At 43.4% G+C, this 130,000-nt stretch overlaps 7 protein-coding genes and 1 long non-coding RNA gene across 20 annotated transcripts in view; 3 read left to right on the forward strand and 5 right to left on the reverse strand.

Annotated features, from left to right (window-relative positions):
* Nucleotides 1-4,438: 4,438 nt before the first annotated feature.
* Nucleotides 4,439-15,548, forward strand: LOC118231156 (aminoacyl tRNA synthase complex-interacting multifunctional protein 1-like). Of its 2 annotated transcripts, none has more exons than XM_035424708.1 (7): nt 4,439-4,538; nt 7,099-7,226; nt 7,673-7,786; nt 9,485-9,640; nt 12,166-12,374; nt 14,814-14,976; nt 15,280-15,548. In XM_035424708.1, the coding sequence occupies exons 1-7, from the start codon at nt 4,462-4,464 to the stop codon at nt 15,444-15,446; spliced, it is 1,014 nt and encodes a 337-aa protein (XP_035280599.1). In that variant the 5' UTR covers nt 4,439-4,461; the 3' UTR covers nt 15,447-15,548. The 2 variants fall into 2 exon arrangements, with proteins under 2 accessions (XP_035280599.1, XP_035280598.1); XM_035424707.1 differs by having other exon boundaries at nt 4,440-4,538; nt 14,808-14,976.
* Nucleotides 14,128-15,328, reverse strand: LOC118231157. Its single transcript, XR_004766014.1, has 2 exons — nt 15,241-15,328; nt 14,128-15,003 (listed from the first exon to the last, which is right to left on the reverse strand). It is a non-coding gene; the product is annotated as an uncharacterized LOC118231157 (long non-coding RNA).
* Nucleotides 15,549-17,338: 1,790 nt separating the features above from the next.
* LOC118231158 (GTPase IMAP family member GIMD1-like) lies at nt 17,339-27,586 on the reverse strand. Of its 4 annotated transcripts, none has more exons than XM_035424711.1 (3): nt 27,461-27,586; nt 19,903-20,309; nt 17,339-17,656 (listed from the first exon to the last, which is right to left on the reverse strand). In XM_035424711.1, the coding sequence occupies exons 2-3, from the start codon at nt 20,290-20,292 to the stop codon at nt 17,396-17,398; spliced, it is 651 nt and encodes a 216-aa protein (XP_035280602.1). In that variant the 5' UTR covers nt 20,293-20,309; nt 27,461-27,586; the 3' UTR covers nt 17,339-17,395. The 4 variants fall into 4 exon arrangements, with proteins under 4 accessions (XP_035280602.1, XP_035280600.1, XP_035280603.1 ...); XM_035424709.1 differs by having other exon boundaries at nt 19,903-20,312; XM_035424712.1 differs by having other exon boundaries at nt 19,903-20,312; nt 27,505-27,573.
* Nucleotides 27,587-48,194: 20,608 nt separating this feature from the next.
* LOC118231891 (dickkopf-related protein 2-like) lies at nt 48,195-85,485 on the reverse strand. 3 transcript variants are annotated; one of them, XM_035426240.1, is made up of 6 exons: nt 85,422-85,485; nt 76,660-76,877; nt 62,320-62,469; nt 52,168-52,318; nt 50,665-50,799; nt 48,443-48,709 (listed from the first exon to the last, which is right to left on the reverse strand). In XM_035426240.1, exons 3-6 carry the CDS (start codon nt 62,365-62,367, stop codon nt 48,459-48,461), a joined length of 585 nt encoding a protein of 194 aa, XP_035282131.1. In that variant the 5' UTR covers nt 62,368-62,469; nt 76,660-76,877; nt 85,422-85,485; the 3' UTR covers nt 48,443-48,458. The 3 variants fall into 3 exon arrangements, with proteins under 3 accessions (XP_035282129.1, XP_035282131.1, XP_035282130.1); XM_035426239.1 differs by lacking the exon at nt 85,422-85,485 and adding an exon at nt 83,104-83,165; XM_035426238.1 differs by lacking the exons at nt 62,320-62,469; nt 76,660-76,877; nt 85,422-85,485 and adding exons at nt 48,195-48,236; nt 57,221-57,763 and having other exon boundaries at nt 48,465-48,709.
* On the forward strand, nt 83,118-90,120 carry LOC118231890 (phosphatidylcholine:ceramide cholinephosphotransferase 2-like). 2 transcript variants are annotated; one of them, XM_035426236.1, is made up of 6 exons: nt 83,118-83,330; nt 85,772-86,328; nt 87,306-87,423; nt 87,774-87,927; nt 88,297-88,463; nt 88,662-90,120. In XM_035426236.1, the coding sequence occupies exons 2-6, from the start codon at nt 85,811-85,813 to the stop codon at nt 88,845-88,847; spliced, it is 1,143 nt and encodes a 380-aa protein (XP_035282127.1). In that variant the 5' UTR covers nt 83,118-83,330; nt 85,772-85,810; the 3' UTR covers nt 88,848-90,120. The 2 variants fall into 2 exon arrangements, with proteins under 2 accessions (XP_035282127.1, XP_035282128.1); XM_035426237.1 differs by lacking the exon at nt 83,118-83,330 and adding an exon at nt 85,549-85,627.
* Nucleotides 90,121-91,599: 1,479 nt separating this feature from the next.
* On the forward strand, nt 91,600-95,013 carry LOC118231889 (cytochrome P450 2U1-like). Of its 2 annotated transcripts, none has more exons than XM_035426233.1 (5): nt 91,600-92,259; nt 92,795-93,439; nt 93,692-93,853; nt 94,114-94,296; nt 94,467-95,013. In XM_035426233.1, the coding sequence occupies exons 1-5, from the start codon at nt 91,809-91,811 to the stop codon at nt 94,658-94,660; spliced, it is 1,635 nt and encodes a 544-aa protein (XP_035282124.1). In that variant the 5' UTR covers nt 91,600-91,808; the 3' UTR covers nt 94,661-95,013. The 2 variants fall into 2 exon arrangements, with proteins under 2 accessions (XP_035282124.1, XP_035282125.1); XM_035426234.1 differs by having other exon boundaries at nt 94,114-94,281.
* Nucleotides 95,014-95,524: 511 nt separating this feature from the next.
* On the reverse strand, nt 95,525-102,567 carry LOC118232586. Its single transcript, XM_035427647.1, has 7 exons — nt 101,814-102,567; nt 101,219-101,302; nt 100,491-100,871; nt 98,636-99,055; nt 98,013-98,147; nt 97,022-97,459; nt 95,525-96,877 (listed from the first exon to the last, which is right to left on the reverse strand). Exons 1-7 carry the CDS (start codon nt 102,478-102,480, stop codon nt 96,309-96,311), a joined length of 2,694 nt encoding a protein of 897 aa, XP_035283538.1. The 5' UTR covers nt 102,481-102,567; the 3' UTR covers nt 95,525-96,308.
* A 2,228-nt stretch (nt 102,568-104,795) lies between these two features.
* Nucleotides 104,796-130,000, reverse strand: part of LOC118232500 (lymphoid enhancer-binding factor 1-like) — a 44,640-nt gene continuing 19,435 nt past the window's right edge. The window contains exons 4-12 of one of the 5 annotated variants that reach the window (XM_035427545.1): nt 123,694-123,826; nt 120,066-120,156; nt 119,549-119,632; nt 118,283-118,402; nt 117,250-117,412; nt 116,555-116,662; nt 114,643-114,682; nt 114,125-114,165; nt 104,796-105,399 (exon numbers count right to left, since the gene is read on the reverse strand). In XM_035427545.1, the coding sequence (XP_035283436.1) occupies nt 114,131-114,165; nt 114,643-114,682; nt 116,555-116,662; nt 117,250-117,412; nt 118,283-118,402; nt 119,549-119,632; nt 120,066-120,156; nt 123,694-123,826 (774 nt within the window). In that variant the 3' untranslated portion in view covers nt 104,796-105,399; nt 114,125-114,130. Of the gene's footprint in view, nt 105,400-114,124; nt 114,166-114,642; nt 114,692-116,554; nt 116,663-117,249; nt 117,413-118,282; nt 118,403-119,548; nt 119,633-120,065; nt 120,157-123,693; nt 123,827-130,000 lie in introns of all 5 variants that reach the window. The other 4 variants (XM_035427544.1, XM_035427543.1, XM_035427546.1 and 1 more) reach the window with 4 other exon arrangements.

Below are 130,000 nucleotides of genomic sequence, written 5' to 3' on the forward strand. Positions count from 1 at the left end.
ATGCTAACCTTCTTACAGGTATGTGCTTTCCTGATAGAACAGCAAGGTGCTACTAAAACAAATACCAAACAGCTAATTTTTCTTACAAAGTCACAGTAAGTGCTGCAAATGTTGAATTAGTAGGACATTATTATCATCAAATAACTGTACTGTTTACAAGATGAAAGTCTTCAAAAAGCCATTCTTTTCTTGGAGTTTTTTTGTAACAGGGCTGTGGACCGTGCACTCCCCCTAGTGGTGGACAGCCTGTCTCACATGTCCCTCTTCTTAATAGGAGATTAATGAGACCACAACAGGTTGTTCAAACATGGTCCAAGGGCCCAGTATGTATGCAATTTATTATCTCCTGACCTCATGATTGATGGAAACATGTTTAATTACATATCTGTTGTTTTAACTTTAAACTAATTACAACACAACGTCATTTTGCAGCACTATAGCTGCGTCTTTTGAACTCCACGTGCCCCAAAAATGGCTTCCAGCCAGAGATTCTGTATCCATGCCTACAGCTATTACAGACACAACATTGATTATTTAAGCTGGATGAAAAACGTGCACTGCACCAGGTGCAATGCAATGCAGCAGCCTATGTACAGTAGTAGGAGTGAAATAGGACCAAAATTCAGGTCAGACATTATAGGTACAGTAGATGGCAGCAATAGGCCAAAATACTGTTCAAAGGATCAAAATAAAACAGTTATTTGGGAAATTGTGTAGAAAACTGACATTCATTGAGTTTTTCATAGGCAGAATTATGGCTTCAACCTTGTTACCTTGACTCAAGAATTGTTAAAATGGTAATCAAGGCCAAGATAAAAGATTTCGTGCTAAAATTAACTTTAGTTAGCTAAATAAGCAAGCTAGCAAACACATTTATTATTGTAAAACAAAAAAGTCTGGAGCACACAGATGCAAAATGAGCCCTTCAATGGTGTAAAATAAAAGTGATGCACTTAGACGCTACTGTGTCTTCATCAGAGTCATGTAAATGAGACATAGTCATTTAGACGTTTATCATTGCCTTATGAGTGAAGGAATGAGTGTGTTATATAGAGACCATATGCCATACTGCCCCTCCACAGGGAGCATAAACAACAATCTAGACGTCTAGAGGGGTGGAAATCAGGTTGAGAGAAGTTTTGACATAAACGGACTAGGTTAACCCCAACATGGCTCAGGTCTTATCCAGGTACAGCCAGGATATGTTCTAGTCGGCTAGAAAGCTTTTCACTTTTCACCTGAAAGCCCAGATGGTGTTTCACTGACTTTTCACTGCAAATGTGTTCACTGGGTCATTATACCATGCAAAGTAAAGAGTAAATCAGAATTAGAGTAAATTTATATACAAGTTGTTTATTTTCATTTAAATGTGACTACCAAGAGTGAAAGCACAAGTACTGTGAACAAATGTATGAAAAGTATACTCAGTCCCAATCTATACCTTTCCACATGTCTGTTTTTATTTTTATTTTATTTTGAGAGTTTTACTTGTTCCCATACTCATGTTTCAAAAGCTATTTAACTTTAGAAAAGTGATACTATTTACAGAAACTGGTAATAAATCTTCCTTCCAGCAACTGGTATGAAGTTCTCCCCCATAAGTCCAAATGATGTCATCACAGCCGATATTCAATATTTATATTTCCAGGGTAATTTTTTTTTATGTTGGTGGGGTGGGGGGTGGGGGGGGGGGGGGGGGTGAGGCTGCATTAGGACATTACACAGCTGGTGTTGATGACTCATTCAGTCACTTCTGCTCACAAGCTGATTTAAACCTGTCTGCTCTTCTCATTCTTATGGCCTCTCGTCTGAGGTGCAAAGGAAGTGCGATTTCTTTCTTCTGCTGGATTCTGAAGCACAGGAAACACAACGTGCGCTGTCACTTCAAAAGACAGAGGGTGACTGTTTTTCTATTTTTGGGACCGGAGCACATATTTTTCCGGTGGTGTGAATTGTATTACTTTATTAGCCAGGCAAACAAATGCGAAACAATCTATATATAGCGGTTTTCTGGCAAACAGAAAAGCCATGCACATCTCCAAAGGCATGTAATTCATTAATTCATCCATTTATTCATTCATTCATTCAAATATTTTTGTGTTTCACTATAAACAAAAACTCACTTTACTTATAAAATGTTGGTGCTATTTTCTGACCAGTCCTTTCTATGTTATGTTATCCACCAGGAGAGACTACTGGGAAAAAGCTATCCAGTACAGTGCAGGTACTTACCATTACAGTACTGAGATAAACGTGAAGCAAAATACCTGGTAGTCATTACTGTATATCTGGCTTGCAGCGAACAAATTTATTATAGAAAGATAAGCAATCATGCGCAGATTGGCATCTACAGATTATAGTACAAGAAGCCACACAAAGACATGACAGCTTCCTTCTGGCTTCTGAAATTCTCATAAAATGTTCACATAATATACAGACACGTGTTCATTATGTTTATGTTATTTATATTAATTTATTTTTTCCCCCACCAGTGTCCTATGTACAGTTTATTGCACAGAATATGTTTATTTTCTGCTGGTTGCAGAGTACAGCTTAGCTGGCCACATCCATACGACTCAGTGTATAGTAAAGTGTGAACCTTGTGCTTTTAAATACACGTTACATTAGTTCATTATTTCACAAATGATGTATTGATTGAATTTTCTGTTACAGGACGATGTTCATATAAAGGGGTCTCAACGTACAAAGAAACTTAAACATTCCTTGTCATTCTAGTGCCATATAGGAGCTTAGTAGTATCCCACTCACACCTCCAAAAATAGAACCCTGCTGTCTCAGCTTGACTCCGACAGCTGCTAGAGTTCTCTCTTTCAGAAATACATGCTTCTTTCTTCCACTCCTCCTGCTCCTTCTCCTGCTTAACCTTCTTTGTCCGGTTTAAATTCCCCAAATATAAAAGCCCTCAAGCCCAAGTATTTCAAGGCCAAAGAAAGGCCCCAATCTGGGCTGGACAGGTTCTGTAGAAGACGCTACAAATGATGGATTTTTGCATGAAGCCACTTTGTCTGGATAAATACTGATGGGTTCGCTAACGCCAAAACCACAGAACTTGAAGAATTTCATGCATTGTTACTGGTTCCTATTATAATGTGTCCTTTTTGTTGTTATGAACTCTTTTTATTTGGATTAAAACTGAAGCTGTTATCACTGGCTATGTGGCATATTTTACAATGTAACCAAAGGCCACCCCACTATTATTGCGTCTCAGGATGTTAAACAGACCCAGAGTCCGGGTGGGGTTTTGCTGGAAACAGATATCAGCCCGAGGGGTTCCCAGGACTGTGTGCAACTCATCTCATATACAATGGAATGAAAGGTTACAATGGCATGACTCAATATTACAACAGATCGAATTGGTAAACTATAGGTAAAGTACTCGCCTGCTCATTTTAAGTGTCCTTGTCTGCAGAACTTGAGGCAGTAAATAGGAATGAGAACTTATGCATAATTATTATGACCACAAAGTGGAAACACAAAACATTTTCATGTTTCGGAAAACCAGACACAATGGATCAATTTATTAAAACTCCTCTGGGTGATTTTTTTCACCATTCTTTCATTTTTATCTTCTTTATTTGTTTCTGTATATTTTTTCTTGTCTTTTCTTCTTTTGTTTTGTAGCTTGTTGTGAGATATGGCAATTTTTTTCTTTCTTTGCACCATTGTCCTGCTCCCCCAGTGTGGGACAGATTGGATAATTTGACATTAGGAAAAGAAAAGCAGTTCTGTCATTTCCCTTCCTGTATCCATCTCACTTCAGGAGACGGGCATGACTGTTTACTTTATCCACAGAGGTCAGCTGCGGTTTCTGTGTCTATTGTTTTACAAATCTGTTGCATGCTTGGGTTGTATCGGAAAAGTTGTTTCTTGGATTGCTGTTGACTGGAGCTCAGCAGGAATACTTTTTAAAAGAGAATAGAAAAATTCATGAACCATTTGCACAGTGAATGTTGATATAATCACTGCAATATCCCCATTATGATTGTATACATGACAGAAAACTGAGACTACATGCTCAATAGGCCATGCCTTTTAAGGTTGCCAGTGGTTTAAGACAATATTAAACAGACATAGGGAATTATACCCATTTAAGGTAATAACTATTTTATTTCAGAAAGACTTATCAAACGTAAGAGATATTGGCGAAAAATATGATTCGCTCCACAGTGCAGACAGGGTTTGTGATGTGAGAAAATGTCTGACTTTGGGTTTCTGACTTCCGGTTCATTGGTGGACACAGGCCCTGGGAAGCAGCAAGTGGGGATGGAATGCAGGAAGTGGGGATGGAATTCAGGAAGTTGGGGATGGAGTGCAGGGAGTGGGGGTGGAATTCAGGAAGTTGGGGATGGAGTGTAGGTCCACGAGAGCACGTGTGCCACCAGGCTCAGGGTGCAGGAATTCCAGCAATGCGAGCGGAGCGAGTGGACAGCCAGCACGAGCATGGGACCAGCCTCAGTCTTCCCGCTGCCTTCCAGCCTGGTGGAGCTCCCTCGCCCAGCTTATACCTCCGCAGACAGGTGAGTTCCATACCTGCAGTCCTCTGCACCGCCAGCGACTGAGCAGGTCCTGCTGAATCTTCTCTCTCAAATCACAGATCAGCCGTTATCCTGTCAGGCTGAGGAACCCTACATTCAGTTCATGTTTATATCCTCCTACAGTAGGTTTACACCAAGGGTTTTGGATTTCCTGCTGCTTTTGCCAGTTGAATGTACATTACGAAGGTATTGGCTGTGTTTTTTGCTGTTGTTGTTGAGGCTTCTACGCCAGGCAGAAAGAGCTTTGGACATTTGAGAGTGGTGTATTTATAGTCTGTCACATGTTGCTGTTGATGAGGGGGGAGAGGGAGTTTTTTTGTGGCAGCTGCTATCTGTCTGTTGGACGCCATTCTCAATGGCCCTGTCTCTAACTTTAGCAGATAAACCAAAAGAGCAGAGCCTGTTTTTGAGCAGAACCAGAGCTAATTGCCGTTCCTGGTACATCCTGGTTAATGCTGTTTTCCTTTTTGTTGTGATATTTTATAGGGCTTCGGTGTGTTCCCTTAAGTGCGCCACAACAATAATCCATGAAACGATGACATTTACTTAGTTACTGGATCAGGGCTTAATGTCTGGGACACCACAGGTCATCCTCTTTGAAGGCCCAATGGCATGGATAACTCATTTTAGACAGTGCTTGATGGATTAGTGTTTCTACAACACTGAATGGCAACATATAGATTAGGCCAACCCTGATGGAAAAAAGGAATATACTAAAATATACTGTAAACATCTTACTTTTTTGAATTTAGATTTACTGATGCATATATTTCACCCTTGTGTAATATATTATAATATCAACACATAAATCAACACACTACCAAATTTCCAATTAAGCAGTCTATGCATGTGAATTAAGCCTTTGATTGACTTGTTGATGGAAAGACAAACTAACATATACAATCACATAGCCAGGGACTTTAGAAGAGTACATGTCATGGTCCACAGTGTGCCATGTAGCTGAAAATGGAAAATCCTATCTACGTATTGGTGCGATGCAGCGATACGCATCAGGTCTTTCTCACTAAAGGAGAAAGAGATGTTGAGCCGCGAGGCAGAGAGGGCCGCTGGCCTGCATCGCTCCTCAGGGAGCTAATAAAAGCGTGGCATTGTCTTGGCCGGGAGCGGGCTCTTAAGCTTTGGCTCATTCCTGCTTTGCCTGGGACCCAAGAGCCGATTTTATGCCGCGCATATATTTCACGGAATCATATCAAACGAACTCCTGTCAGACATTATTTTGACAGGAAGTCCCCTGTTGAGCCGCTGAACGCGCGGGTGTGATATTTACGGAGGAGCGGCGGCTGGTGTGGCGGGGATCCACAGGCAGACTCAGAGTGCGAGTTGCTGTTGGTGTGAACTGCAGGCCCATTCGTTTCTTCACCATTATGCAAAGGAGCACAAAACTCTTACGTGTGCGTACTTATTTTCAACCCACAAGCCTGATTAAATTGATTTGAGTTTGACTTTTTTTAAATAAAAAAAAAACAAAGTTTAAAGCCAAGATGCTTTGATCTAGAATATTATCAACTCCAGCTATTTTGATGTTTCCAGTGATCTCATCTGAGCCTTGTTTTCATGCAGTGCCAGTCATTGTTTTTCAGCACCACCCCATGCTAAATGTTAGTTGTTGTTTTTTTTTTCAAACTCCACCCAATAAAAAATAATTATTTTCTTCCTTTGTCAATAAAAATAAAAAAGCTCTTGCCAAGTTCAAAATGTCAACGTCAGACCTGAAAAAAACAATACGAGGATAAAAAGAAAAGAAAAAAAAAACTGTTTGAGGCCTGAATAGCACAAAATCAATGATGGGGGCAGCAGTGTATACACACACACACACTCTCTCACCCACACATACACACACTCACACACACACAGCTGCCTACATTGAGGTGCTGATGAAGTGAGTGATATTGATATGGGGCATGTCTTTGCAGTATTTCAGAAAAATACAGCATGTGGGAAAATGAAGAGTTTGAAGGCCAGAACAAATTCACAGTCAGCAAGAGGCCAAAGACAGCTGGCCACAGCTAAGCAGATCACTTGGAAAGCCAGCATGGACGTTTTTGTTTTTTAAAGATCCTGAAAGAGTTCGAATGAGATCTCGGTTCTTAAGTTCACAGCTACAAAATTAGAGCAGCTGATGAAAAAATTAATACTACTAATAATAATAATGTGCAGGGTTTTGTATTAGCCCAGAATTACCACACAATATTCAGCTAATTAACAAATGATGATCTTCAATCAACCTTGATATGTAGAACTAGGTGGCTAAAACAAAAACCTGCACCCACACCGGTTCCTTTTGGATGAGATCAGACACCGCTGTACTGAAATATTCATTGTAAAATGTGAAGAACAGGAAGTAGTTGTCTGAATGGGAGAAGATGCATTGTAATTGCAGCCCTTTTACAGGATATCCTGTACCTACATGAATTAGGGTTTTGGTGTTTTTGCGTAATATTTCAGTCAAACTTATTTACCTACTCTCTCTCTGTGTTTATGTGTGTGTGTGCATGCGCATGTATGTGTGTGTGTGTTTCAGGTTCCTGGCTCCCTCTATCATGTCAGGCCGCACTCCACCTCTGACTAAAATGGACCAAAAGACAGGCGAATCGGATCAGATAATGGAATACTTCAAACAGCAGGTGCAGCTGCTGAAAGAGAAAGCAAGTAAGACCATCCACTCAAATTCAACATCAGCATGTTTCCTAACAAGCTCTGGAGATACTAAGCCCATGTATCTGTTTATGAGAGTCAGGTAAACCGGTGAAGAGGCTTTACAACCATGGTCCTCAACCCTGATTCTGGAGAGCCACAAGAGCCTCCTGTTTTTGTTTTATTCTTAAAAATCAGCCACCATTTCAGACCCAAGAATCCAGATGTGTTGGGTTAATGGTGTATTCGACTGCTTGAGTTGATCGATTAAGTGCCAGATCGCAGCATAGAAACCAGATGGCTATACAACACTCCAGGAGCAGGGAGGAAGACCACAGCTTGAGCAAGATCACAGCAACACAGTTGTGTAGAGTGTAATTAAAGCATGGTGATGATTATAGCGATGCAGTCTTGTAGCGTGTAATTAAAGCGTGGTGATGATTAAAGTTTCTCACACAAAGTGCTACAGGCCTCAGTCCGAGAGGAGAAGAAACTGCTGGTGGAAAACGCCAAACTGAAAAAGGACATCGAGGATCTTAAAAAAGTACTGCAGGAGAAGCAAAAGAGGAGAACAGGTGATGTCACATCCTGGTCCACTCTCAGTGTCGGTCTGTTTGTTTAGTTTTACAGGAGTTTTACAGGAGGTGTCAGTGACTTCATGTGACTCATGTGCAGCATTGTGTATACTGAGGGAGGACGGCTCTGTCAATGCAAAATATGCAATAAATTATCACATTATCTAATCAAATATAATTTGGCTTCAATGTCATAACAAGCGCATAGGGTTGTTTACAATAATGTTGCTTGCAATACGTGAGATATTTTCACAATTTTCCCTGAGCAATTTTCAACACATTTTCTTGTACTCTGGTTGTTGAAACAATTATTTTCTGAAATGTAGGACACTCAGTAAAGGTGGTAATAACATTGGTAACTGGTTTACTTCTATGTTAATGGTTGTCATGTCTGCTCTAGTATACTGTATATATACAGTCAGCTATGATAATTACTTAATTAAACTAAATTATCAGTTTAAATTCAGTGGCCAGATAATGTATTTTTCTTTAAAAACACAAAAGCTGAGAATGTGAGAAACAGTAACAATCTCTTAGGAAGCCCGGACACACATTTAGATTTTACAGATTCTGGAATACTGTCTAAAACTGTATTTAATTCTTCAAGACTATTTCTGTTTTAAAAAACTCAGTTGTTAATTTGAGAGCAGTTAAATTGTTCGCTAGAGGTTGATAATTCAAACTAACCAATAAACGAAACTGCATGTGCTTCATTTTATTCATTTGGCATACTTAAACAGTGCAGCCACCACATAAATATATTTTATTTTTCATATTTCTTACTGTTTTGTTCAATCTAAACAGGACATTGTCAGAGGCTCCTAATATGTATTATTTATTTTTTATTTATTTATTTATTTATTTACAGTTTTAAGCATGCATGAATTAAATGTGATATCAGCTACACTGCTGTCACACTAAATCTGTGTTGTTTGCCTGGGAAATTGCCATATTCCTCAATACTGAAGTTTCAAATTGTGAGGTGGGTGAAAAGGGGAAAATAATTTTGTGGAAATCTTTCTTTGTTCGGTAAACTGTGAAATGTTTTGGGCTTTGAACTTGAGATAATTTTTTCCCTCCTGATATTCAGAAAGAAACAGCACCAAACAAAACAAAACAAAGGGGCTTTGTGCTTTGTTTTCACAGGAAATATTTAAATCAAATTTCCTCAGCTGTGGTTTTTATTTATTTATTTTTTTTTTACTGTGTGCAATGTACTGCACTTAAGGCTGTTTTGAAGTTGAAGGCTATATTTCGTCAATTTGTAGTTTTCTCAGATATGTCATTTTAACATCAAAGTATTCATATCATGAATGCATCCCACTGATTGGAACTGTGTTTCATATCTTGTGTGATCATGAACTTGAATAATGATTCTGAAACCCATAAAGTCTTCTTTTGAGAATGTTGGCTTGTAAGGTGACAATTCTGGAAAACACAACGCACTTTTGTGTGCGTGTGTGTGTGTGTGCGTGCGTGTGCGTGTTCTTATGAACCTATTTCCATTCCAGGGGCAATCAGTTCATGCCTGGGGCGTAAAAACAAAATATGTTTTTCCAGCTTTCCACGAATGTGTGTTTCCCACAGTCAATTTTCCTGCTACCTGTAAGTCCATTAAACTGTATTACTAAACCAAAGGAAATCACACTTTTACCATAACTGCTTGTCAAACCCCTGTCCTCTGTCTCACCTCTTCAGCACGACAAGCAACCCCTACCCAGAACACCCCCAAATCCACCGCTCCGGAGTGTGGTACCCCGACGGCCCAGGCTGGGCCCGCTAGCTCCACCCCCTCCGCCGTGGACAAGAACCCGCAGAAGAACGAGGGAAGACGGAGGAGAGCAGAAAGGAAGGGTAAATGTGGGCAAACTGTTCTAACAGTCAAAGAGTCCTGTACTTTTCACCCTTTGATTAGAACGTGTTTTCATTTGGAATTCTAGGTTAACGTTCTAGAACTCCATCGCTTTCGCCCGCCAGTAGTGACTGTTACATCATCAGCATTAGAATGTTCAGTTTTTAATGCCGATGTAACAATCACTACAGGCAGAGTATTCTAATCACATATTTGTGATCTCACTCCTCAAAGGGTTGGCGGGTAAAAAGGATCAGGCTAAGCATTCAGATGTTTCAAGTGTATTAGTCTTCATCAGTGAAATAACTCCAAAGCCAAATGAAAAAAATATTACCTCAGGTGTAGATGTTAATTCACAAAGAAAGGCTAATAGCCACATTTTCTCAGTGAAGCCATCCAGGTAAATCTAAAGGTTTGTGCCTGAAAACTCATGACAAACAGTCATTAGGTTGTTGGCCCATTTTCGTGTCCACTCCCAGGCCTTGTGAACGCCTCTCTTAATTCCTCCCATACAATTCTTCTTCCCCCTTGTGACTGGTATCTTTTTCTGAACATGCCAAAGGAATGACAGCCGCTCACCATGACCATGGCCACGCCCCTTAACCCTGATTGGCCCAATGAGGACCAAGGTCTTGAGGCACAAAGGATGTACAGTTGTGCTGACAAATCTTAGAGGGAACGCACTGTTGGCTGAGATATTTATCAAATCAATAGATTGACCAGCCACATCCACACCGGAATGCAAATGGCAACGTAGGGTGTCTACGTTGCCATTTGCATTCCGGTGTGGATGTGGCTGGTCAATCTATTGATTTGATACATTCTCAGTTTATTTCCAGGAGAGGGAATCAATGAGTTTCTTGCTTGTGGCAGCAAATCTGAAAGGAAAAGGCTTGAATTTAATCAAATTGCATTCTTTTTTAAGCCTACAGATTCAAAAGTTAACTATCTTTCCTCCTTTTAAATTGCATGCCAAGGTCTCTCATTTTGAGTCTCATATTCTAATATTGCATCACTGGAATTCTTTTGTGGGTGATACTGTAGAATGAGTCCCAAAAGCTTTTTTTTTTTTAGTTTTGCTTATATCAAATTTCATCACAACTTTCTGTTTTTAAAATTACTGCTTGACCAGAAATTTGATTTGATATGAATTCCATTCAATCGTGGTTTTTGCATTAGTGAAAAGTATTTTAAAATGACCTTCACACGAGAACATGAGACACCATCATTATTCCATCATTGACTGTCCATTTAAAAAAAAATTGGTTTCAGACCAAAGTTATTTCACTTACAATTTTCACTGCCATTTTTAATCTGATCTATGAACCTGAAATAACAATTAACGCACTGTATGGTTATCCAATGTTTTCCCATGAATGTGAAGCATTATTTAAAAAATGATTAACATTGATTATTGACCCAGATGATATGCTGTACTCTAAAATACACTTGTCATCTATCATATTTTAAAAAGAATTCACTGTACGTAATTAAAATAAAAACCTGCAGCTTTTTTGGACTATTATCATTGAAATCCGTTTTATGAAGATCTCATTTTAGGGGCAAGGGGGTTGTAGCTTATAATTCAGCCAGTTCATAAGCACAGATTTCTGATAACAGGCTCTGTTCTTCCACAGGAATAGGCTATTTATAATTTGTTTTCACAAAGCTGGTAGATCCTTTTTTGCTGTTTCCATACTGTACCCTAACCATATCGAAATATGCCACGCTCATCCATCGCTTGGCAAAGAGGGGGTTTCTCTCGCTTGGTTGCGTGACAGATGTTTCTACATGCTGGTGTACTCAAGTACACGCGTCGTACGGAAAATTTTCTGTCTCATGCTTCGAGAGATGGTTTACTCTAGTTATTGCTTTGGCAGATGCACTAAATCCAGTCTATTTATACTTTATGCTTCTATTTTCACATTATAAAATGAAATGTGGTCGTGCACGTGGCCATATATTGAAACAACATGGAGTTTTGCTCTAAACTACACATAGTAAAATATCAAGTGTTAATTCTACCCTTACATGGTGCATGTGAGCCCACTAGGGACTATATGTACACTGTAAGAGTTGAACATTTTACTGTGTAATCGTGAAATTACTCTAAAGGCAAATCCTCTGTGATGCATTGTGATCTAATGTCATCTCAGGTAAAGGTGGCCAAAAGCAGATATTAAATGCTGGCATCTCAATGGCTTCTGGGCATCAGTATACGTGCAAATATGTTCAGCTGAAATAAAAGAGGGTAATGCTGTAAGACAGATGCTGCTTAATGGTAGGCTGTTCTGAAGAGACCATATTAGCCAACCCCAGGGTGAAAACAAGGCGTGCTTGATTTCCAAGTTGAGGGCCTGGATTATCACTGCAATATCACTGAGCTGTTTTTTTTTGTGTGTGAAATGAGGGACCAAATGTTATCTTCTAAGAGTTGAAATAACACAGTTAAAACTTGAATTAACCCTGTTAAGAGTTGAAATAACACTGCTGGAGTTGACTGAACACTGGACGTTTCTCTGTGCAGGAGAGAGGAGGGAGAGGAGGCTGGACTCGGCGGCTCTAGACCAGGAGCCGAAGGTGGACGTGTCTCGGCTGGACCTCCGGGTGGGGCGGATCGTAACGGCCCAGAAGCACCCGGACGCCGACTCGCTGTTCGTGGAGGAGGTGGACGTGGGGGAGGCCGCGTACAGGACGGTGGTCAGCGGCCTTGTGAAGGACACCCCTCTGGAGCAGGTACTGTACCCCAAACGTGGGCACTGGACATGCCATACACGACTCAGAGAACATGGCCTAACATTTCACTTTGGGGAATTTCCACTCAGCCATGATGTGGGGTGGCAGTGCAGTATAATGGTTCAGGGGTTGGTCTTGAAAAAAAGGTTGCAGGTTAGATTCCCCAGTACTGCTGTTGTCCCTTGAGCAAGGCACTTAACCTGCATTACTTCAGTATGAATCCAGCTGTATAATTAGATGCAATGTAAATGTGTTGTGAAAAAAGTTGTGTAAGTCGCTGTGGATAAGAGCATCTGCTAAATGCCTGTAATTAAATGTAATATTACTGTTCATGGAATCTTTATTATTTTTTCCTCTTAGCATCATATTGGGTAACAGGCACTCCACTGCTTTCAGGCCTGTTACAAATGTTTTGGATATGAAAAACACATCAAGGGATTGTCAGTTGAATTAGAACCTAATGATTCAGATTGACTTCTTTTATCGTTGGCCAAAAGACCTTTCGACCGCAAGGTTTGACGCATTACATGGCTCCTCTTAGGAATGGTTTACGGCTTCATTTTCATTAGAAAACGGCCAAAAATCAGCCCTTTACTTAAAGTGGAAAAAATTAAATATTTAAATCAGATGTCCCTTTTTGTGTTTTATTTTGTTTTTGTTACATTATTCAGAGTAACTATGCCATCATGCCATGTTGGCAATAAACACAGCAAACAGGGCCAATGCTTGTCATTACCCCTTTGAAAAAGCAATTTTATGTCTATAACCATATATGTTAGGTTTTAAAATTTTGTCTCAGATTAAATCCCTGAAATCTAGAGTTACAGACATCAAACAGTAATCTAAAAACTAATAATATCATTATTTATTTAATGTGAATCATTTATTCTGAAGTTCCATTTGAAGAAATAAACAGCCAGATTGCATTCTAGGCTTTATTATTATTATTATTTATTATTATTATTATTATTATTATTATTATTATTATTATTATTATGTTGGACCGCAAAATCTAAGCATATATGAAGGGTAAATCAGGGGATTTGGGGCAGCTGAAAATCGCTGAGCTTATATTTTTGTTCTGCACCAGACCAAGTCTCTCAGGCTAAACATGGAGTATCACCCGTTATCACAACATGGATACTGCCAGCATCATGTGCTTCCCCAATTTATATATAACCTCATCCTGCGCCACCTGTTCATATGGATGGCAACAAGCAAGGCCTGAGAAATTAAGGAGGCTGACTAAGTCTAAAGCTGATGAGTTTGTTCATGTTTAGATTAAGCTTGGGTTGTCTTGTTGTGTTTTCAACGACCGGTTGAAAGTTAAATGTGTGTTTATAATAGTAAAATGTGTGATACATTTACAGTGTGGGAAACTTATAGTCAGCACAGCTGGGCGTTTAAGTGATGAAAACAAAATCACTCCTTGCCAAACTCCTCTGTGGGTTGATTGCAATACAAAGAAGGTTGGTTTTTTCTTTATTTCATTTTATCAGAGAAATAGATGCATATTTACGAAAGCTTGAAAAAATACAGGGTCCCTGCCATCGTGAGCACTGTTTGTGCCTGAAACGCCGTCGCTCCTTTGGGTCTGTAGATCTGATGCTCAGATGTTTTGGGCGTAAGGACCATTTGTGAGCGGTGAAGGAGTGCCTGTGTGATGCACATCCCAGAGAGTTCTTCTTGGCGTTAAATGTAATTGGGCCTCCACCAAACACGACTTCAGATGGAACACAACAAATCCTTTCAATTAAATCTCATTTGTTATTGCGGTTTTATTTCCACAAAAACACAAAGGGCGGGAATTCATCACCACACGTGCAATTAATTCCGTTCAGGAAGGGCAGAAATGTGTCTGCAGTCGGTTTCATCACCCTCTTCCTCTCAAGGAATATCCACTGTTATTGACCTGTCTTTGAAGCTCTGATTTCTAATTGCTTGACAGGATGCAGCAACAACATTTCAGCCATATGTCCAGAGCACTGAAAATGGCTGAAATTGGTCCATTGCATTAGATGGATGCAATGGACCAATGCAGATGCCCTTATCCAGAGTGACACAACATTTTACGCAGCACTTACATTGCATCCATTTACACAGCTGGATGTCTATTGAAGCAATGCCGGTTAAGTACCTTGCTTTAGGGTGCAATGACAGTGTCTTACCTGAGAATCGAACCTGTGACCTTTGGGACAACTCCTTACCCATTATTCTTCACTGTCGCCCATGCATCGTATGTATCATAATGTCTAGTTTAACTTGCATGTCCACAAAACACACAAGTTTGGGAAAAAAAAGTTTTTTAAAAAGCAACTGACAACTTCTACCTCTGGACTTTTTTGCACAAGAGGGGATCCCCTTAATGTACAATGTAAATAAAATAAATAAACGAGTAAAAATAAACAAGTGCATTTCCTCTTAATCGCAAAGCTGCAGAACCGGATGGTGGTGCTCCTGTGCAACCTGAGGCCCTCCAAGATGCGGGGGGTGCTGTCCCAGGCCATGGTGATGTGTGCCACGTCCCAGCAGAGGGTGGAGATCCTGGACCCCCCCAGCGGTGCTATGCCCGGTGACAGGGTCACTTTCCAGAGCTTCCCTGGTGGGTGGCGTACCAGCCATGGCTTCTCTGCAGTTTGGACCAAATGTTGTCTCTCAAGAGCAGAATTAAAACTGTCTGAGTTGAAGTAACACTGAACATTTTATAGGGTAATAACTGCCATCTATGGACCCGATGAGTTCACACAGTTTTGAGCTGTTCAAGAAAAAAGCCCCATAACCCTGGAATGTGAATGAGACCGTTAGCAATGTAGCATTTTCCTGTAGAGTGTTTCTGGTTAATGTAGTCTCTGCGGATTAAAGGTACCTGAGCTCTTTATTCATGGCTATTGTCCTTCTTTTACAGGAGAGCCGGACAAGGAGCTGAATCCCAAGCAGAGGGTGTGGGAGCGGGTGCAGGCGGACCTACGCACCGACGGAAAGTGCGTCGCCACCTACCAGGGGGCCGCGTTCGAAGTGCGGGGCAAAGGCCTCTGCAAGTCCCAGACCATGAGCCACTGCGGGATCAAGTAAAATCATCACAATCATCTGCGTTTAGCCTGGGCTACGTTTCCCAGAATCAGCATAAAATCATCACAATCATCTGCGTTCAGCCTGGACTACGTTTCCCAAAACCAACACGGCTCCAAGATCATCATAAGAGTTCTCATAAGACACATAACTCATATTTCAGCGGTTTCCAAAAACTAACCCTGCACTCAAAAAAATTGTCAAAACTGAAAGACCGCCAATACTGTAGTTCGAACCAACTGATGCCAATAAATATAAATGTTTTTTCCCCTTGATAGTGTTTAGGCGTTATTTCCATTTCTGTCACCTTTTACAGGGTTACATTTGATTGGTCCTTTATTTTAATAATACAATGTCATCATGTGGATGGATGTATTATAGCAGTTATAAAGATTTACGCCAGAAATCTTTCCATGTATTTGTTGCTCAAAATGATGGTCAAAATAAAATTACATTTTTAGCACTGTGCTTTCTTCACTCAGTTACACTGTGTTTGCTTGTCTTTAATAATGTTTTTTCTTTTTGCATTTTAGATGCACTGCTAGATGTATCTAGCTTGCCTTATACGCTTTATTGTTTGTCTCGTTGACATTTCAGAATCAATTTGTACACCTTTTCTTGCCTTGAGGTGAAGCAACCCTTCCCAAGATGCACTTAACAATGCATCATAAGAACATCATAAAAGCTGAGCATAAAACAGAGCTCTGCGCTGAAGAAAAAAAAAATGTTTCAGTGGATAAACAAAGATGAAAATTCCATATCCTGCTATAACCCTATTGACAATGACAGAATGCAATGAACCCTCAATAAAAGTTATGAACAGCTGTTATTTTAAAGTGAGTGACAAAGTTATTATTTTGACCTTTTTTTTACTCCATGGTACAGAACGTCTCTATCGAAACGGACCATATCAGAGCATCTGCTACTCTGATGTTTCATGCTGCGCTGTCCATGCTGGGTCCTTTGTCATTTGTTTGGCAAGCTTGCTTGTTTTGGGGAAGTTCATGTGGCTGTTCGCATTCTAATTTAACTGTGCAAATATGCAAAAAAAAAAACGAAAAAAAAAAAACTATAATCAACTCCTTCGTGTTTCCAGGAAAGTATTTTTCAATAAATGGGATTTTGACAAGGAATATAAATGACTTCTTCTTTCCAAAAAATGTCATCCCTCAGTAATCAGTAATTAATCATTAGTCTTATCATCTCATTGTCTTTGAATTTATTACACCCTTAAAGAGACCATCTTGAAGTACCGTTAATATAGTCACATGACCAGAGTGTAGACAGCTTTTGTCCCTTGATTTCCCGTCATTAATAATGAAGAATTTGAATTGTGCGCACTTTGACTTGCGATTAGGTCAATGAAGATGCTTGAGCACATGCTCTTAATTAAAGTTCAATGTGTCAATGTCGTCCAAACTGCTAGAACTTCAAAGTCGTTAATTTTTTTCTTCTAACCTTAATGTATACATTAACGTATAAATTTAAATTGTGCCCAACGTTGATGAATGTTTACTTATTGTTTTAATCATTTTAATATCTATAGTCTGGTGCACAGACATAATTTCATAACTGTTGCACAGATGCACAGAGTGTGTGCATTGCAGTAGGATCGTTCATATTGAAATGTTTTTGTTTTTTGTGACACATTGGCTAGAGCACATACTTTATCCTTATTATTTACATTATTTTCACTTTCACATTTCTATCAGGGACCTGTCAGTTGCATATTAATTGGTTACATACCAGTTGAGGACACTGGGAATCATTAGCAGATGGGGTAGATTTAACTGGAAATGCAGAATTGATTCTCTGCAGAAGGAACAATGTACAGAGCACATTAATCCCATCCCCAGCCCCAGCGCCCCCCCCCCCCCCCCACTCAACAGACCCAGCCTCCCCCCATACGAAGATACACTCCAGCGCTCCTATAACATACGCTCCAGTCCGACCTATCGAAGCTGAAGTGCTTGGTATTTGTTGTGCCGAGCAATTGCAAGCAGCTTGTCCAGCAGGGGGCGCCCCTCGGTCTGCAGCCAGGCTGCAGAGTTGTCCAGGAAGTGGTGCCTGTGTCCCAAAGACTCCAGCAGGGCCTGGAGGGCCTCTGGGGCCTGTTTGAGATACTCCTCCCCTCTCATCCCCGCCCGGTGCAAGCTGTCCGAATGGCTGAGTACGAGCAGGGTGTGGCTCCTCCAGGCTGGGCCCAGCAAGTCCTGTGCAGAGTGCGCACACACACACACACACACACACAAATGCACGCGCACACACACACACACACAAATGCACGCGCACACACACACGCACACAAATGCATGCGCACACACACACACACACAAATGCACGTGCACACACACACACACACACACACACAAATGCACGCACATATGCACGTGCACACATGCATGCCCACACGTGCACATGCACCCACCCGTAAACGCACACACAACACACACACACACACACAAATGCACACACACACACACACACACACAGACACACACACATTTTATAAATGGCCACTGACTCTGTAATACTCCGCTATATTAGACTGAAATAGCAGTGCATTATAACCATAAAACCATAAACATCGTCAATTTTGGACTTTCAGGGTCTTACATTTCAGTAGTCCTGCTGTCAGCCATAACCGAGGACCACAATCCAATTTTTAAACTGCTCTCGATTGAGCCGAGAAGCTCAAGATAATTGTGTTTGAAAGGGAGGCTACATAGTTTGTTCAAAGAAAGAAAACTTAAGGGAATTGCTACATGAAGGGGAACATCCTTCTGAGTCTTGGAACGAGGAGGCAAATCGCGGGTAACCTATATCTGTGTTAAATGTTTTGGACATAAAAAAAATCATAGAGCGAATGGATAAGAGACCAGCAACGAATCCCCATGAAACATCAGTCATGCCTTTCAGGTCCAATTCTGTTGAGCAATTATTTCTAAATATTAATTTCACACTGCCGAAATGTCCGTAATAACTATTCCATCTATGGTAGGCCTGAGCCAGACTACTCTGGCATTTCACTGAAAATGAGTTCCACATGGAGGAGGACACAGCATTCAGACATGTTGCTGCGTCCAAGATGCTGTTCAGTGGACTTCTAAATGCACGAGGTTTGATAGTTAAGAAACCTGAATCAAACTCACGTGTGCATACACACACACACACAAGCAAGCACACACACACACCTTTCCTGACATATCTAATAAAAGTAATATATTTTAGTCACATTTTAATTTGATAGATTGATAATTGGATGGCTAGTTGGCTTGGCTGCACACATGTTGCCTTCAGTGTTAAATTGTGCCTTAATGAACAGCAATGGATGTCTGCCTTAAAATGTTGTCTGTATTTCCTTTTTGTGTGCTGTGTCAGCACGCTGCTTATATAATAGCATCAGGTATTCAATAAGACAGAGCAGCATGGATATAACATTGATGCTTTTATAACCACGTTACCTTAGTATACCTTTCCGTTGGCAATATTAATATTAATACACCTGATCCCACATAAACAGCTGCAGTTAGCAAAGTTCTGAGATTCCCCCGTGATACTGCGATGGCAGCCATTTTATATTCAGCAGACAGATGTGTCCGTTTGAAGCCACTCCACGTATACAGCCCTGCGTGGATCTGTGGATCTGGCATGACTCTGACTTTCATATTTCTCCATATTGAAAACCCTTAAACCGATGTGACCTCAGTGCTGTTGACATCTGAGGCAACACGATTGATGGGTTTGTCACAGGTATCCCTCAAGGGGGGAAAAAAACATGGAAGATCACTTGTCTCCTAGCAAGATATTGATGGTCTTGTCTTTCAACAGGTACTGTATTACAGTTCAATCAAGGTAAATCTGCATACACTCACGAAATGCAGGTGTGCTTCCATTTCTTAGATTTTCCAGAAGTGTGATGGAATTTTTGCTATACCACATGGAAATAGTTTTTTTAAATGTTTTTTTTTTCAATTCAAGAGTGCAAAGTAAAAAATTCATTTTTCAATGTTTACGAGACCCACAAATGCAATGTCAGTGTGTTCTTTCACAACTTTTTCTTTCCTCTTTATGTTTATGAAACGCCAATATTTAAAAAAAAACTTTAAGTTCTTGATCAAATTGTCTTTTACAAAATTCTTTTTTCATTTTATTCTATTTTTGAATTCTGGATTAATGTTCAGATTAACAAAACCAATCAACCCTGTCCATAAATTCATGTAAAAGCAGCTTTTCTTACTGTGCCCAACAGGTTGTGGAACTGTATATTTAGGTACCTAATTTAATTTTGGATGTTTTGTAAGAAAGAAGTATAACACGTACTGTAAATGATCTCTCAACGACCCTGAACACGAGCACTGAACTCTCCTTGAAGTGTCTGACCGTTTTGGAGAAACAGAGTCCCGGGTCTGTTTCTGTTGGAGCATAAGCTGACTCGACTCGGAGAACGTCTCCTCACCTGGGCCAGCTGAACCAGCCGAGCGTCCTCCTCACCGAACGGAACGTCGGCCCTCCGGACCAGCGCCACGGCGTGCGGCCCCGGGTCCAGCGCGCGCTCCACGTTTCCCACAATCCTCTCCCTCGCCTGCTCCGAGCTCAGGCCGGGGCTGGGGTAGGCCGGGGTGTCCAGGACCCGGAGCTGCAGGGTGACCTCCGAACCCTGCCGCCGCAGGAACGCCGGGAACGCCCTGCGGCCGAGCCGGCATTCCCGGGTCACCGCGCCCGGACACAGCCGGCTCGGGAAGTCCACGCTTCCCAGGAGAGCGTTCCCCGTGGAACTTTTGCCGGACTGCGGCCCCCCCAGCAGCAGAACGTTGAGGCGCTGAACCTTCAGCTCATCCGGGTCCATCGCTGCTCCGGTATCTCCTGCTGTCAACGGTGAAGAAAGGAGCTTAGAGCCACCGGCAGGAGGGATATCGACCGATCAAGCGCATTCCCATTCCTGTTTACCCCTGCATAACAAGAATAGAGTACTCCTGATAGCTGTTACTGAAAGCCAAATTTGCTGAATGTCAAATTTGACTAATGACTCAATTTCCTGGCGAAAGCTGCATTTTTTCTGTTTTCTTTTATTATTACATCCAGGCGTAATGCCTAATCTCAACTCTTAGGCCTATGCTGTTGTAATATTCATTGTACATTTGATTAGGCAAAGACCAGAATGCACTCGGTCTGAAGTGTTTGCCATAAACAGAACAATTCATACAGGGCTACTCAGTCACTTAAGAGCTGCAAAGTGACCTCACTACCACAAACTGACTTTGAAATGAACTTAACCAGAGGCTCACTAGCCCTGGAAGAGTCCAAAGAACTACAGTATATTACATGCTATGTAACGTCTTATGAAGTGTATATAACACAGAAGCTTTAAAACATAAAAAGTAAAAACGTAAGTACATATAATAAAAAAGAAAATTCTTTTCAGGGCTTTTTTTTCCGCCATCGATAAATAAACCAAATCAGATTCCAGTGTTTTCTTTTAGCTACAGCCAGAAATGGTCGTATCTGTGAAGTTTGATGGAATCTGTATTATTTTAGCAGAAGGAGTCCTGGAACATAGTTTTCTCATTAAAGACCTTTGAAAAGTCTCCAGCACATTGTGCAACTACAGGTGTTTTGAAAGCGATCTCGAAAATCTCAAAGTCGGTCTCTCCGCACAATATCTGGCTGAACCCATGACACAGGAGAATGCAGCAGCATTAAAGAACACCATACACAGTGGCTTTGATCACCTTTTAACTCTATTACGAGCTAATTAGATTTTTGCTTGTAAATGTTGACCCTTCTTCACATTCAGGAATTCAACATAGTTTGTTTTGGAAATAATTCTGGTTATGACATACCGACATTCTGGTTTATTCTGAATAGCAGAGTAAAATGACTACAGTTTTATACTACTTTAGATGTCAGTTTTACACTATTTTAGACGTAATTTGAAGTTTTAAGCTCTGTTCTGCTTACCTTCTGTAGCAGTGGAAATTCACGAGTGAGTGAGTGAGTGAGTGAGTTCCTGTCTCGTGCATCCTATTGTAAAGTGCTTGTGTGCGTCTGCTCGCGATGGCTCCACATTGTTTGCACTGGTTACTGGTTAACTACGTCCCCCATTGGTTTATTATCGCCATTTCCCTCACTTACAGTACAGCCAGAGGTCTTATCAGCTCAGAACTGTAAAAAAGAGTTAAACAGCAACCATTTTACAACTTTATCAGGGTGCATGAATCATTGCTTTGTCGTTTGTGTGGGTGATTATTTATTACCTATATATATATATGACACCTTATGGATTCAGATTAAATATTTAGACTACAGGTCTACTACGGGTTGATACCAAGCAATATTAATAACCTGCCTATAACCTGTTTATATTTTTTTGATTAGTGTGGATAGTATTGATGTACTGTGGAAGCCACTGCAAAGTGTGCTTAAAGGTGAACGGTATCGTGGTGTCGGTGACCAGGAAGGGGCACCTGAAGCAGACCTTCCATGTCATAGATACTCTGCAGGCCGGAAGTGGATGCTGAACGAGGCCTCTAGGATCAAGCCTCAAAGAGAGACAAGACAGCCATAGCCAAGCATTAGACACGCTTGCAGGCAAAGCCAAGGACATGCTTTTCATTTGTGTACAGTTTTGGAAATATAAGACAGGAGAAGAAAGTAAAAAAATCTAAATAAATCGTTACAGGTTAAGATACCCTAGCTCTAATGCACGCAGTCCATTACATTATAGTTTTACAAAATGACATCAAAGCAAAAACATGGATGTATGAGCACGCACACCCGCACACCATATGTATACTGTGCATTATAGTTCTTTTTATACATTCAGGGAATAATAGTAGCACATTACAAGCATATGGTATCTCCAAAACATCTTACAAGGACATTTAAAGTGAAGGCTTATTGCGAGCCTGCTATGTTTACAACACTGTATAACTCATTATCTTCTGCTCCCTGCTCAAGGATAATACAAAACAATACTAATTTATAAACCATCACATTGTTCGGGGCCAGTTTGGGGCGATAAAGTAGGTTAGTGACTGGTTGGTTTAACAGTTGGGGCACTCAACATTTAACTGAAAGGGGGCGGGTTCGATTCGAGTTGGGGTGCAGCAGGAGTAAGCTTAAGCAGTGTACTGATGCTGGATGGCTTCAGTGCAATATCCAGATGTGTAAATGGATTGGATATTTTAAAAAAAAATGAAATATATGCTATTTTTCATCTGCTTTGAAAGCTGTGGTCATGTTTTTGTTAACATTTATCAGTGATTACATGTCTTTAAAATGGGACCGGCCTGTTTTGAGGAGACGCCTGCATCCAGGACCCAGGGCAGTGCTTGTTTACGGTTGTGCTTTATTGTGGAGCACATTACCATACAGCACAAGCAGCAGATGTGGGTGGATTAGAGGGCAGGGAGAAACAGGGCCAGCCGACTGATGCACTGTGGAACAGTGAATAAAGCTCTGATCACAAAAGCAGCCATGAGAGGAAGCTGAGTGGATGGGATGTTTGCCAGGAGCACATTAAAACACAGACAAACACAGCTGTAATGAAGAAACCTTATTTAACCAGAAACGTCATTACACATTACTATGCAAACAACCGAATCACAGCAGAACGGACTACCATCCCAGTGTAAGAAATATTATTTTTTACAGCAATTCAAGAACTTTAATGGTCAGCCATGTAGACACTGGGCAAAAATATATATAAGGAGATTGATATCTTGCAGTGGACTATATCCTGATCAAAAATAATTCCTTCAAAGGGCAGGGACTATCCTTCAGGTAAATAATATTTATGGCTCAATGGCTGAACATGCAAAAAATATATGTCCCTACTTTGTCCTTATTAAATAAGTGTCATTTTAAGAAGAAAAAATATTTTGAAAGCAAATCAAGGCTATAACATTTTGCAGGGGATATGTTATAGGATAACTCATCAGAGGTTTATTGTAAAGTGACAGACATAGCTACATTAGCACAGAAACGCCACACAGCCCCTCCCCACTCTCAACATTCCACAGGAAGTGGAAGCAGTGCAGCAGTGGAAGGCATCACCATGGTGACCACATGAGGGCAGAGCCTCACCAGTGTGAGAGAACACAAACAGACATAGCGCACACAATTCACTTCCTGTTTCAGAGAGAGCTTCCAGAGGTAAACACATTACAATTAATGGCAATTAGTTTTTATTTATTTGTTAGGCTTAGGCACTATTTACTATTTTTTTTATTATTACCTAATACAAGTAATCAAGGGGGAAATTCTACATTTTTGGTTAGGAGTCGCTAAACTAACTCACTGAAACAAGGCAGGAAAAGTTCATTGTCATCCATAAAATATATTTTATCTATGACTTAATGCAATGCTCCTTTTTGTTTTTGCATTTTCTTTTTGTATTTGTGTTTTGCACTTCGGGGCTGCACATTTTTGTTTTTGTATGTTGCATCTGCACCTCAGGACCACTCCTTTTTGTTTTCGTATGTTGCATCTGCACCTCAGGGCCGAAAGTTTTTGTTTTTGCGTTTTCTTTTTGTTTTTGTGTTTTGCACTTCAGAGCCCCCGTAATTTACACCTGATCAAGATCAAATCAAGGTGGTGAATAAGGATTCTTCATCGGCCAAATGTAAAAGAGCAGCAGAATTATAACTATTTCAGCTGACGTGCGCTGTTATCTGTGACTATATTTACAATATCAAAGCCTCAAATCCCTAATTGATCTCGCGAATACAGTCACAGCTGACAGGAGTTGTTGTTCTTTAGGCTACGTCACTATTTACAAAATACGAACCATGGCTTTGTGCACCCGGGTGCTTTAGTACAGTTCACACAACCGAGTTCGGCAGCACCGTCCAACCATCTGGAAGGAATACAGTGTCAGCTGTGTAGCTGGACTAGTGCTCTAAGGACTTTTAGTGAATTGAATGGAAGACAGTTAAAGATTAGCCTTGGTTATCAGCTGTTATAGACAGGGCTAGTTAAGTACAAGCTAAGTAAACACCAGCTCTGTTAACCTATGGAGTAATTATTTTTATGTGCATCAGACAACGCCAAGTGCTGTTATGTAATTTACCTTCCATTAGCCCTTTTGTTAGCTGTATATGACTTCATACAGTGTTTCACGGTCAAATATGACGTGAGAGTCTGATATAATTGTGTTATTACTAGTTGTGAAACTTTGTGAGCAGAACTATGGGGGATTGTGTCCTAGCAGGGAATTCCTGTTGACAAAGAGTGAAGTACTGTAAGGTAGCACTGCTGCACCCATTAAACAGAAGAAAGAGCGGGACCCCTCTTCCTACAGTATAAGACAGTAAGCACACTGATATGCACAGTAAAATGTCTAGTGTTCATTCAACCCTAACAGAGTACATTTGGTCCCACTCCAAAGATTTTCAAGATTTAAGTCAATTATGTTGCAAGTTATAATTCTGTATTCACATTAATGAAGAATAATATCCAACAATGTAGCGATATTGTAACAATTACCATATTATCGTAATGAAATGATTTATTTATCTATTTTCTTGTATGAAGCAGATGTAATGAAATACCTGGCATCAAATGCTTCACTGTTTTTCTAATCAGTTTCTTCCAAGGCTTGGTGTTTTATTTCAAGCATTACGCATATGACCCAGAGCCAACAGGCACATCTGATTCTTAACTGGAATAAATTAAGGGTTAGAATTAGGCAAACCATTTAAATGTTTGGAAATCAAAGCAGGAATTAGGATGTGGTCACGCTGGCTAATTAGCAAATCCCTTTGTTTCGTATAAGTCACGGGTAAAAGCATGAATAACACCCTCGCAACCATGTGCCAGAAGTGCACTGTTCATTCAAAATATCATCCTAATAGTTCTCTGAAACAATACCCTCCCCTCTTTCCCCTTATTAATGGTCAATGTGGATTACACACAGGTGGGAAATATACAACACTGTTACTAAGTGGCTACACACAGTTTGAATGTTTGTAATGACACCATAAGCACCACACGATACTTTCAGTGATAGTTCCTCGTACGCATTTGCATCTACTCTACAATCTGACCCATCAGCCATCTTTAAAGAAGCAGTTTTGAGTTAATCATGGGGGGGGGGGGGCTAGTGATGGAAAAACACATTTATATTAATTTTACTCGTCAAGAACAGCCTTATGGTTCATCAAATAACGGTCAACATCGTGAGCGAATGAGCTCGACTGAATTAACTAGCAGAAGATGCAGAGCACCCCGCAACGCTGCTTTGTAAAATGTCGGAGTAAATCAGACACTGTGTATGAAATACGCTTGGATTAGAAGCACACTGCTGTAGGCTCACATTAAATTTATTTCGTGTGGTTTTTTTTTTTTTTTTTTTGTCATAATCGAGGCCACTTGCGGTCCACGTCAACGTGTAATGCGGTTGTCCACAGGGGAGGACACACGTTTTCAAAATGTCCAGTTACAGTTCCCCAGCTGTTCACCAACTTCTCATCCTCTGAGTTCTCAGCAACCCAACTGACCTATATTTCCCTTATTTCTGACAACAAAAAAAGAAGTGGTGAACACATTTTGTCCGAAATGAAGCAATGCACAGTGTGACCCATTGTGTCTGCTCTGGAAGGAAGTGTAACGGGTCAAGCGAGAGTGCTGTGGCGTGAATTTCCAAACACCTCGGTGTTGAAAACTTGGGCAGTCACTTAAAACATGTTCTTTTGCCATTTTTGCAAGCAAGATGAGATAACTGTGTAGCCAGTGCAGAGGAAAACTCTCTTGCACAGCCAGTGTTATGATAATCCTGAATCTGGCAGGTGTCCCGCTTATCCGTGAGCTATTTGGTTATTATTTTTGATAATTTTGGCTATAACATGTGATCAGGAGAGGAAGCAGAACCACACTCATTCCAGCACTGTGAGCACTGCATATTTGATTCACCTGTAACAAAGGTGTTATGTCCCAAATCTGCCCACAACACAGTAACGAGCACAGAAAGGAACGTTGCTGCATAACACACAAGACGCAGGGTCCAAACACTACTGTCAAGCACAAAGGACCTTTTTAGGTGGCCTTAATTTGTCTCTCCACAGAATAGCAGAGTCAAAGACATTGTATTCCACCTGCTTGGGAAGTCCCAGGGGGAAAGACTGAGGTAATGGGCATAATTATTTCACAATAAGAACACCACTGTCCTATGTAGGCTATTATGGAATACATTTTATGATAAATTAATTACAGGTAAGTTAACTGGTCATGTGATCTGTTTGGGGTGGCTGAAGTCTAACCGCTTTCGGTGACTGCAGTGATGTCTCTGAGTTGCTTATCAGCGCGCTGTGTCTGGGGTTTTGGCAGCTTTTCCCCCGCTCTGATAATATCACGATCTTTGAGTGTAAAATGGCTGCGGATAGCGGGATTTTCATTTTGATTTCTGAATGCCTTGAATGCTGCCTCTTGAGATTAAGAAAGCTGAGCTCTTTATTTATTTTAGGAAAACACAACGTGTTTCCTTGAAATAAATCCTGGTAAATTTTATTTATTTATTTAACATCCACCATGATGTTGTATGATGCCTAAATGATAACCATTTGTGTATGTTTTCAGTATGATTGTTTTACTTTCTTTTTTACAAAAGAGTGCTTTTCTGCAAAAAATCTTTTTTGCTTTTTTTCAGGGCTGCCCTGATAAGATACAATAGCATTGTAGAATAACAGAACTGTCATGACAGATTAATTGGTACGAATTTCGAACAGCCTTGTCAGTAGGGCTGGGAATGTAATCTAATTAAATTCACCAGATGCATTCACCTCCACCTTGACAAGCTGTCACAGAGTCTCACCTTAACCGCTAATGTGAAATTAATTTCCCGATCTCAAGTTCCTCGTGTTTCCCATTTTCATTTTCAGTACCCACAGAAATCCTCCACGACAAGATGCTGCTCACATACTACTTCCACAGAAACTGGGCAGATTTTGCCCAAAGTAGGAGGATAGGTATTACACTTATAAGGTAAAAAGAGAATATTATAAACAAACATATCCTACCCGGTCAACCCAGACAATGGTATGGAACAAAATGATTTGCCCACCAGCAGTGTATCCCCGTGCTGTTCTGAAGAGGATTTGCTCGCCAGATCATCCAGCTGCAGTGTTCTTTGATCCTTGGCCTTCTAAACATTTTATAAAAGATCTTCACTTCTCCTTTATAAAGATCCTGTTTCTTTTTTACTGCAATACTAACTGTTTCAGCTGGAGGAAGTTTTTAATCGTTATTTAACCTGAAAGGTTCCTCTTCTTGTCAAATGTGTGGTTTTCCTGTAATTCAACATGTAACAGTAAGACTTTATCATTTCTCACGGGTGAACTTTATGCCTTAATCCTGTACTCAGATGGGTCCCACTCCCAGAGACGGTACCTCCACACTACAAAAAACAAAAGAAAGCAAAAAATTATTATTTTATGATTTTTTTCTTGCATCGGTCACAAAGTGTCATGACACCGATTTGTTTTTGTATAGCGAACCTATTTTGGTCCAGATCTGGCCCAGACCAGCAGACTGACAAAATTGTTTCTGATCAAATCCGACACAGAGGTGCAAGCCAGGTGAGGCTTCTATGTGGATGTGCTGGTCTGAAACATGATTGGCCGCTATGTGTGCAATGTAACTGATGCTGATGCTTGTAACTTCAATTTTGTGGTAACCTATCACAGTGACAACATGATCATATTAAAGCAAGTCATGAAAGGGTGAAGAGAACCACATACAAAAATATAGCACGCAGTGCGTGTGTGTGTGTGTGTGTGTGTGTGTGTGTGTGCCTGTTATTGTGTTCATGTGTGTGTACGTGTGTGCGTTTCTGTCACAAGGTCATCGCTGATGTCTTAAGCATGTGATGTGCCTTGGCTGTGTCGAATATATAAAAGGTGTATGGATGTCAGGAGGTTATGTCAGCGGTGCTGAGGTTAACGGGTTAGCGATGTTATTAGGCAAAGAGGCCCTGTCATCGTTAAACTAACGCAGGAGGAGCCTGGTCCACTGAGGAAGCCTCCCCCTTCCTGGGTCCTCTGTGTACACGCGGGTCACTGAAGCAACTAAAGGTCACCAGAAAAACAGTTTCTTCTCCTCGTGGCGAAACCGAAAACTTACGAGAAGTCCGTTTGCAAATGGGTTTACCCTTTTCCCATAACTCCACCCCCCCAACACACACACACACACACACACAAAGGCAGTTTTGGAGGGAAAATTCAGAATACCCACAGTGAGCTCTGATCAGCCAGGACTTGAAAGGACTGAGCCGCGTTATATAAACATACCTAAGGGTGCTGAGTTCAGAGTCTTTTTCACGTGTTGTTAACTTCATTATTACCAACCCTGGAAGCAAAAAAAAAAAAAAACATTTTCTTAATGTCCCCTTTTTATAGGCAGATTAAATCAAAACTTTGATGCACTCTCACTGCTGTCACAAACCCTGATTATTTCATTTGGCTCACAGCATTCATGGAAGATGGGCACATTTTCATTGAATTCCTACGCTAGCTAAGATGGAAGGATTTTCAAGTGGATTGACAAAAAAGTGTCATTTTGAAATATGCATCATTAAGTGTGTGGGGGGGGGGGGGGGGGGGTTTCATATACAAACATTCTACAATGACCGCGCAATCCCGTCGCTAAATTTGACAACTCACACAAATGAACGGATCACACGAGAACACTTCGCTAAACCGTTTCCCATCGTCAAACCTTCAACAGAATTCCTCTGAAGAGCCTCATTAAGCAGTCCCTCGGAGACGGTTAGATAAACAGGCTGATAAATTGAAAAGGTGTCACGTTGCAGTCGAGGAGAAAGAGAGAAAAAAAGAGGAGGAAGAAACCTTTTTCTTTTTTTTTTCTTCTTTTTTTTTTACAACCCAGGTTCGTTTCACAGACGAGCTCGCCCCGAAGATATGTCTTAAATAAACACAAAACAGCCCCGGCTAAGGCCTGGACACAAAGAGAAAAGAGACGCGATACCATAATTGCCGGCTGCGAGGGCCGTCCTCCTCCTCGCCCGCGCCCACAGGACCGCTGGCCGCGCTGCACATTCAGGCCCAGAAGCCGATAGCCACGGGAGAGCCGCCGTGAAAGGGAAACTCAACCGCAGCGGGAACAGCAGGGGTCAGAGGTTAATTTACCCCATTGTCCTCCAGAGAGACTGCGATGATCAAACCGTCACCATCTCACATGGGCTCTCCAATGGCGGGACAAATCACTGACAGGAGGAGGACACACTACGCTTCTGGATTTAGCATTTCGAGAAGGAAGACCTTGCTTTTAGTGATTTCTTTTAATATATGAGTTTGTTTATAGTTTTAAAGACTCGGTGCTGTCCTGCATGGGCTCTGCGAATATAAATTCAAAGCAAGATGCACCACAGTAATACAGACATGCTGCAATATTGCTCGGCAGTAAGGAGATGGGTGCCCCACACACTGATGTATATCCATGAATGTCATTCGCCTAAGATATGGTGCCCTATTTCCAGCAGCTTAAGCAATAATTTGAGGCACACTTCATCTCTCAAATCAAACAATCAAAGCTCATATCAACGGTCAGTGTCTCTGTGCTCACTATCTACCAGCCTGCCTGTCTGCCGTATGCACATAATCTTGTGTTTAAATGGAAATTGATGACCTTCTGTACATGACCTGCAGTTCTTTGCAGTGTAGCAGAACTTGTTGTAGGCTTTCCAATCCAACAAGCAGAAAACATTGCCATCCCTTCTTATAGGTCATTCGCCTGTGTCCACTGTAACCTGTCTGTTATTTAAATGTCATTCGATTTCCATGGAAATCTACAGTTGTGAAGCAGGAATATTTATATTGTAATATTGGGTTTTTTTAAGCATATCTTCTGAAATAGAGGGAAGTCCTACCATTCATTATTCATGACAGCCTGTTGCCCATTTTGATGGAAGGTGTCCTCTTACATGACAAGGAAAACATAATTCTATCCACAACAGAGCCCAAGCTGCTGACTTGGGTTCATCTCAATGAACAGATTGAGTTTTTTCTTGTTCTTTTTTTGGCTGTTGAGGTGATAATATGTTTGTTCTTCCCAGGTGAAGCACACTCAGGACCAGATCTACAAAAAGAGCAGTCGGAAAATTTTCAGCGCGACTGTATTGTACTATGATCAGTAAATCCAGGGATGTCATATTCGACAGCGTAGGGATATCTCACTGCTGAGCAGGAATGTGCACATGTAATGGATGTACAGTCCAGCAGGACCTCATACATAAATGTGCTTTTGGTTTGTGCGCATTCACAAATGCACAGGAACAAAAATGACACATACGCATCCCCAGAAGTCTGGATAATAGACAGAAGTTATGAGAAATTATTTTCCATTCATCCATCCATTATCTAACCCACTTATTCCTGGTCAGGGTTGAGTGTGTGTGTGTGTATGTGTGTGGGTGGGGGGTCAGGTTGCCAGGCACACACACCATCCACTCACACACTCATATGTATGCGCAATTTAGAGTCTCCAGTTAGCCTAACCTGCATGCCTTCGGGCTGTGGGAAGAAACCGGAGTACCCGGAGGAAGTCCACACAGGCACGGGGAGAAGAGGAAAACTCCACACAGGAAGGCTCCGGCTGGAATTCGAACCCAGGACCTTGCTGTGGGGCGACAGTGCTGCCCACTACACCACCACCCCCGAAACTGTACTCTCTGGACGGATTGTTAGCGGTAAATCCCTCTTTGTGCAGTGAGTTAGCATGCCTGCGCTCATTAGAATAGGCACTGCTTCCCAGCCCACTGGACTATGCAGATCACATGTTCCGAACAGAATGTGCCAATGTGGACAATAGTGAATACGATTCAGTACTGGGTTCTAATCTGACTGATAGTCAGCAATTGTGTTCACCAGGATTTTGCTCCCTGTGTTGTGGTTCGTGTTGTCCATGCTTAGATATCAGTAATGTACGGATTTCCTTTGAAAATAATAAGGGTAATACCTGTACAACGAGTACACCACCAAGATACACCGAAGCCAGTCCATTATATACATTTGGGCCTCAGGTTGACATCGCAACACAGCATCAGTGTATGGAAATGTGGAAGACATCCCAAAAAATAATGATACAGAAAGAAAAGAAACTGCAGACCTCGACTAAAAATTGATGAATTATATATAGAGATGTGTAGCATATGTATGTCTCCAAAGGGTAACTCAAAAAGATTTCATAATCTGGAAAAGCACAGTAGGTCTATATTTTTAACAGGAATAAAAGCCAAAAAATGGACATGAACCACTGGCTAGATGGAAACACAGATGGAATATCAGCACATCAATATGCTTAATCCTGACAGGAGCAAGCTGAGATCACAGAAATTCAAGTCAAGAAGAGATAAGAGTTATCTTTCTTCGCTGAAACACATCTGTATTTTGTCCAGAATGAATGTTGGGCACAGTGGGCTTCGGGACCATGATCTCCACGATGCTTCCTTACCATTACATGTCAAAGAGATCTTCAGAAGTTGATGTACTGCTTGTTAACAAATTTCAGGTCAAACAGAATCAAGCTATGCGCAACAGGGCATTCGTGGATGGGATTTTGTGGCAGTCGGTCCGGTGGAGAAGCGGATTTGTCCAGTGGAGAGAACACAACACGCACCTGGGTCGCGTTAGCTAAGCGGGATCCAGGTGCTTGTTTTTTGTTTGTTGGCCTACAGAAGACAAAGCGAAAGAAACCACTGCTGAAAAGTGGAAAAGCTGGTCAGCGGAAGCATTGGCCAGCTGAGACCAAAGCTGTCAGTGGGTTTTGCTTTCTTTGGTCTTTGTTTTTTCAGTCTGCTGTGTTAATTTATTGCTTTTGCCCAGAACCCATAAAGGTGTTCGGTTATTTGTTATCGTGTTGCTGTCTTTAACTCAGGGCTTCCTAAACCTATTCCTGAAGATCCAACCATCCTGTAGGTTTTCACTCCAACCGTAACAAGGCACATCTCATTTAACAGCTACAGATCTTGTTGAGCTGCTCATTAGTTGAATCAGGAGCACCAAAATAGGGTTGAAATGAAAACCTACATGATGGTAGATCTCCAGGAACGGGGTTGGGCAGCCCTGGTTTAACCTCTTCTTCCAGTGTACTATGGGACTTCAGTTTGCCAGTTAACTTAATTGTGAGGGAGTAGGGGTTTTGGGAGACCAACCGCAACTGAACAGGGGGTTCTTTAAGTTATTCACCAGAGGTAGAATAACCACAAAGTCTAAAGAGACAAGGACAGCGGAAAAATAATGGAAAGGAAAACAATACTCCTTAGGGAGAGTATCCCAAAGAAAAGCTCTACACAACCCACGTACTGGGTGTAAAAAAATAAAAAAAATAAAAAACCCCCAACTAAAGCTTAAGGAGTATGAACTCTGAAAATAACAAAACTGCCGAAGCAGAAAACGGGGCAACTCAAAGAAAACAGACCTCGAACCGAGGCTGAAAAGGTAACACCCTAAAGAAAGAATTCTGAGTTTAGATTGTGGCACTAACTTGTTGCCAACAACCTAATAAGCTAAAGACTGTTGTGCTAATTGTTTACCGTTTACCGTTTACCGTTTACCGTTTACCGTTTACCGTTTACCGTTTACCGTTTACCGTTTACCGTTTACCGTTTACCGTTTACCGTTTACCGTTTACCGTTTACCGTTTACCGTTTACCGTTTACCGTTTACCGTTTACCGTTTACCGTTTACCGTTTACCGTTTACCGTTTACCTCGCTTGACAGATTACCGGCTCTCGTGCAACATAAGTGACACTGAAGCAAAGCTTATCGGCTTGCTCGGGGTTTAAATAGAACGCCAACAGGTGCAAATTGTAAAAATAAATTTCCACGTGTATAATTCAATCAACTCAATGACCGTAATAACTGAAGAAAAGGCGCATAAAAAAACCAATGGCCGTAATAACTGAAGAAAAGGCGCAGAAGGAAAAGAAATGGTGGTATCAGCCAAAACCATGACAATAATAGAAGAAAATATATTTTCAGTTCATGCGATGCAGAGTATCTTGTTGATTGTCTGCTTGTGTCATTCTGAGAAATGCACTTTGGTTTTATAAATCTGTTTTAAATCAGACGGGAAATGTCTGTGTGCTGTTTTCATTATATTTATGTTACTGATGTTTTAAAATATATCATGTGAAAATGCAATGAAAGTGATACAAATGCATGTAAATTTTAGTATGCTTGTGGATCTATGAATCGCTTTTTTTACAACACAATGAAACTATAAGAGCCTATAGCCTATGTACTTTTCAATTACTCTGATACGTTTAAATGAGAGTGTCTGGGCTATCTAATGTCGATGATATCTGATCTGACTTCTGATTTAACAAGCAACATCAGCTGTATTTCATGTTATTTTAAACCCTTGATTTACATGATGGTTATGATAGTTTTCAGATCAGCTTTATACATGAAGGTACTGTATCATGAATAGGACAGGCAGCAAGTGAGTGAGGTGTAGCAAACCGAGTGCCCTAGTCTAGCTTCACAAGAAGAGGATATGAGGCCTGCAAAGTCCAGTCATGTTTCGTTTGGCTTTAAACGCAGTGTGACAGTGGATCAATTCCAATGGCCACTCTTCGCAGCGATGGAAGCTAATAGGCATGCTACACGAGCTTCCAGTCCATTGATGTACGGCTGTCTTTTAACAGACAGAGGAAGGATGTCTCCTGACTCAACGGCATCGCTGCTTTGTTGTTTGTGAAAAAAAACAAGGGGGTGAAAAGAGTAAAAAAAATGGCATTAGCCCGTCACCGGTAACAATGGCGTCTGCTCGCCGACTCAGAGATGATGTCGTATATCTAGGCTCCCACGCGTGGCCCTGTAAGGGGCGGGGCCTCCTCGCTGCCTCTCCACCGGGGCTGGATGAGCCTGGCGGTCGCCGGTTACACACAGCGGCCGGGCTAACAGCTTCATTTCCGCACGGCACGGCGGCCATTTCACACAGAATGAGGTTTCCGGGTCCCTCTGTCACCGCTGTCCTCGGCTGAGTTGCCTGCGTTGCCACAGGACAGGTGAAGACAGCACGGGATTGGCGGGGATCACCATTTTGTTGTAAATAAAATGGAAACTGAATGAGAAGCACATGGTATTTGGAAAGGGGGGGGGGTGGTGGTGGTGGGGGGGGGCTATTTATCTTTAAAATGGAACAGCAGAGGGTGGAATGAAGACTCTGGGAATTCAGGAGAACTCATCATATCAGTCAGACCTGCTGATATTTCCCTCATTATTTATGTTTTATGTTCAGACACAAAAAGTGAAAAACTCGTGACTGCGAGTCGACTCGACCTCTTTTGATGTGCGTGAAAACTCTCAGAACCGAGTCCATACAAGTGATTGTTAGCGCACACAGGTCACCTCAGTGCATATCGCAGCCAAGGCTGGAACTGCATGACTCCTAAGCTGAGTACGTGTTACAGTCATGCACTGATTGCTGCCAGAGACAGATTCGGCTTGTGGCAGAAAGCTATGTGAAGAGCGGATGGTGTGCCCTGGAATAGATGGTGGTGCACCATTATCCTTCGAGTCAACATTTCCACTAATATTAAAATCTAATTTTCATTACCACTAGATGATGATAATGTTAGTTTTTTCTCAATTGTTTGCTTACCAGATGCTATTATCAGCGACTTCCAGTGTTTATTTTTGAGTCCCGGAATATGGCTGAGTGTTTATTGCAGAAATTTCAGGGTAAATTCTTTGCTCAAATATACAACAGCGTCGCCCCATCTGGGAATTTAAAATTGCAACCTCCTGGCCATAATTCAAGTTCCCGAAAGAATGCCAAATCTTCACTGCCAGTTAAGTCAAACAAGCGGAACATTTTGCACGCCCTTCGCTAGGGTAAACCTAAATTAGTGCAGGTGCAAAAATAAATAAATTTATAAATAAATCCTCATTGGACTTTGTGCGCAATAATTGTGGTCCAAGGAGATTCCAGAGCAGTTTAGGAAAGTGGCTATATAAACATAGAGTCCGGAGAAATTACTTTTAAAAGACACGTCTAAGTCACTGGGTATCTCTTTGAGAATGGTCAAATCAGTTATTTGGATTCGAGCAAATGTACTGATTAGGAATTATTATTATTATGATTATTATTATTATTATTAGTATTATTATTATTATTAGTTTTAGTAGTAGTAGTAGTAGTAGTAGTAGTGGTGGTAGTATTAGAATTATTAGTATTTAAACCACACACGGCTCAACAATGGGTTGAATGACACTGAGGGGCTTAAATACACAGTGTACTGTTATAGTCACTGGAGTGGATGGAGCCTGAATTTGAGCACGGCAGTAGTTATGTCAGTCTTCCGGCAAGTGTTAATGGTGGGCGTTAGGTTAGTGTGAGAAAAGAGAGCCTGACCGCGGAGATAATGCCACATTGTTGCATTTTGTTCGGATTGACAAAGTTATCCCTTCACCACCCACAAACACTCAATGGTGCCTATCACATTAAACTGCCTGAGACGCGCTGACAAAGCTTCCCTTCAGGAAATGAGGAATGACATCGGATGGGAGAGGGCAGGTTCCGACGGCCGACCCTGGGGGGTGGGAGGGGTTCAGCGTCACCATTTTCTGCCGTTGAAAGGTGAACAAAAACCGGGGGGGATCATGTTTTCCCCCCGAGACTAACGGCGGGCTCTCCATCACGGACCGAAGAGCGCTCAGCGGCCCTTACCCGACTGAGGCCGTAGATGTGGGAGATAACGCAGGCTCGTTATCACGTTTGTCCGGACCTGAGTAAAATAAATGAACGTTTAATAGATATGTGTGGAGTATTTTACAGTGTTTAACACATAATGAAAAGATGTTTTAACCAAACAAACAGTGCAGGTGTTCTTGTAATGGTGGTAGTGAAGGGCTAATTATATCACAATTTGAATGCAATGTACAAACTCTTTTGTTTAGATCCAATAAATGAAAAACTTTGAAAGCTTGGAGGGCAACCTGGAGGGCTGCAGTGTCAGGAAGTTTTTGTTGTTTCCTTTCAATCAGCAGCTTGGAAACAAGGCATGCAGATCTATTCATAGATAACATATAATCAATTACTTACGCAAGGCTGCTCATAATGATAATGTAAGACAGGGTATAATGGGGAAAACCTGCGAAGCCAAGGTGTTTAAATTGTTCTTAAACAGAAAGAAGTTTTATTCACTTGTCCATTTTTTTGGAGTAGGCCATGATGTTCTTCTACATATTATGGTTTTTATCAGGGTTAACTCAATTTTTAAACTCAACCACATCAGTTTATTAAAGTCCAATTATATATACAAATAAAATTATATATATGAATTTCCGCATTTTGCATCCTTGTTGTGTTTTCAAATTGGAGGAAACCCGTCATTGCAATTGTGGAATGTGTTTAATAGAAAACACAGTTTTAGCTTCCCAGCATGCAAGTCAATTTCCTTTGCCCTGTGCTTGATATATATTATACATTTAACAGACATATGACTCAACAAAACAGTGGAAAAAATGAAAGAATATATAAGTAATATAAAAAATGAATGAGTATTTTATGGCAGTATGGCTGTTGAACCACATTAAAGTAAATATCAATCAGAATGACACACACAGGAGAGTGAAAACATGCTGTACTTTACCATTCTACAGTGTTCACACCTAGCCTTGAGGACTTGGTTTTTGCTGACATATGCGGGAACAGTTTTGGGACTCCAGACCTGAAGTGGAAAAAAAAAAAAAAAAAAAACACCGCAATTTTTACTCTCATTAACGAGCCAACATTACGGGCTTTGTTTCAACCAACAATATCCCTTTCTTCAGGCTCTGTTCAAAAAGAGTGAACTTGTGAACGCTATTATGAATGATTAATGTGACTGCAGTGAAAACCACTCTGTCATTATCAGGATGGCAACTGACATCAGTGGTAAATACAAACCACAGCTAACAACACTTGTGTTGTTATTTCCATTTTAAAACATTGTTATTCCTGGCTCTGCAACAAAGAACAAGATTCTTTTTATTTATTTTAATGTTTTGAATGGACATAAAACAATTTCATGCTGTTTTAATGTAGTTTGTTAGATTTTTTTTTCTTGTTCAGAATGAAAAATGAAGTCTAATTTGCAAAGACCTGTGTGATACTGCAAGAAGAACACAGGATTAGAGCCTTTCAAGGCAAATCATGCCAGTTCGCTCGAGAGGGACATTTGCAGGGCGAGACTCTTGTCTACAATCATAGAGTAGAATATTAAATGCACACCCGATACTGCGATGGCAAACCAAAGAGGAAAATGCATGGAAAATGACTGCATCGCAGCAAGAAAGGAAAGCTTCGCCCCCTCAAAGTGTGAGCCAGGGAGAGACCATAAATAAAGATAAAGATAAAATAACCATAACTTTGATTTGTTTGGTGAGCACTCTTATCTGGAACATCACACATAGCAGGACGTGTATACTGTGCCAGACGTCTTAAGATCTGTAGGAACAAAGTGTTTAAAATAAATAAATACATAAATAAATAAGCAAATATATAAATAAATAAATCGTAATGACCAAAAAGTCTACTATAATTCATTAACAGAAAATCAATTGCTCTTTAGAAACAGGTTATTCGTTTTGTCATCACAGTTCGAACAGTGTGAGCTTTCGTAACCTCAAAGAAAAGACAGCATCCAGTTTCTTCAAGACAGAGGCCTGGATCCAATCAGCATTCGCCTTGTTGTGTTAAACATGAACGCATGCACGGTTTGGCAAATTAATCTCGGAGACCGCTGAAATTGCCACACTGTTCTGACGATGACAATAAAAAAATAAAACGAATGCTTGCTATGAATGTTTGTGTAAAATTTAAGTTCAAATGTTGATTGAATGCAGGCCTGAGTCTCTCATTTCTGGGTGATATATATCACCAGAGGGAAAATTTTTTATCATTGTGGGTTTGGAAAATCTGATACAACGTGTAATCATCTGATTTACAGCCAATGCAACACAAATCTGAACCTCGATCCAAGTCAGGCCCTGGTTTTCCCCTCCCCCCCAGATAATTAACTGAACAATTAGTGCTACTGATTGACAAGACAGTATTCACACCTGACTCCCAGGTAAAGGGAGGGTTGGCAGTTCCTGGACCTTGAGGGCTGTGGTTTGTGTGACAGGGCCTTATGGTTTCAGTCCAATGAGACAGCATCCTTCACTTTACAGAGGTACGTTCAAACAAAGATAATTTTTGGAGTAACTGAGAACTTGTACAAATTTGTCTGCGCTTGTTTATCAGAAGGAATTTATTTCACTCTGTAGTGGAGACTTGGGCCAGCTTCCCGTGGGCTCTTTGTACCTTGCGGATGGCCTGCGTCGTAGCGAACTGCCTCTTTCTGTTTCCACCATTTCATCAGCAGCTCTCTTTCACTTTCCCCAGAAAGTTCAAAGCTGCGATTTACACGATTACGCTGCCCCACAAAGTATCTCACAGCCTTTCCTGCTCGTGCCGAAAGGTCAAAGGTGAAATTGCTTATAGGAGACGCTCACTTTGATACGTTCCGGCACATCCTTGTTTCCCATCAGAGAGGGGAAATGTCAAAGTGATAGCTGCTCAAGAGCAGGAGAGGGAAGCACTTTGTTGTAAACGTCTCTGTTGTCTGCTGATTAATGAGCTGCTGGGCTTAAAGCTGAGGCCCTCTCCTCCTATTGACACCCGGGGAACCGGAGAGCACAGTGGCCGTGGGTTTGATTCAAGGCTGTGAAAATGAAACGGAGTAGCCAAAAATTATTCAGCAGTTGCGAGTCCATTTTCTTGACGTTTCATAGCCCACTTCTGATGTACGGCACCAACATTCCACACGACTTGAATTGAATTTGCACATGTCCCCATTAGACATAAAATGAGCACCTGGTGCCAAAAATATCAAATGCCTGGGAGCCCTGTGTATGATGCAATAGGAGGTCTAGGTGGATGCAGCGAGCGCTGCAAATTAAAGTGACATCTTACCTCTGGCTGTGTACATGGCAAAAGACAGGAAACCCCATAGGGCAATATCTTAAAAAATGAAGTGTTCTTCCATGTAAAATGATGCAATAACAACATGGGGGGGGGGGGGGGGGGGGGGTGGTGGTGTAGGAATACCCGAGGGATGAACTTTCATTGAGTAGTGTGCATACTGCTGGACTACCCACACCCCCACTTGAGGGCCAAGTGCTTTGAGCTCCTGGATGTGTGGTTATTTCTGCATAGTGCTCAGTCTGTGCTGCTTAACTGATCTGAGGTCAGGTCAGGCATTTTAGGGCACTTTGAGCTCACTTAGCTATTTTCTTTTTTTTTCTAAATCCATTACTATGCAGCCAAAATAGTCCTCATATGATAATACATTGGGAGTTATTGTTACCCATAAAATGTGAGCAAATTGGTTTTTTTTTTGTTTGTTTTTTTTTTTTAAACCGCTTTGCAATATTTAGCAATTTGTTTAGGAATATTTGCTATGTGAAATTAAGAATTAATGAGACAGTTCAGCAGTTACTGATTTATCAAAAGCAACTAATGATGCCTTAGAAATACACATCTGGTATACAAACAGATATCAAGCAAATGAGTGTTTTTACAGAATTTTCATTTATCTGGGAAATGCAGGACATTTACACTGACTCGGGTATAGATGGGAATTTTCATTTGTTTAAAAATGTGCTTTGTCTTGGAAGTGTGGCATTTTTTCATGAATATTGAACATCTGGGAAACACATTGGAACACATGTTCAGTTTTGGAATTTCCCAGTCTGTTAAAGGGTTTTAATAATAGAGAAAAAGCAGAGGATTTACTGGCCTTTATGTGGGACACTGCAGCAGTTTTAAAAATCATTCCACAGCATGGAACGTGTGCAAGTCAAATATTCTCTTCAGGAAAGGGTGGCATGGGGATTGTCACTGTAACTGACATAATTAAGTGTGTTCTGTTGTACTTAATTATTGCACCTGAAGGGATTCCTAGGCCCATTCTTGACAAGTTGTCTAAAAGTCTAATAAACAATTTTAAGTGAGTATTGCATTTCATTAAATCTAATTCACTTTTTATGGCTTGGTGAGGTGGATGTACTGCAAAAATAATAGCGAAACTAATAGTTAGCTAGTAATAGTTAAAAGTATTCCCTCAGCATAAAATATGAAATTATACTGGCAATATTTTAGGGAACAATCACGGTCTGCTTCACAGGGCCCTTATTTGTTTGGGTGGTCACTTCTGGCCGCCCAAGTTGAGATGCAGGGTCCGTGGTATTTGTAATTAAATAAATTGAAAACAAATCACGTTTTCGCAAACATTTGCGGCTTGGTAGTACACTTACATCTGCTGAGTGAGTGTCTTCGTTTTGGAAAAACTGAATAACAAGTAAAGAAGTCCTATCAGGTCCTTTTTTATTTGGGTTAGTCTGAGGAGTAGCCACTTGTGTGGCCCTATCCGCGTTCAGAAGATTTCTGGTGAGCATTATTTCCTGTGTACTTTAAATGTGAAGTGAGAAGGGGTTTCACAGGGGAAAGAAGACAGAGCCTTTTGAAGAGATAATATGAAAGAGAACGATTTCACTTCTGAGAAATAAATGGTGCCGTATTAAGTTCATTTTAATTATCTATTTTTTTATGGACGTAAACACTCGTCAGAACTGAATCGCTTGGAATTTCGCTCGAATAATTTGTTTACGTCAATCTGTGAATCCTGCACATGTCGAGTGGCCCAATCACAAGTCAATTGACTGCGAGTGTTTGTGTATACTTTTCATCTTAACATTTGCGCCGTGAGAGCCCGTGTCTAGGGCGCGGCCTGTTCTCAATTTTGTACGTGATGCAAACAGAGTAGATCAATGGCCAGGAGTGAACATGCACAGATGTCGCGTTGGCCGATCCATCTGAAGCAATTCCCAGCATTTGCAGATCACACCCATTGTAATTTCTCTTTATCGTGTCTCAAAAATGTGCCTGCACTGGCTAGCAATCCATAAATTTGTACGGATGGATTGATGAATTGCTGTAACAGCGCAAAACGAAGGTAAGCGATTTGTAAAAACACTTCTCAGGCAGAATCTCTATCCACTGTCCATTAAACCAGCATGAGAATAACCGATTCATTTATTCAATTGTCTTTGTGACCGATTACTAACAGCAATAGCCAGTCACAGTATTTCCAGTATATTATGATCCTTGGTGAATTCACTTCTCGGAAATGAATGAATTTGTCGAGTCATCAACTCAAATATTATTTTTCAAATATCATGTTTGACTTTATGAATCCTGATACTCTGAGGATCAGGCAGCAACAAACACAACAAATCAGGCAATTGTATGCTTAAGCTGAGAAGCCTCAGTTCTCCACAGAACAGCAGTACCAAGATCAGAAACCCAGAGGGAGCGCTTGTGTCCTGGTGCTCCTTAACCATCCAAACGCACACGGACTCCTCCAAGCCTCTCAGGAGGGTCAGAAACATCTGTTCTGGAAACTTTGCGAAGCAGGGAGCAAACGTATCTAGCAGAACAGATGCCAACGGTCTCTACCTGGCTTCAAAGGTGTAGAGCTGTCCTCAAGCAACCTGGTCAACGTCTGACTAGCCAGAAGCTGAGGAGAGCTGGGTCGCCCCAGTCTTGGGGTCCCATATGTGGGAATTCATGTTTTGTTTCAAATCTCAGTTTTGTGTTGCTGCGCTTGATATACGAAAGTACCAAAGGTGGAAAGTCCAGGGGTCAGAAAGCTAAAGTCGAGCCACGTGTTTCTTACGCCCATGAACTCAGCCAGCTGATTTCAGCCAATAGTTCTGTGTCCTGGCTGAAGAATTGTGCTAATTAGCAAATCCAGGTGATTGTAACAAAACACTGAAGAGGACACACACACACATGCACGCAGGCACACATATACACATACACACGCATTGGTTGTTTTTTTGGGAGAAGGAATGGTTAAAATAAGTCAAGGAAACACGTCTCCATGCTTCCCTTTCAGTTTCATTGACTAGCATACAGGACCACAGCTGTGAGTGTATTCAGTAATAACAGGTCCCAGTTCAAAATGCCATGATTAGCGGTGACAAACCCCAAGCACAACAGCAGCAACTTCCTGGTACATATGAGCTCAAGATCACTGCAAGTGTTAAGTTTGAGTGAGACAGCAAGTCCAATCCTGTGACAAGAGTGAAACAACTTTGCCCATATTCCACGAGTTTATACAGGTTTTTTTTTAGATATAGTTCTGCAGTTTTGGATATGAAAAATGTTGTCTCTGGCCTGGAACCTGACTGGGTTATGAAGTCTGGCAGGTTTGTGACAGAAGAAAGCGCAGATGTTATAGAAATATGCCACGGCCATGGACTTTGCAACCCCCCTGTGAAGTCTCTGAATGTCATATCTGACAAGACCCAACACAGAACAGAGCTTTTCTCCAACTGTGAAATGAAATGGTTTTCCTTAACTGTCAAAACAACAGAAATAAGGAATTGAACCCCACTGGCATTAATGGGAATGGAGCAATGGGGATTATCATTTGTATTGTGCTGTTTTTTTAAGTCTTTACCATCAGCCAGATATGAAGTAATTTTTTCAGCATTATTGAGATTAATTTGAAAAGCAATTCATTCATTAATTCATTCGTTCATTCATTGAACAAAAAAAAAGAACTGGAAAAAGTGCATTACATATTGGGCCCCCTGCTTGGAGTATGCTGCAGAAGGACCTAAAACTAACTGATTTAATCCATTCAATGTTTTTCAATCTAAAATGAAAAACAAAATGGAGGCAGCTTACAAGGAGGGTGTAATTTTATTAATTAGCTTTTTACTGGCTAGCACATTGGACAACTTGTCTTTTTACATTGTATTTTTATTTTGAAACAAAGCAAAATCATTTGGGAACAAAATAAACATAAAAACAAGCCTATATCGCATAGTGGCAAAAGAGAATTTTAAGGAGGAGTCAAAGAGAAATGAGGGTTTGTTGATCTGTGGGGGGAAGTGTAGTCAAGGGCAATTAAGGGTTAGCGTGGGCTGACAGCACAGGCAGGTGTGCACACCATTACTGAATGATGAATATTAAAAAGCGCTTTTTGTAAAAATGAAATGTGGGATCCATATTACTTGCATCTGCTTCGCGTGTCATGAATACTCATCTAGGACGGAATGTTCCATTTGTCACCCTATGTAGGTTAAAGGCAGTGATGTCCACTCCGCTCAAACTTTTGATGTTGTGTCTTCAGTCAACAGGAAGGTTCATTTGTCGTATGTGCATTACATATATCAGCGTCCTGGGTCGTTTTAATCTTTGATTTTTCTTTTTCTACTTGTTCCTGGAAAATTCTGTAGCTTCAGGGAGAGACTTGACATGAGCTCGTTTAGATATGCCATGGCTGATCGGTGGAGTTGGGAAACGGAAATATTCTGTTTAGGTTGGTCTTTACCCCTCAAAGGCTTTCAAGGTAGGGAAGTGTTGGGGGGCCAGTGTTTACAAAGCATCACATGACCCACACAGAGTGAGAACAGCTGTCGCCAGGAAACCATACTTTTCCCGAATAAGGAAGGACAAAACTTCCCATTTGTCTGGTTGGTTTACTACAATGTGTCACACCAATATAAAAATTCCAAGTCAGTGTTCTAGAACTCCACTGCCAGTAGTGATTGTTACATCGGCATAAGAATGTTCAGTTAAGAACACTCCATTCACATATGTGTCCATCTTACACCTTAAAGGGTTAAATCAAATACTTTAATCTGTATTTGTGATTCTAACTCCCAGACATCTTGCATTTATTTTATTTCTGTATCGTATTATTGTTTCTGGTTTGAATGTTATGTGTCACAAAGAAAAGGAGTATCACCTCTGTTTTTTGTAAAAAGCAGCTTTTCTTTCTCTGGCATGGTCTTATTCCTCCAGAGGCCCTGCTCTGTTGAATCATTGCGATTTAATTCTACCACGGGGGTTGCATTTTAAAAAAGTAACTTTTTCCAAGTAGCTTTAAGCCAGTGTAATGTGATTTTAACTTTGCTTACAGTGTGCATGCTGACTTTTACTTTGATGAATTGGAAATAGAGACCAATGTCTGCTGTCACCTTACACAGGACACTGTATGAGCTAATGGGTGGCTTTCTGAATGACTTACATATGGTATATGAGACAGTAAACTGAGGAAAAAAGTTTTTAATTTTTTAAAATTAAATTTTAAATTTCTGGTTCATGGAAAAATCCCTGCTCAATTTAAATGTATTTTCCCCCTCAAAAATAATTTATTAACTGCAGAAGCATGGCATCAGAAAGAAAACATTTCTTTTGCAATTATAAATAATCAAGTGTTAAGCTGAGGTTTAAAAAGTGCTTTTGCCAGACAAGCAAAAATAAAGTAAATCCCAGAAATTAGAATAAAATGCTATGATTTGAAGTCCTAATTAATGGCATCACTTTATATGATGTAAAGTTCTGCACATTTCATTAAAGTTGATTTTTGTTTTACTATCATTTTTCCTTGCATTGTATTTTTACTGTAAATGAAAGTGATCAGTAAATGACACTGGGATTCAGGGATTATAAAGTGATCTGGACGTTATTTAACTGCGTCTGACTGGGCACAGTGCACCCTTCTGTAAGCTGATATCTGCCTGCCAGCTAAACATTGTAATTAATTGGCCACTTTGTGTCTCTCTGGTTCTTGAGTTCCTGGGTTGACATGCTTGCTTGGGAACACATTAGCAGAAAATGCACTGATCAGAACCACCCTTCGGGAAAGAAAGGGTAAGAGGACTACTCATTCTAGCAAAAGAAAGGGAACAAGCATTCCATGCTTGTGGGGGGGGGGGCGGGGACGAGGAGGCGGGGGGGGGGGGGGGGGGTGAAGCTTTTCGCTCAGCTCTCTCAGAAACATCCAAGCACCTGCCTTCGATTAGACAGGCTTGGTTTTCCACGCTTGCCCCGCGTTTCCTGACAGGAAAACATTTCATTGCCGAGCACATGGTAGAGAATAGGTGGAATCCGGCCGCAGGTCGGCTTTCTCTAGCCTGCTAACGGCCCCCCCCCCCCACCCCACCCCCCACCCCCCAAACCCCCCCGTCCATTATTTTAACCTGCGGAACTAACCCAGAGCAAATGGCGACAAGCAATAACCCAGCCTCACAAATAAGGCTGCTACCACCTCTCTCCTCTTTGTTCTTGTGATCTTGATTCTAATCCACGACTGCCCTGCCCTACCAGAGATGCGTCAGCAGCAGGTAACTGCAGACAAGCATTGCCGTCAGACACATCCACATCCATCTCTAACTGGCCCGTCCTGCTTCAAAACAGGAACTATGTCATATGTGAAAGACGGGGTAGATTTAAAAAACTGCAGTGAAAGTCAACCAATTCGACGTGTGTTACTATCTTGCACATATGAGATATTATCTTGTACGCAGAACTAATTATGTCATGAGTATGTGGTGTCATCTTTTGGCCAATGTTGACCACTATTTATTTATTTTTCACCTTGCCTTCCAGGGCTTCCATATATAGAAATATATATAAATAATTAAAGAAAATTTTGAAATACAAACAATTCTCGTTACGTTAAATATAAATTGTTTAATTTATTGATCATTGTAAATACACAACATCTCTCTGGAAGTTATAAATATAAACAGCTCTACAACATTGGCAACATCTGGATAGGCACCACTGCCAAAGTCCATATAAAGCACCAAGCAAGCATTTTGAAAGAATTTACATTATTATTATCTTAACAGGGACATAGGAATACAGCATGCCAATTTTCTCTGTCATATTTTCTATAGAGTCACAGATATCCTCCAAATTTTTTAATGCACAAAGGGTGGCTCCTAAAATGTTATGGTACTCATACAAAGGTAAGCAAAGGTAAGCAAAGGCATAGGTCAATATATTTTTATATTCACACAGATTGAAAAGGCAAAACCTCAAAAAGACGCAAAACCTTCCAACGCTTACTCCCAAAAGTAAGGTAAGTTTTACCTTAAATGTTCTATTTTACAATAATACAACTGAAGATTACTGTTTTGTTGCAATTTGAACACAGATTGTGTTGGATTAAAACACAATTTTAATCTCTGTTATTGTACATGAAGTGTTCCAGATTTTAAAAATGCCTTGGTATTCATAATTTTTATTTACAATATAAGAGTTCATTACCTCTGGCACTGGTGAAGTTGTGTGTCTGTCTGTCTGTCTCAGAATGTGACATTATATACATATTTATCTGAAACTGGGATAAATTATTAATTCATTAATTATTATTCATAATTCAAATTATTCATTACCAATAGGTGTTTAAGTACAGCTTTGAATTCCACCAGCAACTATTTTCCTACAGATTATCTTTTTGCTCATATGGATGTCATTCAAACTGTGCAACATGGTGGCAGTGTTCCTCAGCAACACTGTTCTTAACTGCAGAAAAAAAGGTCACCGAAATGGTGCCAACATCCATAATAATATATTGTTTTAAAAATAAAAATGTATATACAATTGGAAACAGACTCATTTTCACTATATTTTATGTCATTTCATTCTTATTTACCTGCATCAAAGAACCATATTATGTTTGGGTAAGGGCTCTCCCTGTTGCTTAAATCAATATGATTTGATACATATGACCTCTTTGGCAATATAAGGTTTAAAAGGGGCAATTCGTGAGATTTTTGACCCTTTTTAACATTTAAGGCATGGCATCATTATGATCTCACTTTTACTCTCATGTTTGACCAGCGACCAAACAAGGCAAATTGGGATTTTAGACAATTACCCCATGTATTCCCATTGGTTTTTTTTATATCACCACGCATACACTGACCTGTGGCCTAAATCAGAATCACGACATTTGTTGCAACATTGCTAGCTAAGATTCTGTATGTATGAAAGGAATCTATATTCAATGGTCAGAGGAAACGATGATTCACGCACACATTAGTCGTTCCAATGAAAACATATGAAAAATGACACTCACACACAGGGAACAGATACCTACTCCTGAAAGAAAATTCAACCGTTAGTCTCCAAAAAGCATGAAAATTCATCCTAATCAATGTCTTGCTACCCCTTGTTTCGGAGGTCTTCTCATGACGTGTCCTCGACCGAAGATGAAGGTTAACTATGAAAAGCGATTCTCACTGAGTGGTGCTTGCTGGTAAAAGCGAGTCTCACTGAGTGGTGCTTGCTGGTAAAAGCGATTCTCACTGAGTAGTGCTTGCTGGTAAAAGCGATTCTCACTGAGTGGTGCTTGCTGGTTGGAATAGACACAGATTTTTGCGCTCTGACCAGTCAGTTGTCGTCGTGAGACAGAGTCCGCTGGCTTCCGCTAGCGCGGCGCTAATGGAGTCAGTTCCTGTCCCTCACCCCCCCCCCCCTCATCATTGCGGCTTCACTGACTGAAGTTACGGGTGTCCGTCCGCACGGCAAGTGTTGTGGCGGGGTGTATGGGATGGGGGGGGGGGGGTGGGTGCACACGTGGCTCCGCCCCCCCTCACACCCTCTGGCACATGTGCAGTCTGGACTTGGTGGGTTAGGGTTAGGGTTGGGGCAGGGTGTTTGGGGGGGGGGGGGGGGGTGTGCATATGCGTGTGGCTCCGCCCCCTCACACCTGCTGGCACATGTGCAGTCGGGACTTGGTGGGTTAGGGTTAGGGTTGGGGTTGGGGCGGGGTGTATGGATGGGGGGGGGTGCGTATGCGTGTGGCTCCGCCCCCTCACACCTGCTGGCACATGTGCAGTCGGGACTTGGTGGGTTAGGGTTAGGGTTGGGGTTGGGGCGGGGTGTATGGATGGGGGGGGGGGTGCGTATGCGTGTGGCTCCGCCCCCTCACACCTGCTGGCACATGTGCAGTCGGGACTTGGTGGGTTAGGGTTAGGGTTGGGGTTGGGGTGGGGTGTATGTGGGAGGTGGGGGAGGGTGCGTATCAGTGTGGCTCCGCCCCCTCACACCCTCTGGCACATGTGCAGTCTGGACTTGGTGGGTTAGGGTTAGGGTTGGGGTTGGGGCAGGGTGTTTGGGGGGGGGGGGGGAATGTATGCGTGTGGCTCCGCCCCCTCACACCCGCTGGCACATGTGCAGTCTGGACTTGGTGGCGGCGGAGGCGTCCCTCCAGGCCTTGCAGGCCAGGCCCTTGGCGCAGTCGCAGCGCTGGAAGATCTCCAGGCCGTGCGAGCCCTTCCTGCGCTGCCGCGTGCACACCTCCCCCTGCCGCAGCACCGGCTTGCAGATCTTCGTCCAGAAGTGCCGGGCGCAGCAGTTTCCGTCCGCGCAGTCCGAGGACCGCAGGCAGGGGGCGCCCTCGTGACCTGTCCCGGGGAAAGGGAAGCTCCACCTCAGGCTCTGCGTTTAGGAGACACACCTGACTGTGTCTACGAGACACACCTAAACGCGTTTTAGAGACACACCTGACTGTGTTTATGAGAGACACCTAACTGCATTTAACGAGACACAGCTGACCATGTTTACGAGACGTACCTAACTGCGTTTAACAAGACGTACCACCTAACTGCTAATCATCACATTACTGAAGGAAAACGCCGCTTTTATTGTTTTTAATTTTATTTAATTTTATAAAGCCATGGGAAAAAAATTCAATCAGGCGCTTTTATTTAGTTTGTAATGGCCTTGACAGGAATGCCTTTACAAAATATGTTTAAAACAGCTGAATGCCAAATGTGCACTGATTATTATGTAAAAATACAAATAATGTTTTATGAAGCATGAAAATAAAATCAATATTTAAATTAAACATAGTGCTGTATACAATGTATACAGAGGAAATGGGTCTGTGTTCTTTCATCAAGCCTTCACAACCCGATACAATAAATACAATTAAACAGAACGCTTAGCAACTCATGTTTATGGAATGCATTACCAATAGTACAAAGAACAAAACCAGCAAGGAGGATGTACTCTGTGGAAATCCCTTCAAAATGAATTCAATTTACACGCTTTTGGTAAAAACCAAATTCCCTGGATCTTCTAGAGAACAGGATGCAATACCTACTAATGTCTATGTTTTTGAGTAAAGCCATTCGTCCTCAATTATTAAGTAATTAAATCTCATTTAAGTATAATTTGATACCCACAAAGGTTGGTACACGTTACTCTTTCAAAGTCATAATTAGTAAAGCAAATATTTATTATAGATGATAATCAGTCGTGCAGCTTTCCATGAAATTAAATGGCATTCCTGGTTCCTTTGCCAACGGCTTTCTCACACACGACTAGAGGCCCAGAATCCTTTGCAAATCCGGCACTTTCCGGCCCAGCTTGCTTAAATAAAGCTGAAATCAATAGTGTGCGATAAAGCATGGCATTATGGCTTTGCCTCTAGATGGGCTCTCTAAAATGATGAATGGTTTGCAGTTGTATATTTCCGGATATTGTTTGGCATGCAATATGAAAAGCTTGTACTGCTGGATTCAGTACTCGTCAGAATCTCAGTGCATTACTTTCACAACAAAACTGTTTAGACTGGGTTTGAAGGATTCATCTGTTTATTTTTTCTTTTGCGTGCAGTCTTTGTTTTACTGTGTGCGTAATGTAGTTTACATTTTGAAATATTAATGTATTGATATACGTTCAATGCTGTTGGGACTATTGTAACTTGTGTAACTAGCAAAAACACATGCCATGCACGTGCAGTTGAATTCACCAAATATTTGTGTGAAGAGTACAGTCTCTGTTCTTTATTCCATTCCTTACAACATACTCTGCTATCATTACCTTCACTATATTCATGCCAGATTTTAAGATGTATAAATACAAAGACATGCTAAATGTTTTTTTGACAGAACAAGCCTTATCACGTTTTGTAGTTGTCTTTTTATATTACAAGCTGTGTGCTGAGGGGTACTTTGCATAACCTTTTATACGGTTCCCAGAATAATGTGGTTAGTCTGCATCCAATGCTGTTATTCAGCTCGGATAATTATTTGAGTGGTTGCGGACGGGTGTCTGACTCACAACATGTGGCTTAACGAAAAGAATAACAGCAGTTACTGATTGACTGCTGGTCATGCGTGCAAGGGGTCACAGAAGACTTTTTGAACTACGGAACAAAAGCAGACCTGCACCAAAGACAACTTTCACTGATGTAAAACTCTTTTCAAATCCTAAAATTTGCAGTATAAAGAGACGTTATTTTTCCAATGTAGATTTCATTTGAAATGCAATGTGACAGAAAATTATGCAAATAGCTTTAGACAAGTCCTAACTAGTTCTCAATGCATTAAAGAAAAATGAATGTCTGGCAAACCTTTGGACAGAGGCAGCTTTGAATGTGCTTTTCCATTCTTTTTCCAGCCATTCCTCTTGACAGGCAGCTTGTTGTGCTCCTCTAAAGCTGGGATTTGGGGTGGCAGAACACTTTCTGAGATTGGAACACAGATATCTGAGTGAGAGAAAGAGAGAGCGAGAGAGAGAGAGATTCCTTTGTTATTACATTAAGAATAATTTGAGTTAAGAATATAAACGGCACTTGACACATTTTAGTTGAAGATGACATCGATTCCCATTCCAAAGATCCAAAGAACTGCAAGTTCTCAGATGAGAGATTAAACGCATGAAAGTATCGTTTTACTTTTGTTTTATTTCACCATCTGTAAACCAATGAAAAGGCCGCAGCAAGCGGTGAGCGTCCAAGCGCACTGAGGAGAGGACATCCTGGCGATAGATCTCATTTAGGTGGGAGACGTCAGCTTCTAGCACAGCTTCGGTGAGCTGGAATGTGATATCCCTGGGTATTATCAGACACTTAGCATAACGTCTCGAGGCAGGCGGAGAGACAGACAGTCTGGTGCGTGAGACGGAACAGCGGGGGCTTGGGTCCCCGTCCCGTGGATAAGCTGGGGCAAATCTGGGAACCCCCACCGGCGCGGGCAGCCGAATATATCAAAGCAGTCGAGAGGAACGGGTTTTGGTGATGGAGGGTGTGGGCCATTATAGTCATCAGGAAATGAAACTCCATGTCCAGCATGCCGTTATCAAAGATGAAGAAAAAATAACAAAGCCCATTTTGGGAAGAGCTATGGACTCCTGTCAGGTCTGCACAGAGGACCAAACATTACTTCATAGAAGGTTCACATAAATTGTATAAAGCTTAGATGGGGAAGGTATAGCGATGCCTTGACAGAACAATCAGTTCAATATGCTAATCTCCACACATAGTGAGCTCCATGATTCTTGGGAGAAAGGCATATTTTTTTCTTGATTTGGCTCTGTACTCCACATTTTTAGATTTGTTATCAAATATTTCACGTGTGATTAAATGCACATTCTCAGCTATTATTTAAGGGTATCTTTGGCTTCACCATGTAGAAATTACTTTATATACATAGCCCCCCATTTTTGGACACCATAATATTATATATATTTGAATATATGTAACATATAGACATATTAATGTTATGTAAATGAAAGTAGTCATGTTCAGTACTTCATGGCATATCCTTTGCATCCAATGACAAGATACCCTTAAATAATAGCTGAGAATGTGCACTTTAATCACATAATGATTAAATATTATTTATGATTATTAATATTTGATAACAAATTAAAAATTGTGGAGTACAGAGTTAAATCTGGAAAAAGAATATACCTTTGTCCCAGCAATTATGGAGCTCACCGTGTTGCACTTCGTAGTAATTTTCCAGACATACTGACTCACGAATAGGATGTCAATTTTCCACATTCTCTTAGGACTCCATAAGTCACTCATAAGTCACTCATAGCAAGGAGCCAGAAGCTCAGGTTGACGTACAGCTGCTGCAGCGGTTGCCGGGGCAACACATGCTGTCTCTATGGCAACGCCTCTTCCTCCTCCGGCAGTTGAGGCAGCGGGAGGGGCCATGGTGGGGGGCGTGGCAGTAGCTTCCCACGGTGCACTCCTTATCGGCGCTGCAGTGATACACCTACAGGGGGGGGGGGGGTGGGGGGGGGGGGGGAGAGAGATGGATCAGACAGACATTACAGCAACACCAAGACTGAAGGGCATCTAAACCAAGCCTGGTCCAATGAAATTACTGGGAAACCAGGTGTGGTCCAATTAAATGGCTGAGAAACCAGGTGTGGTCCAATGAAATGACTGGGCTGAGGGGCAAATAGTCCTCTATCGTATCCATAAAGCTACCCAATTAAGTGCTCCTCTTAATAATGCCCTTGACTTCATGCTAATATTTGATTTTCCAGGTATTCTACAGATGCCTTATTTTATAGACTCTTCGACTGAGCAACTCTATCCGTTTGGTTTGGATGTCTCAAAAGTGCCTCATAAGTTTGGGAAGATTTTGGACACTCTGCAATAAGGAATAAGGCTTAGAAGTAAGATATAACCAATGGCACTTCGACAAATAGTCCTTTTTATATAAAATATAATAAGGCAGATTTACTCTTTTCAAAATAAAACACCATAAATTAAAATGAAGTGCTGCAATAGATGTGAAATTCAGCCACTTCAGCAAAGATGGAGCCAGAAATGGGGATACTGTTTCACTGGAAAATAAGAAGACTGTTATACATCAGCGCCGGAAAAAAGCTGTCGCACTGCAATGATTATTCGGGCCTTAGGGACAGGGTGTTGTGCCTCTTACAATAAAACAAACAACTCACCAGCACTGCCTCAAACGGCATTCTTATTTTTAATTTAAATTGCAGTAGACAGTAGCCAGATTTATAAAGCAGTTTCTGCATTCCCTTGGAATGTATAGAATTTCAAAGAAGTGCTAGCATTCTTTTGGAACACTCCTGTAAAGGTATTTACCACAAAAGACGATGTTTGACAGCGGCGCCATTGCATTTCTTAACTGCAGATAAACCACTGCTCAGTGTCATATATGGCCAATCTCTAAATGGCTTTCTGTCCACACATCATCCTAACTGCCCAGTGAACCTCCGACAATGCACACAAAGCATTTAAAAATGGCAGTTCTTTGACTCACACACATCAAGGTGCACAGGTACAAGTAGAACAGAGTATTGGTGCCCAATACAAAAAGACATATTGTCATCAACTTTATCTCACCGACTATTGCGTCGTGTAAAGACCTACAGCAGCTAATCCTCGCAGTACTGGAGCATCTGGGCACAGGTCGATCAAAAAATATAAAATAAATACAAGCGTTGTTTTATTCAGTCAAAGGACTGGTGAGCTTTAATTCTGAAGAGAACATGTGAGTCAAAGTTCAGGACAAATGTTGATTGAAAGCAGCCCACAGAGTCAGTGGTGTCAATCCACTGAAACCGTGAGTTCCAAAACGTAGCGGGAAACTGCCAAAAACGGCCTCAGACGAAAGCACGAGAGAATTATATCTGACCGTGTGCCATTCCTCTAAACTAAAATTAACACAAAATCTCTCTGGATTTTAATAAAATACTGTGTGAACTGCAGTTTGAGGTGCCAACCAAAACAATCGAGGATCAATTCAGGTTAAGCGCTTGGCTCAGGGGCGTTAAAGCTGTGCACCGCAAAAGATTTGAACCCGCAGCCTCCTGGTTGGGAGCCATGTTCCTACACACTGCGTCAACATGCTGCATAACACACAGCTAGTGTAGCACTGGGAGGAACGATGCTATCAAAAACACTCATGTGACAGGAAATGCAACAACTTCCTGCTGGAATTCCTATCTGGCACTCCATAATCCTTAGAAGGTGTGACCAAACAGCAGTGTCGACGAAAACTCTTCATGAGATGAAAGAATGAAATCCTCACTTTACTGATCCACGAGCCTTTGTGTACGCAAGTGTAGCCGTTGTGATGTATGGTTCAATCGTACACTGAACAAACGCAAGGCTACTTCCCCAAGAACAATAATTCATCTTAAAAACTAACATAAAAATACTTTCAGTCGTCAGTCGAAATCAAGTGAAATTATTCTGAGTGAAGCATACCCATTATTTTTTAAAACCGAAATCGTTTTTAGACATTATTTGCCATTGTTCGGGAAATTTCATTAGACCTCAAAGCTTGTTACACAGAGCTCAGACATACTGTCTCCCCGAGCATGGATAAGTAAATCCACTTGCGAGCCATCATTAATATGAAGCAACTGCTAGGGCAATGTATGGAAAAAGTTACAGGCCAGAATAATCCTATCATACCAAAACAAAAACATAAGCCTTTGATTTATTTTGCACCATAATGATATCAATTGGGGCCAACATGGTTGACAACTCAACCAGTCTATAAGGTTATGCTGTAATGCACTGCACAATACACCTAAATATGGTTCTGATTTTGCTCTCGATAAGGTCTCAGTCACACATGATCTGGTTACAAGCACCATTTCACCCGCAGGAAAAAATTAGCAGTAACAGCCACACATCATTTTCTAATGATGTAACAATATATGTGCTAGGCATTGTCTAATTCACAAACACTAAAATATAGGCTATTCATTTGATAGGCAAAGATACATGACTGGTTTTGCTGTATATTAGCACAAGAAAGTTGTGCTTTCTTGTGTTAATATACAGTAGATGCTATATTTTGGTGTCATCACAATGAATCACCTTCTCTAGTCTTCACTGTAAAACATCGATCCTTGAAATGCATGGAAAACACCATAGACACTGGAATTAGCGTCACGTACTGCAAAAGCAGCGTCTTTATGTGTAGTGGGACTTAGTTCGGTTCTTCAGACAAACGAGGTGCAAATTTTCTTATGTAGTAGCCTATGTTTGCGAGTACGGCCCTTGCTAGCGGGCTGAGAGGTGGTGACAATTCTAGGGGCCCAAAACACAGCGGTACCAATTGCTCTTTTTTTACGACCAATGTGAAAACGTATAAAATGAAAGTGGTGGGGTCTGTTGCATGTTAACTTCCGCTGCAACGACTGATTCGTGTGACGTGTGCCATTTCCAACACATATTAGTCGATGCGAAAAATTCACAGCTCATTTCTCCCATGAACGAGGGTATGATTAGGTGGCGAAGACCAAGCCAATTAAAGGATTTTGCCAAGAAACTTGGCTTAGAACCCTCTGGTGTTCCATTTTGGAATCAAAAATGGTCGTAAATGTTTTATGACATTGTTTTGCAGATGTTTTATTGACTGTAAATTTTATGGCGTTAATATTGTTGCGTAATGAGTTTGTTGCGCAGCCATCCAACTTTTGAACTGCTGTGAAGTCATTTTGCCTTCATAGCTATTGCTTACCATCGAGGACCACAAGAGATAAGTTTTTTTATCTTTATTGTGCCATCCTTGACCATAAAAGCTCTGTCTTTTATCAATTTGTCAAATAAAAGTAATTAACTGACTAATTAGCAGGTCCAATTACGGCATAAAACGCATACGAGTCTCTGTGGGACACTGTGACTGCGCTGCAGTGACGTCGTTTAAATTCCTCCCAGAATTGTCTCCCTCCCCGTTCCTCTCGAAGTGCAGAGCTTTTCGGGGTTCGTTGGTTTTACAGTTCACAAACAGGGGTTTGCACCAAAACAGAGGTCAGTGTGGTATCAAGCAGTCACACCGTGCTCTGTTTTATTTCACACTTTCAGCTCGTTTGTATCACTAAGCACTTTATTAACTTATGGCAAGGAAGGTAGGAAACGTGCATTTTTAACGAGCGAATGAAACCTAGTAGCATAAATTCGTTTGATAATCTCTGCACTAACAATCTGATCCAATAGTTGGATTATTTATCATTTCAACAGCAAACTGAATAAATAAATACATATGAAGGACATCAAAGTGCACTTTATCATAAGTCATAAACAATGCCAATTCAAACACAAGGCTATCCTATCCAAACAAACATTTTCCAAAAATTTCCGGATATCCAGGCCCATAATTTCTTACTATTATAAACGATCAAAAGACCGTCTGTCATGACAGCAGGTTAGCTAAAGTTTGGCTTAATATGCTTCACAAACCGTTCTGATCGCGAGTTTTAACGCAGATGCTCCGTTTTGAGTGAGACATGCCAACTTGCGCGCAATGCACTGCAGCACTAACAGGCTAATCAACCAGTTTACGGTGTTAATATCGGCCATGACCCGCATTCGCGTTATTTCGTATAAGTTCCCTGGGAAATAGGTGCATGATTATATAGGATGTATTAAAATCTGCAAAACTTCGCAAGAAGGTTTTGTGACCCTTGTTTTTTCCCCCCCGTTAGCCCGAAAATGTCGTTCTGGATTGGTGACCCCCCCATATGGGCCATACATACACACATATCCATTTGGTGTACAAACTGGTCCACGGGTCTTGCTCAGAAGTTACATTAATTTCTGGCGGAACTGAGTAGCTATGCACCGCGCTTTCCATTTCAAGCTGCTGAACGCGAAGTTTAATTTGCTGCGTAAACAATAATTACACTCGGAAATGCAGGTTGTGATTGCAAATGTCTGTGAGAAAAACGCCAGCTCTTGATTCCCAAGCGGAGTTAAATCATTTACTTGTGGAGCCATGCAGGGGTCTACAGATTAAATATTGTCCACCATTTCCGGTTCGTTTTTTTACCTCCATAATATCAGGCGTTTATTACACCACGGTGTGATTTAATTAGGTTACATTCTTCTAGACATCTGAAAGGGGGCTTTTAAATAATTTTATTTCAAGTTTAGCAATAAGAAATAAACACAAATTGTCGCCGTACTGTGTAATCAAATATTATCAACATGCAATTAAGTGTTTGTGTGTAGCACAGTGCGTTTGGATTTAACAATTACGTTCGAATTGTTTTTTTTAATTTATTTTTTTAGCTTAGCATAGTTGTTCCAGGTCTTTATTATTTTCAAGTGCCTAATTTATTCCTACTGAATGGTCAGCCTACTTATGACAGAATTAGTTTGAATTGATCAATTCACTTACCTGTATAGGGTTGCCCTTTTTGACGGTTCCAGTCTGATGATTCGCGGAGTGGTTGGTCGATTGTGTCGGTGGTTCCTCCAGTAAAACCGATTTGATTGCGTTTACCTTAGCCCCTACTTCTTCCATCCTTATCACCGCGCCCAGCAGAATAAAAAAACACCAGCACCTAGTCCACGCCAGTTCCAGCATTCTTGGCAAACAGTCTTGGTGGTGTGTATTTCAGAACAAAAGTAGGATAGTTTAATATTGACAGGTAACAAAAAACGAGTAGGCTACCCTTCACTGATTATACGCCCACCTATAAAGATTGACACTTGAAAACAAACTACTCCCCATGTAATTTTTGAAATTCTGAAACTGCAAATAAAGTCGTTCTTTGGGTTGTTTTTGTTTTTAGAGAAATATAGCCCAATGAATGTGGTAGACTATCGCAATACCGTGGCTAATATATTTAGTGTAAATACAAAAGTTTAATTCATTAAAAATTTAGATGCCCACAGGATACAGAAGTCTGTCCCTCACTACATGTGAGCATTTTGCGAGGCAGCTTAGAGTTTTATGATCTCAGATACATTCGTTTTATAGGTTCCTAATGGGTCTGTTTCCCCCGCCCCTATTCAGATTTGACAAAGAGTGAAACCGATCTCTCGCCAGTGCTCGCGCGCTGGAGAGCTGTTCATTGTCGTTTGAGCACCTTCGTCCAGACGCAGGCACCCGAAACCCCGTTGGGGAAAACCTATAAAGTTGTGCACTATATTTGTGACTATTTATTTGACCACGTTTAGTGTGAAACGATTGAATGCAATGGAAACTGTGAGTGGCTAATTTTGGGGGTTAAATTCTTATGAGCCAAGCAATAGCCTACAGCCTACTGGTATAACTAGGCAGTTAATTTCGTATCTCTGACATTGTATTTAACAACATTTGTCGTAACAAATTCCGATGGTGAACAGATTTGATCGTTTAATTACAGATATCACGACCAGCATTAATCGATATGAGGAATACAATATTTGCCTTTTCCATGCAATTTTCACAATTAATAAACATGCAGCATACTTAACCCTGGATATAACATTTAGCTTAGATATGATTGGTCATTTACCTTGATTCGCAAGTAAATGCAAATTAAACGTTTATTGTTCCTGTAGAAAAACATTTTTGCGAATTCAAATAACATAAAAATGAAAATGCGATTGAACTGAAAAGCGAAACTCGTTATTTATATGTTAAGGTTTAAGTTAGACTGCATGGCATGTCGTCTGTGACCTTTCTCCTTATTCTTATGAAGTAATCAAATAAAATAAATCAAAATTGGAAAACATATGAGTGTGTAAGAGAGAGAGAGAGAGAGAGAGAGAGAGACGAACACATCTGGTTGCAACGGTACTCTGAGCTAAAACAATCTATGCGCAAAAGCAGCTGGTGATTAATTCTCAATCTGTAGGAGATCCGCAGTAAAACGTTTTTTTTCTTTGCTACTTGATTGTGATTTGTGGGGAGGTATTGTATAAGGCAATAACAAGCATTCTGTTTCCTGCAATTACTGTGTGAGTGCGCGCGCGTGTCTGTGTGAGTCCGTGCATGTGAATCTGTGTGCGTCTGTGTTTGCGCAAGCGAGTGTGTGCGTGCGTGTGCGTGGGCATGTGCATGTGTGTGTGCTTACACTATATGAATTGTACAGACTTGTTACAGAAGGCACGTGAAGTTGTTGAATAAAGCAAGCCTTGCACACATACTGATAAGTGCAGCTAATGTATGACTAAAAGTCCACAGCAGTACTTTCCTATATGTCCAAAGGAAGTTCCACCTGTAAATTAGCGTGCACCACTGTGCACTGATTCCAAACCCCAAAGTTCTTATTAGTGGCACACAAAGCCTTAGCTGTTTTAGGCACAATATGTGCACATTTTTTTCAGCTGGCAAGTGGAATCTATTGGCTACAGAAGTAACCACAATAGATGTTGCACAATTCTCCTCTGGAATGTAATCAGGCTGAAATTATTCAAACAAGAAAAATGTGATTTAAAAAAAAAAGATTTTTTTGAGTCTACGTGTTAAAGCACATGTTCACAAAAAAAACAACAAAACCACTAAACAAAGATGCACTTAGTTTAGACAATTTATGGATGAAGATGGAAATTCTAAGGTTAATAATGTGCTAAAAACTAATATTTTATTCAACTTCATGTGGGTTAACACAAAAGTATGTAAACAATGTCTACTGTTGTTTACCATTTCCTGATATTTGAATCACATTTGCCAAAGGAAATTATTCACAGGCGGTTAAAGAAGGGTCAGTGACAAAGAATGCAATTAACGCATAATATAGAACAAGATGGAGTAGACTAGTCTGGTGCCAGAAGTTAGGTTCTGGTTTCTGTCCCAAACGGTTACACTCGTAGAATAGACACCCGTACACACAAACACACATTCACTCCCATATCCATCCACGTGTCCATCCATCCACTTTCTAAAACCACTTATTCCTGGAGCCTATCCCAGCATGCAGTGGGTGAGAAGCAGGAATACTCCCTTAACTTACTAACTGACAGCTGGCATGGCAGCTGACTGTCTGAAAAATTTCCCAGCAGGGATGTGGGAAATGTATGTGATACGTAAATATGAAATTATGTACAAATTAGGGCCATCCATGTGGATTGTCAACAAAAGCTGAACCAAAAGGCTAGGCCACTGTGGTGTTGGTGGACTATGTGAAAAGGAGCAGTCTTGGTATATGAAGCCCTGCGCTGTAGATGACCTGCTTGGTCAGTCACTTTTCATTTTTAAATGTCTTTTGACAAAGCACAACACCATGGAACAAAAGTGATTGTGTTCGTGCACAAATACGCTGTTCATGTACCACAGAGGATAATTAAAAGAACAATTCAGAGAAATTAAATATAGATGCTATTGGGGGGGCCTTGTGTTTGAGCAAGATTGGAAAAAAAGTGTGTTGAATATCAGGTGTTGTGTTTCCATTTTGGCACAATCTAGCTCATTCATACGAGGAGCACTTTGTAACGCTGGACAGCCTCCAGCGTAGGCAGTTGTGAAACGTGATTCAGCCGCACAAATAATAATGCGTTTATTGTCCCACACATAAGCGCAGCGAGCAGCACTGCTCTATTTCGGAGACACCTTTTAACCTTTTAGAAGAGCGAAGGCTTTTTTGGAATGTTTTTTTTGTTCCTTCTTCTTCAAAATTCCAAGCCAGTGTTCTAGACCTCCATCGCTTTCAATCGCCGGTAGTGATTGCTAAGTCAGCGTTTGCCACCTAGCCCTTGTTAAATTCACCGCACGTGCACTGTGCGTGTAGTTCATGTAGTTTGCGTTTATAAAAGTGTTACCACGCCGCTATCGGAACGATTTGCTGCTATTAATTTGGGCGTCTGTGGTGACCGTGATGATGGCCTCGTTAGGCTACAAAAAGTGACCATGCCATTTGGCCTGGCCTGCACATGGACAGCTGTCTTTCATGAGCCTTGCGTTTCTGGTCCCTGCATGTGCACATCCAGATACACAGAGGAACGTATCAAATATCCAACCGCTTCACTTCATCATTTGTGTTTTACTCCAGGCAATCAGTGGTCAGCAGTCTTGACTGGACCGGAGTCTCTAAATGATCTTTCGGGATCTTAATTTGCCACCCAAGGCCAATTTTCCATTTTAATGCCTCAGTTCACGTTTGGGCAACCATCAAGTAGGTAACCGTCTCGGGACCAGTGCTCCCTTGTTAAAGGGCGGGATCGTCCCACAGATCGCTTCACCGCAAAAGAAGCCAATTAGCCTGCAGCTTAGCCTGAGAGCGAAGTGATATGCATCTCCAGAAACAAAGCAAGGAGCCTAATTAGGCACACGCATTTTCAGCAGATATTCCATTCACAGGAAGTTCTATTCATGCAGCTCCAGGAGTGCATGACATCATGGGAGAGCCATATTCTTTTCCTCAAAAGCATGTCACTTTGTGTGTTAGGCTACCATTGTAAGACAATGGTGCTGCAATGCTTTTTATACCCTAAAGATCACATGGACACTGATTGCAAATATGGAGCTTTCACTTGTTTTGTTTATCACTATAAATTAATGAAGAATGATATATTTTATTATTTATTTATTTGATTGTTTATTTATTTATTCATTCAAAATTACTTTCCAATGTACCCATATTAGGTTCATTGGATAATTAATAAGCCAAACACAAGATGAGACATCAGAGTTAATGTTTCAAGAGTGCAATTAAATATTTGTGGTTTCATAGCTTTGAAGCAAATGGTGCTGTTGAATTCCATCTCGCCCCAGTAAACTGCACAGCTTCCTATATAAATAACGGGACCTACAACTAGCCGCATCTTTTTTTAAAACAAAAGCTGCACATCATCAGGGAAACACACGGGCAGAGCTGATTCTTTATAGAGGCCACCTCGGTTTTTTTTTATTATTCGTGAATAGAGAGTCAAGAGTCGGGGCCTTGCACACATTAGTTTTTTTTCCCCCCACAGTCGGACCTCGTCAGAAACGCCTTTAAATCACACACGCCAAGGCTTTTTAAGTGAATCTGTGGATGCGGATCACACATTCGCAAAACGACGAAGAGCGATTTAAAAAATAATTAATTAATTTCTCTACCGCCTCCTCTGTCTTCCTCCACATGGAAGCGATTTGACGGCGCGGGTTTGTGCGGCAGGTGGCTGGCAGTTTGTATCTCATGGGGGCGAAAGGGGCGGTTTAGAATGTTGGAGGATGAGCCGCGAGACAAGCGCAGGCAGCTGAGATTCATCTTGAGAACTTTGACCCACATTTTATACGAACTGCCGGTCCACCCCACGCAATGGATCCGACAGAGCATGATGCCATAGAGCAGTTTACACTTCTGAAGCTGGGTCTTCTGTTATGTAAATAGGTGAATTAATAACAAAAATGTTTTTTTTTTAGTCCGTCAAAGTGTCAGGTGATGGCATGTGGTGTTGAGTAAACTGAAACCACGCTCTGTACCTGTACCCCCCCCCCCCCCCTCACTTTGAGTTACAGCAGTGTAAAAGGCTTGAGGGTTTGGGTGGGGTGGGGGTGGGGGGGAATGGGGGGAGCTGGTGTCCTACCTGGCAGCGACCACCTGTCTCCTCAGCACGGAGACTTCCTCCTTTCATCTGCAGCGATGGAGAGTGTGTTCAGGAACACGCTGGCACCAGGTCAGAGAATCTCTTGGCAGGGACTTCACATAAGTAATGAGAGGATCAGGTTCATGTGGGCTGCAAGACAACAGATATAGTATTTCAGGAATAGCATGAGCACCCCTGATGTGGTAAGCTGGCGTTCTTCTGTCCGATGCCAAAGCAATTGATTTATCTTGCCAATCTAGATCTACTTTGCATGAATACTTGAGAATATTCCAAAATAATATATATATACTGAAGAAATACATTTCCCTGCCATAAAAAAGATGCTTAAGAAAACGAAGAGGACAAATAAATCGCGCTCCAGAATGACATGCAGTTTAATGTGGTTGAGGACAATCTAATAAGAAGCATCAATAAACAAATCAGAAGACTTTATTAGTTGTCAATTAATAAACAAATGAACAATTATAGTATAAATTCCTATTCTACTTATCATTCTGTTGTCAGAATGCAGAAGGGACAACCTTGTTAAACTGAACATTACTAAGCATTTTCTTAATTGTTCCAATTTTAACAAAATGAAAATGGTAACAAAGTGACTACGAAAGGATAATTGTGTCTGCATGTCACCACATAACTGCACCACAAACATAAGTGGCTAAACAGTGTGCTTATGAGCAAAAGCAGTTCTAACATCCTTGACAGAATGAAAGCAAAATCGACTGTCCCGTTTCAATTATGACAGATTTTCTTAGGCTCTAGCAGTTTGGAAGTCCACAAGAGGAGCTCGTTTTTGGTCGTTGTGCAAGCTGTCTCCCTATCGAATGCAATGTTTCTGTCCAATCATCAAACACATTAAATTCCGACTATGTTCACTCCAGAAACCGCTAACATAAGGAGTAAAATGCGATACATTTCAGTGTGATTACCATCGGCGTGACTACTGAAGCACACCGATATGGTATTTTAGTCTGCGGATATCAACTGAGGCACGACTCTCTCTCTCCCTCAGGTGGTCTGATTCCAAGAAACATAGCAACATAATAGTAAGCCTTAGGTATAACTATGGAAACGTGAGATATGACTTTATGACTAATTACTCATATTAAGATCAAGAAGATGTCAGCAATAATGTCAGATTTGGACTATTTCCCAAGGATTATATAACGCATGAATTGCACTTCATGGGTGGAATCTGAAGTGTATCCTCTTGAATTCCCAGTTAATAAGCATTTTTATGCACAGTAGTAGTACTTTTTTTTTTGTTTCTTCGCGATTACTTTTGCAAAGTGCTTGAAATAGGCATGATCTTTCATCATAAGCCTCCTAACAGATAAAACTGTGGCCATCAAAACAATATATCATACAACAGTATGTGTGTTTTATGAACAGAGAATATGTGAATATTCTTCAGCACATTGCAAAAGGATTATGAAATCAATGTCTTTGATTGCTCTAATCCATTGTGGATTTGAATAGTACTAAACTGACTTTATTAACATCTGGTAAAACATATTTAAATAATCATTATCTGAAACCTTTACTGCAAATAACAGGAAGTTGTAGCTATAAATGGTGAATGGGGAAATTCTGCCTGGGAGGATATGTTGTCCGTTCAATAATTGCCTCTGTCCTCATATGGTGCAGGAAGATGGATTGGTTAATTTCTGAGGAAATGGCTCCTCACTTGAGCTGGATGTAGCCAGAGAATAAAAGCTCCTTGCCAAACTTTAACCCTTTAAGGCGTAGAGAAAATTTGAATAGAATGTTCTGAACTGAACATTCTAATGCTGATGCAACAACCACTACTGATAATTGAACGCAATGAAGTTCTAGAACACTGACTAGTTCAAAAACGTTTTTAAAAACCTACTCTTCAATGATTATAAGTTTTCGTTCTTTTGGTCACCACTATTTGGGGAACCAAAAATTTTGCAACTTTTGCAACATATAACAGACCAATTTTAGAACAAATGCTACCTAAAAGAAGGTTTACCTGTAGGCCATACACACTGTGAATTTTGTCAGTACAGAAAAACAGCACAAGCTTTCATCAATGTGCGTTACGCCATGCTCCCAACCTCGTCCTTCATGAATGGCTCCTCATTTGAACTGGACCGTAAAACCTGCGAGCCTTTAAGGTGGTTCTTTGTTCTTTTCACAAACAGTGGTGACATCATTTTTTTTTTTTATATGATCGCTCATTGTCAATGTTACTCTGCAACACGGGATTAAATAACTCCGGCACAATGCGGCATTGTCCCCGGACCCGCGCTGCCGATACTCACCGAGCGAAGCGGTTCGGGTCTGAGGATATACTGATTTCAGGTCTCGGTTTCACTCAGCCTCATTCAGTTACCAGCGTTTGTCGCTCGTGAAATCCTAGCATTCTAAATGAACTTTGTACGCCGTTGGCTTATGTAAACAGACATCCCGTTCGATGCAGGTTTTCAGCGGGACAAAGTGGTCCCACAATCGCTGCTAAAACGGCAGGTTTTTTACGAACTCCCACCACCGCTATCCTTATATGTTCTCATCACAAACACTTATGTCCATTTCTAGAGGGATATTGCCTTTCTGATCGTCTTCACATGGTGCGGTGTGTTTTTTGGATGGGTGCATCGGGACAAACACGTGGCACGGTAGTATTTCAGCGGAGTTGGAACACACTCGCCAACTGCGCCTACCGGCCACAGTCAGCGGATAATCCAGTTTTGATCCAAGAACGTGGGGCTCGATCGATGCGCCACTAGGTGGTGCCGAATGAGCAACCCAGTGATCGATCCTTCCTTGTTCACAAGGAAGGATCGATCACAGCGAACAAGGAAGGATCGATCACAGCGAACAAGGAAGGATCGATTACAGTGAACAAGGAAGAAATCGATCACAGTGAACAAGGCATGATCGATCACAGTGAACAAGGAAGGATCGATCACAGTGAACAAGGAAGGATCGATCACAGTGAACAAGGCATGATCGATCACAGTGAACAAGGAAGGATCGATCATAGCGAACAAGGAAGGATCGATCACAGCGAACAAGGAAGGATCAATCACAGTGAACAAGGAAGGATCGATCACAGTACAGTTGACTGGGATGCAAAATGCTGCATACTTATTGGTTATCCCTGGTCTGCAGACATACTCTGAGAAGCAGCCACCTTTCCCTCTTCCATGTGAAGAAGCTGAGGGGGTCTAGGAAAGCCTTCAGCTCCATTAGCTTGTCACATACTTTCTCAACATCAAGGCCCTTACTTACCCCTGATATATAATAGCTTTAGCATGTCAGTCTGGTAACTGAATTTATATTAGAGATGGAGAGACAGCAGCCCCATTCGTAGACCATATGTATCGACCAGGGTCTGGCTCTTTATTGCTTGAATTTTAAAAGTCAGGTATTTTACCGTAAGTGCTTCTTAAAGAAGATCAACCCAAAAAGAATGTCCCATTTGTTGCATACTTTCACTTCTAAGAAGACAATCCAGTATTGTTTCCCAACAATCTTTCAATAAAATGCACTAATTCTCTACAAAACTACAGAGATATAGCCTCAGTCTGACCAGTCGGCCAAAAAGGCGTGAAACCAGAGGAACTGTGCGATACAGACCCTCCTTATTATGACCGATGCAAAAAAAATGAGAATGAGAACTACGTGGAAATGAGTCACACTTTCTACTGAAACTCAAAGTGCCATCACACCTAGACAAAGGGGTAACTTCATTGCTCAATAAATTCATATCAAATGTGTTCAATTTAAATTCCAGTCATTCCTCTGAGGTTCTACACTTCTGTATTTAAAAAATCAAAATTAAGAATTGTTTATATATTTCATGATATGATGAGAAATGCTTTTAATAAAGTTTTTGGTGGAATTATCTATGGACTTCAAGTTTAGTTTAGACTTTAGTGTGCGAGATAAGTGTATCTAAACAAATTATGGGGAAATGTTTGAAGCCGATGTCTCAAACACCTGATTGCCCCATCTTTCTTCCAGATTTCTATTTTTCTAAACTTACAGTGAACAAGCTGTATACTGAAATAAACAATCCCAGAGTATGTTTATTGGAAAGTCATTCAGGACACATATTGATAGCCCTGAAAACAGAAACAGAATTTAGCCCTGTTGGGTCAGTGACATGTAAAATCCAAGCTGAGAAGGAAGTTTGGATATAGCATTTTTGATGAATGACTTGATGTGTTGTTAGTTAGAAGCAAGAGCACAGAATGGTTTCAGGTGTTAAGTTGGATCTGGGAAGTCTGTTTGGTATTCTCCACTCAAAAGCACTTGAAAAGATCATGGGTCACATCCAAAGCTGTTTCTAATTTAAAAAGATTTAAAAAAGAAAACTCATAAGAAGTTTTCACATTCTTGCTGTTATAATTATAGGTTTGGGGGAATATGATAAATGACCAAGTTCTCCAAGTTGTTCTGATAACAATCAAAAAAAACTGTGAGTGACTTTAATGTTATTAATTGAGATGGCTCCATGGCAGGTTTTTGCAGGTTTTTCTGAAGACTGTAACCTTGAATTTTCCTTTCATTTGGCAATGAGATCATTCCTTGTGACTGCTGTTCTTGATGTGCATTTTTGGGGGGTCATTCCATGTAATGTCAACCAGAACAAGCCCTAATTGCATTTGGGCTACACCAGATATTGAGTCCCTAAACAAAACACCTCAGTTCTCGATGCCGATACAGCCTCCTTGTGAAAACGCCTGAATAAAAATCCCCATCTCAATGAGTATTTCACTGATACTGTTCCATAACAATACTAATATTGGTACTATTGATACTTATTTGTGACGTCCAGTCAAAAGCATTCTGAGTAAGTCTAAACACAATGTGGAACGTCTGCAATTAGCAGGTCATTGCATAACATTTTGATGCACAACTTCACACAATTGTTCTCTCTCACCATTACAGTGCCAGATTTTGAATGAGTCTTTCACTGGTTTCAATTACCTGGAACATTTTTTAAAAAGCATTTTTAAGCGACGATTTATGGCCTGGTAAAATGGTGCACATCACACATACCACATGCCGGTGATGACGTACGCAGGTGTAAACATCTGCAGTGGTTTTAGCATTAGAGAGCTGCACCATTTTGATGGGTCAATTGAACCCTGTGGTTTACACGGTTTTGGGTACAGGCTACGCAGTGTGTGCACTGCGGAGGGAACGGGGCGGAGAAACGTTTTTTGTTTGTTCAGATAATAAGACCGAGCTTTTCACACCTCAGATGCAACCACTGGTTATCAAATGGTCTAATGGGAGGCAGGGCTTCACAAATAAAATCCATCTGGTGAGAAATCGCCTGCTGTGACACTGACAGGGTATTTATTCACACAGAGAATGCATCTGTTGTAATAAATTCCACCTGGCCAGCTTTTCAACCAAATATTCAACAGAAGTAGATTACTGAGGGCATTTACTGCAAAGGAGTAGTTTGGACATCCACACACTGTGGCCAACTCGCTGATTGCACTTTTGCATACAGAGTATCAGAGTGGTCTAATATCAAATCTAGCAGTTTTTCAAAGTGAACTTGCCACTCATATGGTAAATGGTGTTGGGGGATTTGTTTGGAGTAGAAGCTGTTATTAGTCCAGGTAATAAATAGAGAACTTCTTATTTCAAATGACTTGCAGAACTGCATTTACTACAAGTCTTGTCATCGGTCTCATTTCGTTGCAGTATTTTCCTAAAAAGAAAATGTAGAACTGATGAGTTACCCAAACAGAGAGGCAGACATGGATAGGCGTTTAGGTAAAATCAAAACTATGAATGTAAAAGTTTATATTGCAAATAAGTAATGTTAGTTATGATCATTTATTTATTCACTTATTTATTTATAACTGCACATAAGCATCCCATGTTAGTATTCACAGTTCACCCCAGAGAACATTCTTGCATGATCAGAGGTCGCATCATACAAAATAAAATGTGACAGGGCACACCTTGATCTCTTTGCCACAGAATCATAAATCTAGAAATCTAGATTCATGTTCTGTTAGAGAGAAAAACCTACATCATTGACCTCATTAACCTCTCTAATCTGCAATCGGGTCCACGCATAAAGTTTCTGCGATTCAGTTGGCCTCCACGTTATATTTATTGGAAGCAAATGCCTTTTTATGAAGGACCCAGCTGGTTTGATTTATAACTGAGGTGAGATTTTGACTCCCTGTAACTAATCTCAGTTTCCTTTTGGATTTGACAGCAGGAGTTTTTAAACTCTTAAAGCACTTTCACGATGTTGTTTTTATGATTTTCTCCATACAGTGGTGTCTGTTCTGTGCAATGATTTATGTTTTAATACATTAAAATGCTAAATATTTTATATTTTGTCCATTACATTAAATAAATGTGGGTCTGTTGGTTGAAAGTATCCGATTTATTGTTTTAAATGCTGATTTCCCCATCTTTATGCACTCATTCCTGGTGGTTATAGGGAGAAACCTTGTCCTGTATTGTGTGAACTTAAGTGACATGTGTTTTCAATCAGTCTCTGGTCTACGTGGGGCCTGAGATCTAAGACACGTAAAGCACATGCACAGAGACCATATACATAAGTAACAAGAAAGTACTGCTAGCATGAGCACAGAATTCAACAAATATGTGCATGGGACACGTAGATTTCAAATAAAATATGTGGTCAGTCAGAGTTAGATTTGCATATAGATAGAAACACCATTTGAAATCTTTCTACCTAGTACCAACAATTTATTGCATGCTCATTGCATGCAATGATTGCATTTCCATAAGACAACAGCCACATGCTGACTGCACTTATTTCAACATTACCTATGATCAGTAACCACAGGCTTGACTGGAGTTACTTTGGAAGAATCCTTTGAGCACTGAACCTGCAGCTAACGGTATTCCATATTGCATGATGCCATAAATGCAGGTATTACACAGTAAATCAGTTCAAAGTAAAGATTATTTTGTCATCTGCCCCAGGACATCTGTGCCCCTCGAGGCCTGGTACCTGAGCCTCAGGACCAGAGCATGATGTCATCAGCAGGAAATGAGAGTGTCTGAACTTCCCAGCCCGTTTGCCCTCAGATTGTGACCAGAAGTCGCCTGAGTCACATGCCTGAGTCACATGGTACGATTGCACTGGCGTTCCGGAATCTATAAATGAACAATCCTCTCCATTCATATCTCGGGTTTTATTCTGTTTTGTTTTTTTTTCTTTTTGTTTGGAGATGTTGGGATGAAAGTAGAAGGGGGAGAGGCAGGGGGAGGGGGAGAGGGACGAGGGGGGGATACCTGGCTCAATTTCACCCATTTCGTTTACACATCCGGACTTCCTGCTAATTTGAAAGACGTGGTACAATACAAGGTGCAGGATTGCAAGCTGTGCAGTTGAGGGAAAACAAAAAGGACAAGTTTAATTGGGCTGTTGATCTCCTTGCCCTTTACCTCATACATATTATGTTTGAACTTGTGTAAGCTCTGGGTTCTAGTGTTCCATAGACTGTACGCAGAAGAAAGTACAGCTGGAATAATTGCTGCAATTTCCAATCAAAGCAAGTGTAATGCACAAGACACATATACCGAAATATCAAATAACGGTGTATCTGATAATGTAAGAGAATACATTTCCAACACTGGTCTGTCAAAGGGCTAAGCTGTATTACGATAAGTACACACCAGTTTGTCAGCTACTGGTTCAGATTGTTTTTTCATCAAAATTTCCAATATGAAATTTAAATCAATTATTATCTTATTAGTATATAACTTTACCCTGTGTTGAAATCTGAGAAAATTGTGCGTTCTGCTACTATTGACTTTCCAAAACAGATGTTTGAATAGTCGCTCTCATCCCAAAGGTAAACATCATTGACATCATTGATAAACTTAGCATTTCTGATTGTCTGAATCACTACCAAAAAATCTTTAAGATTCTACTTTTAGAATCTTGGCACAACATGTTTGCTCTACAACCACCCTTTTGCATTTTCTCTGCTGGACAACCCCAACACAGGCCTGATATTACTGCAATTAGCTAAATAGCCAACCCTATTACAGTCTTCAGTGTTGTGTGTGAATGATAAAAGAGCCCTATAAAGGTGCACACAGCGCGGTTTGTTTCAGGGCTGGAAAGGAACCAATGCCTTCTCCTGTTCACACTGAACATTTCCGGAACAACCTGCGCCCAGCTCTTTCGAGAAATGAGCCCAAACAAACCCCTTCAGGAGGTCTCAGTTCATTAAGCGTGCGCTCGTTTCAGTTCCTTCCACAAATGAGCGCAAACGCTCCTTTCAGCTGCACAAATAAAATGCTCATTCAGAAAGCCCTAATGGGAACACTACCTGTGAGAGAACCGTCTGTGGGAAATACAGACAATATGTAAGAAACGAGTTGATATGACAGTTGATTTAAATGATTGTGTATGACGGAATCCACTGTCTGATGATAGGGCTGCATGGACGAAGGCATGGACTGCAACAATGCAGTTTCTAGTTTTGCACTTTAACTACAAATGTTTGACAGAGCAGACCCTCACGTGCTGAGATATTACTGTGTGCAATTACATATAAAGTACCGCTTACTATCTCAGGTTATAAATTAATTGTATTGAATTGTGTCAATTTAGTATATGAATTATGTATTAGGGTCTGATGAAAGTTTGACATTTTTCCAGACAATATGAGGACTATAAATGTTTAAAAGGGCAGACCCCCCTTTGCCGAGATATTACTGCGTCCAATTCTAGAATTATTCTACGATTTCCAGAGCCGCAACTCAAACAGTTTTCCCTGTGAGGTGAACACCAAACAGTGCTACCATCGAACGTGGGACGCACAAATACATAGTTAGCGCCCGTCTGGGAAATTTCCAAAGACATTTGAGAACGGTGCTCTTCTCCTTCCTCTCCTCTCTCCCCCCCCCCCTCCCCCTCCCCCTCCCCCCCCCCTGCCTTTCGAATGACAGGCAGGTGAACTGGGGAGGGAACATTATCTCACCCGTGCCCCGCGGCCGTAGCCTGGCTGAATCAGCGCCTGATTGGCCCTGGAGAGGCACGAAACCAGGGGAGCTGCCCTACTGTCGCCGCGGCGACCGAGTCGCACCTCTCCAGCAAAAAAGACCCGGGCGCCTGTAACGAACACCCTGGGGGGGTCGGGGGGGTTGGAGGGGGGGACGTGTCGTGCAATCAGAAAGCCCTCACTGGGTGACACGCAGAGTGGGGCAGCACAAAGTGTCCCTGCCTGTCTGGGCTTGGGGGTTGTGGGGGGGTGGTTAGTGGAGTCTGGCCTAATCCAATTTCCACTGCACATACAGTACACGTGATATCGAACATCAAAATCACTCACTTCCCCTTTGAAGTAGCTGGCAGACTGCATTTCCTTGTTTCTAGGGATTTCTGAGTCAGTGGTGAATCAGAAGAAGAAAAACGATTTAACTCAGGAACTGTGAAAAGGGGCCCACAACTCATTGTGTTCAGAAAAGGATGCTTTCAAATTGTACCGTAGTGAATTCCCCTCAGGGTGGTCTGTAATATACCATCAGATCAGTTTTTGGGTTTGTTTGTTCCTTTCTGCGACCACTATGTAAATGGTACACTCTTGTATATTCAAAAGTCCTGAAAATGCACTTCCTGTCATGATCCTGTATTTCCTGTCAGCATAGGCACACGCAGGTACATTCGTCAGAGCTTCACTTAATATACCACCCAAACTGCCCAGACACCTGATAGGTACGCTGAGAATTTTCAGCACTCTTTCAAATAAAATAGCGTGCCACGGACGGCCAGATTTGAGGCAGAAAGATTTGAGGTTCTCAAATTCGGTTTTGGAGCCCCCTCTGACAGCTGGGGGCCTCAGGACAAAGTTTGAGAACACCCAATTTAAAGTCCTAAAGTTGTTTTCAAGCTGTGCCAGGGTGTGCCAGGTGTGGGCTACAAAGGACCATGCTTTGAATGGATCAGAATCCTAACGGCTGAAAATTTCATATTTATTCAATATACATATTCTGTGATTATTTTAGATATGACATTATTACTAAAGGAGCCTGAGTATGTGCATGTCCCCACAACATAATCAATAAGTCTTTCTTTATTTCATAATCACCCATATGAATTACTTCTGTATTAGTGCATGGTTGCCACTATGAAAAGATCAGGTTTTGGGGGTGAAATTTCCATCCACCCATCCATTATCTATAGCCGCTTATCCTGGGCAGGGTTGCGGGGGGTGCTAGAGCCTATCCCAGCATGCACTGGGCGAGAGGCAGGAAGGGTGAAACTTCAAACTAGTTTCTTAGTTTATATCCGACATGATGTAGTCTGTCGGATACAGAAGGGCGTATCGTGAAACATGAGAATAGACAGCATTAGCGAAAGGAAGAGACCAGCTCAGAGCATTGTGAGATGGTGGATCATTATCATCACTTCAGAAAATTTAATAAGTTCTACGCTGTACTGTCCTTCACACACACACTCACCATCAGTCTCCACTGAAACAAAATAACACCCCGCCCGATTTTTTCCATGAAGGTTTGATAACTATAATCATGCCGCCGAATGAAAATAAGACTATTAAAGTATCTTTACACGGGAGAAACGCTAGCATCAGCAAGCGGCTTTGCCCCCTCTTAATTGCGTTATTGAATATCCTCTGAAAACCACACTGGAGTACGGGTTCAAGATCAAAAGAGAAATGACTTTGGGTGGCAGATCCACTGCGTACCTTTGAGAGCTGGAGAACCGCACAGACCTACTTATTGTTTTCCTTCAGCGGTTAATGTGTGAAGAAAAGTGCACTGTGCCACATACAAGCCGACCACAAATAAAATAAATTACATGATACATTTCAAAGTGTAAAAGTGGACTGGGGCCTACAGATATTTTAGGCACACACTGTGCTGTCCATTGTTTGCTACTCTTTTATTATTAAGTGTAATTGCAGTGCAGTAATTTTGTGAATTGCTGGTTGTTTCACAGCCCATAATAGTTTACACAGGCTAGCTGTTAATGTCCCATTTACAGGTTACATCATTATTTACAATTGGTTCTTTCCAGTAAAGCTCTCTATACAGAAAACCAGACAGCAAAGACTGCGGTCATCATTTCTAGGTGCCCTGGTATCGTATTCTCAACTCACACAGCCATCCTTTTCTATGTCGAAGAACTGGGTGCCTAATTGCAATAAGTGACCTTTGACCCTGTTATCACATTTCTCATTGTGGTTCACTCCTGCTGTATCTACTACAGGTTGCAATCAGACCTATACCACCAAATTAAGTACCCAGAAGGTCATAGTCATAAATTTCATATACTTCCTGCTGTTTGTCTCAAGAAAATGAACTGCATTGCACAGTATTGGTAATGGATGGCTATGTAGAATAAGTATGAGACATTAATGTCTCTCATTGCCTGTAAATTCATTGCTGCACTCAGTATGAATGTTTGTTTTAGGTGAGGCTGACCTTTCAATCGAAATACTGTTTCAACATACCTTTCATTTCCATTAAACGTCTGATTACAGACATCACAGGTCTGAGCCAGAATCAGAGCCCTGGATGGTATGGACTTAATTTAAATCACAAAAGGACAGGATGATCATTCAGTCATTTTATCTTAAGGCCTCATTTTTTTCCTTTGATTTTCTTCTTTTTTTAAAAAAAATTTTGTATTCAGACATCCTGGTACGTACCAATGCATTGCATTCTGCCCAAGAAGTCTCTTCTTTATCGAGATTCGCTTTGAATACAATTCAAAACAGATGGATGTAAATTGGAGATAAATGCAGCTGGATTCCATGTAAGCACCGAGCCCATAAGTGGGAGGGATGATGTCATCGTGTGTGTGACATAGCAAGTGCACGAAGGGTCCCCTCCAATCGTGAGCATGGCTTATTGCAAAAGGAGGACCGGACAGGTTGCTAGGAGACAACGCTTTGATGCCGAACAAGTGGAAGAGTTTTTTGCCTCTCCATAACACCACACCCGATTTTCCAGCTTCTGCCTTAGTTTTGCACAGTCAAACGTCCAGTGTTTATTTAACTCTAACAGAGTACGTATGAGTCCAATGGGAACCGTATGCATCTTTAAGAGCTGATTTACTTTACGGCATTCATGTCTTATGAATATTACCGAAGAAATACACATCTCTAAACGAGCCGCGCTAGCATAAATCCAGGGATATTCTGTATAGCAGACAGGTATGTAATGGATCGCATTTGACTTTGTAGTTTGTGGAAGGAATGGTCTTTCTCCATTGACTAGGTCTTGGATGCAACTAATGATGCACAGATTCTTCAAGATGAAACAAAGATCAATTGCAGCTTTCAAACATCTCAGTAATATATGTTATATATATTGTATATGTTATTATATTTATTTATTACTTGTGATTGTAAAATATATCTAAATGTTTTCCACTACATACATGAGTAATTGATAGACCTCAGTATGGTCATTTATGTTTGATTTATTTTTTCGGTGTTCTACAGGTTTATTTTAATATAAGCCCTTTGAAGATAAGAATAATAGTACTTAGGCTAATCTAATTTTGCCCTGGTAGGCATATCTGGATACCATACCCATTACCTAAATATGTCTCAGTAGACCTCAGCCTATAGAAACTCATATCATTGGGGTCATAAGTTGCATTAAGTAAGCCACCACATATACAGGAATCTTATTACATGTGTTATTACACAATTCTTTTTGTTTTATTACTGCATTAGACTTCAGCACAACTTTATACATATGAATTGGACACACGTGTGTTTTATACATTTGAAATAGCAATGCAAAATAGCATATGACTTAATGACGTTAAGCACTCATACCCAAACTTTTGAAGAAGCAATCCATTCTTAGTCTATGCACATCACCATTAACATAGCAAAGAGACTCGTGTGACAAGGCTAATCCAAGAGTCAAAGGAAGGAATATGCCTCCTATTACAGCGCAATCAAAAAAAGGACAGTGAAAAGGTAGCAAACGCGCTCCCCCCTCTCCCCTTCCTAGGTTCGGTACACAGAGCATTCCCTTTGAAGTGGTATCCAGGTGCATCGCTTGCTTGATTATGGTTTGATACTCAACAAGATCTGGCACCAGCGCCCGGTGCTGCTGGCGTGCTTCTACATTACATCACGGAGGAAGATCTAAAAAGGGCGGAGAGCCAGAAGGCCGTATCCGTGACACGCCTCAAAGGGCGACCTGCCGCATGCGTGCGAGATTAACCCTTTCTTTGCCACTTTTAACTCAGCTGTTGCCTTTCTGAGAGCCAGTTGGAAGTGTTTAGCCCCCCCCCCCTCATCTGAATGGTCTGGCCTGTGAGATGGACATTGGTGTTACAGTTGGGGGGTTTACAGAAGCCCAACACTGTATCTGAGCCTTCAGGAGACCAAGACGGGGCCCAGCATTCAGTGACATCAGCATGGAAAATATGCGTGGAATGAAATGGGCCAAAGGTATAGAGCTGAGGCGTCAAACTCCTGGAGTCAGTCCTGGAGTCAGTCCTGGAGCACAACAGAACTGTGTTCAGTGTGACTGTGTGGCGCCCATTTTAATTCATACAATATTAAAAGCTGCTCTGCACCCAATCAACCATGAGGCTTCCTGAGGGTCTTGCAGCAGCCTACTCTGCCCAGTTCATCCTGGTCTCTGGGCTCTATGCAGATAGGTCTGGAGGACCTGGGTTTCCCAGAGTTCCCTCACACATGCAGGGTGTTCAGGAGAAGCCAAATTCTCGAAAGGCTGGAGAGCCAGACAAAATGGGGGTTCTCTCGTGAAGTATATTCCTTGCAGCTGGCCATGGGTGGCTTCAGTGTTCAGTTTCCAAGAAAAACTGAGTAACCAAGTTTTTGCAAAGGAGAAAAAAAATCCCTTCTGAGAACAAAGGGGACTAAGTGAGAAAGCGCTAAAAATGGCTCCAGTGACAAATTGAACTCTGGGGATGTGTTTGGTTGCATCGGTTGTCCTGCACTCTGGTCCTCGAACACCACAAAGTGTACTGATCTTCATTATTGTTCTTGCACTTCATAGATCAATTCAAGCAGCTGACTACACAGTTAGCTCACCATACCCCCCCCCCTCCCACACACACACACACATACCGCGCTGTGCCTTTTTCCTTCAACCCCCACCCCCTTACACTCCACCGTACCCCCCCCCCCCCCCAATCCCAGAACCACTGAATTAGATGAAGAAGCCTTTAAATTATCAATTCCAAACCAAAAGCTTATATAAAGGGGGAAAAACATACTGCTTTTTCATTGCTAAAACAATTTTCAGAATCCCTCTCTGAAATCACATCTCAAAACTCAAATATTCTCAAAATAGACTCAAGTATGATCGACCTACCTTCTTCCAGAGCAGCTTGTCCAACGATACAACTTCCTGCCAGTTCGAATTTAATTTCCTGTTGCCACAAAGATGTTTCCCTCTGTCCACGCGGCCTTCCTCTGAGCCCTGAAGCCGTACAGTCACGGGGCAGATGGTGCGGATCTCTGTGTGATTTACAGACCTGCCACCGAACTGCTTCATCCACCAGATCTTTAACAGACAGCGGGCAGCCTCTCCTGTGCAGAAGCAGGGCATACAGTTAAGGCATACACAAGCAGGGCATACAGTTAATACATACAGACGCAGGGCATACAGTTAATACATACAGAATTACAGTTTTATTTAACCTTTATTTACCCAGGGTAGGTTCACTGAGCACGGATGCTCTTTTGCAGCAACGCCCTGCTTCACACTCATACACATTCACACCTGGGAGCTGCCCAGTACAACCACAATCCTCTGTTGTTAGCCACTGAGCAGCTCCACTGGAGAGAGAACATTTTTTTAGCCAGTTAATACATACAGAAGCAGGGCATACAGTTAGCATAACGTGCCTTAGCCTGACTCCACAAAATCCTGTATTTCTATTGCCTGGTATAATCTACACTACGTGTCATATAAAGCGCAGAGACACAAGAACAATGGTAGTATGTGGTCAACTATTATAAGACAGTGGTTTGCAGACTATGTACCAAGATTCAGGGGTTAGTCGCACGGGTTAGTTGAGTTTTTTTTCTGCATAATTATGCTGAAATCTCAGACGTTTCTGTGCCCTGTGAATATTTTTGCACCGTATGTTGATAGAACGGAATGGAACGGACAGAAAAATAAAGCGTTTGTTATGAAATTCCGAATGATGATGGATTTAATTATGCTATCAAGAATTCATTTCCCCTCCATCCCTGCGGCGTTGGAGGATCGCGGCGTGATCGCCGTTCTGTCTCTGTGATGTCTGGAAAGATGGTCGCATTTTTACGGCCAGATGAACACATAAAACTATGTGCTGTTCAGCTACACACTAAACGTTTTTATGTCAAACTTTGGTCATATTTAAAAAAAAAAGAAAATGTTGCATTGCGCACACATTACTGCACACTTTAGAAAACCACAGGGAGGTGTGGGATTTATTAAATAAATTACACAATTTAAGTGTCATTTATTTAATAAAGTTTTCAGTATCAGGAGGGGACAGCATCACTACAAGCAATGCAAGGGCCCATTTCCAACCTGTGATTAAAGCTATTTAAGACAAGCTCTAATTTCCATATTCACACATTCTTATCATGGTGTATCACTCCTTTTCTGAATTAACCAGATAAAGACTTTATATAAGAACAGAAGCCCCAACAGGGTACAACAGTGCTGCCTAGTGTGCTGCAGTAGCATCAAGGCTACCTGCATCGTTCAACTAAATCTTTTCATAGCCGGGCACGAAGCCTGCTCTAGAGTCGTTTACTAATGGTGATACTGGAGTCAGTTGACATGGGCATCTTAGCTACACTGTGGTCACAGAACGATGTTTAGCAGCTCAGTCTTATGTAAGCTACTCTGGGGAATAAGATGCAGTTGATAAGGAAGTGGTAAGACATTAGCGACCAGGTTATGTGTGTGTGTGTGTGTGTGTGTGGGTGGGTGTATGTACGCGAGAGAGAGCGAGAGAGACAGAGAGAGAGAGAGAGAGAGAGAGAGAGAGAGAGAGAGAGAGAGAGACAGAGACAGAGAGAGAGGTACGGCCCGACCCACAGCGTCAGCTGCCCCTGCCCATATGTGCATTAAATCCTGGGATGTGCAGCCTGTCAGGTCTTCCTGCCCATAATCACACGGGCTAATAGCGTGTTTTTTTGCGTAGCATTTGAGCATTTGTCCAACAGAAACAAATCTGGTCCCAATGATTTCCAAATGACCCCTAGCAAATGATTAAAGGACAACAGGACTTCAAAAACGGATCCAGAGCCCTGCGTCGGTGGAAATGTTCGAGCAGAGAGAATCAAAGAGCTCGATCAATCAGTGCTTAACTCCTTTTTTTTAAATCTTTAAAATGTTATCTTCGGGCACATGATGAGAATCGGCCGCACAGGCTGGTTTTGTTTAAGGGATCTCATTTTTTAAAGATGAACAGATCGCGCCCACACAGAAAATGCATTCGTTCCAATGGGAAAGCTGCGGTGCCTTTACCCAGCTAACTCAGTAACCCTGCTTCCCCCCCCGGAGTGTGCGCTCTCTAATGATCTGAAACCTGCTGATGAAATGGGCCAGAACAGCAGCAGCTCCACACAAATACACAACATAAACAGCTGCTTAGGGTCCCACGACTGCCGGGGGGGGGCCCCCAAATCACGTTGGGTTGGGCCCCCTCAAAGGCTCGGGCCCGAACTGCACCAGAACTAGAGAGTGTACGTCCTGCTGGCTGAAAAACGAAGAGAGGCTGCTGGGTAATTTATCCCACAAGGCCACACTGTGTCAAACTCCAGTCCTGGAGGGCCGCGGTGTCTGCTGGCTTTTTGGGGGTGTTCTCCACACAGGCGTTTCATTTAAGTCATTCGATTGGCTGAGGAATCCACACACACACCTTGTTCTCAAGACCTTAATCGGCAGCTGATTGAAAGGAAACCACAAAAACCTGCAGCCCCTTGCAGCCCCCTTGGGGTTGGGCTTGAGACCCCGGCTGCAAGGCAATGCGTTGATCTGAGTCACAAGTGATCTCAAAGGACGCGTATTTTCATCGATATTTTCATTTAATGAGAAGTCATTGTCATTGTGATCATGTTCACCTTCAAAGGAAAACGGGACATGCTCTACTGCATGAATGGGATGGCAGAAACTTTATCATGACTGTGCCTCAGTCTTAGAAAAAAAGAAGGCCCAAAATGATAACGCATAATTCCACATAATCACAAAATCATGACATCATAACCACATGGGACGTGAGATTTCTCAACACACAAAACAGGTTCAGTTTCCAAACAGCGCTCGTAATCCAGAAAGTGCAGGTTGCCGTTTCACATTATGATTCTCGTTAGTCTTTAAACACCAGGTTCAAAATCTTAATGGGTCTTCAACGAACCGTTTAAACATGTTCATACGTTCAACAGTTTGCCAGGGAAATATCACTGCTTCAGTCTCAGATTACCATGTGTGGGAATTCGCACTTTATTCCACCACAATGGAAAAGTCCACTCATTATTGCACGCACAGTGCCGTGTGTGTTCAGTTGTGGCCAGGAATTTTTGTACTGCCGAGGTCCATCTGCAATGCAAACTATTTCTTGATAAATATTTCAAACATAAAAAAGGTGAAGAGGTCAGTTTCACAAAGGAGTTCTGAAAGCATGATAAATTATTACGATAGATACTAATATTAAACTATCTAAAACTAATTATCAATGATATGATAAATACTAATATCAAGCTTTTGTTGAGACTGGAATGATAGGGCATTTCACATCTTGGCAGGGTTCTCCGTTGGAACCATTTGGAAAAATAGAACCCTTTTAATAACCCTGAAAACAGCCTAAACTGAGAGGACACTCTTGCATCTGGAAACCGATGTACAGTATTTGCTTCAAGTCTTCTTTTGGAGGAAGACGGTGTTTGGATCTGTCGAAATATCGAGGTCGAAAGCAAAGGGATAAACTAAAAGTATTGTAAATAAGCTAAGCTGTGGGGTGTTGAGGAAAATCATCTGAAAAAAAAGAAGATAATTAGGGATTCAGAGAGTACACGGTCTGAGACAGCAATGGGACTTCCCCTCTGGTGTCTATAATCTATGTTAGACTCTCTTTCGCATCTATGAGGGGCTGGTGTGAGTACTGTCGTTGACGTAGCAGTGCTCACTGAATGTATAGCTCCTCCTTGTGGTCTCTGTGTGAAACAGGCACCAGGAAGTGGAATGTTTACTTCCCACTTGCTAGTGTACTGGCAGCGTGCCGACCCAATCGCTGCCCAAAACCACTGTCCTTAATCCATCATCAGTAACAGCCACACCCACTTGAGGACCAAATATTTTGCCCAATTAAATAGGCTTCTCATTAAAAAAAAAAGAAAAACACAAAACGCTTTAAACCAAAAGGGTATGACCCTTGAAGCTTGGCCCATCTTACAATAAATAAATATACCAGCTATACTGAAGTCATTTTAAATGATAAGATCTGAGGAAAAGGTGTGGTCTGATGAGGTCACACCTTCGCTGTCTCCTTCCCAGAAGGCCGTTCGGCCAGCTACAGCCGACACTGGCACAGTCAGGGTCAGGGTTCGCAGTCAGACCATCGTGCACATCACACACTGGATCCCCAGGTGTTTCTGAAAACAGACCATTGTGCACAGACCATTGTGCACATCACCCCCCCCCCCCCCCTTCTGTGATGACACAGAACAGCTCATTTTCAGGTTACAGTAAACATCGGATACACAGCACAGTGCTGCCTTTCAGTACTCAAACGCGCCGGAATTACAGCTAGGGCTGAACATTTCCTCTCAGAGAAAGCGTGGACTCTCCATCCTGTCAGAAAATTACATAGACACATGACTTTCATTGGATATAAACCTTGAGCAAAGCTTGGTGGAAGCCCAGTTTACCAGTCAAACCAAACTTATGGGCATTTGAAAGGCAAACTTATTGGTCAGTATTTATATAGTGGCCGATAGATTTTAATAGATGTTATACATTTGTATAACATATGTGCTGGACAATAATGTGTTGATAGCATTTCAGAAGTAATTCCAAATACAGTCAATGGGCCTCATTCAAGAAACATGCATATGATCACATTTGATCATAAACTGTGTGTAAGAACATGTCCAACTGTTGCATTATAGCTATATGATATACCAGAAAGAGGTAGGATACTTTAGAAAATTTAAAAATGAATAATTTTGCACACTTAAGCTTTTAGAAATTGTTGCCAGTAGTACATAGCCCTATCAATCTGAAAAGAAGGATCAATGAAATTGATTTGTGCTTGCTTTTCCACAATGGTCTTACGTTTTCTGATAATATCACATTTATAAACCTGCTTAGTCTCATGCCAAATTATATCTACATTCCAAATAATATTATCAGCATTGCCTCCGCAGATTGTTTCTTATCTCTATATCACATCATGCATGTTTTCGTCGGAATAGGTTTTACAAAACCTGGCCGTTTATTAGTTCAGAGTGCCATCTAGTGTCAAATATATTTGGGTGAAATACACGGATATTCTGTATGGATTTATCACCACTGATGGATTATTCTTGACCACGAAGCAGGATAATGGAGTTAGCTGGAGAACTGCACTAAGTAAAATCCAGAGCAGCTCTTTTTACCTCAGTACCATGTTCCAGATTTGGGAGAGTTACGGGTTTTACTCATTGCAGTTATCCAGCTAATTCCGTAATCCTGCTTCGTGAAACGGGGCCCAGCGGACTGGGGCAGCATAAACAACTGCACATATATGCTGTCGCATAAATATATAAGCAGTCATAGGCAAGGATTGCGGCAATAAATCATTTAAATGCTTGAATTTTGTCTTTCGTGTAATGGCTAATCTCTAAACAAGAGATCATGCTCCATGCTTTCTCCGGGGCTGGAAGAGCATTCTGTAGTGGACATTCATATGCTAATTCGCGCCTCACAACTCCACACTCACGGTGGTAACCACTGATTGAAAAGACCGTTTCACTACGGATTCCTCTAGTTTAGAGGGTCGTTTTCTTTCCTGACCTAATCAATAATTCAATAATTTATTCCACCGTCACGGGTGGTGCAGGACAAGGGTTAACTAACCACAGACCAGACACAAAAGGAGTGAATGCGTAAGGCATTCGGTCAAGTGCCTGAAGGGCATTCAGTGTTACAGTAGACATTGTTTATATCCATTAGTGCCAAACATTTATGGTAAAGCACTACCTTCTCTTAAACATGCATGCTTTACGGAAATGATTCGAACATTCTGTACTCACTTTACTAATCTGTGTTACCAGGCTTGTTTTTGAAAATGCAAAGTGGCGCAATCAGTCTTTAAAAGTTAAAACCAAGCCTTTTTGAGATTTAAATGCTTGTAAACCCCAGCTAAGCAAAACAAAAAATATGGACATTTTCTCCAAGTCAGCAAGAAAGAAAGAAAATTCAGGGCACTAGTTCTCGCTGCTGAAAACCTGAAAAACCACACTATAACCAGCTCTTCCTGAAGTGGTCTGTCAATTGTTTATTTCGAACACCTGTGCAGTGTGCAAGCAGTTCGTCATTCTCACGCGGCCGTGTTAAGTGCGGCGGAAATGCGGGGTCGGTCTATTTGTCTGTCAATTATTCATACATTTAGAGGCCAAGTTCCAGGGTTTCTGATGTTTTCTGTCCAAAATTCATTATTTCCTGCCCCTTCTCTCTATCTCTCTCTGTCCAATCCTAAATACCAGTTGTTCAACAGAATTTCCCAATAGCAAATTTTACACAAATAAATAAATAAATAAAATGTATATAACTTACGATGAACTTCCCACGCGAACGAGAAGGATAGCCTACGCACTTCAAGTTACTTTGCAGTCTTTGTAATCTGCTGGGATTTAATCAGTGTTCAATGGTGATCGACGGGGAGGAGCTCAGATACAAATAATTGCCCGCTTGTTTTAACGCACATACAGCCGGAGTTTGACTGAACGCGGAAAGAACCAAGAGGAGCTTAATTTTTTTATTTATATTCGCTGGAGGTGAAGGTACGTAAAACATTTCCCCCACATTTTCATTCGTAATTGAATAATTTGGTAAATAATTTGCTCTAAAACTATTTTAAATGCATTTTATTTTTGTAACCGAAGTTTCTTTTCGGTGGTTGAGGTTTACAGATGATCTACTCCACCGTTTCGCGTGTACTTTATTTTTAAATGTAGTCTACGTTCTTTTCAGTTTTCAGGACTGAAAACGTGGTATTGATTGCCTACTTAGTCACCTGTAGGCGATGAGTTTTAACCTTAACGTTATATATTTTCTCTTATCTTTGTAATATAAACGTGGCGGCACAAATGTGCATTTTGTTAAAAAGGGAGTGAATTTTGATTATACTGTTTAGATGCCCATAACACAATCTGACCTGTGAAACTTCACATTAGCTTGCTTGTAGTAGGACTTTCCTAAATAAAGTGTATCATTCGCCATAGTGAGCAGTGTGACATCTTCAGTCACATTTGAACATGTTTCTGTGGCAGACGATATATGGAAAACGAGTTTCATATTTCCTCACTTATTATTTTATCCCATCTCTAATTCATCTATGCAATAGTCTCTCATCACCTGCTACGATGTCTGAGTGTCCGTTTCTAATTGTCACCAAGCGAATGGTCATGCAAAACGTATTTACTAAACCCGGGAAATAATTGGATAATTTCTCAATTAATCGGTCGCTAGTAGGCCTACTGTATGGTTTGATACGTGATATGATCTGCGTTAGTGGTTCTGATTTGTATCACTGTGGGACTTCGTTGACCTCCACCATCACCATAAGGCCACCCCTGGTGAAGTGTGATGGCCTGGTAAAGCACTGGGAAAAGATTTCTGTCTGGAAGTAACAAGGTGCATGTTCTACCTGAGGGGTGAGACTGGACCCTTAAAAGGAAATGAGGCCAGGTAGTTGGAACAATTGATTTTGGTGAAGAGACCCTCTGTTGAAAGGAATATCTATGTGTTTTTGTGGATACATGCAGTGTCCAACATTTAAATTAAATTATTCATATTAAGCAACTGGACAGCCGGGCCTTTTTGATGTATGTAACAATGCAGTTGAAGTTGTGGGAGAGGATGTATGCTTTGGTAGATTACTAGTAAAAATAAATTTTCATTGTGTCAAAATTAATGACAATCGTTGACTGAAGCCAGGCTGTTGTCTGTTAAAATAGTTTCAGAGGAAATGAATACATTCATAAACCAGCTTTATATGCTCTCATTTTTATGTATCTTATAAATTAATTTAAATGGCGGACGAGCTATTTAATTAAACTGAATACGTTTCATGGTGACAGTGGAAAGGATGTTTCATAAATGCTTCCATTGCACTGGAGTAAGTCCAGCCGGTGACAGCCAGATAAACCTGTATGGCATGGTGAGTTGTGTTAAAGCGCTTTGTTATTCAAATACCTTGTACGTTACTGGTAACACTGGCCAACTTAAGTAGACGTGGGAATTTTCTGACATTAAGGAGAGAACATACTTCAGTTGGCTGTCTTCTGAAGATTCACTGTGTAGGTGCAGATAATGTAATCCATGAAGAAAAATTATATTGATATACTTTTTCTTCATGGATTGCGTTTTTTCTAAATTCAGACAATGAGTGTGTGTAATGGTATTTAAGTCCAGGATTGCAGGGAGAAAGTGTGTGTGTGTGAGAGAGAGAGAGAGAGAGAGAGAGAGAGAGAGAGAGAGAGAGAGAGAGAGAGAGAGAGAGAGAGAGAGAGAGAGAGAGAGAGAGAGAGAGAGAGAGAGAGAGAGAGAGAGAGAGAGAGAGAGAGAGAGAGAGAGAGAGAGAGAGAGAGAGAGAGAGAGAGAGAGAGAGAGAGAGAGAGAGAGAGAGAGAGAGAGAGAGAGAGAGAGAGAGAGAGAGAGAGAGAGAGAGAGAGAGAGAGAGAGAGAGAGAGAGAGAGAGAGAGAGAGAGAGAGAGAGAGAGAGAGACGGGGAGAGAGAGACGGAGAGAGAGAGAGATTGTATTTAACTCCAGGATTGCTGGGAGAAAGTGTGTGTGTGCGACTGTGGGAAAGAATGTGAGGCTGTGGGTGTGTCAGCAGGTTTCAGTTTGCTGTCCTCTCGAGTTTCACACCTGTCACGCAGTCAGGTGCGCTGGCTCCGTCACGCGGTGTCTTCCACGTATGCAGCGACTCGCCTTCCTGAGCGAGCCCAGCCGTCTCGCTGGGGCAGTGCGTAGCTTCTGGGTGCTTCATACCAACACGCCTCCTGTTTACAGTCTGATCCTAACAGTGGGTGGAAAAAAAGAAATTTCCACTAGTCAAAAAGCAGTTGTGATGGGTAAGGGAACATTATTATTATTACTTGTCAATTCCTGTAAGTAGATTGTTGGCCAATTGTTAAGAGCAAACCTGTGGAACAATTTTGAAAGAGTATAACACTGTGTGACAGTAAAAATGGTGCTGCTGTTGTGTAATTGCTCAGGTGTGTAGAAGTTCAATTCGTCACCCCGCGAACGCCGCCATGACGACGTCTCGTCCGCGCGGCGGCGGCGGCAGCGGCGGCAGCAAAGCGGACACCAGCGACGCCCTGGACGTGTGCGTGGCGGTGGACGACGGCGAGCTGGCCAACGGCCTGGCGCACGGTGCCCTGGCGGACGAGGACGGCGACGCCAACCGCGCCAAGCAGGGGGGGGGCGGAGGCGGCGGCGGCGGCGGCGGCGGCCTCTTCCGGGGCCTGCGGAAGAGTGCGCAGAAGCACCGGGACTACGTCCGGATCCCCGACCCCAAGACCGACCGGCTGCCGCTGGAGTGGTGGAAGACCGGCGTGGCCTTCGTCTACGCCTCCTTCACCCTGGTGCTCACCACGGTGGTGATCACGGTGGTGCACGAGAGGGTGCCCGACAAGGAGACCAGCCCGCCGCTGCCCGACAAGTTCTTCGACTACGTGGACCGCGTGTCGTGGGCTTTCACGGTGACAGAGGTCAACGGCATGGTCCTGGTGGGGCTGTGGCTCGTGCAGTGGCTGTTCCTTAAGTACAGGTAAGCGGGGGGGGGTCGAGTCGAGGGGGGATAATCCTCCGGTTCCCTTTCCTTCAAAAGCAGTGCTTTTTTGCGAGATGTTTGGGAGTTCCATTTTGGGAAAAAGTTCTTTATTTTAATGCAGTTTATCCACTGTTTAGAGAGAGGAATGCATCAAATGTATTAAGTTGGAAAGCATGATATAAACTTGGATAAAATCCAAACTAAAAGCTTTGTTTGCTGTGTAATTAGTTTTTTATTTTTGTATTAAAACTACACCACCAATCAAGTGTGTTATGTTACCTTTGAATACATTCCCCATCAAACTTGCTGATGCCACTGTTTCCTTTAGACTCCAGTTTATTAAACGGCAGAGAACCAGACTGGAGATGATTGTGATTTAATTGCAGCTTATGCAATGTCGTGGCTACTGCACGTTTATGGGGATGCATCACATTGAACTCCAGGTGTTTAACAGAAACATTTCATGAGTATGAAAATGTGGTCAGACATGTACATTGTTCTCTGGTTTCGGTTTGATGCAATACAGAAGGTCACCAGTACACAGTAAATGTTGAGAAATTCTGGGTGTTTCCATTGTGCTGTGGTGGAATGTTAATTTGACCAGTAACGGGTCTGTCTGGATTTGTCCACATTCTGCTGTACGGTATGTTCAAAATATCAGACCTGTTATTGGCTTCTGTACTACAGTCTGTTTCCGTTTCAAAACTCAGGAAATGTAGTGCTTATTAGTCATTACTTATTGCGCCACCTCTTAAATGAAAATTGCGCTGCCAAATCACCATTGGTCCTTTAGGGCAATTTCTTAGTCCCAAAGCGCGGTCTCACTGTTGCACCATGCTTTTGGAAGAGTTCCATACCTTAGCCGTTTTGCTGTTCCCGGCAGATTTATTTGCATGGTGCCTTTGAATCCCCATTACTCAGGTGCCCAAGGCCAGCTGATACTGATTTGCCTGCCTCTTGTTTGGCGTTTCCAGGGCGATCGCAGGCAGGAGGTTCTTCTTCCTGATGGGGACGCTGTACCTGTACCGCTGCATCACCATGTACATAACCACCCTGCCCGTCCCGGGCAAGCACATGACCTGCGCCCCGAAGGTGAGCTCCGCCCCGGGGCGCCCCGTCTCCCGCTGTGGGGAAAACAGGGTCTGGACCAAGGTTTCAGAAGCCCTGTTGTAAAGGAAAACGACATGACATGATAGATGAGAACAGGCCATTCAGCCCAACAATGCTCTCCATTTTCCTGAATAGGTTGTACCTAGCGCTTTGAATACCTACAGAAATAGAAAGCATGGATATTCATATAGTTATGAGTAATACGGTTTAAATGAGTCTTTGTTTTAGCCCAAACTCGCCACCACTGTAAGCGCATGTAAAGCTGACTGAACCTGGATCAGTGTTTTGACGCCGGCGTGCTGGTCGCTGTGGTTTTTTTTGTCGTCTCTCAGCTGTACGGAGACTCCCAGGCCAAAGTGCACCGCATCCTGCAGCTCATCTCTGGGGGCGGCCTGTCCATGGCCAGCTCGGACCTCATGTGCGGGGACTTCCTGTACAGCGGACACACGCTGATGCTGACGCTCACCTACCTGTTCATCAAGGAGTGTACGTCCCTCAAGAACGCCGCCCGCTGCGCTGCGTTGCGTAGTCGCACGGTCGCTACGGAAACCAACTGCCGTTCGTTCCCTTCTCCCAGTGGAGAGGGCGGTGCGATGTCGGGACGTCGGTCTCCGGGCCGGAGTCCGATTGGTTTCGGTTCTTTCATTTCGTACATGCTGCTGTACCTGTTGAGAAAAATTATTACATTTTTATAAAATGTTGATGGTCATTAATGAGCGCCTTGGATGACTCCTAAAAGTAAGGTAATAAGTAAAATTATTGGAATTTGCTGTGTTTTTAAATATTATATTGTATCATACAGTGAGACAATTAAAATGGAGACTTATTGTATTTTATTTGTAATTTATAACTCAGATTCGCCGCGCTCCTACTGGTGGTACCACCTGGTGTGCTGGCTGCTGAGCATTGTGGGAGTGGTGTGCATCCTGGTAGCCCACGATCACTACAGCGTGGACGTGGTGGTGGCCTACTTCATCACGTCCCGCCTCTTCTACTGGTACCACACCATGGCCAACATGCAGGTGAGGTAGGCCGACAGGCCAAAGCCTTAACCGCCATGTGGTGAAATGAAATTACTCATCGAAATACTCTCTCCCCCCCCTTACTGACCCTCCCCATAGGGGGCGTAATCTCATACTCTTCAAGGCTATGTTGTCAGAATATATTTGTGAGGGGTGGAGGCATGATTTTTTTTTTTTTTTTCCCCCCCACATCAACAGGAGCTGAGAACCTCGAAGCACAACTACCTGAAGAACACCTGGTGGAGCCCCATCTTTAACTTCTTTGAGAGAAATGTGCAGGCGCCGGTGCCCTGCATCTTCTGCTGGCCGATTGCCTGGCCCCCCTCCTGCTTCAAGAACTCCTGCCAGACGTACACTGCAGTACAGAGCACCCGGGAGGAGTGAAGAACTGGACCAGACCGGACAGAACCGGCTCAGACCGGCCAAGCTCAGACATTCACTGCCACTGGTGATCCAGCACAACTCCACAGTCTGTATTCATACACAGTTGGGTGATATGGGTCTGGACTTTAAAAACCAGGACTTTGTTGAACCTTTGCTGAAGACTCCGGAAAGCGCTTCCAAGGTATGCAACAAAAGTACGTGTCAGACAACCAAATTCACTTTTAAATGACAAAACAACAAGCAAACCAAAAAAAAAAGACACTAATTCATGTTTGTGTTTATACGTTCTGTTTTTTGTGCAGAATGAGGGCAAAGGTGCACCAACAAATGAATTTGGGAGTTTATTTGGTGGATTTCTGATAATGATTAAATAACACTGATGTCAACGTGTTGTGGTGTTTTGCAAGCTTGTCCTCTCTGATAAAAAAGGTCACTGTGGTTCACGACGGATCTGAAGCGTCTGTGCTGTGACTGAAGTTGAGTGTCCCGCTCTTGTGCGTGTGCCAGTTCTTCATGTGTGCCAAATCCTCACGCGTGCTAACTGCTCGCTTTGAGTACAGCACAGTGAAGCTCCTGTGAGTCTTGTTTCTGTCCCTGAAAACCAGCTGCTTTCAGTGTTTTCTGTTTTGAAGGAATGAAGTTTTCCGCTCAAGAAAAGGTATTGCTATAAATGTTGACTGGAAGATACATATTTATGCTGATGTTGACCAGATATGGCTCGGTTTGCCTTGCTAAGTCAAATCTTTGAGCATTTACCAATGTATCTTGTTTACTTGAAGGCCAATTTCTAGCCATTGTTGAACAAAAGATGGCAGAATGAATTTCCATATGTGGTCAACAACGGCAATCTTGAACTATTCAGCTAAAGCACACAAGTTCAGATTTATATTTTCAGTTTGTAATTCCGTGAAAAATGTGCTTCCATAGTCTACATCTTGGGCGTTTGCATGTTGATATGAAGTTTTGGCTATTCATGTTTATTCCACCCGTTTTGTTATTGTGCACTACTTTGAAGCATTGCCATGGACCTTTCACTTCGTCATATAATTAAAAAACCGTTACTCCTTTTTAACGTGTAGTGATGAACGTCATCTGATTTTGTGCGTATTTCATGTTTTAAATGGCATTGGAACCTTTTTGACTTGTTAAATTATGCAAAGCTGTATGTTTCTCTGTATGTATTTGTTTTGTTTTTTGATACATTGTGGTAGTAATGGTGTAATATTGGCTTGGACATTAAAAGACCAATCGCACCTGAAGAAATTTAAACACAGTTTTTCTGTTCTGCATATTGTATCCAGCTTTTCAGTATGAAAGGATATAACCTCTCTTTGAAAATGTTGAGCACTTCTGAGCAACTGAGTCACATAGGCTAAGAACTAATAAGTAAGAAGGTTCAATCCATTTCAAGTTCAAATGTTTTTCCATTCCCTGTAGGACAGTGGTAACCAACTCTGATCCTGGAGATCAACCACCTTTAGGTTTTCTCTCTAACCCAAAAAAGCACATCATTCAACAGCTAGAGATCTTGTTGAGCTGCTAATTAGTAGTCAGGTGTGCCAAAATAGGGATGAAATGAATGTTATAAAATGTATGCTTTTCTGCACTAGAAAGGGGAATGTTGATGTGATGTTGTTAGCTCAGGGATGGGTAATACCATTTTCTGCAGCTTTTTATACACTGACTTCTGATGAATGAAAAAATATTGAGTGCTCAAGCATTTGAGGATGAGATTCTGCATATTTATGTATGTAATAATTGAGACTTTAAGAATAAAATAAGCATTTTTTTCCCATAAGTTCCAAAATCATATTGGACTACATCACATGGTACTAAGTTTACACTAGCCCCTCCCCAACGCAGTCAGCTTGTTTTGACGTGAATAATAGCAGTGTTATTTACCATACAGAAGCTGCTGCTAATAATAATCTTTAATATTTCCAGCTCATTTAAGAGCTTTTTAAGTAATTTCCAGTGTATGACATGCTGGCACAAATCTGGATTGTCTATAGCAGTGGTTCTCAAACTTGGTCCTGGGGGACCCCTGTGTATGCTGGTTTTCATTCCAACCTCAACAACAATCCCAGAATTTTAACAAGCTGTTCATTTTTCTTAATTAGGTGCTTCTCATGTTTTAGAGCTGGGGTTCCAGAAAGGGCCAGTGTGGGTGCACACCTGATCCTGATTCTACTAACCAAGGTGCTTAGCAATTAATCTAGTGATTGATTAGTAGAATCAGGTGTGTGCACCCACACTCTAAAACATGAAAAGCACCTAATTAAGAAAAATGAACAGCTTGTTAAAATTCTGGGATTGTTGTTGAGGTTGGGATGAAAACCAGCATACACAGGGGTCCCCCAGGACCAAGTTTGAGAACCACTGGTCTAAAGCAGTGGTCACCAACCCTGATCCTGGAGAGCTACAGGGTCTGCTGGTTTTCATAGTGACTCCGCACTTCATGAATCAATTAGAGCAGTTGATTACACAGTTAACTCAACTCACCTGGTGTCTTCAGTCTCAATTGGGTGCTGATTTTAAGGTGAAAACAAAAACCAGCAGAACCTGTAGCTCTCCAGGACCAGGGCTGGAGACCACTGGTCTATAGCTTTCATCTGAACATGAAGCACTCGAGCTTCTCTTATAGCAGGTGCTCCATAAAATGAGCGTCCTAAACTGCTTCAGTAAACTAGTTAAGTAGTGCAACTATTAGTGATAGGGAATCCAGTCCCGAATAGTTTGTTTTTCCTGTTCAAGTTGCCTGACGGATGCAGCGCGTCTGTTTTCCTCAATTGCCTGCAGCCACCCACGTCCTCTGACCAATAGACGCCGAGATGACAACGCAATAACGCAATAAAATCGCTGTCAGCGTAGTCAGAAAGACAACAAGCGCTAAACTGCATGGAGCGGTTTCGGTGTTCCTAAATATAAAAACGATCTTACGGACGCCTGAAAGTGGTGGTCATGGCAGTCCAGGAGGCTCAGATTCGGGACAGTCCACTCTACCCCTATGCCAGCACTATCGTCGTAGCTGTCACTGTCTTCTGTGTTGTTAACTACTTGTTCCGTGAATTGAAATGGAGGCAAAATTTAGTCAACATTCCTCCAGGTCCAAAACCGTGGCCTTTTGTTGGCAACTGTGGGGAATTTATCGCTTCGTGTTTAGTTTCAAAGATGCTAAGAAAAGACAGCGGTGGACATTTGAAGCCAAGAAACCCCACGGTTCTATCGCCACACGTTATTCTCATGGAACGATCCAGCATTTACGGCAATATCTATAGCTTTTTTGTTGGAAAGAAACTGGTTGTTATATTAACGGGCTATGAGGTTATTAAGGACGCCCTGATCAACCGAGCGGATGTGTTTTCAGACAGACCCGATTTCCCTATCATTACAATGATTACAAAACGAAGAGGTAAGTCTTGAAGCTTTCAACACACTTGTTCCTGATTATAGTTATACACTTTGTTGTACGTCGCTCTGGATAAGAGCGTCTGCCAAATGGCTGTAATGTAGATTTAAGATTCTACATTGCATAAAAAAAATCTATAAAATCTTAAATATAGCACAATGCAGGATTCCGGATCATGCAGAAAAACGATAGGCTCTATGATTAACCAGAAACACCTGATCCTGATTCTACTAATCAAGGTGCTTAGCAATGACTAGTGGTTGATTAGTAGAATTAGGTGTGTGCACCGACACTGGCCCTTTCTGGAACCCCAGCTCTAAAACATGAAAAGAAAATAACAGCTTGTTAAAATTCTGGGATTGCTGTTGAGGCTGGAATGAAAACCAGCGTACACAGGGGTCCCGAGTTTGAGAACCACTGGCCTAGACTATACAACGCAGGATAGCGGACCATGCAGTTATACGCGATATACTCTCTGCAGTGCTGCAGTGTGCAGAGAGCACACTGAAACACGAGTCTCTTTCTGACAATTTCTCAGGGATCGTTTTCGCCCCCTATGGGTCAGTGTGGAGACAGCAACGCAAATTCTGCCACACCACCTTGCGGAACTTCGGGCTGAGCAAACTAAACCTGGAGTCCTGCGTCCAGGAACTGGGGGTTGTCACGTCCGAGTTGCGGAAACTCAGCCGAGGGGTGGGCGGGGTCGACCTGGCTCCCCTTATCAGCACGGCGGTGTCCAACGTGATCTGCTCCATCTGTTTCGGCCGCCGCTTCGATCATCGGGACCGTGAGTTCCGGACCATCCTAGACCTCATGGACAGAGGGTTGGAGATGATCGCCGATCGGTCAGCTGTTCTCATCAACATTTTCCCCTGGCTCTACTACGCGCCTTTCGGCATCTTCAAGGAAATGCGAAAAGTGGAAACCGATATCACCGTTTTCCTGAAAGCGATCATTGCCCAGCACAGCTCCAGTCTGGATCCGGACAACCCTAAAGACCTCATCGACATGTACCTCGTGCAGGCAGCTCGGCGGCGCGAGAAAGTCGGAGCCGAAGAAACCAGCTTTTCTGAGGACTACCTCTTCTACGTCATCAGTGACCTTTTCGTTGCTGGAACTGACACCACTACTAACACCATACTCTGGATCTTTCTGTACATGTGCATATACCCACAAGTGCAAGGTATGTAATCAGATCAGATTGTGCTTATTTGTAAAGCTTTACTATTTGTGAGTTTTTAGAATTTGCCCTTCAGTTTATGGCTGATCTTGTTTCCTCAAGCTTTCAACTTCTGTTCTCCCTCTGAGGGGAAAAAAAGCAAGAATGTCATTGTCTGGAGTAATCAATGTTGATTATAACAGCTGTGCATATTATGGCTAATGACTCTGTTTGCTTAAGAGTAGACTGATGTGGCTGTACCACGATTTACTTCAGAAACGGTTCAAGCGGAGATCGATTCGGTGGTCGGGGCGGACAGACCGCTGTCACTGGAGGACAAGGCTAGCTTGCCGTTCACAGAAGCCACCATCATGGAGGTGCAGAGGATGACTGCAGTGGTTCCCTTGGCGATACCCCACATGGCTTCACAGACGACCGGTGAGAGAACTTTAACTCCTGAATAATTAAAGTCTGTATGTGGGACATAAAACAAAAATACATGTAACAGTTTGGAGGATCCCACAGGGCATGCGTGTGTTTTCCCGATGACGTTCATATCACTGTTCTGAAAGGTTTAATTCTTAACAAATCTGTGCCTGGTTTTATTTTTTAATTTTTTTTAAAGGCAACCATGACATTACAGAATGTTGCTGTTGATGTCAGTTATTTTCTCTCACCTTCTCTCTCGCTTTCTGTAGTGTTCCGTGGCTACACCATACCGAAAGGCACAGTGATTCTCCCGAATCTCTGGTCGGTCCTCCGAGACCCCAGCGTGTGGGAAGACCCAGACACCTTCAACCCCGGCCGATTCCTCAACGAGGACGGACAGATTCTGAGAAGAGAGTGCTTCGTTCCGTTCGGCATGGGTAACATCACTTCAAGTAGTTCTTACTTGAGAGTAACCATATTTATATAACCATTATTTTAACCCAACCATATTTATCACTGCTAGGCTAAATAGGATCTGCAGTAAGGACTGCCTATCAGTGGTCAAATGTACCATAAAGTGTAATGCTATGGAGGATGACTCTGGCGTCCATCTTGCACACAGGCCGCAGGGTGTGCGTGGGGGAACAGCTGGCCAAGATGGAGCTCTTTCTGATCTTCTCCAGCCTGATGCAGGCCTTCACCTTCAGGCTTCCCGAGGACCAGCCCCCCCCGCCGATGCAGGGGAGGTTCGGCCTGACGCTGGCGCCGTGCCCGTACACGGTCCGCGTGACGCCGCGTCTGACCCGGTCCAGCTGAACGCTTGCCGCGCGCCTTTCAACGCATCAGCAACCGTGAACATGTAACTCAACGTGTGTGTGTGTGTTGGATGAGGGTGGCAGAGTGTCAAGAGAATATTAGCACCTAGCAGGCTCCTGGTGCAAAACCCAGGCCGTATACTGCAGCTGTAGCCTTCAGTGAAGTATAATACATGAGAGTAGGGGTGGTTGCGAATGACTTGGCCTACACAAAGCAGGGTTGGTTTGCACTTCAGTCCTGACCCACTGAAGATGGAACCCTGCAGGGAAGCTAACAGGGAACAGCAAGATGGAGGCAGCGAACCGTCACTCTGTTTCAGTGTTCGGACATGACTGAATGATTAGTGTTCAGCCTGAAATAATATTTCAGTGATTTTTTAAAAATCTACTTATCTACTTTTGTATGTGTAACTTATTCCCCCTTTAAAAAATTTTTTTTTGACTTGTGTGACTATCTGTATTGTCTGTTTTACCTGCTATGGACCTCTTTTTTTAAGATGAATCTTGAATGAACTTGAAATTAAATTTGATTTATACATTGAAGATGCTGTATTGTCTTTTTTTAAATTACATAAAAAATTTTATCTTATGAATTTTAATTCATTCTGCAAGAAACTGCAGGGGATATTTCCAGCTACACGACAAATTCACTGGATATAAAACTTTTCTTGCCTCTCACCCAATGCATGCTGGGATAGGCTCCAGCACCCCCCATAACCTGACCCAGAATAAGCGGGTATAGATAATGGATGTATAACTGAGCCAGTTGGAAAAGGAACAAATTGATTCATTAGTTTAACACTTTCTAGCACCGACTCGTAAAAAAACATATTGGCAACAGTAAGAAATGTACAGAACTGGATGGTTCGAGTCTACTATTTATCTACAAGCCACATAGGCCTATCTGCACATGGGTACATTCAATGCAAGTTTGTACACGTATTTCCCAACACTCAACCGTTTAAGTCTGAGTTTTCTTCATCACAAGAAAATGTCAGCAGTGCACAGAGTTTTCAGTGCAGGGAAAAGAGATGCAAGCAGTCAGCAAGTCATGTGACTGCCTTTTTTTTGCAGACTGATTGTTTATTGGTTCGTTCATTTTTTGGAGACTGAAAATTGATTTTTTCTGTCCACCCCCACCCCCTTTTTTATTCATTCATTTATTTTTAGTTTTTAAAGAAAGATTGTGCATTTAAAGCTTTAAGAATTTTGTAATTTTATATTTGCTGATTTTTAAGTACTTTACCTTCACTGTCATGCTCATTTATAGACCATGAGAAATGCAGGAATGTTAAATCAGTGTTAAAATTACCTTGTTCTGTTCCAATTTATTTGGTGGTGTTCTCTACTACAACACCCCCCCCCCTTTCCTCAAGTGTTATGTTTACAGAAATGAGACAATGTCCTAAACTCTGCTGGATGGAAACAACCTTTTCCACAGTTTGGCAAGTGTGCAAATCACTAATACTTTAATACTGTTTCCCTCTTTAGGGAATAAGTTCTTTTCAAACAAACTGGAGTGGATGTTGCAGGATCACTTGAAAATGTGATGCAATAGTCTGCAATATATAAAATGAAAGGAATGTAAATTTAGTATTTTAAATGGGGGGGGGGGGGGTGAAAACGATCAACGAGCAAAGGTTTTTTTTTTATAAAGCGTTACTGAGATGTGTAGCTGAAGAGGTCAGTGAGAGTTCAGCGGCTTCCTGCTCAGGGAACAAGCTCGGGAACACAGACGAGGGTCCAGCAGAGGGCAGAGAAAGCCCTGCTTGTGTCTCCTGTGGGTTTTGTGGTGCTGTGGAGGACACGCCCATCACCTTCATGGTGAGCAGCTGATTGGTCCACTCCTGCCTCTCCAGTAACTGCACGATCCTGTCCTGGACGCCGGCGGCAACGGCAGTCTGGGCTCTGATGCTCTTTGCCAGTTCGCTCACGCACCTGTTGCCACGGGAAACCGCCCTGACCAGCGTGCGCTGGATGGCGTTGTGTTCGGCCATCAGACGGCACTGCTCCCGCTGGGCCGCCAGAAGGTCCTGCTGCACTGCGATCGCTGAGGCCCCCTGCGTCGCACCGCGAGCCGGGCCTTCCTCGTACCGCGCGTGAGCCGTTTCCAAATTTATGGGACCCGTGTCTGTCCCGAGCTGGACAGCAACAGGCTCCTCCACCTCGGTTTTTATCGCGTTCTGAGTCCGTCTGGACCGATTCTCTTCATGCGACTCTGTGGAAAAACGTGTACAATAACATTTAAAGTTTCCCCTCTGAGAATACCCAGCCCTGCCCCCGAGGAACTTCAGTTAATACCAGAGACTGTCTGAAGATTTGGTAACCCTAGCAACAAGCGCGCCTAACTGGGCTAACTGACCTGCTGCGGCAGTCTGGCATCGATCGGCTCCAGGCTGGGCGTCGCTCCCCGCCGGTGTGTGGAGCTCGCTCCCCGCCTGCCCCCCCCGGGGCGCGGTCTGCGACGCTGCGGGGGAGGGGGAGGGGGAGGGGGCGTGTCCACCCAGCGGCGCGCGTGCGTGTAGCGCGGCCTGCTTGGCTCGGAACAGCTCCGCGATCTGCCCCAGCACGCCCACCAGCTGCCCCTGGACGGCCGAGGAAGAGGAGGCCTCGTCCTTCATCAGCTGCGCGTCGGCCCTCTTCAGCTCCATCTCCTCCCTCCTCATCCTCAGCTCCTCCCTCCGGTGCTGGCTCTCGCTCTCCATCATCCTGTGCAGCGCGCCCACGTACTGCTCGTCCGATTCCGCAATCATCTTCTTCCACTCCTCACTAGAGCACAACGCGCGTTTTCTCTTTACAGCTAAAAAGGGAGGGAAATGGGACCAATTAAACCCCTATCGTTTCCAACTTTCACACACTCCTTCTGGGGTCTGAAATTAAGTTTGTGGCTGTGCTCAAATGTAGCTGGTGAAATAGAAAAATCTTAAAGCATGAGGTTTTTTTGCAACGAGGCACTGCAGAACTCTCTCACCACAGCTCAACCAACCAGTGTTGTTCGCTTAATACTTGGCTTCTCTCGCCTTCATACTTGACACAAATTACTTTCTTCACCCACCCATGTAAAACAATTACATGTTGAAACTTATCCACAGTCATAAGAACATGGTGCAGTTTAATATAGAAAACAGGCCCTATAGAGGATGCTGTACAATCAACAGGCTACACACTTGACGATTCCATTTTGGGTCCAGCAATTAGACCTTCACTCATTCGTATACGTCAATCTGCTAATGTTAAAAAGTATCTGCATCAAGAAAAAAAACTGAACATGTAAAAAGTGTTTTGCTATTCCTGCGTGATCTTCCATACAAACTGAGCAAAACATTACGAACTGACACGTTGAAGCTACATACCCTGCTTGGGCATGGAAACCGCAGGCGCGTGAGAGGGGAATCGTTCATCGGGCATTGCCTGGATGATCGGCGGTTGTTCTTCACCAAGAATCTGGACCTCTACTATGGGCTCGTCGCCTGTCAGCGCTGAATCTTCTACAAAAGAAAAAGAAACAAGTACATCAAACACTGCACACCTGAGCACTAACATGACGTTATGATCATCATAATTAATGTGCTCACGATGACTTATTGTAACTTCAGTGCAAATGAAAGGCCATCACAACAGGTTGCTGGTCAGTTCTCTGGCAGCTGGACGGAATGCACTGCAAACTAAGTCGCTAAAAACTGCCCACGAATTTAAATACATGAGACATTTTGTAAGTCACAACAAAGCACATTTGTCTTGTTGTGGTTGACTGCGCGTAAATATATCGGGTTGGTTAGCTAAATTAAGTTACCTGACAGCCAACGTAAATTAAAGCTGTTGTTAGACGGCTAACGATTCCGCAAATACGTGAACGTTACATTGCAGAAACCTAGCAATCTACGCAGTGAATATGCATTGCACTAGCTTGCTAACGTTGCGTGGATCAGTATTTACGTTGTTACAAGTCGGCTGGCTAGCTGAATAATGCAGTTACCCGAGGTTTGCGAGGGAGACGACATTGCCTCCAGGATCGCCACGGCAGAATTCGACAACAGACTACCCCCCATTGTCGATGAAGGTGTAGTATTGCCCAGGACAGTATCCATAAGATTGAACCAGCATTTCCCCCTTGTTCTGTCTAGACCGCCTTGACTGTTGTGATCCTTGAGTTTCCTGTATTCTTGTTTTAGTTTCTTAACTTTTTCTCGGCACTGCTTTGCACTGCGCAGAAATCCCACCGCGGCCAGTTCAGATGAAATCCGCAGAAATACCTTTTCGTTCCTCACTGACGACTCGAGTTCTTTTTGGATGGTAGAATCAGCCCAAATAGACAACATTGCTTGGATCTCCTCCGGAGTCCAAGGCAGCGCACCGTCGTAAAGTCTTAACGAATCCATTATCAGGTAGCAAGCTGCTTATTATTTTGATCACTTGTTTGCTAGCTAGGTAAGTAGCTAATGTTAGCTGCACGCATGTACTTCCCAATTCCCATGCACCACTTCTCTGCTAAGACGTCATCGCGTTGAAAACTGACGCCTTCATCCCGACGTCGCATAATATCCCCAGTGCTCTTTTTGGATATAGCCAGTTTCTTTCTTCCTTCACCTCACTTTACTAGGCAATAACAAGTAGGAAATAAAAATATGTGACCAGTTGCATACACAGGGATATCCCACCTGTACGCAACAGAGCCATTCTTTTTTTCTTTTTTCTTTTTTAAATTAAAACAAAAAATAAAAAATTCTTACAAAGATTAAATATGAAAATAACTTGTGGAAACAATATGTTCAGATTGTTTAATAATGACTAAATAATTCAAATATTTAATTGATAATTAATTAAACGCTGAATTACTTAATTATTGCTGTACAGAACATAGCTTTCCAAATCTATCAGACAGAATTTGGAGCCAGAACATCGCTTTCTGTAACACTGGTTTACATAGTAAAAAGAGATCATTCAAAATGAGAACACACCAGAGTTGAATATAAAGACAATAACTGACATCTAAATTATTTTTTTATGACAATTAAAACGACAAATCATTGCAGAAATGGCAGGGGTGCTGCTCTACAACTACAGACTCATTTTTTAAAAAAACAATGAACATTTTCAATGACTATACATGGAAAAATGAGGTTGGAGCGCTCCAGTAATAAAGACTACCTGCCCTTTCAGCATGGAATAAGCCTTCCTCATGTCAAAGCATCATCCAACCTCAGTAAAAGCCTTCCGTCTACACCAAATAAATTATTTCTGTATTCTTTAAATTATTCTGTGTTCTCCATTATCAGAGTGCTTCAACTTTATTTTCCAGTGAACAGTCAGTGAAAATTTTCATTGGTATACGTTTGATGTTTTATTGAGTCTATAAGCACCACTCTGTTTTCTGCAGTGATCAAGCAGGGAAGACACAATAAGATTGAAGTAACTATCACCTGTTCTCTTATAAGCCAGAATGCTTTGCATTGAAAGACAAATTTGTCATTTTACCCACTGCTGCTACTCTCGAGGATTCAAAATACTGAGTTAAAATAACAATCACTTGATACACAAATAATGTGTAACAAAATACGGATACACTCCATTTTGTAGTTTATTCCTGAAATACACAACTGACCTGCTGCAAATTCCAAACATACTATTTATACGCTAGCTGCATGCTTGCACTTTTTATTTTTACATGGAATAAGCAGTTGATTCAACGAGCTAAACTGTCATCTTTTCCCGCTGTCTAACGAGATTGTACAGGGTCCTTAGAACTTGGACGAGGTAATTTGTCAAACGTGAAATAAAAAAGCAACAATAAAAAAACTTGAAAGTAGCAACTTTCCAACAGCATCATATATTTCCTTGGTCTGTAGCTGAAGAGGTAAGTGAGAGTTCAGTGACTTCCTTGCCGGATAATGCACTGGGATCCACAGACGAGGGTCCAGCAGCAGACACAGAGAGCCCTGCTCTCATTTCCTGTGCGTTTTGTGGTGCTGTGGAGGACACGCCCATCACCTTCATGGCGAGCAGCTGATTGGTCCACTCCTGCCTCTCCAGTAACTGCACGATCCTGTCCTGGACGCCGGCGGCAACGGCAGTCTGGGCTCTGGTGCTCTTTGCCAGTTCGCTCGCGCACCTGTTGCCACGGGAAACCGCCCTGACCAGCGTGCGCTGGATGGCGTTGTGTTCGGCCATCAGACGGCACTGCTCCTGCTGAGCCGCCAGAAGGTCCTGCTGCACTGTAGGGCGACATAGCTCGGGAGGTAAGAGCGGTTGTCTGGCAGTCGGAGGGTTGCCGGTTCGATCCCCCGCCCTGGGCTTGTCGAAGTCCCTGAGCAAGACACCTAACCCTTAATTGCTCCCAGTGAGTTGATTGGTACCTTGCATGGCAGCCTTTCACCGTTGGTGTGTGAGTGTGTGTGTGAATGGGTGAATAAGAAGCATCAATTGTAAAGCTCTTTGAATAAAAGCGCTATATAAATGCAGTCCATTTACCACCGGGAACGCTGCGGCCCCCTGCGCCGCACTGCGAGCCTGGCCTTCCTCAGACCGCGTGTGAACCCGTTCTCAAGGTATCTGAGCCTACCTGTGCTCCGCTGGCCTTCAAATGACTCCTTGGTCTCAGTTTTTATTATGTGTTGTTTCTCCCCAGTGTTTTCTTCATAAAATTCTATGACAAAATGCACAAAATGCTCATGTTGCTCTTTTTTTTTCTTTTTTTTGCATTTCAGTGGTCAGTGACAACTCTTCATGGCCACATTTATGAATATAAACAGTTGAAGGCAATCTATTGTCTAAACCAAACCTCATCACTCTGTAATATCAACAGGCTTTGTTTGTGTGCATAGCAGAACTGCGATATTCTGTATGTAGAAAATAAAGTAATTCTTCCTGGTCTTTTTATTACAGTGAGCTATTCCAGCAAAAAGGGAAATCCATGCATGTATGCAAACTGATGTGTTTTTCACACAACACTACATATTAACATAATAAATAGGCATTATCCCCCTTCAGGAAACTCATACACAGGTGACTTTTTTTATTTTTAAAGATTCAATTAAATTTTATTTGAATAGCGCTTTTTAAATTTTTTACAAAGACACAGTCACAAAGGCGATTTACAGTAGAAACACATAAGAAAACTGTACTCATACACCCTTTCCCCCTTTGACTGAACTGACCTGTTTCAGTAGGCTGGTTATGAATTCCCGAGCTGAATTTGTCCTCACTCGGGGGCAGCGAGTACGGTTCTCTCCTCGCGTTTCTCTCCCCGCGTGTAGCCGCTGCTACAGAGGGACAGCTTCTCCCCTGAAACGCGAGCCTGCGCAGCGCCGTTTGCTTGGCTTTCAGTAAAATTCGCCGCCGTTGATTATTCCATCTCTTCGTTGCATGGTGCTCAGTCTTCCTGTGCCCATTTTCCACTGACGGAGAAGCGCCGAAGAGAGCCCCGTCGGAACCTAACTGGGCCTCGTCTGCAAGCGCGATGCCGTTTTCCACTGCAGTGTCTGGGCTGTAATACGTGACGTCACATTCAAAGCTGGCTCCCGGTCTGTGCCCAAGGACCGAATCCATGGTGACATACCATTCAGCGTCGATTTTTCTGTTCTGGTCTTTTAACTTTTTGTACTGTTGTTTGAGTTTCTTAATTTTTTCTCGGCACTGTTTAATGCTACGGTGAATGCCAACTGCCGCCAATTCAGATGTGATCCTACTGTAAACTCCCTCATTCCTCACTGTTGATTCCAGTGCTTGCTGGATACTTGAATCTGCCCAAAGTGTTAGTAGTACCTGAGCCTCGTAGGAAGACCAATGAGTTTTCTCTCTGTTACAATCAGCGAATGCAGCCATTGTCCTCCGTCTCTGCGTGGTTTCCTACTTCCTTCAGCTTTGCCGTTGACTTGGGAACGTCATTACGCATTTCTTTAACTCCGCCCCTGGCCTGCTTTACAACGAGGCCAGCACCAGATACGTTACCGGGCTACCTCACTATTGGTTCTCGCTTGGTTTTACAGGAATACCGCGAAGCGAAAACGAGGCCGCAAGCCTGCTCTGCAATCTAAGCGAAGTCGCAAATGAGTGCGAATTGAAAGTAAAACGGTGATGTTCCATAATATTATCGACACAAATTATCGACAGTACACTGTACGTCACATATTAATGCGGCAAATCGAAGATTACTGCTGTTTTATTGCGTGACACTGCTGTCTAAATTCACCGATTCCTATTGTGTGTAGATCGGATATTGTAGCCTAATTTACACAGTGAATGTGTAGCCACCCCGGTTATTTCTCTAGCACCGCAACTGTGCAAAATCCGCACAGCTGGACACCCTTAAATTCCCCATGTCCAGGACTCACGCTAATCAGCGACCACGCTTGACGTAGTAATAGGCTGTTGTAAATATGCGTTGAACAAGTAGCACTAAGCCCATCTTAATGTTGTTTTCATTGACAGGAATCTGTAATAAGCACACGGCTAATCCGTCTACTCTGTCATTTTGGCTTTACAAATCGCAATGCTATGCCAATTTCGGGACCTCCTACCCATATACTTTTCGAATAGCATGATGAAGAAAACTCATAAGATAGGTTTGATAATGGATAATAGGTCTAAAATTAAGGTAGGTCATGTGGGGCTGAAAATTATTCTTCAGTCAATAACATGGTACTTCGGTATTTTATTTCACCACTTAATAGTGTGAATTAAATTGTGTTCATTGTCATACACCGGTCTGTTATTTCATTGCATTTGTTGCAACAGGTTTGTATGTGAGAAGGCAGAAAGACAGAGCTTTTACAGTATTGTCAGACTTTCAAAAATTTAAGACCATAAATGTTTAGCATTAGCCACTATTTCACTGTTTATCTTATGAAAATGGCTGCATTTTTTTTTGTTGCATTGTTACATGTATGTGCTATAGCCTGTCTAAGCTTTTCTGTGCTTTTTTTTTTTGTAAAAAGTAGCACCTTTATAATAACTTACCCCAACAAAGGGCAAGAAAACAGGAAAGATAGGAAAATGTTTGATTGATTGTAAATGCAGCTCTCACTTTTTACATAAGAGGGCGCTGTAGTATCACAAATACTGGATGAATAGCGTCATTTCCATTTAATACCGATGTTGGGGATCTTAGAAATCACTCATTACAGGAAGGCTGCATAAACCTGTTCCTTGAAGCTCAGTGTGTATGCTGGTTTTACGTCAACCACTCGCTAAATTATCTTATTTGCTGTTTATACCAAGAGTAGTTCACCTGTAACCATTGCAAAACTTTTAAGATAAAATGTAAGTGCGGTTTTCCATCGTCATTTATGATTTTATAAAAAGTTGGATCAAGTAAATGATTGGGCTGATTAAATAATTGAGCCACGTTTGCTGTGAAAAGCATAAATTGATTGGTCCTCTTCGTACCCTTCTTTGATTGCAAGGTATTAACGTAATTACTCCATACAGATTTAGTATCCTGCAGAGAAGCATACGATTCAGTCAATGCTGCCTTTTTATTTTTGTTAAAAAAAACATGTTTAAACACATTGAAAATGTAACTACTTGGAAGCAAATTGCTGTACCAAGTTGACAGTAATTTAAAATAAAACAACAAAACAATGCATCAGTTAATACAAAAAATAAAATAAAAAATAAAATCAATGACTTATTACAGAAATGCTTGCATGGAATTGAAATGGCATAAGACCACACTATTAGCTACCAAAACAGAAGACAAATACATTGCAATATAAGAAAGACTGTCAAGTGCTGAGATAAATATATATATTTTTTCCATTTGTCCATTCAGAACAAGAAAATATAGGCTTCAGAGCACCTACTCTTGTGACTTTGTCCTTATAACATCTGTAAAAATATCAAGAAGAGTAAGTGGCAGGTCCTGACATTGTTTCATAATGTACACATACTGGGATCTATTGTACATCTGACAAAGACTGAGAGGTCACTATTTGTTACAAATAGTTATCAAAAGAAGCCTTTTTAAAATTTGTCATTTCTACAAGATGCTTCCACAAGAAAAGACAAAAATGTTTTTCCTGTCTCCAAAGCTTATTTCAGATTCATATATATATATAAAAAAAATAAAAATTGAAATTGAAATAAAAATTTAAAAAAACCACCACAACATATACACCAAGGGGGGGGGGGGGGGGGGGGGGGAACAGATTAAAATATAAAAGCATTCAAAATAAAAGCTGATAAACATTGAGCATTCTCACACTGCATCGCCATTTGAAACAGACTTTTTAAGCAGACATTTCCTTGACAACGGTGATCCCTCAGGTGTTCTGTGTGTCAGGAATATGATTTGCTAACATTTCCTAGATGTGGTTTTTTTTTAAAAAGGCAGAGGGGAACTGTGTTCAGAACAAAAGAAGAGAGGTTTCAGAAATAACTCAGGAACAGGTGCGGGGAAAAGGTGCCGGTCTGACAGACTGGGGCTGTGCTCTCGCAGAACGGTGGCAAGGTGACGTGTCGGGAACCAAAGACTCATTTCTTGTGTTGTTTGTGAGCATAGTGTTCATGTGAAGTCCCGTGTGATTGTCTTTACAATCCACCCTCTTTGTCTCTGTGGCTGCAGGTGTGAGAAAAACGGGCATCCCTCGGGGAGTAGGGGTGCTGGACGAGAGCGGGGTTTTGGGGTGTTGGCTGTAGGGTTTTGGGGGGTTGGCTGTAGGTTCTAGCAGGCTTCCATCTTTAAAAGGGGGCCCATGGCTGCTGCCTTCACTTTGCATGTGGAGAAAGAGTTTTGTTTCCCTCCTAAAAGAGAGACAGACAATCGTATCGCCGTTAATATCCAGAATCAGACGGACCCAGTCTGTTCCAAGTGCCACAGTGAAGTGGAAACCGTTAGGCACCACAAGATCACTTAACAGACACTTCCGAATTCTGTGCAGTCCACCCAAAACAGAGCAAACAGTTCAGTACGGCTGAAGGGAAAAGTAATAATCTAACAAAAAGGAACCACTCGAATTGCTCTTCTTACACACAGGAAACGCAGCCTGTGGCTCAATCCCCCTCACGGGCTATAGGGGGCAGCGCAGATGTGGTCTAACTCTCAAAGGTACCCGAGAGGAGAAGTGGTGTTCCACTAAAAGAGCACTCACAGGTGTGAACACAGCCGTGAGCCAGCACGTTTTGTAAGGCTTTAATCGAGGCTGAGAGAGAGCAGCACCAGGAAGAGACTCTCCACACAATGTTCATTTTCAACATCCAGCAAATGCAGATATACTACACGAATTCTCTGGTGATTCGACATGTAATAAAGACATTTAATTTTACCCAGATCTACACTATAGACTCTTTAGTTGATTGTCAAGGGGCTAACATGTTGAAATAAACTTTTACAAAACTTTTTTTTTAAAAATAAAGTTGACATTATTTTTGAAAAATCACCAAAGGCAGAAAAAGCCAACAAAATTGCAGGCGGTTGAACTGTAGAGTTCAGAAGAAAAAGTTTCACAAAGGTTATATATTATTTATTTTAAAAAAAACAGATTGCCTTAATGATCAGCTCTACACTGAGCGCAGTGTAAAAGGCTTCAGCTAATGAGCGGGGGCCACTTCTTTTAATGCTCTGGAAATGAAATGGAATACTTTAATACTTCATCAAAAGTGAGAGGGAGAGATGAAGACTGAGCCCATGAACCCGTCAGCCCGTCCTCACAATTCAGTGTGAAGAGAGGAGCGCGCGCAGCCTCACTCCGGAGTCCCGTCTGCTGGTCAGGGGGTCCGTTTGGAGGGGTCCGTTTGGAGGGGTCCGTTTGGAGAGGCCCGTGTTAAGACCCCCCGCCCCGTACCCCGGTATCCCCCCCCCCCCCACAGACAGCTTTACCACATGCGGATGAAAGAGACTGAGGGCTGGAGAGCCTTTCCCTGGGAGAGCTGACCCCGAGCTTGGGGGGGGGGACGGGGCAGGGCTGGGAGCGCTGGTGAGAGGGCCCTGTCGCTTTTATTTACCTCCTCCCCCCTGCCACCCCCCCCCTCCCCCCTTTCATCCCGCCGTTTCAAAGCCCCCGCCCCGAGCGGCTCTTCCTGGGGAGGTTTTCCCTTTCGGCCTCTGATGAAAAACAGCGGGCTTCCTGTCGGGGAAGAGGACCGGGGGGGTGGGGGGGGGGGGGAAGAGGGAGGGGGGGACCCCGGACCGGGCCTTCACACAGCCTCCCCGACACAAACGCCGGGATTCAAGAGCTGCCCCCCCCCCCCCACTAGCGCTGAGGAATGCGAGCGGGACGCGCAGGAAATGAAGCGCTGCTCTGTTCCCGGGGCAGCCCTGCCCCAGCGTGGGCAGCGGGGCCGCTTTGAAGTGCGGGAGGTTAAGATAACTGGCCCCGGCCTCACGTCTCCCAAACGCGGCCTTCACCCCGCGGCCCCCCCCCCGCCCCCGAATCAAAGCGCCGCCAGAGCTGCGGCTTCCCACCTGCCCCCCCTCCCCACGCCTCCCACCCCCCCCCACCAGGACTCCCAATCTGCCCCCGTGCCCCCGACTCCGACCCCACCCCCGCCCCTTTTCCTCCCTCTCAGACTCCCACACTCTCCGGCTTGGCTCTCCCTCTTCAATGGCAAACAAAGCTTTCAATGGGGGCAATTTGCCACACGTGGGCAAACATTGAAGGGCAACAAAAAATGAACTGAACTGGCTGTTGAATCTAAACAATTAATATATTCAAGACTGCTGTTTTCATGCATCAAATACTATTTTAATTCCAGAGTTTCTAATCCAAAATTAAATGTGTTAAAATAACTTAAAATATTAGAATTGTACAAAAGTGGCTCACAAGCGAGCTGTAGTTCTAAAGAAAGCGATCACTGTAAGAAAGTCATTTGTCTAAATCTAATGGTGTGTATATGCCAGTGTTGAATGGCCAAATGTCACCATATCAGAGCAATTATTATTGTACAAAAGTTTAAATGTTACCTACTCACAGTGCAATAAAATTTGCAACTTGAATAAGCAATATTAGCATGAAAATTTTCCTTAATATTTCCACAAACAAACATCATTTGATTTGCAGAAATGCAATTATTCCGGTAGTTCGCTGAGTAAGGTCTGTGCAGGTGTATCCAGTCTTCCCGTAACGTGGGCCTTCTGCAAGGTGCGAGTCTGAGGATACCCCTGAAATAACATCACAGCGACATTCTCACACGAAAATAGGCTCCAGCAGACGACACACAAAGGACGAGCAAACAACAAAACCAGGAAGACGCTGGGGCAGCTGGGTAATTATTCTGGTGGCACGTCAGCCTCACAGAGTCCGCTACACCTCTACCCTGACAAAACAAACGCCCCAAGCATGTCCAGAACAAAACCTGCTTCTCCAGTGAAACTGTCTGCATGGCGTGCCCCTCCTCATACAGAAACAAATCTGGGGATTAACTCCAGTGAACATCTGTGGATTCAATGTCTCTCCACATGCATCCACCCCTCCCCACATACAGGACAGAGGATTTTAAGTATTTTTTAGTATCTTTGTCGATGTGTTCCACTCGCCACACAGAGTGAGAGTGACACAGGAAGATGAGCACTAGCTAGTTCGATTAACTACAGTCATGAATGCCGCGTGTATCTAGAGAGTAACAACTTTTTTTTTTAATGGGGCACAGTTTAAAACCACAAATAAAAATATGCCTTGATCCTCAGCGTCACTATGAATCACTGAAACCATAGAGAGTGTTTTTTGAGTTCTGATTAAAACAGGAGGACACGTGCGGTTTCTAGTCCTGCAAAACCGGCCTCCATCATCAGCGTTTCTGTGACAGGCAACGCAGCTGAAGAGCACTTTGCCCCAGAATTCCTACATCGCGGCCAAATCACGGCACACAATCGTGCCGCCCTGCCAACTCGAGGTCACTCGACGGCAGCTTCCAGAACGATCCGCTGTATGGCCGACGAACACAGCGTGGCGAACACTCATGCCACACCAAGGGTATAGGCGCAAGCGAGAGGCTTCAGAGCAAAATTTAGGATTAACGGTTCATTACCCCTTTGCAAAAATAGCAGGTCTCTTACCGCATTTGTGGAAAATGTTTTAAATAAACATATTAAATGGAGTTCCCTGAGCTCTCTGGAGACAATGAAACGGTCATGTGTTAAAGGTGGCCTGAGGGGGAAAAGGCAGGGAAATTCAGAAACCAGAAACGACAGAGGGATGAAGAAGAAGAAAAAAAAAAGAGAGAGAAAATCTACCCAGGGCCGGAGGCTAAAGAACCTAAACATGGTGGCATACGATCGGGAGGGGGGAATGAGAGAGGAGGGGTCTATGAGCCAGTCACATCAGGATCCGCTCCCCAAACCGCAAGCCTGCACTGGAGAGGCTGGGGAACTGCCCACATCTGAGGTGTGAGGCGTCATGGAGGGCGGGGTGGCGGGTGGGGGGGGGGGGGGGGGGGTTCAGGAGGTTTGGGGGGAGGAGCTGGAAGCTGGACTCCGGCCCAGCACTGCCTGCCCCCCCCCCCCACCCCCACCCCCATCAAAGAAAGCGGCGACTGACTGCTCACTCTGCTGCGGTCGCGGTTTCAAAGGCGGGACCGCCACTCGAGCTCCGCGAGGCCGGGGGGGTGGGGGGGGGGGGGTGCGGGCCGGAGGGGGCCGGGGGGGCAGGGGGTGGGGGTGCGGGCGGGAGGGAGCAGGAGGGGGGTGGGGGTGCGGCTGGGAGGGACGGTCAGACCGCATTTGAGGCTTTGGGAAGAGACCTCCCACACCTTTCCGCCACTCCCTACACCCCCCCCCCAATCCCTCCTGAACGCCTCGGCATGGGGGAGGAGAGCCCCCCCTCAGTCTGTGCTAGCAGGCTCTGAGTGAGCTTGGGGGGGGGGGGGGGGGGGTGGCACTGTGCTTCATACACTTTCTTACACTCGCAGTATGCCACTTAACGCCCACGACAAAAAAACAGTGGGCTTCTGTTCGCCAACACCATGCTGTACATTCAGACATTCAGAAAAAAACCCCAGAATACTACAGGTCAGAAATCAAGTGAGCAGCAGCCAGCTCTCCTTACGGTACAGTTTCCCTTCCTGAGTCCTTAAGGTACAGTTTCAAACTGAAGGTGGACCGCAGACTGTGAGTAGTGTGGCTCAGTGCTCGGGCTGGGGGGGGGGGGGGGGGGGTGGGGGGATTCTCCCACACAAGGAGGGATTTGTTTCTCCTGCCACCCCATCAAAGTCTGACAGCCGAATTCTGCACGCACACATCACAGACCCCCCCGAGGCCGGTTACGAGCCAGCGCCAGAGAGTTCCTGCAAGAACAGCAATTTCTCTTTCTCTCCAAAAAAAAAAAAACACACGGGCATTTTTCCACTATTATACCCCTGCTAGTGATGTATTCTTTGAATAGAATTTGTCGGAACAAACAGGAATAACACAAAGCCTAATACATCCACGTAGGATCTTCAAAGGATGCGCTTGCTTGGCGGTGCGGGGCTCAAAACAAAACAGAAACTCGGAGGAACAAAGGCGGGCTGGGCCAGTCACAATGCCCGCGTTTAAAAGCGCAGACCCAGGGGGAACATGGGCCACCTCAGGTCAGCCAGATCCGCAGCACTCCACCAACCAACACCTGGGACAATGACGCCTGTCATAATCCACCCAGACAACCGAATGCATTATTTCACCAATAAACCATCTACCTTTTAGCACGACCACTTCCACTGGCAGAATAAGGCACAATCACAAAATGTGTGCATCACGAGGATGTGTGTGTGTGTGTGTGTGTGTATGTGTCCTCACCAGGTAGCAAAAACGTGTGTGTGTGTGTGTTGTGGAGATAAACATCTCGGTCTTAAAATCAAAAGGTTTCTTCAGACAAAATAATCAGGAACAGACAGTGAGGAAGCCGGGAGGGGGGTGGGGTCAGAGAGGAAGCACAGAAACTAAATAAACCTTTATTTCCCCCCAAAAAAAATTCAAAGCGACTTATTTGGCGAAGGAGAAACCTAACACACCCGCACAAACACAGCGAGCAAGCTGTGTGCCAGGGATCACAGGTAGCGGGGAGGAAGACGTTATTTTACAGTCAACCGGTTTTCATACGAACAAAGAAATAAGAACGCAGCCCCGCTGCGCAGCTGACGCACATCAAAGAGGCCTCCGCCGCCCCGCCCACTCCGGCACCCCCACCCAGCGCCCCCCGCCCACCCCCCCGCCCGCTCCCAAAACATCGGCGAGCACGGCGGAGCGTGGCAGAGCTTAAAAACCGCGGCAGGCAGCGGGGCGATCCCACACCTCACACCGAAATCGATACGCAGCAATGAGGAGCAGGACTGCACTGCATTAAAAAGGCACTGGCGTCAGTGACGAGGTTTCATCTTCAGGGACCGAGCACCACCTCCACTGCTATGCTGGGCTAATGTAGTCATCCTCCACTGCTATGCTGGGTTAATGTAGTCATCCTCCACTGCTATGCTGGGTTAATGTAGTCATCCTCCACTGCTATGCTGGGCTAATGTAGTCATCCTCCACTGCTATGCTGGGTTAATGTAGTCATCCTCCACTGCTATGCTGGGTTAATGTAGTCATCCTCTACTGCTATGCTGGGTTAATGTAGTCATCCTCCACTGCTATGCTGGGTTAATGTAGTCATCCTCCACTGCTATGCTGGGTTAATGTAGTCATCCTCCACTGCTATGCTGGGTTAATGTAGTCATCCTCCACTGCTATGCTGGGTTAATGTAGTCATCCTCCACTGCTATGCTGGGTTAATGTAGTCATCCTCCACTGCTATGCTGGGTTAATGTAGTCATCCTCCACTGCTATGCTGGGCTAATGTAGTCATCCTCCACTGCTATGCTGGGCTAATGTAGTCATCCTCCGCTGCTATGCTGGGTTAATGTAGTCATCCTCCACTGCTATGCTGGGTTAATGTAGTCATCCTCCACTGCTATGCTGGGTTAATGTAGTCATCCTCCACTGCTATGCTGGGTTAATGTAGTCATCCTCCACTGCTATGCTGGGTTAATGTAGTCATCCTCCACTGCTATGCTGGGTTAATGTAGTCATCCTCCACTGCTATGCTGGGTTAATGTAGTCATAGATTCAGTTCGCACTGAAATTGAAAAGGCATCAAAAAAACAACTAGCATAAGAAGCTTATGATAGTGTAAAGTGCAGTGAGCTTCACAAGCAGACATGTGCCACAGTTGTTTATGGTCATAAATGTCAGGTGCCAGTTCACTAAAGGTGCCCAGTATGGCATATCAAAATGTACCAAAAACAGTAAAAATGGAGTCAGAGACGCAATATCGAGGCTAAAGAAAAATCAACCAATAAGTTCATTTAGGACTGTTCTCTGGAGCGCAAGCTAAGCTAAGCTCAATCCAGCTCATGGGATATGCATAAATTGAGTGCGTTTAAATTGCTCCGGTGCTCTCGGTATTATGCATATTAGTTTAAGGTTGTCAAAATGAATCAGCGCGAGTGGCAGTCCAAACCCGACTGGGGTACTCGCTAATTATCGCATGAGTTCAGTTCATTGTGCTTCTGCTCGCCTGTGCAGAGATTCACAGCATCTCAGCAGTCTGGCTCCCAAAAACTCAACTTCCCACAACAGAACACTCTTATTTTATAATCATGTGAGCAAATTATTAGCATTTTATTTCTATAAAATGTGTGCTGTTATGACACACTTGCTGGAGGTATTATGGTTGGGAGTTCTCCTACCTAGATACTATAATATGGATTCTGTCCCATTACCAATAAAGTACCAAGCCAAGTGTATGAATGTTTTCTATTTCCATGTACAGAGAGAAAACAGCTGAACCTATTATATTGTGGACAGCTCAACTACGTATATTGCATGAAAAAATTAATCCCGATACAGCGATGAACACTGGTGGGATGAAATCATTCCCATTCAAACACTGTTTTAATATATTTAGAATTAGCTGGAAATCCAGCAAAATTATTTATGTTCTTAAAAACTAAATGAATGGCATACGCCTGTGGGCAGTGGTCCCATATTGCAGATGCATTTAAAGAAGATCAGAAGGAGCATCGCATTACTCTGCTATAAATATTCATAAAAAATGACCTTAATAAGGTGGTTCTACTGCACAGTAGATAAGTGATGTCAGAAATGAGCATTCATTTGTTTTCAGATATGTTAATAAAAAATGTCTAATTAACGAGTATGTTTTCTTAACACAGATTGGCTCTTGCCTTTCATTGGCTTATTCCAATTAACTTTTCGCTGAGTATACCGCTTTCAATAATAAAGCTGATTGGGACAGATGTTATTCTTTTACAAGCAGGCTGGGTCTGACATCACTGGGTGGCACAAGACTCTAAGCTGTTTGAGCTGAACAACAGATTGGAAGGCTGGGCCCAATCAATAATTCAGCAGATTATTTCAGTCTAAATTGTATGTAAACATTAAGGGTCGCTGAGGAATCCCAGCTCAGCACCTGGCTGCGATACATTTAACAAATAGAAAAATCAAAACATACACACACACGCGCACGCGCACACGCACACGCACACGCACACGCAATTCTGGCATTATACGGCTTATCAATACATTCTTTTAAATGCCTGTTTTAAAGAGAGAATTTTTAGATGCTGTTGGATAAAAAGCTTTTGGCACAAGGACATCCAAATATTGACTGCTTGTCGGAGGGGAATCTCCACCAGTTTATCTGCTCACAGTAAATCTGCTCGTAGTAAAATTACATATTTAGTGTTTGAAAACCAGCGCTGATTTTTGCTCTGCTGCCGAGAGGTCTTTCACAGCTCTGCGGACGTTCTTTTGGCCCACGGCTTCGTGCGCAGAAACGCGGCTAAAAACACAAACCCTGGCAGTGAAACACACGGGCCCTGCTACGGCATACACCACATGTGCCGGCCATATGGGCTCCCCCACATCCACAGTGACCTTGAGCAGAAAGCTGCTCTGGAACGGGACAGAATCGAGCTGCACGTCGGGCGCTAGGAGTGGAAAAGATTTACAGTGTACTACGCTGTGCATGCGGGTTCTCTCACTCACCTGAGCTGTACCTGAGTCAGCAGGTGGGAGAGGAAAATGTGCTCAGCCTCACAATTAAATTAGAAATGAATTTTAAGTAAAGATTCTGCTGTTTGGTACTGGCAGAGTTGTGTGTGTCATTCTGGTCCATAACTCAAAATGAGGAAGAAAGAATCTCTGGGAAGAAAGGGACCCGTCCCGCAGAAAGCAGGTCGGCACAAAGACGGCAGTGTGTAGAAATTAAACGAAGACCAAACGCCAACTAATAAAAAAAACATTTTTACAGAAAAAAAAAACATTATTCGTGTTTCCTGCATACTCCTAAAGAATTATATTTTTTAAAACATTGGTATTAAGGTGCCCAGTGCATCAAAAATACAATTGAAAAAGGCCACCTTAAGCATTTTTTTAAATGAAAAGGAAGACCGTTAGGATTAGTCTGTAAGCGAAATGTTTTATCATTTTAGCATGGTGCGATCATTTTCATCAGTCATGACTACAAGTGCATAAGGGGGACAGACGTTCTCTTACCATTGGTCAGATGTATGCAGTTTTCATTCTCTGGCCTGTACCTGTAGAAGATTTCAGGTTTTATTTTTTATTTTATTTTTTGCACAGTAAAATATTGGGTCTCCAATCCTGTGTACACGTGGCCAAACTTCCTTAGTGATTATTTAAAATGCCCTCTGTCCAGTAATGTCCGACCTTTGACCTCCGACCTCTTCACAGACTAATCCCGAAGTCAGGGTGTGAAGGATGGGGGGGGGTCTAAGTACCGGCACGATGGGCACCTTGTATATTTGGGACAAGCCTGTACTTCTGTCCCACTGTATAAGGCATATCAATAAGGTTTTTCCTGTGGCAATACAATTCAAATATCTCCCTGTAGCAGTGAGGAAATTATCCAGAGAGTAGCCGGTCAGATTAAAGCTCAATTCTCATTTGCAGTGACTCAGAGTGGGCGGAGAAGGCAGGGACCCATGTAGCCAATCAGACGTGAGGGAATGATTGAGTCTGTTGAGGCAGGTGGCGTAAGAGGTGTGGTTTACCTGGGGCAGGTTCCTGGATCTTCTCCCTCTTCCGCTTCTTCTTCTTTCCCTGTAAAATATCCAGGGGAACACTTAAAGTGTGGCTCCAGCACCCATATTCACTGGACCACCACCGTCCTCCTCCCACCTGACGCCATGTTGACCCAACCCCCCCCGGACACCTCGAGACTCCACCCCCTCCTGTCTGTCCCCCAGCCCGACTGAATTCAGCTGCCAATGCCCCCCCTCCTTTCCTCCCTCACAGAAACGGAAAATACTGCAATATACTCACATAACTTTTATATTATCAATATCAAAAAATATATATGGTATATGCTGCAACATGTCAGGAATAATTTGTACAATTTGCCATATATTGCCATTTTATATATTGCAGTATGTAATTTGAAAATACATTGCAGTAAAGTCAAAGCATCATTAAATTTGAAATATATGCCCAATATATTGCAGTATATTCCAAGGGCTCTTCCGGGGAAGCCTGCAGGTAAAAACGAGGACGTTCGAGCCACAAGGAAGACGTTTCCACATAACACTAGGGATTGGCGATGTCAGCGTTTTTGTTCGTGCTGCCAGGGAGCAGTCTGATTTAATCACACACTTAGCTCGCTGTGATCTCCAGGAAACTGGCATTGGCAATGATAGGACGGCACAAAGACGTTTTAGCTAAATGTGAAGTGCGAGTTGGCATCGTGCTGTAAAGTCTGATAATCCACTTATTCACAAGGTAATCTCTGCTACTGCACCAGCAGGCTTCAGACAGCGACCGTTAGTCAACGGTCAAAGTCAAAGAATCGCAGTGTACAGCACTATTATGGAAAGTGCCGTGATGTAGGTAAAGCACCTTATCAAGTATAGTCTTGTAATGTTTATTATGTTTTAGCAGTCAGAGAAAACGCAGTCAAAGCCGTTAATGCTTTCTGTTCACCTTCCACATTTGAATAATCTCGAAACTCTGCTTTGAAGTTACAGTACACAGCCTGAGGCTGACACTGTGATTTTCACATTTGAATAAATGGAATTCGGAAACGGGTAAAAATAATGGTATACACTGCCAGTTTCAGAGTTTCATTTGTTGGAAATTCCGGGTGATTGCCACTGCCTTAAAAAGGTAAATTTCCTAAAAACTACACAAGTCTGAAAACAGGGATGTGCTGAGTCTGTAAAATATTACATCCGTAAAATAACCCTAAAACCTTTACATAACCGTACCCTCTCTACCATAACCCTACCCTCGCTAATATAGCCCTACCCTCGCTAATATAGCCCTACCCTCTCTAACACAGCCCTACCCTCAGGTGAGCACATTGGCAGGTGAAATTCAGGAGGAGAGGAAGGTGGGAGGTGTCCGAGCGGAAGAGGGCAAAACATGGCCGCCCACCATCTCCAGCGGTGCAGTGAATATGAGTGCTGGAGCCACACTTTTAACAACGTCAGCCAGCCACCCATCCACACACACGCACGCACGCACGCACCCCCCGCCCCCCCCAACACATGCACGCACGCGCACGCACATTATATACAAGCCACACTTTCTTGGGAGACCTATATTCAGAGCTTAGTCTAATTTGTTACTCAGTAATGACAGGCAAAATGGATGCATTTCCTTTTTATTTAAGGGCTATAATTTACATTTAGTTTAGTTAATACAGTCATCAAATTAAGAGGACTATCAGGGGTAAGGGGGGGGGGGGGGTGTCTTCAGGAGGGAGGGGCCTAAGCAGATAGAGGCCTGCCCGGGAGGGGGCCTTCAAAATATTACTCAGAGGGAGGAGTCTTAGGGGAGGGGCCTAACAGGGAAGAGGCGAGGCCTGTACAGGAAGTGCTGAAGGGGAGGGGGTATTTCAGATACTACTTCACATTCACACAGTGCAGGTACACCTGCCTGCTGCCGGCCCGTTCTGTGGGTACTTACATAATTGTCCCTGGCGGACCAGCCCGGGTATAGCTGCATGTGGAGCTGCCGTTCCTTGCGGGCTAATTCATAATACTTAGCCTGCTCCTCGCGAGAGAGCGCGTGCCACTGTTTCATACATGAGAAAGATAGCGGTTAGACACCGGCTCACAGTTTCCAGTTCTGTCCAGAACAGAAGCCTGCTAGCGCATACAACTGCTATACTGTATATGAGTGCTATTTGAATAGAGCTGTCCCGAATGAATCTGAGATTAATGCAGTAAAGGCTCTGTCCAACCCCTGTTCCTGGAGACAGTAGATCTCCAGGAACAGGGTTGTGCAGCCCTACTCTAGCTGTTGAATGAGGTGTGCTTTGTTAGGGTTGGAGTGAAAGCCTCCAGGGCAGTAGATCTCCAGGAACAGGGTTGGGCAATGAGCTGTGCTTTGTTAGGGTTGGAGTGAAGGCCTCCAGGGCAGTAAATCTCCAGGAACAGGGTTGGGCAGCCCTACTCTAGCTGTTGAATGAAAACCTACAGTGCATTTATATATCTCCAGGAACAGGGTTTGGCAGCCCTGCTCAATGAGCTGTGCTTTGTTAGGGCTGGAGTGAAAACCCCACAGGATGGTGGTAGATCTCCAGGAGCAGGGTTGGGCCGCCCCGCTCTAGATAAACATGGCGGTAAGGTGAGGTGCAGGTGTGCGGCGGGGACACTCACCCTCCGCCCCAGGATCTGGTTGATGGCGGCGCTCTCCTTCAGCGTGCACTCCGCCACCACGTTGGCCCGCATCTCCTTCATGTAGAGCATGAAGGCGTTGAGCGGCTTCTTGATGTGAGGCCTCTTGGGCTCCTGCTCCTTCCTCTGCTCGTGGTGAGGTTTCCTGCGAAGCGCAGTCACAGGGGGGGAAGGGACGTGAGTGGCGCGCCAAGGAGCCAATGGCAAAACAGTGGGACTGGAAGGGGCGGGGCTAGGCGGGGAGGGGCGGAGCCTAATGCACCCGGCAACGGTTGCATTGTGACATGTGAGAGCGAAGACTTGGGGTAACTCTTCGTCCAATCAGAGCACAGTATGAGCTCCTCATTTACACATGTCTTTGCACTGATTTTTCAGGGGGAAATTTGGCAGTAGTAAGACTTCACCATTAAATGCGGCTGGCTCAAGTACTTAAAGAAGAGAGACAGCTACATTTACTGACTTACAGCCTACTGTGCAGTGAAAGGATCTCTGGATAGATATACATCTACTGCTGCACAGCGAGCCTCAGGAGATCACAGTCATCTGCTCTTATTAGCAGCTCTGAACAGTTCAGCATTTCTGGGGTCTTGTCAACAGAATTAAAGTAAAAAATGTAAAAGTTCACGGCTCTTGCAGACAAAGGCGTAGTGAAATGAAAAGTTATGCCCATATGTAAAAGTTATGCCCATATGTAAAAGTGATGCCCATATGTAAAACACCAGGAGGGGGGGCCTATCCATGCACTATGAACAATGCCTTGACAGAACGAGCAGCCCAGCAGTCCTGCTCTGTCTCTTTAATACATTTCCCATTGATTTACTTCATCTGAGAAAATACCAGATTGCCGTTAACTTTCTTATGAACCTTTCACATGAAGCTGAAAACTTGAAAACAAACAGATGCTTAACTGGCGGAAACGTGGCGGAAACGGGGCAGAACGGGGCAGGACGGGGCAGGACGGGGCAGGACGGGGCAGGACGGGGCAGGACGGGGCAGGACGGGGCAGCAGTCTTACATGTGCATGAGGTCACTGTCGTGGTGGGGCTCGTGTTTGACCTGGGGGTTGACGATGGCGGGGTGGGGGATTCCTGTGGCGTGGGGTCCGGGGGGTCCCGGCACCATGTGGGGCGAAAACCTGAAAAGGACGGGGAAAAAAATCACAAACACGGTTTGTTTAGTGGCCCCCCCCCCCCCCAGTCCCTCATTCCCTGGCGAAAACAGCTGGAACTGTTACTGCAGTGCAGCGAAGAGAAGCCCAGGTCAGAGTCGACCGCGAGGGGACACCAGCGGTGAGAAGCGTGGAGAGAGGACCGTTCTCCCACCACAGAAACGCCGCGCATGCTGCTGCAGCTCGGACAGGGAGTACGCTTCAAAGTGCTGTCTGCACACCTGAGGAGCGTCTCTGCAGCTGCTAACAAACGGAGCATGAAAGCCAAGAACCTAGAGAAAAACCTCATTACTTTCACTAATCAACGCTCAGCAGAAACTTTATTACTTTCGCTTCAGAACAACCAATTAGCCAAAGGAATAAAGTTTTTCTGTTTTGCAAGTAAGCAGCGTTGCAGCAGATCTTTCTTTGAATATATTAGACTTGAACGGTTAACTTGACCACAAAATAAGCACATCCATTACTACGCTGGAGGATGCTGACCTGGATTTGTTATTTGGATGTAGAGAGTGCGTGACCAGCCCCTCATTTACACAAGGCCACCCTCAGCCGAGCCATCCTACCAGCCCATTTCACTCCTCTAGGGGCGGAGTTCATAGAGTGCTAATGCCATTGAGTTATCACCCACAACACAGCCATGCAGGTTACAGAAATCCAGATCTCTCTCGCTCTTTCACTCTCATACAATATTCTCTCTTCTCATTCACTTGTCCCACTATCCCTCCCTCCAATATAAACAGCTCTTTTGCATAAAATAGTTTAAAAAATGGTTATCCACTTCATTCCCTCTTGACTTGAATCTCTTTTTCCAACTTTTTTTTCCGTCATACAGTGAATAATTTTTTGTTGAGAAAATTCATTGATTACCCAATAATTCAAACACAGACAAGCGAAGCACAACGCGAAAATCTGAAGAGGAAGGTAGAGGTGGTCACATGTAAGCACCCAAATCCCTCCCTGCTGGACAGACCTACGACCCAGGCCTAGCAGAAGCTCCCCAACAGTCAAGCACAGGTGGTGGGCGGAGCCAGGGCAGAAAGGGGGCGGGGTTTGGGGTGGGCTGAACGGGGGGAAAGCTTGTTCCCCTCAGCCAGCCGGACCTGGCCAACCTACCTGGATATGTGGCTGTCGCCTGGGTGAGGGGTAGAGAAGGGGTCCCTAAATCCACCCGAGGTGGGGTACATAGGCTGACCCTGCCTGAGCGTCCGGAGAAAAACAACAGGGTGAACACCAGCGCCCCGCGCCCCCCACGAACCCCTCATTAACACACGGATCTGCCCACCCAACAACACCGCCGACGGCATCCACCACGCCAACTGCCCCAACCCGGGAGCGCCTCCACCAGTGCTCGATTTCGAAAAGCGTGGAAGACACCGGAGCGTAATTTACAAACTCGACTATGCTTTTGGAAATCAAAAAAACAGAGAAATACTACCATCAGTGCCCTTGACTGGGGCTAGTGAGAGAGCACCAGGAAAAAACATGTCACTTTTCAGATTAAGAGGGCTTTTGAACGGCCTTTTGTGCCTTAAGATTGGGGAAGCACTGGCTGGGTGCTTTCACCACATTCTACTGCCCCATGGGCGGTGGACTAACACGGGGGGTTACCGGGGCAAAACTCAAAACTTACCATCCCAAGGGCGGGGTCACCTGTCCGACTCCTCCAGGAGAGAGGGAGTAGAAATTGGGAATATCAGGGCCGGGATGGTGTCTCTGCATGCCTGGGTGAAGACACAGACACACATCAAAGCTCCGATGGGCTGCTTTGATTTTTAAACCTTCACCACAAGGAGCGTAAACATCCCCGTCTTAAGAGCGCCAGGAGAAAACGTTCATAAGTGTCACAGTTTCACATCCGTCACGTCAACGTCTGCTCAAGATTTCAGCGTTATGAGTAATACAGGGATATTCTACGGACCGCAGTGCTGAGTTTGACCTTTTCTCTCTGCTGAGCCCCCACGTATCAAAGTGCGCTTCGGGCATGTTCAGTTACCGTGAATCTCCACCAACGCCTGCCGAACAGGCCGAGGAGTTCTCCATCACCGTTAGAATAAAAACAACCTAACCCTTCATGAGAAAAGCACGGCAGGTAGCATAGCATTTAATCAGTCTGGCGACAGAGCAGCTCACCCTTTCATACAGCCACATACTGTATGTGCCACCGTGGGGACACCTTTATTTCCGCTTATCTTCTCACAATCTGGAGATCGGCAAGATGTGACCGAATGAGAGTGAAATCACACTAAGCATGCCAGTGCTCCAAGCAGTGCTATCAGTTTGGGTGTATGCGTATCGGTTTCTAAACAGAACCAATGTTCTTAGAGGGGTATTGCTGGTGGCCTTGAGTTGCACTGCTTAAAAATGGCCTCTGTAGCAGATGATGTATGAGCGGTACGGTTTGTACAGAACGGAGACAGACAGCAGTGAACAGAGGCAGGGGAAGAGACCTCTGCATGTAAAATGGCTGAAAGCAGAGTATTACTACCGGAACATTTACAAGCGGACCCTCCCCACCCCCAAACCCCCTAACCCTAACCCACCCCCAAAGTCCACGGACAGTTTGAAAATCGCTGGCGAAGCAGATGGCTGGTTAATTAAGAGCGGTGTCCTGGTCCGGTAAAGCCCGGCGTCCTGGTCCGGTAAAGCCCGGTGTCCTGGTCCGGTAAAGCCCGGTGTCCTGGTCCGGTAATGACCGGTGTCCTGGTCCGGTAATGACTGGCATCCTGGTCCGGTACAGCCCGGTGTCCTGGTCCGGTACAGCCCGGTGTCCTGGTCCGGTAAAGCCCGCTCTGTGTGCGATGATCCATTCGGCTTGCGACTGACTGTCACTTTGGGGTTTTTTTTGAGGGGTTTTCTTTTTTAGTTAATCTCTTCATTAAGACCATTCCTCTGGGCTTCGAGGTCCAGAGCACTCAGCTTGTTTGGGACGTTTATCGGCAAAAAAAGGGAGGCCTCGAGTGAATGGATCTGTCAGCTTTGCTCACCCCCCCCCCCCCCCCCCCCCACCACCACCACCACCACCACCCCACCCTCCCCTCCCACCCCACCCCTCCCACCACCACCACCACCACCCCACCCTCCCCTCCCACCACAAAGCCGTACAGCCACACAAAAAAAAAAAGTAACTGCCTTGAGATTAACACCAAATCATAATCCCAAACAGATTCAAGACCCCCTCCCTCCCCATCGCGCCCCGCCCCCCTTCCCTTTCAGACTCGACTCAAAGGCCTTAGCCCCAGAGGAGCGGCGTGCCGAGGGTCTTAATGTGCAAAGCCGCTGTAGCGGGCCGGGATTCCTCTGTGCAGCGCTAACCCCCGTCCGCTAATCCGCGCTCGGTGGCGCTCTCTCCGCGGGGCTGAACGGAGGGAAAAGCGCCTCAGCGTCGCCGCGGTGACACTGTGTCACTCACCCCCCCCAGACTCCCATCGGCGACCTTCCAGAGCACGCGTGGAGTAAGTAAAGGACATCGGGAACGCTGCTCAAATACAGCAGCCATTCACAGCTGTGACACGGAGCCCAGCGCTCAGGGGGCGGAGAAACGCGCATCTCCCGCCAATCACGTGACAGGAAAAACAACCGGGCCGGCGTCACAATCAAAATCAAACAGTACCGAATTTTCAAACAATATCCCAGCGCTTTGGGACCTGAAGATCAATTTCTCTATTATTTTATTCAGCTCCGCTATGAAGGCAATCAATATAACGCCTCTGGTTCTACACCCATCTATAAAACCGCGCCATGGAAAACATAATTTTATATAATCATTTTACACAATTATTTGTTCATAATTTGATTCGCTAGTTCTCCGGTGTAGGAAGATCGCATGAGTCAGAGGTCTTGATCAGCCATTACATAAGTGTGTCACATGATCAGGACAGCTCCATCAACACGTACATGCTGAGGAGTGAATTTAATTGACATACGTCACACATCTGAGCTGTCCTCTGTGGTCTCTTAAACAGGAAGTCTCTGTGGTCATGCCCCTTAAAAACAGGAAGTCTATCAACCTGCTGGGCCTGCTTGAGGCAAAGCTCGAGGGAACGGTGAGATATTGTGATGGCTTCTCAAGTCAACGCAGAGGCTTTTCACGAACATTAACTGCAGACACACACATATGTTATTTACATAAATATAAATACAGATTCCAGAAATATCTGACATAAGCTCAATTGCTGCAGGCATACACCTGACACTTCGTGGGTATTTGTAGGAATCAGACGAAGGTAATGCTCTTTCTGCATTAACCAATTGAAGAATTATTTTTTTGTAAGTCAATGTTTTCGAACTCCATTGCTTAGCATTGCTCAGCACTAGAATGTTCTTATCACATCACACATTTGTGATCAAGCCAAACCAAAAGAGATGACCTTTGACCTGTGTACCTCCTTCCGCCTACCTATGAACAAATCCTCTGCATAAACACACAGTTTACAAGAAAGCCAAACCTTTCCAAAGTGAGTCTGCTTTCATAATGGTCCAGAAGTGTCAAGATAATCCATCAAAAGTTGTCTGGACCATCAGATAGAGCAGCCATGTCCCTCCGCACACTGTAAGCACAACACGCATTGCCTGAACGAGCCCAGTGGTTTCTGGGTAATATCTAAGAAAACCCTAATGTCTGCCTGGAACTGCAGGGCCTAGTGGGGACATTTCCATCCCAACTGAACTCTACAGCAGCACAGCCACATCCTGCCGGGTTTCCCCCGTGCTCAGGAGTCTGCGTGCTGCGGTGCAGTCTGCAGGAAAGGGCGCATACGGGTCTCTGATCACAGGCGTGAACCGCTGCCAAACTCCCCCGTGCCAAAAAAAAAAAAAAACAGCCCCCCTTTGGCTCCCGTCCCTCCGATACCAGCCGAAGCGTACCCGGACGGCTCGGGCGCGAGTCTGATTTCGAGCTGTTAACCACAGACACGGTTCTCTGAAGGTGAGGCTGGCTTCCTGAAGAGGTGTGACAAGTCAGTACAGTGGAAAAACTGAAAAAAAAAAAAAACTTTAACAAAAAGCCTTAAAATGCACGTCTCTGAACCGTCCAGCTTAACTTCCGCATGCAACAGTGCTGTCCGTTTGTCAACGCAGTTGTCCTTGTAGATGTTATCACAATGCTATGAGGTGTGAGGAGCAGCATCTCGTCTAAAACCCTGAACTAAGAAAGTGAGCTCATTTCCCCTGCGCACGCTGTATGCATACAAGGAAACACCCTAAAAAAATTATTTTTATTTTGTTTGTTCAAGTTACATTTGAAGTAAAATGCCGTGTACCTTGCTTGCCGTTGAGGTCCTGGGTGTGGTGTCCAGGGTGGGGTCCGGGTGCGAAGTGTTCATCGCTGTACGTGATTAGGGGGGTGAGCGGGTGTACTGCATGGGATGGCTGAACCACAGGCACCTTGTTGGACTGAAAGACAAAAAGGAGGGGGGGGGGGGGGGGGGGTCAACAGTGGAACAACACCAAGATTAAACGCTGCTCATTTTATTTATTGCTCTGCATATCACACCGATACAGTGAAAGCGTCAAACGCTTCCTTTCGTGGCCAGAAGATGCACTTCCAGACACACGTTTACAAATTCACCCTAAAGTGAAGGCATGTCATTTTTTTTTCCACCTGAAAGACTTCATTCGGTGGCGAGCTGAAGGTGGTACACCAAGGCAGCTCTGTGCGTGGGGTATAAATCTATAAATATGACAGTAACCTTGCCCTGGACCACAAGATTTAGTTTAGGCATGATCCAGAATAATCCCTCCATTGCCGCTGGAGCCGTTTGAGAAAGAGAAATAAAAGCAGTGGGACAGAGGGACAGACCACAGGCAAGGCCTTGGTCCTGTGGGTCAGAGAGGCCAATTAGCGGGCAAATTTTGGAGTCAACCTTCATCACTACACAAGTTTATGCAGTGATCGTCAGCTGTGGAACTAAGCAGGGTTAAAATATCAGAGCTAGCCTGGCCTTATGAGAGAGAGAGAGCAAAAGAGAGAGAGAGAGAGAGAGAGAGAGAGAGTGTGTGTGTGTGTGCGTGTGCGTGTGTGTGCGCGTGTGTGAGTGTGTGTGTGTGACAGTGTGTGTGTGTGAGTGAGTGTGTGTTAGATCTCAGGTACCTCCACGCTGAGATACCTGAGAGATGTGTAGGCAGCCTGAGGGCCTAAGAGCACAGATTTACACCTCTCTGACTCATCCTGTCTGTGTGATTACTAAGAGATCATTAAACAAGCTCAATTCATTCAGCAGACAGATTTTCTTTCACCGTTCTCCCTGATAGGTCACGAGTTGACTCCACAAAGGAGAAACGCTCCCGACTCAGACAGCAAAGGAACAAAGAACTGCTGATCAGTTATAAATAAAGTTTCTCTCATTCAAACAAGCTCAATAGAGCAGCCACTGTCATTAAGCATCACCCCAGAAGAGTATACACATCAAAAAAAAAAAAAAAAAAACTAAAGCAACCTCGTATGGACAGGAGATGGACTTCAGCCAAACCACAGTCTTCTCACCACATTTTTTTTTAAACGGCTAACCCTGCATTACCTGGGTCACATCAACAACGAGCGAGTCTGCAATGCCCCAGAACTGCAAAAACACACTGGGCAGGCGGCGTGAGACTCTCCCAAGAGAAACCACATGGCGTTAACGGCGGGTTCCAATGGAAAATATATTCAAATTAAGGCGCAACGCACCGTACAAAAATTATTTTTTACCTGCACTTATCTGTCAAGGTTTCATAATAGCACCCTCATGACGTCCATTTATTTATTTATTTATTTTTTGTTGGGGGGCAAGAACACTTTTTTGATCAATCTCAGCAGAATATGCTGAGCGAATGACTACTACGCGGACAAAACTTTCCTGCTTACATCAGGCATTTATAGCACACATCAAAGTTCCATTCGAATAACGGTACATGAGAAATGCTTATGACTGGGAGCAGATAAAGCTCTGTCAAGGAATGATCAAAGTTATCATAACGAATTTGACAGAAAACTGAAATTAATAATCTGTAGGCTATTGTCATCCCTGTAAATACACGACACTCATTGTGGCAAGAAGAAAAAAAAACAAACCATTGCCTAGTAAGCATAATGCCTCATTTTATTTTATTTTTTTTAAATCTGGGGAACTAGGTCAGATGGAGACCTGTGCTAGACGCTTAATTAAAAACTAAAATGGCCGTGATTAGTCTCATCGGGCCTTAAGAGGACGTATCGGCGGCTAAGTTCCCGCTAGAGCCTGACCCGCGCGCGCAGCCGGCCCAGCTCCGCCCAGCTCCGTCCGAGCAGCCGCGACTCCGGCTGGCTGAACGATAGCATCCCCGCGCTCCTCGCTCAATTTTACGCCTTTCACTTCAGATTCGCTTTCCTGTGGGAAGGAGATAAGAACCCCGGGGATTTTAATTTAAGCTGCAGTCTTGTCTTTGACTGGGGGGTGGGGGGTGGGGGGGGGGTGGAGGAAAGGGGTGCTGGAGAGCGGGTTCTGGCTCCAAACGTCGCACATGCAAATGATCCCAAGCGTCGTGCCAGCCGTCAGCCGAGCCTGAATAAAACACATCTCACGCACGCACGCACGCACGCACACACACACACACACACACACACACGCGGAAATAAAGACAAACCCATCCCACTGTTCAGACATCCTACAGGCCCTGCCATTGCGGCCCAATACCCCACGCCCCCCCCGCCCCCCATCCCAGGCACCCCAAGTGTACCAGCGGAAGAGCAGAAACAGTCAGGCGGGTACTGACCCCCCCCAGTGGCTGCGTTTTCGCGGCTCTGCGCGGCGCCATTTTGAGGGGGACCCCTCTTTTGTGCTGCGCGGTCGCGGCTGTCAAACCCCATTTTTCTCCACTTCTTAATAAACGCCATCGCGTCGCGCCGAAGAAAATCAACCGGCAAAAGCCCGCGCCCTCCCGTGACCAATAGAGCGCTTATAACAGAGAACGGTCCCAAATGCGCCCCCCCCCCCCCCGGTCACCCTCCCCTCGACCCCGCCCCGCCCATTAGCGGACTTTACCGGCACAGAGGAAGGAGGCGGGCCTTGTTTTCAGATCAATACGTCAGCTTCACCCCCTCCCCCCCACCCCATTACCACAGAGTCGGGCTCTTACTGCAGGGTACTTTGCTGTCACCAACTGTGTTCTCAGAATTTTTCTTTTCAAACGAGAATTATTAATATGGTGAATGGCAACATCGAATGATCAATAAATGCACTTTTCACAACTTGTACATTACTATTTTAGTAGAGACGTCAGTGGGTGTTAACACCTGACAGAGCACAGTATGTACTTTGTACATAATATTGTATCTCTATTCAGAGACACAGAGACACAATATGTTTCATATTTATTCTGATTGCAACACTGCAAGTGATTTAAGACCAGCCTCTCCAACCCCAGTAATTACCCATTTAACACCGCCAGTTTGTGTTTACGGTGCACTCCAAGCTGTAAAACAAAGACCGTTCACCCTTTGCCGTGTAATTACCAGGTCCCCGCAGAAAGCATTTCACCCCGCCCCCTCCCCCTCTCCTTCTGGGAAGAGGTGATCCATCGAACCGCCCCCCCCCCCCCCCCCCCAATCCATCATCACAGGAAGGCCCGGGCCAGAACTTTCCGAGCAACCCCACACGGACACCCCCAGCCTGATGTGAACCAGATGGGACTGGTGTGGTAGCCCACCGGTCGCAAAGCTGACCAGCGATGTACTGGCGTCATCACAGGACGCTAGCCCCGGGCTGCTTGAAGGGCTAGTCCAAATGTCAGGGCACCCAGGGCACCCAACCCCCCCCCACAGGACTATGATGAGTCACCAGGAATCCCCCACCCCCACCCCCACCCCCCCCCCCCCCCCCATTTGGAGAATAGTACTTGCAAGGAAAAAATCCAGAGGAAATTATGTCTTATAACTACACGTGTCTTCTTTGTATCAATCTGAAACTACACTCTTCCTTCTCCACCCCTCCTCCTTTCCATCTCTACTGCTCTGGATTTACGACATTCGGGCAGCCATTGTTTGAGTTTTTCACAAAAGAATTGTGAGCTCCTGCGTTCAGAAATGAAAAGCCGGGGCTGCTGAACATGATATGACAACTTGTTTGTAAAACTACTGGAAAAAAATAAAAACATTCAAGATAACGAGAAAGCAACTGAGAAGGATCTGAAGATGCACAAGGCTTCTCCCTGAAGTGTAGCCCCTTTTAAAGAGAAACATCGCATTAAAAACGTGCTTCAGTGGACTGTCGGATAGTATACCGACAGCCAGAAAAGAACGCATTTCTAGGCAGGGCCATAAAGACAGGGTCCACCCCCTCACTGGCCGGGCACCCAAACTGGAGGTCTCTGTTATTGTCAGGGACAGAATAATAGGCTTAGGTTCCCCTATTCATATTTCCAGAGAGGCGGTGGCAGGGAATGAAAAGAAATGTTCCGTTTCATATTTTCTAACTGGGCTGGGCCCGAGCCTTTCTCCGCGGCTCAGATGCGCTTTCAAAAAGAAATTCATTGTGCAGAACCCGCGCTGGCAAACCCGCCGGGCGGGAAACTCCGCCTGGCGGGACAAAGCGCCGTTTGAGCCCGGGCCAGCGCGGAGACGGGCGCTCACAAGCCCCGGACTGTTCCCCCGAGTGTCCGAGGAGCCCCCCGCGGGACCACCGCCGAAGCGTCTGAGGAGCCCCCCGCAGGACCACCGCCGAAGCGTCTGAGGAGCCCCCCGCAGGACCACCGCCGAAGCGTCTGAGGAGCCCCCCGCAGGACCACCGCCGAAGCGTCTGAGGAGCCCCCCGCAGGACCACCGCCGAAGCTCGCACGGGGATCTCCAGACGGGGTTTCGTTCTCGACCGCAGGATTTACACACACACGCACGATTATTCACCGTCTGAGGCAAATTATTTTTAGGATGCAGGGTCGATGTTTTCCGTCCTTGGCATTGGAACGGCGTGGGCGTGCCCGGCGGGGGCGTGCCCGGCTCGGAGCGGGCGCAGCGAGCGGGAGAGGGCACCGACTCCTTAAGAGAGGGAATCACCAGAGCTAAACCTGCTTATCTGATCTAGAGCCAGCGCACGAGACTGCGTCTGCGGCGGCCAATCAACTGCACACGAGCTACAGGAGAGAACGGGAGCCACCGAATGGCACTGCAATCCCAGACAACCTTTCCCACAATGCCCTCCGATCGCTTTCGACTCTCCCCCTCCCATTACGCTACAGTCAATTATCATACTTTGCAGAGAGGGAAATGGAAAGAAGGATTTTAATAATAATTACTTCCCACTTTGATGATTTATATGCAATGAGGACTCCTCTTGCCCGTGGCTGCAATCAAGCCAGCGTTAAATCACGTGACGCGCTCTGCGAACAGATTGGGAGATGGAGAAAAGCAGCAGGTACCTCTCCGGGTATGGGTAAACAAGTCCAACCTCTGGACTGTGTGTGCCCTCTGATGGTCATACACGCGCATGAAAATCGCACAGTCAAGATGCCGTTAACCTCCAGTCACTGTAGTCTCATTACAATTGATGCCTCTCATTCACCCATTCACACACACACTCACACACCAACGGTGAAAGGCTGCCATGCAAGGTACCAATCAGCTCGTTGGGAGCAATTAGGGGTTAGGTGTCAAATAAACAGGATATCCAGACAGAACTGTGAGAGACGGAGAGACACTTTTCTTGGCTCCAGCATTAGTCAAGTGTGGGTTCGCGAGGGCTAGAAACTCAAACATAGAGATCTAGTAAGTGCTGGCGTCCTTTTGCTTCAAGAGTTCAGGCTGTTTTTTTTGTTTTTTTTAAAGAAAAGGCGAGTAAAGCAAGGGAAAGGAGAGACGGCTCTTCCATGAGTACATGCAGCACACAGCCTTACACGAGTACACGCGCCCCGCAGTGCATCAGATGGAGAGAGAGATAGAGAGCGGGGCCCGCTGATGGTTATCAGGTCAGGCTTCCGCGAGGCCTTACACCTCCAGCAGAAAGCGTTGTCGGAAAGGGGCGGGGCCAGGCGTTCTGTCGTTACCCGTCTGCTGTGATCAGACACCACCCCCGACCACAATGGAAAAACAAAAATAAAACCACCAGAGACGATGACCTTTGTGAAGGATGGTTTCGCACTCTGACATTTCTGCCTTGTTTGACCTGTATCGCCCCCCCCCCCCCCCATCACCCCCTCCACCCACAGAAGTTACACTGTACACCCTTATCTGGGCCCCACACCTAAAGCACACACAGCACGTTAGTATTTTCACATACACAGACATACGCACACACATGAGTGAAGATGACAATCAAACATTTCAGACAACCAGACAAAGACAAACAAAAAAAATTTGCGTGACTAACAACTTGAAATATTGTTTTCGCAATTACAAAAAGTAGCGGGGAGAAGTTATGACCACGCCCCCGTTCTCCATTGAAGGGTGAACGGCGAACGGTAGAGCGCGCACACAAAGGCACGAAAGGACGCGCCGTCCGGACCGCACCCTGCCGCCAAGCTCGCCGCACACACGGGACCAGGTGTGCTTCTCAGAACAGGATGAATGTGCGGGGTTCTGAGCACAAAGGGGACTTGCTTCAGCGCTTCCGGGCCGCTGTT

The sequence above is a fragment of the Anguilla anguilla genome, chromosome 7 (assembly GCF_013347855.1).
Source record: "Anguilla anguilla isolate fAngAng1 chromosome 7, fAngAng1.pri, whole genome shotgun sequence".
Classification (NCBI taxonomy): Eukaryota; Metazoa; Chordata; class Actinopteri; order Anguilliformes; family Anguillidae; genus Anguilla; species Anguilla anguilla.

Bases quoted from the DNA above. Each gene is read 5' to 3' on its own strand.
- LOC118231156 (XM_035424707.1), top strand. From the start codon at position 4,462: ATGGGACCAGCCTCAGTCTTCCCGCTGCCTTCCAGCCTGGTGGAGCTC. The intron at 7,787-9,484 runs GTGATGTCACAT...TCACCTCTTCAG, and splicing joins GAAGCAAAAGAGGAGAACAG to CACGACAAGCAACCCCTACC. The intron at 12,375-14,807 runs GTACTGTACCCC...TTAATCGCAAAG, and splicing joins AGGACACCCCTCTGGAGCAG to CTGCAGAACCGGATGGTGGT.
- LOC118231158 (XM_035424711.1), bottom strand. From the start codon at position 20,292: ATGGACCCGGATGAGCTGAAGGTTCAGCGCCTCAACGTTCTGCTGCTG. The intron at 17,657-19,902 runs GTGAGGAGACGT...CACTCTGCACAG, and splicing joins GGCTGGTTCAGCTGGCCCAG to GACTTGCTGGGCCCAGCCTG.
- LOC118231891 (XM_035426238.1), bottom strand. From the start codon at position 57,409: ATGCTGGAACTGGCGTGGACTAGGTGCTGGTGTTTTTTTATTCTGCTG. The intron at 52,319-57,220 runs GTAAGTGAATTG...CCCCCCCTGTAG, and splicing joins AAAAGGGCAACCCTATACAG to GTGTATCACTGCAGCGCCGA. The intron at 48,710-50,664 runs GTTTGCCAGACA...TCCCCGGGACAG, and splicing joins AAAGCTGCCTCTGTCCAAAG to GTCACGAGGGCGCCCCCTGC.
- LOC118231890 (XM_035426236.1), top strand. From the start codon at position 85,811: ATGACGACGTCTCGTCCGCGCGGCGGCGGCGGCAGCGGCGGCAGCAAA. The intron at 86,329-87,305 runs GTAAGCGGGGGG...TGGCGTTTCCAG, and splicing joins TGGCTGTTCCTTAAGTACAG to GGCGATCGCAGGCAGGAGGT. The intron at 87,424-87,773 runs GTGAGCTCCGCC...GTCGTCTCTCAG, and splicing joins ACATGACCTGCGCCCCGAAG to CTGTACGGAGACTCCCAGGC.
- LOC118231889 (XM_035426233.1), top strand. From the start codon at position 91,809: ATGGCAGTCCAGGAGGCTCAGATTCGGGACAGTCCACTCTACCCCTAT. The intron at 92,260-92,794 runs GTAAGTCTTGAA...ACAATTTCTCAG, and splicing joins AATGATTACAAAACGAAGAG to GGATCGTTTTCGCCCCCTAT. The intron at 94,297-94,466 runs GTAGTTCTTACT...TCTTGCACACAG, and splicing joins CATGGGTAACATCACTTCAA to GCCGCAGGGTGTGCGTGGGG.
- LOC118232586 (XM_035427647.1), bottom strand. From the start codon at position 102,480: ATGGCTGCATTCGCTGATTGTAACAGAGAGAAAACTCATTGGTCTTCC. The intron at 97,460-98,012 runs GTATGTAGCTTC...CTCCCTTTTTAG, and splicing joins GGTTTCCATGCCCAAGCAGG to CTGTAAAGAGAAAACGCGCG. The intron at 96,878-97,021 runs GTCAGTTAGCCC...GTTTTTCCACAG, and splicing joins ATGCCAGACTGCCGCAGCAG to AGTCGCATGAAGAGAATCGG.